General features: G+C 49.8%; 3 protein-coding genes and 1 long non-coding RNA gene across 13 annotated transcripts in view; 1 reads left to right on the forward strand and 3 right to left on the reverse strand.

Annotated features, from left to right (window-relative positions):
* Positions 1-575: 575 nt before the first annotated feature.
* Positions 576-13,328, reverse strand: GRPEL2 (GrpE like 2, mitochondrial). 3 transcript variants are annotated; one of them, XR_003971783.1, is made up of 6 exons: positions 13,242-13,328; positions 10,492-10,645; positions 9,409-9,490; positions 5,182-5,615; positions 1,709-2,026; positions 576-1,147 (listed from the first exon to the last, which is right to left on the reverse strand). XR_003971783.1 is itself a non-coding variant. In XM_030329681.1 (4 exons), exons 1-4 carry the CDS (start codon positions 13,316-13,318, stop codon positions 5,251-5,253), a joined length of 678 nt encoding a protein of 225 aa, XP_030185541.1. In that variant the 5' UTR covers positions 13,319-13,328; the 3' UTR covers positions 3,583-5,250. The 3 variants fall into 3 exon arrangements, 1 of the variants encoding a protein (XP_030185541.1); XR_003971782.1 differs by lacking the exon at positions 576-1,147 and having other exon boundaries at positions 1,351-2,026; XM_030329681.1 differs by lacking the exons at positions 576-1,147; positions 1,709-2,026 and having other exon boundaries at positions 3,583-5,615.
* Positions 13,329-13,545: 217 nt separating this feature from the next.
* LOC115523583 lies at positions 13,546-15,245 on the forward strand. The gene is made up of 3 exons (XR_003971790.1): positions 13,546-13,693; positions 14,450-14,527; positions 15,141-15,245. It is a non-coding gene; the product is annotated as an uncharacterized LOC115523583 (long non-coding RNA).
* A 955-nt stretch (positions 15,246-16,200) lies between these two features.
* Positions 16,201-78,039, reverse strand: AFAP1L1 (actin filament associated protein 1 like 1). Of its 3 annotated transcripts, none has more exons than XM_030329711.1 (19): positions 78,013-78,039; positions 51,186-51,314; positions 50,330-50,413; positions 49,432-49,529; positions 47,696-47,804; positions 43,833-43,958; positions 42,962-43,173; positions 40,845-41,024; positions 38,785-38,877; positions 36,352-36,445; positions 35,957-36,109; positions 34,286-34,497; positions 31,505-31,650; positions 30,810-30,882; positions 28,882-28,993; positions 25,362-25,526; positions 22,651-22,829; positions 20,043-20,171; positions 16,201-18,024 (listed from the first exon to the last, which is right to left on the reverse strand). In XM_030329711.1, exons 1-19 carry the CDS (start codon positions 78,026-78,028, stop codon positions 18,001-18,003), a joined length of 2,334 nt encoding a protein of 777 aa, XP_030185571.1. In that variant the 5' UTR covers positions 78,029-78,039; the 3' UTR covers positions 16,201-18,000. The 3 variants fall into 3 exon arrangements, with proteins under 3 accessions (XP_030185571.1, XP_030185561.1, XP_030185579.1); XM_030329701.1 differs by having other exon boundaries at positions 25,350-25,526; XM_030329719.1 differs by lacking the exons at positions 50,330-50,413; positions 51,186-51,314; positions 78,013-78,039 and having other exon boundaries at positions 25,350-25,526; positions 47,696-47,772; positions 49,432-49,519.
* An 11,513-nt stretch (positions 78,040-89,552) lies between these two features.
* Positions 89,553-140,949, reverse strand: part of ABLIM3 (actin binding LIM protein family member 3) — an 89,622-nt gene continuing 38,225 nt past the window's right edge. The window contains exons 6-24 of one of the 6 annotated variants that reach the window (XM_030329734.1): positions 138,464-138,590; positions 134,591-134,684; positions 126,628-126,715; positions 114,633-114,691; positions 112,529-112,600; positions 108,252-108,407; positions 106,673-106,702; positions 106,068-106,197; positions 105,274-105,372; positions 103,896-103,943; positions 103,212-103,346; positions 101,642-101,706; positions 100,367-100,514; positions 99,068-99,097; positions 98,427-98,485; positions 97,753-97,813; positions 97,022-97,029; positions 96,402-96,482; positions 89,553-91,717 (exon numbers count right to left, since the gene is read on the reverse strand). In XM_030329734.1, the coding sequence (XP_030185594.1) occupies positions 91,604-91,717; positions 96,402-96,482; positions 97,022-97,029; positions 97,753-97,813; positions 98,427-98,485; positions 99,068-99,097; positions 100,367-100,514; positions 101,642-101,706; positions 103,212-103,346; positions 103,896-103,943; positions 105,274-105,372; positions 106,068-106,197; positions 106,673-106,702; positions 108,252-108,407; positions 112,529-112,600; positions 114,633-114,691; positions 126,628-126,715; positions 134,591-134,684; positions 138,464-138,590 (1,604 nt within the window). In that variant the 3' untranslated portion in view covers positions 89,553-91,603. The remainder of the gene's footprint in view (positions 91,718-96,401; positions 96,483-97,021; positions 97,030-97,752; positions 97,814-98,426; positions 98,486-99,067; positions 99,098-100,366; positions 100,515-101,641; positions 101,707-103,211; positions 103,347-103,895; positions 103,944-105,273; positions 105,373-106,067; positions 106,198-106,672; positions 106,703-108,251; positions 108,408-112,528; positions 112,601-114,632; positions 114,692-126,627; positions 126,716-134,590; positions 134,685-138,463; positions 138,591-140,949) is intronic. The other 5 variants (XM_030329742.1, XM_030329755.1, XM_030329747.1 and 2 more) reach the window with 5 other exon arrangements.

Raw genomic sequence — 140,949 nt, forward strand, 5'->3', positions numbered from 1 at the left:
ACCGTGAGATCATGACCTGAGCTGAAACCAAGTTGGATGCTTAACCTACTGAGCCACCCAGGTGCCCCCCAGGTGCCCCCCCTGCCCAATGCCAAACTTTTTAAGTTCATTCCCAGTGACTCAAGATATTCCCTTAAATTTTTTGTTAGACAGCATTCATCAATCACTTTGTGACTAAGTTCTCTTATGTGCTGACTTAATCTGATTCTTGTAGTTTTTGATAGGTGTGAGAAGTGAGATGATTCATTTTCAGAAATACCAAATAAAAGCTGTGCTGTCTAGTTAACAATAGGTTTACAACCTATCGTAAATATGCATGACCCCCCCCCCCCCCCCCCGCCTCGCCCCCCAACCAACAAACCCTTAGACACTTCACTTCCTGGTTCTTCTTCCCCTCTTTTTTGTGGGGTTATTTTCACAGGCTTTGCCATGAGCATGTGCAGAAGAACTGAAATCTTTTCATCACCTCAAAGAATGTACATTTGTTCCAATCAGACTACTTTTTGCCTTACATGGGCATAGGCCACTTCCGGTAAGGCTGTAACCTCTGTAGTGCTCAGCCAATGAGGAATCAGGGGAGGGACTTGCACGCTAGGAGATAAATTGCCTGCTGTAACCGCCAGGAGTGTGCCTCTTCGTCAGAAACCCGCTCTTAAAGGAATGTTCATTAAAGCCTCGCTTCACTGTGCTCCAAGGCTCCGTGTCCCGCTTTGATTGGGGCAGCGGGCTTATTTCTCACAGTAGGGTAAATTTTAATAACTTTAAATTTCAACTTTTTTTTTTCCAAAAAAAGTTCTCACATATTTATTACTGAACCAATCTATTGGTGCAGAAGCATAGGAACAGAGAAAAATCATTTTCCAAATAAAACATATCTATTGTTCAGGTAGTAGAGAAGTTTACAGTGATAGGATATGAGCAAATGACGTTCATGCAGCATAAATATGTATGCCATCTAACATGGGATTTTTTTAGAGACCCAGTGTGGTTCTTTAATGTCTCCTCTTGGAGTTGTGTATTTTATTACCAGTTTTCATCCAAATCCACTAGAGAATGGGACGATTCTGCTGTTGTTCCTCGGCCAGGAATCACTTGATACTGAAAGTCTCGTGAGAAGACATGGTGAGAACAGTCAATCGCACACACACTGCGACGGTGGACAAAAGGAGAGAGGAGCTAAAATTCAACACTTTAAAATAATTTTTTTTTCTTACTGTTTACTTGTTTTTGAGAGACAGAGTAGGAGTGGAGGAGGGGCAGAGAGCCAGAGACACAGAATCCGAAGCAGGCTCCAGGCTCCCAGCTGTCAGCACAGAGCCTGACATGGGGCTGGAACCCACAAGCCATGAGAACATGACCTGAGCTTAAGTGGGATCCCTAACCGAGCCACCCAGGTACCGCGAAAATTCAACTTCTTGACTCGACTTTGCTTTTAATTTTAAGGTCTTTGTGAACTCTAGAAACTTTAGCTGTGTTTTCTCCTATTGGGAAGTTCTTTCCATCCTACAACAAACCCATTGATAATGGGTGAGCACACCGAAGTTGTGGGACAAGTTCAAAAGAGCTGTAAAAGCAAGGAGGGAGAATTCTGGTGGCCGAGGTGCAAAACTAGTGAGGCTGGAAGTGAAGCTGGGAGACTCTATCAATTACCTATTACTGCATAACAAACTGCCCCAAAACTTAGTGGCTAAAAGTAACAATCACTTACTTTGGCCATAAATCTGCATTTTGGGCAGGACTCCGATCAGCTCATCTCTGTTCCATGTGGTATCAGATGGAGCTGCTCCACTAGGGGCTGGAGGATCCACTTTCCAAATGGCTCCCCAAGAGGCCTGGCAAGACGGTGTTGGCTATCAGCTGAAAGCTCAGCTAGGGCCCGTTCCACTTCACAAGCCCTTCAGTTTGCTCTTAAGTTGATGGCTGAGCTCTAAGAGTGAAGGGCCACTCAATCAGGCCAGGTATGTGGAAACCAGCTGAGCAGATGTATGGACAAAGCCAGGTAGAGCTTGGCAAGAACTCGTGGAAGCTGAAAGTCAGAATGAGGCCACATGTTAGTAATCTGGTTGGGAGGATCAGAAGCCTAGCAAGTGAAGCGGCCGAAGCAGATGATACAATTAGAACCAAGAAACACGCATAAGAAAATAAGGCAATGACAGAGAGGAAGGCAGAAGCAGGAGTCCAGATCTAAGAAATACGGAGAAATCAGAATGAAGCAAGGCAAGGAGGCAGGAAAACAGGTAAGACTTCAACCCCAAGGCAGGGTGTGTGATGCCTACATCTCACTGCATGCACATAGCTGGGCTGCTGTGAGATCTCAAGGAACCTCAACGGTGCATCACCAAGATGGGTCTACAATCAATGCGGTGGCCATAATGTCAACATTTAGACAAACACACTAAACACATGATCTGCGGTTACATCAACTCAGGTTTTATTGAAGTTGCTTCTGAATATCCCTATTTAATTTGCTTTAGTGTTCAAGACCCTTTCTTCACTTATCAAATCCTTTGCCATGAAAGAGCACCAATTAATCTATCAGTATCAAACTGATTCCTTTATGGCCGTGAAGAAAATCTGTAAAAGATTTGTAGACTGTTAGACTGTACGTACTAAAACAGCAAGATCCCCTCTTCAAGTGAGCCAAAGCTTCCTTACACAACTGCAGGCCTACAATGTCTTTTCGCTTTCCCGTCAAGATGAAAATAGTAAGAGCACTGACACAATTTTCTTGCTCCTTCGGTCTGAAAGTGTGGATTTATGTTAAAAAAAAACAACAACAACAGAAAAAAATGAAGCTGGCAGGAAAATAAGTCACTGTGATTGATTAAACTACAATTTTTTATAGAAAAGCATCACTTAACCAGCCTTCCCTTTTCCTTAGACTTAAGGGCAGCTATAAAAACAGAGGCAAAACCACATATATAATAAAAAGTAATAAAAATAAATATTTGAGGGCCTACTGTAGTAGACAGTTCACACATTTCATCCAATCCTCACAGTACTGCGAGAGAATTGTAATCATTGTACAAACGAGGAAGCAGGCTCTGGAGGGTGAGATGACTGGGGCCCAAGGTGACACAGACTGGGCTGGGATTTACATTCAAGTCAGTGCCTACAGAGCCCCTGCTCTCTTATGCTGCTCTGGCTCCCAAAAGCCCAACTTTTTGAGATTCTTACTGTTATAGCCCCATCTTCTAAATTTACACTTTTAAGTCTGCGTAACTACTGAATAAGAAAAAAATCTAAAATTCTCCTCAATCTACTTGCTAAAACGGGAGGTTGCAAGGAATATTAGAAAACTCTTGAAGTACTTGGAACATGCCATACCTAAAATTATGGTGGTTCTAAATCACTGATAAATGACAGCTCGTAACTCATGGAAGCCTAGGTAATTGTCATCGGCTCCTTTTCTTGTCACCATCGGTCAATCTCAAAGGAATGAAGGCAAAAAAATCCAGCTCTTACTGTGAACTCTGATGCTCATTAAGTTTATAGTACGTACTTAGTGGAAAGCAGAAAGCGGTTCTGGTTTTAAAAATCTTACACCAGTCTTTTGTTTGCTTCTTAAAAGCATGTACTTGCTTTTTTTTTTTTTTTTTTTTAAGTGTCTAATTCTGGTGGAGATGGCAGGGCCCATTGGGGGATGGTTTTATTGATATGTGCGGAGTGTGCTAGAACCATCTATGATGTCTAAGAGGATAACTTTTACCACTCCACGGAATGGGGTCATAAAGTTCTAGAAATGGATTTACTTTATGGGTAACTGACGTAAAAACCTGAACCCATGCAATCTGGACCTCCAACGACATTTGTTTGCTGGGGACACACTTGCACGTTCATTACAGAACTGTTGAAGCTTAAATGATTAAAGTTAGTATCTAGTTATTCCTTATTCAAGTCCTCACAGAAATTCAGTTTACAGGTTTTAGACATTTTTGAGTCCAGTTCTTAAAAGAGGTCTTCATTCTTAAGAAGCTGAAAGGGTGAGATGAGATCATCATTAAGGCCTCTTCGAACATTACAAATCCATAAGTGACCTCCTTTCTAAAGTCTGATTCATAGGTCATTCATTCACTTATTTACTGACCAAATCTGTTACAGAGCACCAGGTATAAGTAAGACTAGAAAAAACAAACAAACAAAACCACACAGTCTCACTAACTCCAGCTAGATATTAATACATGTGACATAAGACAAACAAAAACTAGAAAACAAAGTTTATCAGTGTGAGAGAGGTAGTGATTTGTGAGTACCAAAAAAAAAAAAAAAAAAAAAAAAAAAAAATCAGTATAACTAAATGAAATGAGAAATTGTAGGAACCTATTTTTGTCCTGACCACCTCCCTGCATAATCTAATAAAGGATGATAAAGCAAATTTGACGAAGTGGAAGATTTAAGGGCTAGTGGAGAGAAAAGCTGTAGGTAAATTACTTATACAGACCAACTTGGATCATTGGCTATGGGTGCTGCTTCAGTTACCCTGAAATGATTATATACCCAGGGAGGCTGAAAATCTGAAGGTAACTCAGCAAAGACAGCACAACGTCTCTTGGTCATACTTGCTTGAAAGGGACCTCGTATCTTGAATTTCTTGATACTCCTTGCCTTCCAAGTCTTGCCTTGGCCTTAATTAGCCCTTGTAAACGGGAACTGGAAAGGGACAATGAGTGTGAATATGGCCCACCTGGTGGGGACTACAAGGACAAAAGGTGGCTAAAGGAAAAATAACAAGGGGAAGTCCTAAAAAAAAAAAATCTATGTGTATAAAAATCAACCCAAACGATCTAAATTCATGTAACTCTATAAAGCTTTAGCATCTAAGTACCCAGACGTTGAATCAATCCCTACCATCTCCTTTTCCCACGAAATAACAGATCCTATATAATTCCTGTTACAGAGACCATTAAACATTTAGCTGAAAATACATAAACATATCCTCGTTTCCATCTTTTAAAAAGATTTTCAATTGATAGTCATCAGAGTACCAATTTTAAAATAATTTTCTTAAACAGATTTGGACAAAGGCCACAGGATCACTGGTCACATTGTTCAAATGCCCAATGGCAAGACTTCTGATGAGACCACATAGGTCACATTAAATCCATAGAGTATTTTAGAAATAAAGCCAATATGACTAAATCCAAAACAGATCACATGAAGTACCTCATGTACAATACAAACCTAGTTTAATAAATAAAGGAAACACAGGTGACTGTACTCTGGGAGAATATCCAGTTCCTCACGGTCCTTTCATAGTCTTCTCTGAGACTCCACGGCCACTTCCACCTGGGCAAGTCTAATGGTGCGGCCATGAAGCTTGTAGCCATCTTGCCTTACTAATGCCACGGTGCCGGGCTGTACCCCAACGCCAGCGGGCACGTGACAGATGAGTTCATGCTCATGAGGGTCGTATTTGTCACCGATGGGTGTCATCTTCTCTAGACCATGTTTGGCAAACACACTTTTCAGCTTTGCTTCTAAAAGTGATAACCCTCGGAAGATCTTCTCCAGAGTGAGCTTCTGGTCCCCAGGCTCTGTTTCTTCAGAAATGTACTCTGTAGTCTTCTCCAAAATGTCTGCCACCTCTACCAAGTCCTTACAGAAACTCTGAATTCCTAGAGAAACCACACACTTTTATTGTTTGTGAGGAAATCACTTTGCTTTTGGGGGTGGGGTATGGGGAAGGCCCACATAAGGGCTAGCCTACTGGGCACCCCAGAAGTAGGAAGATTGCCACACAGGACTCAGGGATCAACAATTACCACCTGAACCCAACTGACAAACCAGTGTTTCTCTGGGAAGGCATATGACCGGGAAGCCTACCAGGAAATGGGGAAGATGGTTAGAATCTAAGACCTAAGTAAGACTACACACGGGAAGATCAGAAACCTGTCTTTTAAAAACCTGGTCAATGCTTCTTGTATTTTTGTTGCTATTCACCTTTAATATTGAGTTATGTACATTTTGAAAATTCTCACGTCTCAATTTTGCTAAGGCATGCATTCTCAATAGGGATAAGACATGAGTATGTCATGGGGCAGGGGGCAATAATACAAAAATTATTTGATAAGACCATGCTAAGGGAGATTCAAGAATGGTTATTGAGAATCGGCTAAATAGGAGCAGGAAAGTAAGATACTCCGTAGGTGAGGTGAGTCTTCAACTGCCTGCTACGAAGTTACGTATACTTGCTGGAGATGGGCCATGAAACTTGCTTAACCTTTTCAGTCACAAAAACTGTTCTGAAACTAAATTCAGTTGTTGAGAAATCTCATCACTCCCAATGCCGCATCTTGATTTTTCTTACAGAAATGATAAGGAATGTCATCATTACAGGTATCTATCATAACAGCAAAGCAATGGTAAGGGTGAAAGACTCCGTTCTGGTTTTAATCCAGGGGCAGTTTTAAGGCCATGTGTCATAACAGATAGCCAGTTTAACTGTACTCAGAGATAAAAAGGAAGCTCAGCCACAGGGAAGCAATAAAAGAGATGACAGAGAAGAGATTCCCCAGACTTACTGCCTAGATTCTAGAAGAATAACTGACAGAGGTAAGGATTCTATCTTTAACTTCTGGGTGACAGAGATTCACTATAGTATCTTGAGCAAAACAAGTATAAAATGATTCAAATTAGTCTAATAATAACATACAAAATGGATCTGGGGTGCTGGGGGCATGACAGATGGGCAGGAAGAGAAGATACAAGAAATAGGAGAGCCACGTGAAGGAATCAGCTGGTGTGACCCGGTCTGGAGTAGGAGGAGGTGAAGGAGAGGAAAAGGGTAAAACCAGGAGGCATTTCCAGGGAACCAGACTTGGTGTGATCAGAGTTCCACAAGATACCTCCCTCACCTCCATCGGGGATGGCAGCCGTAAATATTAATGGCTATTAATGAAATCAGTTGAAAAGGTAGAAGAGATTAGCCGAAGGCTTGAAAAGTATGCCGATTAGACCAGAACACCAATGAGAAAAGAATGTCTCATAAAGATCAACCAGGGGTATCCAAAGCATGCCCTGACTATTAAAAGAAGACATACACTCTAATAGAATTTTGAAAGCTCTAAGCTTCTGGGCTGACTGTACATTAACATGGTACAAAGAACCCCGGCTTCTGTTCAATCAAGTTGTAAGCATTTGGGAAAATAGAAGCCTAGGTTCTCTTGTTTATATAGTGTGGGGTCCACACTCCGATTCTATTCTCATTATTGTTACTTCAAAAGGAAGTTGGTGTCTACATCATTTCTTGCGGGTGGGGGAGAATCTTTATGATCTGTTTAAGAGAAGGTGAGTTATTGAGACAAAGCAATCCCTGGAAGGAGTCATCATGCTGTGTTCCATACTAAAAGCTTTCTAGTGTGTTTCTACCTCCAGACTTCCTGAGCAATCTTCAATTTTTCTAATATTCCTGGCCATTAGGAGGAAATGATCCAGGCAAATGACTTATGTGGCAGGCATATTGCTAGACACATTTTGCGCATAAATTAATAGATTACCAAACTATTTTATGGTTTAGCTAAATATTTGCTTGTTCCTAGGAACCTTATCAAGTCTTGAGGAAACTGATGGAAGTCCATTCCAAACTCATCACAGCCTGACTTCTGGTAAGACAACTTACCCTGCACCCCTCAAGCAGGCTAGAAGTCTTCCCCAGGTACCACACTTGGTTTATTTGCTACAGAAATTCCTTGTAGCTCAAAGTCAGCAAACTTTTCCTATTAAGGGCCATATATAAATATTTTAGGCTTTGTGGGACAAGACGGAAAAAACCCAAGGATCTTATGTAGGTGATCATTTAACAAGAGACAATAAATTCCCCCAATTTTTAACAATGAAATTCAGAACTATATTTGTTGACTAACAGGTCGCAGGCTTGGCCTATAGGCTGTAGTTTGCTAAGCCCTGTCCTGACAGTTGGAAATAAGACACTAAAACGTGGATGAAATTATCATTGATACAATCTGGGGGTCAGTCCTTAGCTAATACTCAAAGCCTTGAAACATGATGTCCATAGCACTGAATGAGAAGCAGAAGGCTATGCCAAAGCACTAGGGGAATGAATGGACAGGACAGGAATGAAGCGAATCCTATGCACAAACAGCAGATAAATGAAGAGAACAGGAGGTAATGTGATACAGGGGAATGAATAATAGACTGGCGGTCAGGAGACAATGGACTCATGCCTCTATCTGTCACCAATTAATTTTTTTCAGCTCACCTATAAGAGAAGATTGTACTAGAAAGAACCCAAGGGCCCCTCAAGCACCTTTATTCTATTGCAGTGAAAGTACAATGGTCTGTATGAAATTGTGAGCATGTCAAGTAATCACAGATTTGCCCTCTACTAACACTTTCATGAACGTATCTGGAACAAGATGTTGTGTGTTCAGAGAAATACTTCTGAAAGACTTTATTTTTTATATTTTTTAAATGTGCAGCCTTCATATGGATATATTTTTAAGATTTTATTTTTAAATAATCTCTGTACCCAATGTGGGGCTCGAACTTACAACCCCCAAATTAAAAGCTGCATGCTACACTGACTGAGCCAGCCAGGTGCCTCTGACTTAAGAAAAAAAAATTTTTTTTAATGTTTGTTTATTTTTGAGAGACAGAGCAGGAGTGGGGGAGGGGCAGAGACAGAAGGAGACACAGAATCCGAAGCAGGCTCCAGGCTCTGAGCTGTCAGCACAGAGCCCGATGTGAGGCTCGAACCTACAAACAGTGAGATCATGACCTGAGATCATGACCTGAGCTGAAGTCGGATGCTTAACTGACTGAGCCACCCAGGAGCCCCAAGAAAGACTTCAAATTGGACCAAAAAACCTTTTTCAGTCATCAATGAAAAAACAGATGTAATCTAGCATAACTTCCAGAGTTAATCTGCTTCCATACGTCTTTGAGCTATTTTATAACTTAGTAAGTTGTAAATACTAATGGTAAGGCAAATGGTTATTGCCCATAGTAGTGAAAATTGGTGGAGATACAGTTGATTACTGCTCTCTGGATCTAGAGTAATTTTGCTTCTACCAAGAAAATTTTAATATGCCTGATTACTCATGCATCTTGCTCTTTGGATTCTCCTCTGAACATCTTAATGATTCACTTCTTCATTAAGGAGTCAAACAGAATTGAATGTAGAAGGCCCGGGATGTTACGCGTCCGTGCTTGAGAAATAAAATAACAAAGGTTTTGGTCAAAACGAAAGCAAGCGTTATTGTAGCAAATGGTTCACATGGCAACATTCCCAATAAACATTTCAGAAAGCATACGGCAAGGGTGCAAGAGCAGGGTAGGGACTGGTTTAGGACGCAGCTGTGTTGTTTACTATGTTCAGTTTGCAAAACTGCTAGTAAGCATCCTTAAACTAAAAGGCATTTGAATTTTTATCGTGAATAAATCTCTCACCAAATATCTTGGCATCTTCTACACATCTCTGGGTTCGCCGCCTTATGTTTTCACCATCAGCTACAGCTCTCTGGTATCTCATCTGAACACCAAAAGCAAAGTGAAAATGATCAGAAAACATGCTTGCTGGTGGAAAAGAGTGTTTTTGCTACCTTTACAACCTTCACCCTTGTGACTGATTTTTATAAAAAAAATGAGGAACTGTAGGAATCTTAGATCAACTACTCCAAATCCCCGGCCAAGGCAGGAAGCTACTCTCTTGTGTTTGTGTTTATTTCTTTATTTTGAGAGAGAGACAGAGAGACAGAATCCTAAGCAGGCTCCATGCTATCAGTGTAGAGCCTGACTCGGGGCTCAATCCCACGAACCGTGAGATCATGACCCGAGCCAAAATAAGTCAGACACTCAACCAACTGAGGCAACCAGGCGCCCCAGGAACCTACTCTTTATAGCAGCCCTGACAGACTGTCATTTAGCCTCCTACTCTGAACACTTGCTTTTCAAGCTCATTATCTTGAGAGAAAGCTTCCTTTTTCACACTCAGCCAATACTGCCACCCTCTTTCATTCATTGAACCGAACTCTAGGACAACGGTATGTTTGGCTCCTTTAATCTCTTCCTCTTTCATTCTTACAATCTTTGATTCCTTTAATTGCTCTCCTAAGACATGCTTTCCTACCTCCTCACTATTCTGGGTGGTCTTGCTTTGGAACTACTCTAATTATCACCCTCAAAGTGTGTTTGTCAACCCAGTACCGGGAGAGTATACCAGATGCAGTCTGATCGGCAGAGTAAAATGATAAGCGACGTCATTCATTCAACAAGTATCTATTGAGTTTTACTACACGCCAGGCACTGTACCTCCTCTGAAGCTACCACAACATTAGGTATCTAAGTACTGTGACACAACAGGCTTTTAAATGACTATAGACTATGTTGCCTAACATACCTAGCAAGAGGGTGGAGGTGGGGTGAGGGGTAAAGAGCCAATCAGAGGAAATTTAATTGAAAAAACTGACATGAAAACTTTATGCAGATATTAAACCAGAGAGAGGATGTGAAGAACAGATAAAATCTACTCACTGTTAAGTCCTGGACTTCTTTCTCCAGTTTCACAGCTTTAAGCTTTAAGTCTCGTTCTGCAAGAGAGGGCCCAAGGTCATCGGGAGGGTCCTCAGAACTGCAGTCCTCTCCAGCAGTTCTCTGGGTGGCGGTGCTGAAAGGATGCAGCCATCCCCTAAAGGGGGAGGGAGGTGGCACATGATGAAAAAAACGCTATCACAAAAAGCCAAAGTGCCCTCAGTCAGTCCCTCTGCGATCGCTTATAAAGGGCTAACTAAGGGGCGCCTGGGTGGCTCAGTTGGTTAAGCATCTGACTTTGGCTCAGGTCATGATCTCATGGTTTGTGGGTTCGAGCCCTGCATCAGGCTCTGTGCTGACAGCTTGGAGCCTGGAGCCTGCTTTGGATTCTGTGTCTCCCTCTCTCTCTGCCTCTCTGCCCCTTCCCCCCGCCCCCGCCCCCGGCCACTCGGTCTCTCTCTCAAAAATAAAGAAACATTAAAATAAATAAATAAAGGGCTTACTAAGTCGGGTTTTATTTTCATCTCACAGAGTGTGAGAGAAATAGTATTATCACCTCAACTGTATAAATGAGAAAACTGAGGCTCAGAGAGGCTTATGACTTGCTTAAGATCACACAGCTAGTATTCAGCTGAACCACGGTACTGAACACAAGGCAGCAGAAATAGCCAGAAGTGGGGACACAAAACTCAGCAAGAGAAAACCAAGTTCTAATACCCAGAACCAGCAGGGCAATATCAGAAGCAGGAATTCAAAACACAAAGCCATACATTTCTGATTCAATCCTTCATTTCACAAATGGGGAAAATTAAGCCTAGTAAAGGGACTGTGTCAAACTGGAGTTAGGCCTAGAATTCTAAAGCTTTCTTGACCACAAGTGCTTAAGTAAGGCTTTTATGGAAGAAAACCTGTGTTAGGGGAAATTCTGAGTTGGGAACCCACTTCTCTGTAAAATCACGCCAATTAAATACTTATAAAACACTATACATTCCAGCGGGTGCACTAAAAACAGGTGAATAAAACAGATCTTTGTATTCAATCATGTTTGTAATCTGGAATTTGGTACAGCTCAAATGCCTGACATACAGTTGTTTACAAAGAAAGACATTTAGAGCAGGGGCTACTTTATAAATCTTGGATTGTAGCAGTTCTGACTCCTCCTTCAAGGAAGTTTCCATTACACCTCCTGGATGCTCATAATTTGACTTGAAGTAAAATCATCAATAAAAATCAACCCATGAGCACAGAGGTCTTTAAAACAAACAGTTTACGTATATACACTGGCATACAATGAAGGGCAGTCACTGGGGTGACATCCACGCAAAGATTTAAAGGGGGAAAAGGAGTTTGCGTCAAGAAAGGGAGAGGGAACATTCAGTATAAAGCTGTGGGCAAGATGACTTTTATGTTCCAGACTTTCCTTCCAGGCCAGGACTGGGCTCTGCTATTACAATCTGGTGTCAGATTATATATGGTTTCTCCATTTTTGGTTCAGAAAATATGATCACCATAGATCTGGGGCAAATCACACAGGGTGAAATACCTCCTTTCTCCTAAACCCCTAACAAACCTACATTTATCCAATTGAAATTAGGTCAAAATACTCCCAGGGCCAGTTTAAAGAGAAAATGACTAAAAAAAATAAAAAAAAAGAGAGAGAGAGAGAGAGAGAGAATATGGCCAAAGCCCAAGTCTGAAGAGGAGAGTTGAGGCTGATCCCCTCAATTCCTCCTGCTTCAGAAATGGAGGGGAAATTTTATCAGAAGGAAACTTTCTTCTTCTGGCCAGTACCTACATCACAAACTGCCAAAAAGACTTAAAAAAAAAAAAAAAATGCCGGAAACCTTGAATTCAACCTCACACCCGGGTGCTAGGGCAGGGTGCTAGCTAGGTCAGGTGTGTTAAGATAAAAAGGTGACAAATAGTTATGTGAAATTCCCGGAGACCCCGCGGCTTAATTTACACTTCAGGAAGTCCAACCTTACCCATCCCCCAATTCACTCTTCTTTATTCTTTCTCAGGAAGAAACAGTTAAACACGGAATCGTTCCTGAGAATTAACGCTGCTCACTAATTAAAAGAGCAGATTCTAGAGCCCTGAATCTGGGGCTGGGTTCCACAATTATGGAGTGTTTGAGTTTGGATAAGTTACTCAACTTTTCTAAACCTCAGTTTTCTCGATTGAACGGGAGAATAAAAAGAACTACCCATACAGTTCTACAATCAGCATGACAAGTGATCGATAAAAGGTGCCGCAGCCGATGGTGAAAAGCAGCAGCAAATGGAACTTCATAGACTCTGGGGAGCAGGTGGAAGGGCCGTTTGGAGAGGCCAAGTCCAACGCCCTCCTTTTACCGACAGGTAAAGTGTAGCCGGGATAATAGGGAAGGGACTGGCCCAGAGGCACACAGGGAGTCAACGGGGAGAATTCCAATTTAACAGCGGACACTCTAGCTGGGGAGGTTGGGAGTAAAGGCCGGGAAAGGTACATCCCCAATTCAATCGACGCTTGGGGCTGAAGAGTTCCCACCTCCGAGGAACGTGACCTCCGCTCTTCCCACCTTCTTTGGCCTGGCAAGAAGGCGCGACTGTGTGCCTCAGTTTCCTTCTCTGTAGAATGGGGCCGTGAGCGCCCGATCGGAGCAGCCGAGAAGCTTGGTGGATCAGCTCGCGTCCTTCCAGCCCACAACCATCCTTCCAGCTCGCTCGTCTCGCACTACCCTCAACCCTCCACTCGCGGCCTGCTTCGCTTACCTGCCTTCGGACGCGGCACTCGAGGCCAGGAGGCGCTGCACCAGCCGCCGGACCGCCCACAATGACCGCGCGGCCATATTCCCGAACCCGGCTGACGGAGGCAGCGCAAGCGCACTTGCTCCAAATGACGAGATGCGCTAGATGCCACTCTTCCCGGCAGGCTTCGCGGGCTCTCCCGGCCCAGGGTCCGGGTCGCGAACGCCACACTTCCGGCTGTCTTTGCGCGCCGTGCTCGTGTCCATCCGGTGTCACCGACGGAACGCGACACTTCCGGTCCCCCGCGCGTGGGGCGCGTAGGGTGGGTTCCTGTTGTAGGACTCAGGCTCCGTGTTCGTCGAGAAATCCGCCGGGAACACGGGGGATCTCAGCTGTACCCTCAAGGGGCTTACGTAAAGTTGTAAACAATAAACGAAGGCAAACGCATTAAGTCAAAATATGACTGGTGTTTAAAGGTGAGGGGCGTGGTGTCACGGAAGCCTGGAACATGACGTGGCCGAGTGTGGGCAGTTGCCCCCAGAGGGAAAAATAGTTGAATTGAAAGCTGAAGGATGCGTAGGTGCAAAGAGGAGGAAGGTGGTTCAGGTAGAGGTAAACAGCTTTTGCAAAGACCCAGTCAATAGGGAGAGTACATTGCGAGTAACGCGCTGAAATATTGGAGGGAAGAGGGGCAACACAACACGATTAGCGGAACAGATCACGCGAGGGATTTAAAAAATTGGAGCCCGACTCCCGCATCACTCTTACTGCTTTCTCCCCTTCCAATTCCCTTGTTTTCTGACTTTATTATGTTTTTAAAATGCGTTTTCTCATTTCCCTTCGCTAGAATGTGAGCTCCGTTAGGGCAGAGATTATCTTGTCTATTTCCAGTGAACGGTGGGACAGTGTCCTGGTGTAGTTCAAAATTTTTTTGTTGAATGTGAACTTGAGTCTTACTCTGACTGCAGTGGGAACATGTAACAAAACCTTTACATGTGTAACGGGTGGCCTTGACTCCCCTATGACAGATTGCTGGATCTAAGCAGAGAAGTAGGGAGACAAGCCGTTGGACTAGTCCATTCAAGGGAGGGCTGTATTTTGTCCTGGGGCTCCTTAATAGACCTTTGTAACCACCCTATCTGAAGTAGCTACTCTTTTACGTGTGTTGGGCACGTTTTTGTTTCCATATTAGTATTTCATTTGTTTTCTTTTCTTTCTGTTCTCCCAACTAGAGTTTGAGCTCCATGAGGGTGACTGTGTGGTCCACAGCTGTGATTTCTGACATCTGTCTAGTACAGTAGGTGTACATGGTAGGTTCATACCAGATGTTTGTTGAATGAATGAATTGTTGGTGTCAGTGGAGATAGGAAGAAGTGGAAGAATTTTAGAGAGATTTAGTATGGAAAACTGACAATATAGACTGGTGATTGGGGTTGAGGGCATTTGGAGTTGCTAGACTAGTTACTGCACAGTCCGCAAGGTAAAAACAACAACAACAGGGGCGCCTGGGTGGCGCAGTCGGTTAAGCGTCCGACTTCAGCCAGGTCACGATCTCGCGATGGCTCAGAGCCTGGAGCCTGTTTCCGATTCTGTGTCTCCCTCTCTCTCTGCCCCTCCCCCGTTCGTGCTCTGTCTCTCTCTGTCCCAAAAATAAATAAACGTTGAAAAAAAAAATTAAAACAACAACAACAACAACAACAACAACAACAACATTATTTAAGGAATGGGAGGTGTGTCCTCATTATTCTAAATCTTCGCCATAACATGGTTTACTTGTACTGCAGCTATTTGGGTCAGATTTTCTCTCTCCTGGTCTGCAAGTTCCTTGAGGACAGAGCTGGAGACTTTTGCATCTTTGTATTCTATCCAAGGCCCAACTCAAATGTGTTGTAACCAATACCTTATGTCTCCTTTTCGTCTCAGGAGAAGAGCAGCATGGGTGCAGAAGGGATTATGATCCCCTTTACATTTGAGAAAACTGAGGCTCCGAGAGGTTGGTACACCTGCTCAGGGTCCCCGACTGATCCAGGGACATCAGAAATCTGATAGCGACCACACTTGGGGCAGGGTCGGGAAGGATGGAGCTTCAGCTCCACCCTAGAGCCGTGAGCCTATACCTTGAAAAAAACCAAACGAGGCATTTTCACACACAAGGACTGGCCTCTGTGCTTTAGCCATTTTGTTTGCACTCTCTTAGCTGATTGACTGAACATCAAGGCTGCATACGTACATCCATTCATTCATCTAGGTATTAAGCGCTAGTGTGCTTCTGAATGCTGCAGTTCGGGGGGTGGGGGGTGGGGGGGGTAAGACATGAAGGAAATAGAACCTTGGAACTCAGAGGAAGGGTTGCTGGCTCCAGCACCTCCCAGCCTTGCACTCCTGCAAGTGACATAACCCCTCTGTGCTTCACTTTCCCCACCTGTGAAAACTGGGATACCAGAAACTGTCGCACAGAGTTTTAGTGCAAACTAAAGGGATAATGCCTGGAAAAGTGATCAGGTAGTGCCAGGACTGGCTACATAATTTAAAGGGCAAAAGGGGCACCCGGGTGGCTCAGTCAGCTAAGCGTCGGTCTTCAGCTCAGGTCATGATCTCACGGTCCATTTGTTTGAGACCCGCACTGGGCTCTCTGCTGATTGCACAGAGCCTGGAGCCTGCTTTGGATTCTGTGTCTCCCTCCTCTCTGTTCCTCCCCCGCTCTCTCTCTCTCTCTCTCTCTCTCTCTCAAAAATAAAGATTAAAAAAAAATTATTAGGAGGGCAACAGCAGTGCCTTAAACCAAACTCAGGGCTCTACTAATCTTTGTGACTGCACCGGTTGTGTGCCCGTGAAGCTGGCCTTGGCTGACACAGTACCTGATGCATGGAGTACTCGATAAATGCTTATTATTAATTCTGTGGTGTTCCCCCCCCTCAACGAGTCGCAAGATCTATCAGTGGGAAGAGATGCTCAACCCCAAAATAACACACTGAGGACACACTGAGGATGTAATTGGAGTATTTGGTGTCATTCCAGGATCCACATTAAAAAAAAGAACATTAACAATCCAGATGATGTGAGCTCCTTTCTTGTTGAAGATATTTAAGTGGAATCTGGATGCAAACTGTCAGTTATGGATTAGTTGCCTTTTAGCTTTTTGGTGGCTGTAATAACCATATACACATCATTTCTTCAGTAGAAAGAATGCAGAATTTTTAGTCAGACACTTGTTATCTAGCTAATAATGAAAGCCATTATTGACTGAGGATTTCTTGTTTCTCAGACAGTATGCAAAATGCTTCCCATGTATTATCTCATTGAATCTCCCCAATAGTCTTGGGAGGAAAATAGAACCATTAACTGGGTTTCACAGGTAAAGAAAACAAGAATCAGAGAGGGTGAGTGACTTTCCCAGAGTCACCAGCTGGTCAGTGGCAGAGGCAGGGCTCAAACCCAACCCTGTGTAGATCCAGGCTCATAAGCCCTAAGCCTTATGCTTTGCCACTGGCCAGCTGGATGATTTTGGTCAGAGTTATTTTCCCTATTCTGGCTCCTGGCTGTCTCCAAGGGTGGTAAAGTTTGGATAAGGCACACGTTTGTAAAGCCCTAGGTAGGGTAAAGTGTGTGAGAACTCCATCAAAGTGTCCAAAGGCTGTTCTGGGATTTCCCTTCTCTCTCCTTGAGCTAAACTTGGAGCTCTTAACAGTGAACTGGTCTTAGCTGTTTTTGGAAGGAAATGTAAAGACCTCAATAGCGCCTATAGTGTTGAGAAAGTAGCGAGTGGCACAGCAAGGAGACTGCCCCAGACTTGAGGTCCTTGCTTCCCCGTAAAAGTATCAAGTGTAAGTAAAAGGCACTATGGCAGAAGTGAGCCACTGTCCTCTGATTCTCCCTGATGATTTTACTTGATCAACAGATAAGGAAGGGCAGACCGGGGAGAGCCTCCAAGTGCAAAATAAGGATAAAGACATAAAGAGCATCACTTGGATTTCTAACCATTGCTCCTGGAGCCTGAGTGTCACATGAAATAGGTAAAGGACTTGACTGACCACAAATGGCCCCACCCTACAATGCCTGCAGCATCCTGGGGACGTTAGAAACCAATGTTCCCATCACTCTCGCTAAGAGCTCAAAATAAGTCAGCTGCTGAACCTCCCCTTGCCTGCTGCATATCCGATCTCTGATATGAAAACCACTCCACTGTGGGGTTCTGGTAGCTGCATCTGCCTGGTTGTAAGGCACAAAAGGGCTGACTGCAGAATTTGCATGTCGTCTATAGCTTTCGTCCACCTTTACGTAGGCAGGGAAATTCTATTGACAGTTCGGCCTATTTATGTTGTCCAGTGGTTGTCGGCAATGCCCAGCATGAATCCAGTAGGCCCAAGTGTGATCAGCTGATCAAGTCTTGTCTCTGTGCTGTACCACCGGCTTCAGCACTGTCTTCCTTTGCCCCGAGGCCTGGGAATGGGATGCTGAGAATGGGACTTATTCACGTGTGCTTTCGTTCCTTCTTCGGAAGAGAGGGCAAAGATGTTTCACAAAACCTGTGCAACCGTGCGGATTTCTGTCTCCCTCCACCCGTTTTCCACCCTCTGTGAAGTTATAAGGACGCTCTCCGTGTCCCTCTTCCCTTCTACTTCTTCCCTCCCCATATCCCCTAGAATCATGCAGACGATAAACGCTGGTGTTTTGGGTGCCCTGGAGAGTGGGGGCTACTTCGAGTCTTTTGGCATCTCCTGGTGAAAAAAGTGTTTCCAATGCAATCTTGTATTTCCTTAGGAATGAAATCTTCACCCTCTCTCTAGGTCTTCTTCATTTCCCATTCCTGAAGGACAGAAAGACACGACGAGTCAGTTTGCTGAATGTTCTATGTGACTTGCAGGATAAAAACATTCCACGGCACCCAATTATATAAAGATCTCCACGGACCAGATTAGAGAGCCATCAGTCCTAGTCTCACTCTCTCTCTGTAGCCTTGGGTAAGTCATTTCTCCACACTGGGGCTCATCTTCAGGGGGGCCCAAATATCACAAAGTTTGTCTTTCTCAGACAAGGAAACTGAGGCCCGTAGAGAGGAGAATGGGGACAACTTTTGACGCTAATGCTGTTCCACCGGACCTTGGTGTGGAGGAGGGGGCTGATGAGAGAGAAACCAAAGCAGTTTGGTAAGGAAGGGTGAGGGCAGGGGGCTCACAGGGCTCCATTCTTTCCCCTGGAGCTGTGTAGGGGTTCATCTGAGAGGGATACTGATGTCTTGGCCAATAGTGAATGGCTTTTTACCCCTAAATGATGCAAAAGGATTTTCAGCCAGCTCTGGAGGTGATGGTGTGAACCAGGGTTCACAGGGATGGTTCGAACATTCTTGCTAGGAAGATTCCCCGATCCCACCCTGCTCTTCCCCCAGTGTTCACCATCTACACTGCAGTTGCCGAGGGCAATGACAGGAATAATCAACCTTAATTCCTTTCTTTTCCTCATCCTCCACATCCTCACCAGGAAATCCTTCGTCTCTACCTCCAAAGCCATCCACTTCAAATCACCCTTTCTCATCTCTCATCTAGACGACTACTTCTGACTGGTCTCTCTTGTCCCCTTATCAGTTCTCACCATTGTTCCAGAACGGTCTTTTAAATACGTAATTCGTCTCCAAAAATTTTTTGCCCGGAACTTGCCAATGACTTTCAGAATGTTAAAACAAAATTCACAGTTCTTTCCATGGCTTACAAGGGTCAAAGGGAAGCGAACTGGCCCACAGGCCATGTCTGGCCCACTGCATGTTTTTGTAGCACCCATCAACTAAGAATGGTTTTCACATTTTTAAATGTTTGGGAAAAAAAATCAAAACAATAACGGTTTTTCTTGACATGTGAAAATTTTATGAAATTCAAACCTCAGTGTCCATAAATAAAGTTTTCCTGGGACACGGCCATGTCCATCATTTGTTTACATGTTGTCTGTGGCTACTTTCCTGCTATAACAGCAGAGCTGAGTCATTCTGGAAGAAACTCTGTGGTCCACAGGCTCTCATATATTTACCATCCTGATCTTTATAGCAAAAGTTTGCTGATATCTAGTCTAGATGATCTCGCCTCTGGCTGGTTACTTGTCTAATCTTATGTCCTAATGCTCGGGTGTTTGATTTTCAAGTCCACAATTTCTTACGCCCAGTTCTGAAATCCAGAAATCCCCGAAACCAAAATTTTTCTAAAGCGTTTGGGCACGAACTCAACTGGTGGCAAAACCTGACCTGAACTGATATGAGGCTGTTTATAATCTATTTATTATACGGGGGGTGAAGATTCATGTGCCTTGTAAAATTTTTAACGTGTTTGCTTACAGGGGACCTCCTGAGAATTTGTTGGAGTTTTTCATCATAGTCTGTGTACCGTATTACCTTTCTAAAATCCAAAAAGTTCTGTAACACAGCTAGCCCCAAGATGATCAGACTGTGGGCCAGATCATGGAGGGAGCCCTGGACTTGGAATTGGAAGAGGTGGGTTTGCCGCCCAGCTCTTGCAATGATGCCCTGCATAACCTTGGACAGGTCTCTTCACTTCCTGATCATCGGTTTCCTCACCTATGAAACAGGGCCTTTCCTGTCCCCAAACCCACTGGAGGCTCAGAAACCAGAAAACTGAGCTTGTTAGAACTGTGTGTTAAGAACAAGTCAATAGGGACTGAACGAGATTTGAGGACCTTCTCGGAGCAAACTTCCTGAGTTTGCGTGGATGTGCTGGCATTTCTCTGCCTTTCTAACTAGATGATGTTTTGGCTTTCGGTGAGGCTCCATCGGAAGGCTGCCGGTGTCTGAATTTTAATGAGCTGAGCTATTGCTTGCTATACCTTGGCTTTCTGTAGCACCCTTCCTTGGTTAGAGGTTACGATGGATGGGCTTCTCTTCCTCAGCTCAGAAATACAGTTGACAGGGAGAGGTTGCTCTGAGGCACTGTTCTGGGCTTTATGTGCAGTTTCCTGTTGGTGACAAGAAGTAGTTACATAGGTGAGGTCTAGGGTGGCTACCCACACCTGGCTTGCCCTCTAAAGAACGCAAATAGAGTATTTGCAAACATGCAAATAGCGCAAACATGCCAGCACCAAACAGGGTGAGGGGAGGAAGACGCTCGGAATAAAGGTAATGACGTCTAGAATTACTGAGCCCTCACGATGTACCAGGCATTGCGTGGATTAGCTCCTTTAGCCTTTCCAAACCTATGAAGTAGACACTAGTATCGGTCAAACTATTTTACAGATAAGGGAAATGGCAAGGTCGAGTCACTGCCCGAGGTCACATAGCTGGCAAGTGGGAGGGCCAGGATTCAGACCCCACAGCCCTCTCTCTTAACCTCTGCCCTGCATTCCTTCTCATTTTGTTGGTTTGTTTTAATGTTTGTTTATTTTGAGAGAGAGTGTGTGCGGGTGCACGTGTGAGAGTGGGGGAGGGGCAGAGAGAGGGAGAGAGAATCCCAAGCAGGTCCTGTGCTCTCAGCGCAGAGCCCAGTGTGGGCTTGATCTTGCAATCTGTGAGATCATGACCTGAGCTGAAATCAAGAGTCAGCCGCCCAACCTACTGAACCGCCCAGGCGGGTGGCTCTCGTTCTCATCTTCTAGAGTGCTGTCACCTCTGAAATCTTCCAGATAGTTGCTTAGTACCGTACTACGATATGGTTCCTTAAGAGTGACATATTAACGGCTGAGCCTGCAGGGAATTGAGAGAAGACTTCTCTTTATCTCCAAAGACCATCAAAAGGATCAAAAGTAGGGGCAACTGGGTGGCTCAGTCGGTTAAGCGTCCAACTCTTGTTTTTGGCTCAGGTCATGATCTCATGGTTGCGGGGTCAGGCCTGTGTCAGGCTCTGTGCTGGGTGTGCGGCCTGATTAAGCTCCTTTCTCTCTCTCTCTCTCTCTCCCTCCCTCCCTCCCTCCCTCTGCCCCTCCCCTGTTTGCTCTCTCTCTCTCTCTCTCTCTCTCTCTCTCTCTCTCTCAAAAAAAAAAACAATAAGTAAAAAATTTTTTAAACAAAGGCTCAAAAGTAGTGGAAAAGCCCCCTGGGAAGTGAATTTCAGGGCACACTAGTGGGAGGAGGCAGCTGGGATGAGTGAACCACTTCTAGCTCTCCCACCGGGCCTCAGTGAGTTTGTTTTTGTCCTCTGAGCTCTTCATCTGTAAATGAGGTTGGAAAGTCCCACGGAGAGGAAGCACAGGGGCAGACAGCGTGGCTTCAGACAACAACAGTGAGAATACCATTCCCAGTGACAGCTCAGACTTAGACAAGTCTCTCTGAATCTCAATTTCCTTGTCTGAAACCAGGCGTAACATTTACTCATTTGTCAAACATTTGTGGCCCTCCTACTGTTTTTCAGACTCTAAAGGGCTAAGGCTATAAGGACAAAACAGCCATAGTCCAATTTTTTTTTAATAAAAATACAATCCCGTGGGGGGGAGACAGACATTAGACAAGACACACACACACACACACACACACACACACACACACACACACATCCATATAATATGTATACGCACATTGTGGTTAAGTGCTATGGGAAAGGATAACAGATGAGCCCACTGGTACTTTAGACCAGCGGTTCCTAAATGGGGGCAGTTTTGCCCTTCCCGGGGACACTTGGAAATTTCTGGAGACATTTCTGGTTGTCAACTGGGTGTGGAGCTACTGGCGTCTAGTGGGCAGAGGCTAGGGATGCTTCTAAACATCTTACGATGCATATGGCAGTCCCCTATAAAAAGAATTACTGGCCCTAAACGTCAGTAGTGATGGAGACCCAGGGCAGCCACGTTCTCCCTGAGGAAGTCTCATTCAGGGTCAGAGTATCTACCTTGCAGGGTTGCCCGGAGCTCTGGAGATAATGGATGCAAACCCCTGAGGACGGCCCCGTACCCTGGGGACCCGGAGAGAGGGCACGTGTACCGTGGCTAATACAGGGCTCCGCGTCAGACTTCCTGGATTGGGAGTCCTGTCTCCCACTTCACTGAGTGACCTTGAGTAAGTCATTTGACATTGCTGACCTCAGTTTCCTTGTACATCCAATGGCACAAATACACATAGCACTACGTCACAGGACTGCTGTGAAGATGATGAGGTCACGCAGGTTCAAACGCTATACTGACCTCTGTTACTGTTCAACATAAGTTTGCTCTTATTCAGTGTATCATAGCTATAATTATTAATAACCCAAAGGCTACTTCTAAGATCACACTCAGGATAAAAAGTCAAATGGCAGATAGGCCTGAACTTGCTCCAGGAGCCCCCTCCCTAGCTGTGCCACCTCCTCTCTGGGATCGGGTCTTCTGGCACCTTCCCTCCGCTTTGAGCCTCCATTTTCCCATCTGTAATTGAGCCTAACTCCCACCCGCAAAGAATGATCCTGAAGATCTATAGCATGTGAGGGTGTTAGGGAGCAGCCGCCCCTGGCACAGAAGGGCACACACTCACCCCACTCTTGGTCTTGCCGCTCACAGAGAGCCCCAGGGCCGGGCCCCCCGCCAGGGACTGCTGCAAGCGCTCCTTCACGGCCACCAGCCGCAGCTCCAGGTCAATCCGGAGCTCCTCCTTCGCCCGACACTCAGCTTCCAGGGTGGCCACGGCCTCCTCCAGGACCTTCAACTTCGCTCCTGGGTCCAAAGACATCAGTGAGAAACGGCTGAGCCTGGCTTGAAGCATCAGGGGCTTCAGCAGGGCCTCCGCTTCTAGTCTGCCCCGTGGCTTTCCCAGCCCTTTGTCCCCATTAAGAGATGGACTTCCGGCCTGGGGTGCTAGCTTCGTGCGGGGTTGTGTGGTTTTTACCTGCCCTGTACCCATTTCCCCAACTTCTCGATACAGAACCCTGATTTTCCACAGGAAAACCACCTTCTCCTCCCATTCCCTATAGTTTGGACGGTGCTGACCTCACTTTTAGTTCAGGGGGTTGGCACATAACCTAGATCTGGCCCATAATCATAATTCCATTTTCTGGTCACATTGATTGGTTTAGAGATCAAAGTTCGTCTAATCAGAGGGAATCCTGAGACTTTTGTGGGGTCCGCCAGGAAGAGAAGTCCTCTCTGCTGGGGTGGCTGGGAGGATTGGGTGAGGGGTAGAGCTGTGCAGCCATTATGCCACCATGAGGCCACACAATGCAATCAGCATGGAGGAAGGCAGAAGCAAGAATTAGAGAAATATGCTTCCTGGTGACATCATTTAAATATCTGGACCTTGCTATACTTGATCGCTCAGTTTTCCAATTACATTTTTCTTTTCTTCTTTTCTGTATGTTCTATGCCCAACATGGGGCTTGAAATCATGATCATGAGATCAAGAGTCCCATGCTCTATTGACCGAACAAGCCAGGCACGCTGATTTTTTTTTTTTTTTTTCATTTCTAAGCCAATTTGACTTTGGTTTCTCTTACCTGTAACTGAATTATAACACAGGGCTTTACATTGACCGGGGGTTCCATTTTGCTGCTTAGTCAGTCTAAACTAGCAACCCTATATTCGTATCTTTTTCATGCCAAGAGTTGCAGTGGGCCCCAGGTTTAAACGTTAGCTCCCTTCATTCTTTGCTGTGAGACAAATAGGAGGCTGCACTGGAGGATTTTCCGGTAATGGTGAATTCTTTCCATTCATTCATTCATTCATTCATTCATCCAACCATCTATTCGGTAAACACTTAGCGAGTGCTTACTATGTACCAGGCACTGTTCTTGCCCTTGGGATATGTCAGTGAACAAAACAGGCAATGTTTGCCTTTATGGACCAGGCACTGTTCTTGCCCTTGGGATATGTCAGTGAACAAAACAGGCAATGTTTGCCTTTATGGAGTTCACATTTGTGTGTGTGTGTGTGTGTGTGTGTGTGTGTGTGTGTGTATGAGAGAAAATAAACAATACATTAAATTAATAAATAGAATAAATAATCTAACATTACAAAGTGATGGGGTACAGAAAAAAAAAGTTGAGCACAGTAAGGAGGACAGTTAGCCTGCTCCAAACTCTTGTTTTGACTCTTAGAAAGTTTTGTATATTGGGGCGCCTGGGTGGCTCAGTCAGTTAAGTGGCCGACTTCAGCTCAGGTCATGATCTCGTGGTTCGTGAGTTCGAGCCCCACATCGGGCTCTGTGCTGACAGCTCAGAGCCCGGAGCCTGCTTTGGATTCTGTGTCTGCCTCTCTCTCTCTGCCCCTCCCCCGCTCAAGCTCTGTCTCAGTCTCAAAATAAATAAACATTAAAAAAAATAAAAAGTAAGTTTTGTATATTGAGACCACACTGCTTTCCTATGCTTCCTTTCACAGATTCTGGTTCCTGGCTCCACAGAAGAAGTCTTAACCTTTAAGCCAGAAGTTCTCAGTTAGGTTCATGGATTTTTAGGCAATCTAAGGGTGAGCTCTGAGGGCACATAAGCTCTTGGCTGCTGCAATTGTCTGTAACACTGCGAATTGTGGGGTTTTGTTCCCTCCTTATGAAAGGGTCCATAGGTCCCATCAGATTCTCATGGGGCTATGTGACCTTGGATATATTTTATAAAGGACAAAGACCCTCTGTTCTCTCAAGCATGTGTGTGCAAACCTCAGGCTGAAATTATGCCAAACTACAGCTACAGGAAGAATTCAAAAGAAACGGCGGAAAGTGGGGTGCAGAGGAGCCCAGAGCAGCCTGAGTCTGCAGGGGTTATGGCCCTGGATTTTCGAAGAGGATCCTGGGAACATGTCTCTGTCCATCAATCCCAGAACCAGGGCCAGTGTCTCACACAGCTGGGTGTTCAGCACATCCGTGAATGAGTGAATTAATGTGAGGCTCAAAACGGTATCTCCTATTTCCTTGATTCTAAGTCACACTCTGTTGTCACATGTTAACATTTCTAAAGTCAGACCAAATTTTGCTACCTTAAGTGTACGCATTTTTGTGATGCGTCTTCATTCCCTTACCCCAAATCAGTAAACTGATGGCACTTAAATTGGCCCTTAAATAGGCACTTAAATTGATGGCACTTTCATTAGGAAGGATGATGATGATGATGTTGAGGAAGAGGTGGAAGGAGGATAAGGGGGAGGAAGAATGGGAGGAGAAGCCCACTTGTCCTGGATAACCAGGTGACCTCTGCCATGGGAGGTGTCAAGGTCCAGCCCCACCCCCCACCTTGAATGCCCAGGACGCACCCATGTAGGTACCTGGGTTGTTCCGAATGGCTTCCTTCAGCTCCCTCTTCTCCTGCCTCAGTGCCATCAGCTCTGTCCGGATTGTCTCCTTCTCTTTTTCCAGCCTCTCTTTTTCTACCAGGTACCTCCGGGCATCTTCCTCAGCTCGGTTCTTACCGTACTTGTATTGATTGGCACCTGCAGAGATAGAAGACAGGAAAAGGCCCCCATTCCTGACCTCTGGTAAGGGTACCTGGGTGACCTTGGCGTCTTTCTCAGCCCCAACTTCTCCATCTGTAAAATGGGAATATTTAGATCTAAAAAGATAAATTTGGTGTGAATCCTCCAAGGAAATAGGAGCAAAAGGGAGGCAGGAGAGCACAGAGACTAGTAACAGGGCCTTTGGAATGAGGCAGACCGAAGTTTGTGTTCTCTTTTGCCCTTTACTAGTTGTGTGACTTTAGGGCAAAAGTGAACAGTGGTGTTTTGTGCCATGCCCTGGGCCTTAGTTTCCACATTTGTAAATGTGGATATTGATCAAATTGGCCTCTTGGCATTGTGCTAAGTTTTGAATGAGATAGCTCATGAAAAATACTTAGTTCAGTATCTGGTAGAAGTGCCTAGTAAATGTTAGATGATGATAAGAAACAAATTTTTGTGATGTATAACACACTTTAGCTTTAAAAGGGCGTTTTACAGTCAATTCTCAGATATATGTAAGACAAGGAGACAGGTACATATAACTCAGATCCATAGAAAATCAAGGAGTTGGGCTAAAGTCAGGCATTGCCCATTTTATTCCTGAAAAATGGGTTGGGGGAGCGAGGGGCCCCAGGAGTCTGTTGGAGGCTCTACATTATGGTGGACAATAACAAATAATTATGGCAAAAATTTATCGAGCATTTACTATATGCTAAGCCATTGACATGCATTTCCATTTAATCTACATAAAAACTTACTATTATTAGCTTTATTTTGTTGTTGGGGAAACTGAGGCACCGAGATGTCAGGTCTCACTGTTAATGATGGCAGAGCCCAGTTTGAGCCCAAAGGGTTGAACTCCAGGGTCCGTGTCGTGCATTTACTGCTCTAGCTGGAGTGATGCCATAGTCTAACCTCTCAGGGGAATTTTTATTTATTTTTTTGCTTCAGACAGTCACACACAGCCCTTTTAAGTTGGTGGGTGTGGAGTTTGGAGCGATTCCCATGGTTACTAATAATTGGGGGTCTTTTCTCTCTAGCTCTTGTAGGGATCGCAGTGGTCCCCCAGTGATGCATGCAAAAATCAATTCTTGTCACAATGGCCCTGATCACAAATAAAGCATGGAGGGCAGAGAAGGGGACCCATACTTCCCCCAACTTGCCAGATACACAATGGCATCCCAGGGGAGTTTTCTCCCAGACTTTTGGATTCGATAGACTGGTAAATAAAAATAAATGGGTAGACCAGCAAAATGGTGTCAGTGTCGTATCAGATAAGGACCTTAAAGTCCCCACCCACCATCTGTTATTCCCAATATTTTATAAAACAAATAGTACCTCAACATCTCCAGAGTTGGAAGGACACAAACACAGAGGAAAACAGTCATTTACACTGAACAGATTGAGCAACCTCACAAGAGACCCCAAGCCAGAACTGCCTAATGAAGCTCTTCCAGGATTCCTGACCCACGGAAACTGTGACGTGACTCATGTTTACTTTTGGAGCTAGTAAATTTTGGGTAATTTATCACCCAGTAATCGGTAGCTAATGCATGACCTTGGGCAAGACCCTTCTCTTTAATGTTCTTCAGCTGTTTCATCTGAGACACATGGTCGGACTAGATCTGTAGTTTGAGGAGCCCTGTGATTTCACAGTGACGGCTACCAGGCTGCTGCAGGGGCAAAGCGGGGGCCGGTGGGTGGCCCAGCTCCAACCAGAGCAGCTCCCCTTCTATATCCCTGATAACCTGGACTTAACTATAACATTTGATTTGAAGAACCTGTGTTTTGTTGTCTTTGTTGTTGTTTTTTAACGTTTTGTGATTTCTTTAGTCTTACATGCCTATTTCAGTTTACTTTTCCATTTTATTTTCATTTATTTAAAAATTTGTTTTTAAGTTTTATGTATTTAAGTAATCTCTACACCCAACGTGGGGCTCAAACTCATGACTCCGACATCAAGAGTCACATGCTCTGACTGAGCCAGCCAGGCGCCCCTACTTTTCCATCTTAAAATGGGCAGTCCAGGGGCGCCTGGTGGCTCAGTCGGTTAAGCGTCCGATTTCAGCTCAGGTTATGATCTCGTGGTTCGTGAGTTTGAGCCCCGCGTCGGGCTCTGTGCTGACAGCTCAGAGCCTGGAGCCTGCTTTGGATTCTGTGTCTCCCTCTCTCTGTGTCCTTCCCCCGCTTGCGCTCTGTCTCTCTCTCTCTCTCTCTCAAAAATAAACATTACAAAAAATTAAAAAGGACATTCCATAAAGGCCCATATTTCCAGTGCCAATGAGAGTAGAGTGTCAGGAATGTTACACAACAACCGTCTGATTGTTCAGTGGGAAAACTCAGACCCAGAGAGGGGAAGGGACTTTTCCAAAGTTACGCAGTAATTAAACGATCAAGTGGGGAATGGAATATAGCTTTCCTGACCCCCAGAAGAGATTGTCTATATTCACGAAATGGAGATCTAATAAAGAAAAGTATTTAAAAAATTAATCTTCAAAAAGCAAGGGATAGAACTTGACTGTGATCAGGTGCAGGGGGCAGAACTATAAAGCAATAAATAAAAGACTCTTGGAACGTGCTGTCCTACAGGAAGCTGGCCTGCTCATAAATCACACAGGAGCAGAGATCAGTGTTGGAAATCAAACAGAATTTACCATAGCCTGCCATACTTAGCCTTTATTGTGCTGTGTGGCAATCAGGCAATTCATGGAGCTCCTATGGGGTGCCAGGCAGAGCCCGGGCTAGGACACAGAGGTGAGCCGTGTCTTCCAGGCAGCTGCCTGAAGGGTATTTGGAGGAGTTCATTTCTCCACTTGTTACCCCAGATCAGAAATTATAAATTGTTAGCTTTGGAACAGACAGAGCCTGAGGATGAATTTTACACGTGCGTATATGTGCATACATATATAAGAAGACAATGGAACATAAAAACATATTTGGCCTTATTTAATGTTAACATTTTTGAAAATTAATTGCTAGTGTTAAGAAATAAGTGGATTTCACATAATGGCTAGATTTCTGGTCTCTTGAATAATCTGCAAGCCTGGGATGGCATGGCTGTATGGGAGCCACCGGCTGGGGCTGGGTAGTGGCCAGCTCTATAGCTGGAGCCTGAGTTCTCCGGCTTCCTGCAGTCTTCCCCCACCCCATTCCCTAGCGTTTCTCTTCTGAGGCCACTTGCTAGCTGCCCTTCAGCACTTGGGTTGTGCCGTCATTTTTCTTACGGTAGGGTATTTTCTTATATCTCACTTCACTCATTAATTTGCCTGCCTGACGTCCGGAGGAATCCGATTTGAAACCCCCTACCCTGTGGATTGTTTCCTTCCTTTCCTCCCTCCCACATGGGACTCACTGGAGGCATGGCGCTTGATTTTGACCTGCGGATCCACGCGATGGGACTTCTCACTGCAGGAGGAGGCATGGCGTTTCACCTGGGCCCCAGTGGGATGCTTGGGCTCCTCGTCCTGGATGGGAGGTGGAGAAAGGAGTTGAAGTACAGGTAGGCTCAGGGCCCTCAATGCGGGTGTGTGTTCTGGTCCAAGTGTGGTGGGTGAGCGTTGCAGGACCTCTGAGATCTAGGTCTTACATTTTTAGACCGGGGCGGCACTCAACAGTTTATAGACTACTTCTACTAGCATATATCATTTGATCCTCATCCCTTCCTGTTGGGGGCAGCAGAAGGTGCCCTTAAACTGGGATATCTGCTGAGAGGAAATCAGGAAGTCTCAGAGGGCTGTAGGTGACCATATTTGATTTATCTTTTTTTTTTTTTAACGTTTATTTATTTTTGAGACAGAGAGAGAGACAGAGCATGAACGGGGGAGGGTCAGAGAGAGGGAGACACAGAATCTGAAACAGGCTCCAGGCTCTGAGCTGTCAGCTCAGGCACAGAGCCCAACGCGGGGCTCGAACTCACAGACGGCGAGATCATGACCTGAGCTGAAGTCGGACGTTTAACCGACTGAGCCACCCAGGCGCCCCCCATATTTGATTTATCATAGATATTTCTCTCTTCACATCCTTTGGAAGTGTCCCTGAAATTTTCCGAAATGGCTAAATATAGAGTTCCCAGGGAAGATAAAAAGTCATGGATGACGTCAGCCAATGGTGGAAGGAACATAAGTTAATAAACTGGCTATACCTTTGTGCATGATGAGTATTAAGGGCACTCAGAACCCTGTCAGAGCTCAGGGAACCATGAATGGAATACGATAATAATGTAATATAATAATGATATTGATAACAATAGTACTCTTTACTCGGTGTAAGACCTTCCAATGTGTAGGCATGGTGCCCATACAGTATTTCATCTAGTTCTTGCAATGATTCAATCAGGTAGCTTTTATGTATTCATCTGAAGCCAGCAAGTGAGGACCAGAGAAGTGAAGCCCAAGGTAACCCGGATTCAGCCCTGAGTCCAAAGTTCATGCCCCTAGGTACTAAGCTGTCTTGCTACTGAACTCTTGCAGTTAAGATCTCAAGCTGCATCCGCTGGCTCATATGAATCTGAAGAAAGACCATAAGTGGAAGGAGGATGGCTGGAGAAGTTTCTAGAAAAGGGAGTCACAGAGGTGAGAGCTCCGTGTCATCCAGCACCGTCTAGGGCAGGGGTCCTGGCACGCAGATATGTCTGCTTTCCTTGGCAGCCGGATCCCCTCTTTCTCCCCTAGCCGTGAGGCCTGACCCGCCCACCGGTGTCTGATCAGAATGTGGCTGTCTGGCTCTCCCGTGGAAGGAAAAGACACGGGACATGCTGCCAGACGCAGTGTGGTTCATGTGATGGCTACAGAGGCCTCGCTGTAAACGAACGAGCTGGCCTCTCCTTGATTTAGTGAGCAAGACAGGGAGAGTCTATTCTGGAAGCTGAAGCCCAGACTGTGGATGTCACAGATGAAGGTCTATGGGAGTGGCCACCAGTTAGTGCCCCCGCTCCAGGCCCCACTGAGTCAGCACCATCAGTCTGGAGAGCAGTAAACAGCTAGAGAGCCCAACACTTTGCTCAGACCGGCACAGTGCTTTGCATTATATAGAGTCCTTTCCTCTTCCTGATCTGGGGAGCTTTCTGTTGCACTACCCAGCCTCCTGGGCCGAGGAGTCCTTATCTGGAGCCATGATCTATGGCAAGAAGGGTCCTCCCTCCCCTTCCAGCTGCCGGGCAAATGAAAATCATCTGTGAGGCAAAGATAAAAAGACACAGTGACAGAGACAGAGAGAGAGAGAGAGAGGAAGAGCTGATCAGTGGCCTTTGCCACGTTCCCAGGCACTCCCAAGGGACCCTACCTGTATCTTTTCATAAGGAACATCATCATACACACGGGGTTCAGGCCACTGATCCTGGCAGGATCTTGCATACCTAGAAAAGGTAGGATGCAATGATGATGGCACTTTGCGGCTTACGGTGCTTTCCTGTCCACTCTCGTTCGATTCTGGCAGCAGCTTGCGATGGATGTTGGAAGGTTAGTAACAGCAACCATGGCAGGCAGCACTGGGCGGTTGCTGTATTAAGGCCTCGCAGGCAGGGACCCACATGATTCTCATAACCACCTGAGAGGCAAGTGATTCATCACCTCCATTCTCTAAGCGAGAAAACAGGGTCCAAGCTGGCAAGCAACCGCCCCAAGCTGTTGCTCACGAGAGTTGAGGCTGGAACCCGGCTCTTCTGTTACATACACCAGCCCTGAGCCTGCCTGATGCCTGAGGGTGTGAGAACCTATGGTTCCGTGGCTTAGAGCCGAGCCCAGATCATTACCCCAAAGGGCCTCTGCTCTTCTGCTCGTCCCATCCACAGCTCCCCCTGACCCTGGACCACCTCCGTTAGCCAGCTCACGCCTGACTGCTGGAAGGCGAAGACACCCCCTCTGACCTCCCAAGGAAGCGGCGTCCTCCTCAGCTCTTCCTCCCTTCCCTCCCACTGCCCACGGCTGGGCTCAGAGGCTCTGAGAGGCTGCTGCGGGCTGCGGGGAGCCGGCCCTTACAGGAAGGAGTTGCGCCCTGCGCTGACGATGCTGGTTAAGGTCTCCACGTCCACGTAGTCATAGTGCAGCGCCTCGGGGGTGACTTTGGAGCCCATCTCCGCCAGCAACAGCCCAAGCCAGCGGCCCATGTCCTCTGAGCAGTTTGCCTGAGGAAAAGGAGGCACAGGCTGATTGCACTTCAGTACCGTTAGGGCCTCAGGCTACCTGCTCACTTCAGCCGGACCCATATTTGTATAGTACCTGCTGTGTTCCCAGTACTTCCGGGTCCAAGGGGAACAGGCCTGCAACACGCATCCAGAAACCCGAGTGGCTCCTTACCTTTTCTTTATTCAGGTTTTGGCTCTAATGCAACCTCCTCAGAGAAGTCCTCCCTGACCATCTCTCTAAGACACACTGCCCGCCGCACCCCCCCCCCCCACTCCCCACTATCTTCAGAGACATTTCAATGTGAAAACAGCATTTGGGCATTCCCTGGTTTTTTTTTTCTTAATACTTACTTTTTGCTAGAGGAGGCTGTTTCTCACATAACCCAATCAAAAAATTTTTTCTTATAATTGCCAATGTTTTTGTAGCACTGTATACAGGAAAATTGCCAAGAAGTTGCTGTAACCAAACCCCCTCTGTTAGTTCTCATTTAAAGAGCGTTATTATGAAATCAACTTGGCACACGACTGCTAAACTTGAATAAAGGAGGCACACTTCTTGCCAGAAAGCTCTGTGTATAATTTAAGGGACAAAAGAGACCTATCTCACCCTCTCAAAAGTAAAAGTTGAGTGACAGAGGCAATATATCTTGAAATTTAAGAAATGGGTGAGGCAGTGGGTACTGGGCAAAGAAAACAAGGTCCAGAGGCTGGGTTTTGGTTCTAAGATAAGACCAAGAGGCTAATGACCCCCTTGGAGCCTTGGATAAAGCACCTGGCAGCCCAGGCCTCAGTTTCCTTGTTTGTACTCTGAGGGAGGAGTTCTTTAATGTTTCCTTCAGCATTAACATTTTAAATTCTAAAAAGCCAAAGGACTGATATGTAGAAGAGAGAGAGACTCAACGCATTCTACAGGACCTCAGAGAGGGGGTGAGTGCCAGGGGGTGGGAACAACAGTGAGTGGGTGGGATGAAATCACATTTTCATTCAGCCATTTGTTCAACAAATAGCAAAAGAGGCCTTAGTATGGGCTGGGCATCATGCTGGGTTCTGGAAAAACAAAAGTATATGAAGCAGGTATGATTCCTGTCTTCACAGAGCTTCAAGATTTCAACTCAATATGGAGACCATCTTTCTAAAAATACAGCTGCTTGCACTTTCAACAATAGCCAAATTATGGAAGGAGCTCAAATGTCCATCAACTGATGAATGGATAAAGAAGATGTGGTTTTTATATACACTGGAATACTATTTGGCAATGAGAATGAATGAAATCCTGCCATTTGCAGCAACGTGGGTGGAACTGGAAGGTATTATGCTAAGTGAAATAAGTCAGTCAGAGAAAGACAGATATCATACGTTTTCACTCATATGTGGAATTTGAGACACTTACCAGAAGACCACGGGGGAAGAGAAGGGGAGAAAATAGTTACAAACAGAGAGGGAGGCAAACCATAAGAGACTCTTTTTTTTAATTTCATTTTTTTTAAATTCACATAGAAATTAGTTAGCATATAGTGCAACAATGATTTCAGGAGTAGATTCCTTAATGTTCCTTACCCATTTAGCCCATCCCCCCTCCCACACCCCGTCCAGTAACCCTCTGTTTGTTCTCCATATATATGAGAAAAGACTTTTTAAAAATATTAAAAAAAATTTTTTTAAATGTTTATTTATTTTAGAGACAGAGAGACAGAGCACAAGCAGGGTCAGGGCAGAGTGAGAGGGAGACAGAATCTGAAACAGGCTCCAGGCTCTGAGTTGTCAGCGCAAAGTCCGACATGGGGCTTGAACTCATGAACCGTGAGATCATGACCTGAGCCGAAGTCGGACACTCAACTGACTGAGCTACCCAGGTGCCCCGAGAAAAGATTCTTAAATGCAGAGAACAAACTGAGGGTTGATGGGAGCGGTGGGGGGGGGGGGGAATGGGTGATGGACATTGAGGAGGGTGCTTGTCAGGATGAGCACTGGGTGTTGTAAGGAAGCGATGAATCATGGGAATCTACTCCTGAAGCCAAGAGCACACTGTATACACTGTATGTTAGCTAACTTGGCAATAAACTATATTAAAAAAAAATAAAAATAAAAAATAAAAAAATAAAAAATACATAGCTGCTTGATAGGGGCAGGCTGCCTTGAAGGGCAGTGGTTTACCTGAGGTGGATGGCCACTGGTGGGAAGGTTTTAGAGGGGATTCCAGAATCAAATCCAGGTTAAATCAGTCTAGGGGCCTTTTAGGCTTGGGATTTTAAGATAGGGGTGAATAAACAAGCCTTAGTACTAGAGTTTGCCAGATATAGCAAATAGAAATGCAAAATGCTCTGTCAAATTTGAATTTCAGATAAACAACAGATACTTTTTCAGTATAAGTATATCCCAAATATTGCATGGGATATACCTGCATTAAAACCATTGTTGTTTATCTGAAATTCCAATTTAAGTGGGCGTGCTGTATTTTAACTGGTAGTCCTTCTTGGTCACTTGGCAGCAGTTGGGCTTACTTTTCCTCTTTCCTCAGTCCCTGTAATGTCAGGAGCAAGCCACCCCCCCCCACGCCCCCAACAAAAGCCCACACCCAGGCCAGAGCTCCTCTCAGCCGCCACCACCAAGAACCTCCTGGATTCTCTCTTCTCACCTCCAAGATGGCGACCTCTTGTCGGTTGCGCAGAATCCTGAAGGCAAATGGATGTCTGGGCCCAAAGCCTGGGGCCACCTCACAGCCATGGAGAGTAATGGCATTCACATGGGTCTGCAGGTCTGTGTGGTCCTTGTGGAAGTACAGGGTGTTGCATTTCAGACGACACCAGCGTTCCCTCCAGCCTTGGTTCACCAACACGTTCAGATAGCCTGGGAGGGGGAGACCAGTGGGTATGACCTCCTGACAACCCGGTCCTGGGGAAACCCAAGGTGGGGGCTCTGAGTCAGGTTCCTGGGTCTATATCCTGTGGACGAAGTGCCTGGACAATCCTCATTCTCTAGCTGGAAAAAGGAACCTCGCGGGTCCAGGAGCCGCTCACTTTCTCTGGGCCTGTGACCTCCGGTACCCTCTTCTCCTGAGTTTCATTTCCCTACATGAAATGAGGATTGATACTCACGTTCCCATACTGCTACACGGCCTTTGTACCACACTGAGCTTGGTGAAAAGGGCAGGGACTATTGTATGGGTGAATAAAAGACACAACTTTCCTCCTCTCAAAATACCAGAGCTATTAATGAGACAGAAAATAATGGGTGATGCTGACACCTGGTGGCAGCATGTGGGAACAAAACTAGCCAAGAGAAGGGGCTGGTGACCAACAGGTTTAAGAATTCCTTCTTAACATTTTAGGTTTCAATCAATTTTCCCCCAGTAACATGCCCTGATTCACTGGTTACAAAATATTTCTTTATAGCCATGTGCTTTTATAATATTTTTTTCAAGTTTAATGGAATATTACTGCATATCCAAAATACAGAATTTTCTGTTGGATTCCAGTACATGGAACATTGCATTAACGTGAACAGACTAATATGTCTTCCCTTCCAAACCCTGTCTACCTCACACTGAATGCATTTATTTATTTGTAAATGTTTTATTTATTTTTGAGAGGGAGAGCAGGGGTAGGGGCAGAGAGGGAAGGGGACAGAGAACCCAAAGTGGGCTTTGCACTGAGAGCAAATGCAGAACTCATGACCTGAGCTAAAGTCGGATGCTCAGCTGACTGAGCCACCCAGGTGCCATTTGAATGCACTTATAATAAAAGTACTTAAAGATTTTTATCCAAGAAATTTCCTTATAAGACTGGGTCAGGGCGCCTGGGTGGCTCAGTCTGTTGTGTCTGACTTCAGCTCAGGTCATGATCTCACGGTTTGTGAGTTCAAGCCCCATATCCCGCTCTGTGCTGGCAGCTCAAAGCCTGGAGCCTGCTTCAGATTCTGTGTCTCCCTCTCTGCCCCTCCCCTGCTCGCATTCTCTCTCACTCTCTCTCAAAAAAAAAGACTGGTTCGTAACTTACACACCCAGCATGTTACGTGCCAAGAGGAAATAAAATACTCTCCCTCCATCACAGTGTAGGAAACTGAGGCCCAGAGGCAGGTGGTGATTGCAGCTAAGGTCACAGGGAACACAGAAATAGGGGGGTCAGTTGGCTTTTCCTTCTGCTGAGTGTCGTGGAAAGGCATGGAATGTTGATGCCGTGGGGGTTACATAGGATTCTCTCCTCTGCCTTGGGGGCAAGGTGGAGGAGGCTCAGAGGGTTTTCTGGCTTAGCCCAGGGGTCCACAGCAGCAGGGTCTGAACATCCTCCTCCTGGTGCCCAGGACCTACCACAGCACGGGACCTCCTGGTCGGGGCAGGATGTCTGTAGGCCATCAGCCAGCGGCTTCTTCTTGGAGAAGCTGATGATGCGGGTGATCTTGCGGCCTGCAGCCCTGCTCATTGAACCCTTCAGCTCTGCCAGACTGCTCTTCTTCCCTTTGCCTGTTGCCATGGAGATGGGTTAGGGGAAGGGAGGGAACCCCAAGTCCCAGATCCACCCACCCCGGCCTTCCCAGCGGCCCTTTCAGCCCGCACATGGGGCCTGGCTGGGGTTGCAGGTGCGGACGGAGCAGGTCACCCTACCCAGACCTCCAGGGTGGTCAGGACCTGCTCCGCGCTGTGTGCCCAGGCAGGACCCCTCCCGGCTCTGGCATCCTCCAGCCTGAACCTTCAGAGGCTCCTACCATGGTCGCAGGCCTCCCGGCGGCCCAGAGTGGAACAGTTATCACCCATGCCCAGGCTGTCCGAGTCTGAGGTCTGCTTCTCTTGAGACAGTCTCTGGGGAGGGACACAGACAGCCCCATGTCAGAGGGCACACTCAGAGGTTCCCCTCTGTTGGTTCAATCCCCCCAACCTCTGCACATGATGATTGCCTAACAAATATTTGTCAGCAACTCTCACGTCCTGACACTATGCCAGGTATGGGGAAGACAATGCTGGCTTAGGATGGTCGTGTCTTCGAATCTCTCACAGCCTGTTTGGGGAGCCAGGCAATTAGGTGTAATAAATTCCCAGGGTTTTCCATATTTGGCATTTAAGTGGGATACTAATGTAATGCAACTGGTTTAGGGAGTGATCGCCAGTGGCATCGTGGGGACAGACTGTAAGGGAAAGAGCCACATAAGACAGCGTCGTCCTGGGCAAGGTCAGACGCGGGAAAGGGAGGCGCTAAGATGACAGGATGTAGAGAAAGGGACGGGTTGGCATGTTCAGAATAGTTAGGGACCAGGAGATATGAGTGGTGACAGGAGAGGGGTCGTTAGTCATGAGAATGTGGGAAAATCCTTTCCTCTCCCCAAGGCTCTGTTTTCTCACCTGAGGCACACCCTCCCCAGGGAGCCGGCCCAAGTGCAATGGCAAGGCCAACAGACAACAGACCAAATCACTTCTAACACTTCCGCAAAGTGCTGCCCTCTTGCTCTAAAAAGCTCAACTGTGCCAGCCAGACTTGGGACAGGATTGAAATGGCACCAACCCATTTAAAAAGAATTACAGAGCTCTGAGGCCTCTCCACCTTTCCTGCCAACGACTTCCCAGCCCAAACGACTTCTCCTACACACAGAACTTGGGGGCAGGGGGGGATAGGAGAGGCCGTGCGCTCCCCCCGATTTCCAAAGGCTGGAAACATGGCAACGGTCAGAATTGGGCCAGATCTGTCAAAAGCATAATGGATCTCCCCTACAGGGAGAGAAACAAGTGTGAAACAAGTTATTTGTTTCTATTTGTTCTGCAATGGTGTACGGGTGGTTAAGTTTTTCATCAAGATAGAAGGCAAATACAAAACACATTCTGAACACTTTGGAACTGACTTAATGACGGTGACACTTCACGTACAAGACTCCATGGAGAGACAGAGCCACCGATACCATGTCCCCACTCCAAACACACCCCCCTAAATATTTGAGCTGCCCTCCCCCTATACGCTCGGCCCCAGGAACATTCCTCTGCACACGCCCGGGACCGAACCACGGCACGCACCTGCAGGTGCGTATATGAGTCTACACGTTTACGCAGTCAATGTTGCTTTCCTTCAGGCCCTACTAACGGCAAGGGCCAAGTGAGGGTAGGGTTGCACTTCTCCAGCATCTGCCTGGCATGAGAGCCCCCTACCTGTCCTCTCCTAGGGACTATATGCTGACCCTGCAGCTTTGCTTCTACTGTGCCCCAGCAGCCCCTGTCCCTTGGCCCACCTCTGCCCCCATACAGTGTCGCCCTTCCTTACTAGCTGTTCACTCTCACAAATGTGCTCTCTCGGAGAAGCTTCCCTGACGCCTGAGACAGGAGCAGGCCCTTGGGTACCTGGTACTCTTCCCTCCCAGCACTCCCGCAGCCCAGCATTCGCGTCTGCCCCGCCCTGGGGAGCGCAGCGTGTGTCTCTGTCAGGATGGCTCTTGTGCACCTGCCGCACGGCACTCCCGGCCTGCTCCCCGAGCAGAGCTCAGTCTGCCCCTCCGTGAGTGATGGGATGGCGAAACCATCAAGAGCCAGGTATCTGGGGGTATATACATCCTTGCTCTGTTTCTTACTGACTCTGCGACTTTGGGCAAACCTCTCTGTGCCTCAGCTTCCTCCTCTGAAAATGTGACTCGTCAGAGAGTTGTTGTGGAAATTAAATTAGGCCATTCATGTAAAGCATCAGGGACACTGTCGGCCACACAGTCATACTCTATGAATACTAACCTTTATTATATCATGTGAGCCCCGTGTGTGTGGGTTTGGGGCTGAGTCCCTTCATCACCCACCGGCACCTGGCAAAGCAAAGGCACTAGGCACATACTTTCCGACTGCCTGAGCAATCGCTAAATGACCGCCTCGCTTGCGTCCCATCGGGCCACACTCTTCTGACAGTTTCCAATTTGCTTTAAATGGCTCCGGTCAACCGCGACTTCCTCCTGTCCTGGCGGTGTTAGTTACTCCCTCCTCTGGCTCACACTGCACCCTGGACATGGGCATTCGTTCATTCGTGCGTTCATCAATTCAGTAGACGTTTATTGATACGCTGAGGTGCCAGCTCTATGGCTTGGCTTCACCACCAGCCTGTGAATTTCCCCGGGGGCACAGCCCCTGTTGAGTCACCACTGCCTGGCACAGAGGAGGCCTCGTGGAGACAGATGTACCTTGTCTAGGTCCAGCTTGCACACGAGGACTGGGGATCTGGGCATGTCTGCCCCCTCTGTGCCCCCGGCAGGCCTGCTCACCTCTCGGATGACCTGTGGAGAGGACACACAGCTGTGAGCAGGTGGGCAGGGATACTGTGGAGGCAGCAGGAATGGGTTGATGTGGCCTCCTGCCACACGTATGGGGCCCATCAGGGTTTGACACGGCTTTCTCCTGTGTCTACCCCTTGAATCGAAAAGTCAGAGGGCTGGGAAACAAGAGGCGTGGCTTCTAGACCTGGCTCCGTTGCTAATTAGTTGTGTGGCTTTGCGAAAGCCATTTTCTCCTCTGGGCCTCGCCTTCCCTGTCTGTAACATGGGGATAATACTGGCCCTCTGCTTACGTCCTTGGGTTGCCTGAGGACCAGTGCGATCGTGGGTGTGAAGGGCCACGTGAACCAGGACGCCCTGCACAAGCGTGAGGGACTGTCTTCTGTGACCGTGCGGAACCTCCGCATCAGCCTGTAGGGTGGCCGGGGCCGTCTCCTCCATTTTGAAGATGTGGGAGCTGAGATTCCATGGCATTCACATGACCTGAGCATGAAATCAGAATGGCCACCACTGGTTGCTCACCAATCCGTGGCTTTACGTGGGTTATCCCACTGTATCCCCATAGCAGCCTTGAGGGGCAGGGACAAGTGGGATCCCCATGTCACAGATTAGGATGATGGGGCTCTGAGAATGAAGCCATGGTTGCCTGACCTTAACTTCTGGACTAATGACCTGCCAGCATCGGGATGTCAAGACTGTCCCCAGTCCAGGCTCAGTCTTTAGTCTCAATCTCCAGTCTAGGGCTCCTTCTGCTGCCCCACCCGGCCCCTGGAGGGCAGAGTCTCCCCCAGAAAGCAGGTTCTCTCACTTCCTTCCCCTCCTGAGACAAAGATAATGAGCAACACTAAACATCCCAGGGGAGAGCTGGTTGTCACAGGAAGGAAGGGAGGCTAGGGAGGGAGGAAGGTGTTTGGTTGCTTTGTTTCAGCAGGAAGATCAGAGGAAAAGGCAGAAAGGTGTCAGAGTGAAAGAGGGGCAGGGTGCAGGGACATGGCCGGCGGTAAGGGACTGGGGATAGGGGCCCCACCACCACCCCACAGTGATCATTCACAGTTACTAAGTACTTCCTGCCTAGGGGGCACCCTATTAAATGCTCTCTAGAATCTTTACAAGAACCATTTTACAGAAGAGCAAACTGAGGCACAGATAGGCAAAGTCATTTGCAGAAGATCACATAGCCAATAAGTGTCACTTAGGCCTGGGACTTGAACTCAAGTCCGTGCGCCACCAAAGTCCTCCCCTGTCATCACTATGGCACCCTGCCTATGGCCTTTGGAGGAGATTTCCTTGCCAACTTCTAATCCTGGCTCAAACCACTCGGTTGTGTGACCTTTGGCAAGTCACGTCAGATTCCTGTGTCTCAGTTTCCTCATCTGTACAATGGGAACGATAATAGTCCTATTGCAAACAGTAAATGAGGTCATGGATGTGAAGCTCTTAGCGCAACACATGGCACGAAGTAAGTGCTCAGCATATGGTAACTCTAATTGTTCTGCAGTCAGAGGCAAGATGCAGAAGCCGGACCACAGGTGGAGGTTGCAAGCATGCACATTTCACCTAAGACAGGAAGGAGTTTTCCTGTTGTTTTTTTTTTTGTTTTGTTTTGTTTTTTGTTTTTGTTTTTTTTAAGGATTAGCTTTATCTACTGATAAAATTAGCTTCCTTTAAAGATATCAAGCTCCCCATTCCAGGAGGTACACATGTGCAGCCTGGACAAGCCCACAGTAAGGGTGTCAGAAAGGGGATTCAAGTAACTAGAAGGAAGGCAGGACTCCAGCCTGGGGTCTGTCTCCTGGAGATGTCTGAGCCCACTTCCACGAGTAAGCCCTCGCCATGCACAGGTCGCCGATCACCACCCCTCCCCTGAGCAAGGCCTGCTCTCCCAGGGATGAGAGCCCACTGTGCTGAGAGCCGGGCCTGGGAAGAGAGGAAGGAGGGGCAGGAGGCGTGGGGCAGAGAGGGCACAGTACCTTGAGCCACTCCTCGGCTTGCTCCCGGCTCTGTAGTGCCAGCACCAGCACCTCGGTAGCCCCCTGGGAGAAGCGCAGCTCATGCCTCTTGTGCCGGCTGTCCTTGGGCACGTAGATGACACTGCAGATATCCAGAGCCAGCCTCAGATGCGGCTGCCGGTCCTTGGAGCTTTTGTAGCACTGGGCAGGAAGAGATGGGGTCACCCTTCTGGAGGGGAGGGTGGAGGAGGACTTGGGGGAGCTCGACCTACCCCACAGAGACCTCCCCCACCAAGCCCAGCTGTGGGCCCTGCATGAAGACAGAGGCTGTGGCTATTCATCCCAGAGAAGAGTAGTCTGGAAAGGGGGCATTTTTGGACAATCTTCAGATCTCAAGGGCTACTGCGGGGCCCCAGGGGCACAACCACCCATCAGGAAGAGGCAGATTTTAGCATAAAACTAGGAAGACCATTCTAGTCTAAAGAACCAGAGAAGACACAGCCCGGCTCGGGAGGAAGCCAGCTCTGTGCTCCTAATGGGCTACCTAGCAGGAATGTGGGAGAGAGAATTCTAGGCGTGATGGAAGACTGGGCTTGGTTTATCAATAGTTTATCAATAATGATTATCACTTCCCAATTCTTATTATGAAGCCAGCATTACCTTGATACTGAGACCTGAAAATGACATTCCAAAAAAGAAAAATGATAAGCTCATCTCAACCTGGTTGCAAAAGCCCTACAAAAAAATTAGCAAATGGAATCTGACACATATAAAAAGCATACTGTATCAAGACTTTATTTATTCTTTATTTATTCTGGGATTGCAAGAGTGCACTAGCCTTTAAAAACCAACACTATAATTCATCATATAAGTAGAAAAAAAAGAAAAGTCACATCTATCAATAGACACAGAATAGGCATTTGATAAAATTCCCCACCCATCTGCAGTATAAATGAGCAAACTAGACCTACAGAGGGGGGACTTCCTTAATGTGATAATAAAGACCTTCTACAGACCTGTCACAGCAAATATCAGCCTTAATAGTGAACTTTGTAACTCTCCCTTTGAGCTCTGGACTGAGACAAGGGCGTCTGCTCTTCCACCGACATTTACATTGTGTTGGAGATCCTAACCAATGCAATATGTCAAGAAAAAAAATGGCCTAAGGAGTGGGAAGAAGGGTCATGACCTTGGGACTGGTTCTGGCCTGGGGTGAGCTTCTCACTGCTCCAGGATGAAAAAAATGTCATGTTTCAAATGAGTATCTGTTGGGCAAGGCTTGTCAACAGACTTGGGGTTAAACAGCTATGAATATTTTTGAATTATGTCTGCATTCCTACTCTGGAATTAAAGGCACATTTTCTTTTATGAAATGATGGCAAATTAAAAAAAAAAACAAGAAAGCAAGTTCCATTGTGAGTTCTGCATGGGCTCAGTTTTAGAAAAGACAGATGTGTGGAAATGAGGGTGGAAATATGTATATTAAAACTTAACAGTGGTTAGCCCTTGATCAATGGGATTGTAGGTGGCTTTTGAAAAATGGTTTTCATCATGTTTTTCTCTAGTTTTATAAATGAACACATTTACTTGACTAATGAAAGCAACAAACATTGTTTTAAAGTGATTGGGGCGCCTGGGTGGCTCAGTCAGTTAAGTGTCTGACTCTTGATTTTGGCTCAGGTCATGATCTCACGGTTCATAGGTTCTAGCCCCTACGTCTGGCTCTGTGCTGACAGTATGGAGGCTGCTTGGGATTCTTTCTCTCTCTGCCTCTCTTGTGCTCATGCTCTTTCTCTCTCTTTCTCTCTCTCTCCCCCCCCCCCCCCCCCCCCGCTTGTACACTTTCCCTCTGTCTCTAAAAAAAAAATAAAATAATTTTAAGTGATAAAAAATTCATTCCTGGCAAAACAAAACTTGGCAACGTCTTTATCAGGTCTTTGAATATGTGTGTGTGTGTGTGTGTGTGTGTGTGTGTGTGTGTGTGTTTCCATTCTGCTCTAGTGGGAGAGCCTCTGTGCACAAAGCAAGCCCAGAGGAACTGAGGCAGACATGCCTGCACACACACACACACACACACACACACACACACACAAGTAAGGCCACGTGAGGCCCAGAGGCACATATCCGCAGCCACTCACCAGGAGCTGGTCCTCCTTGATGACGGTCAGCTGCTTGGCCCATTGCCCGAAGCGCTTTTTCCGCAGCAGGAAGGCACATATCCTGCAGTCCCTCACCAGGTGCATGGAGGCCTCCTCCGAGGGCCACTGGTGCGTGGGCTGTGGCCCTTTCCCTTCCTCCTCCTCCTCGTCGTAGGACTCGTAGGAGCTGCTCATTGCGTCAGAGTCGTTGTCTGCAGGAACCACAGGAAAGGACCCGCTACTGTGTCATTGCCTGGGAGGCACCTCCATACCCTTGTGCAGATGTCCTTGCCCCGGGGTCCCGGGACCAGGAGGGGGTGGGCGTGAGGTGTGATCGTGGTGATCGCTAACCCCTGCATGGGCACCATGCTGTATAGATTTACCACTGGCCTTGCGATCTCGGTGACTTCACTTCTCAGAGTCCAGCTTTCTTATCGGTAACATGGTCATAATGAAGGACAGTATCTACCTCATCCGGCTGTGAGCATCAGTGAATGCAGAGCGTTCAGCCCAGTGCCTGGCACTCGGCGGGCACTCAGTGAACATCGGCTACTGTCATTCCCCCAACAGCTTCACATCCACAATCTCAAGGGACTCTCACAGCACCCGCAAATCCCCATTTTATACAGAAGGCAACTGGAGGCTCAAAGAGAATAAATGACTCATTTGAGGTCAGTCACCAAGGATCAGGGCGAGGGTTAGATCCAGGGCTCCTGCAGTGGTCCTTCCACTGAACCCTGGAGTCACTGAGTACCAGGGCTTGGGGCTTCTGTGGTGACCCAGAGGGGCTGGCACACACGTGTATTCCAAGGATCAGGTCAGGCCTGCTCTCTGAGGACAGAACCCTTCTGAATACCTGCCCCATACTTACAGGAGTTCTTTAGCTCCCCATTCATCCTGGTCGCAGGGTAGCTGCTGTCTGCATCCTCATAGTAGCCGTCCATGATGGAGTGGGCTGGGCTGCAGCCATCTGTGGGGTTGGTAGAGGGAGCAGCACCTTGGAGAGAGACAGGCAGACTGCAGGGGCTGTGGCTGGGGAAGACCCCAGACACCCTGGCCCTGCTTGGGGAAGAGACAGTGCAGCTCCCCACAGCTCCCTGGCCGTGGTGAGGGGCCTCCTCTCTGCTCTAGCTCCCCACATGCTCTCTGTGCTCCTGTGACCAGGAGCTGCCCTGCTGGGCCCTGTCACACCTCCAGGCTGTGTTCATGCTATTCTGTGTGCTGTCTTAGCTTTTGCTAGAGAACTCCTACTCATCCTTCAATACCCAGATCAAAGATCTTTCTTCTGACCTTCTCGGGCAGAGAATAGTCAGCCCCTCCTCAGTGATCCCACAGCATTGGGGGGTGTGTGTGTGTGTGTGTGTGTGTGTATCTTGGTCACAGCTCTGATCCCTGTACGGCAAGGAGTGGTGCTCCAGCTGCCTGGGCTTAGCCCCCCTTGTCTTCTGTCACCTCAGTCCTTCCAGTCCCTTCCTGATGCATATGCCTGCTCCCTCTGGTGAAAGCGATTCTCCTAAACCTCTGTGGCTATACCACGGAGGAACTGGACTAAAGAAGATAATGGTAGTGCTTGCAACAGTGACCACAACAGCTGTCTACATGGAACTTTCCCAGCACATTCCCACTGAGCTGGCAGCACAGCGCAGGGGTGGGGGCTATCTTAAACTGTATTCTGCATCGGAGCTACCGGGGTCTCTTTAAAATGCAGATGCCCAGGCTGTGCCCCCAGAGATTCTGATTCACTGGTGTGGGCTGAGCTGAGGAATCTGCATTTTTTTTAAAAGCCTATTTAATAGGGCATTACAAAACATGGAAAAATAAAAACTACACGGAAGTTCAAGAAATCGGATTTTTTTTTCAACAATTAAGATTATTTTGATCCAGATGGTCGCTGGGGCATGCTCTGAAGGTCAGCGGGTTAAGGGCACGTGCTTTGGGTTGGATCAGATTTGAGATCAAATTTGTCGCCACCATTTGTTTAGTGACCTTGGGGGGAAAATCCCACAGTTTCTCTGCATTTCAGGGTCTTCACCCTAAAGTGATGTGAACAGTGCCCACCTTGGATGAGTGATAAAATGCATATAAGCTCTTAGCACAGTGCCTGGCACACAGAATGTGCTAGACGGATGCTAGATGTCATTATTATTTTCACCTCCTTTGATTCCCATAATGCAGGGAGATAGGTATCGGCCCCATTTTACAGATGAGGAAACTGAGGCTCCACACAGTTTGCTAGTGACAGAGCCTGGATAAGAACTGAGGTTGCCTGAGGTTGCCCGCTCAGGGAATAGGGGCACATACCTTCTTCCAGGAAGCCTTCCTTCTTCACCCAGTACAACTGGCTGTCAAACCACACTGTTCTGCAACGTGCTGCTCTGGGCTCCCAGCCCCTACCATCCATCTGTTTCCTGAGAACAGCAGCACTCGAATTCCCAGCGACTGGGATACCCAGTGCTAGCTCCCAAGTGATGGCCCCAGCCTGCCCTTCCCAGCAGGCTCTCTGAAGCCTCAGATGCTGGCAACATCCTGTGAGGTGGATGGTGGCGGGAGGTGTGATGGGGAAGAGGGAGGGGACACCCGGGGCAGTGCTCTTGAACACCTGGCAGGGCTGGACACCGGGTCAGAGGAAGGATACTCCCTGATGGGCTTGGCGCCCTCTCCCTGGTCAAGCTCCCTGACCCTTCCTGAGGCCCGCCCTTCCCTCCTGCCCCAGGATCCCTGCTGCCTCATCTGAGGGGAGCCATGAGCTCCCTGGGGAGGTGGAGGGGCCTCACCCAGCTGAGGGGCTTGACCTGGGATTCAGGGCCCGGCAGCGCTTTGTCTCCGCCCTCCTCCCCTGTCCTCAAGTGGAGAACAGAACAAAGTCACCTGCTTCCCGTACAAACTGCCCCTTGCAGCCCCACAGACACCAAGAATCTCAAGGCTGAGGACAGCCACTGATCCCCTGGTCCAACCCCAGCACTTCACTCTGCTTTAACTAGTTTATTAGTGGTGAAAATAATATACCGCAGTAGCCCAGAGGTGGAGAGAACCCAGGCGTCCATCAACTGATGAAAGACTAAACAAAACGTGGTCTCTCCCTACACTGGAATATTACTTGGCCATAAAGAGCAAATGAGGGCTGGTACATGCAGTGACGCAGATTAACCTTGGGAACACTACGCTAAAGGGAAATAAGCCAGACGCAAAAGGCCACACACATTGTATGATGCTATTCACGTGAAATATTCAGAATAGGCAAATCCATAGGGGCGGAAAGCAGACTGGTGGTTGCCAGGGGCGCAGGAGGAAGGCGAACAAGAACGACTGCTTAATGGGGATGGCGTTTCCTCTTTGAGTGATGAAAAGGTGTGGGAACTGGCTGCACAGTGCTGTGAATGTACTAAATGCCACTGACTGCACACCCGTCAAATGGTTGACATGGTCCATTTCATGTTATGTGCATTTTGTTACAATACAGAAAAAATGCCCAGGGTAAAAAGCACAATCAGTACAAAAGAGTATGAATGGGAAAGTATGTTCTCTTCACCCAGATTTCCATTCAATTCCCACAGGGGAATGCTGTTGACAGTTTCTTGCATATCCCAGGAGAGTCATTTAAATGAATGCAGGGATGCGTGTACCCCATCAAGGAACAAATGGAATCCTATTAAATGCAGTATTCTGCAGTGTTTGAATGTTTTTCAGTGGCTGTATCTTGGAATTCATTTCTGATCGGCACAGACAGACCTGTTTTATTTATTTTTTGGCGGTTGGAAGATATTCCACTGAGCTACTGAATGACAGGATAGCATCGCATAAACATTATCTCATACAAGTTCAACTACGAATGCTGGGGCACACAAAGACCAGGATAGAGTCTCTTGTGTGTCACGTGAAGTTCCTATATCCAAGCCAGTGACTTCTCTGATCCTCAGAGAAACACCCATTTGTTTCACTGCGGGAGGAAACCCATTAAGAGGTTGGTCAAAAGCAGAGACTCTTTGTGGTCGATTTAAGAGATTTTTCAAGTGTAATTTGCACCAGTGCCCTCTAAATTATTTTATCGGGTCCACCTATCAGTAAAAATGTAATCATATAATGTACTTCCATTTATTTATGGGCAAATTATATGCATATATGTCTCTCTCTTATATGTATAGACTGTTTACAAGCATTATGCTATTATTAGATTATAAAGACTATAACTCTAAAACATTGACATGGAAAGGTTTTAAAAGAAGTGTTGAGCTAAATATAAGTAAAGTTTCTATAACTTCCTACATTGTTTTGTGAATTCCCTGGGGTGACCACCCTCTACATGGGAGACCTTTTGATTTCAGCCATGTGCTTTTTTATCCTAGGCACTGACTTTGTAACCTCGCCCACCTAGAAGATGCGGTCCTGCTAAGTACGAACCGTCTCACCAGTCCACCGAGGAGGAGCACTTAGGCCAGTAGCAGGTTCAGTGCTAGGACCCAGGATGCAGCGGTCATTTGTGCACCTCCATCCAGGCACATCTATATCCATGGATCCAGCCCCTTTCTTATTTTCAGGGCAGGGAAGGGAGTTGTCCAAGGCCGCACAGAACTGGGACTGGAACCTAAGCCCCTGATCCCTGGGGCCATGCCCACTGACCGCCCTCCCAGGCCACCATTAGAGAGGCCAGGTTCTCAGGACGTAGGCGGGGCTGGACGGTGCTGGCCTTGGAATGCCAGCCCCAGCAGGACAGTCCTGCAGGGGATGAGAACTTACTGTGGGAGCTGATGTACTCAGGGGACTTGCCCGGTCCCAGGGGAAGGGCCTCTTCATAGTAGTCCTCAGGTGGGGGCCTGTTGGGAAGCGGTGGAGGCAGGTCGGCTGCCTGAAGGGGGACAAAGGAGGCGGATGAGACCTAGGTGGCCAGGAGAGCGGAGGGAACAGGCGGAGGGACGGGACGAAGCTGGGGCAGGGGGAGGCCGGAGCCCCTAGGAACCGTTTCTGAATGGAAGCCATAACTTGTGACAGTGGCAGAAGGGCAGAGGTGGGAAGCTGTTTGCCGACAGTTTGCTTGGTTCTCTCCTCCTTCCCCAACTTGTTGAAGTATCAGGGCTTCTCTGTAATATCTAAAAGCTGTGTGGGCTGCCACAGAGACGTAGTTAGTGCTTTTGATTAAGCACATGCAGAATTATCAAAAGCTACAGTGACTTCTGCAATACTCTAGAACCCCATCTCTATTCAGGTGAGGAACAGCAGGACAAGTAAATGGAACGCGTGTGACTTAGCGAGGCAATAATGCCTTAGGCTCTGGGGCCAGGGAACCCCTGCTCTACCGGGATTAGGCTCCATCGCTTACTAGTGGTGGGACACTGACATGTCACTCTAAGCCTCAGTTTCTTTACCTGTAAAATGGGGACATTAATGGCGCCAACCTCCATCAGTTGTTGGGAGCGTGTAAAGGACGCCATAAGGGGTCAGTAATTGGTACCACTGGATGGTGATGATGATAGTGAATTAGGTAGTTGACAGATAATGTTTGATGTGATTATGGGCCCCTTCCCTCAATTCCTTGGACAAAGGCTGGGAACCCTAGACATGATCCACACCTTTATTTTATAGGTGATAGGCTCAGAAAGGAAAGGTGATTTGCCCAAGACCACACAGCCGCAGGGGGGAGGGCAGAGGGCCACCAACTCCTGGTCCAGAGCATTCCCCACACTCCATGTTAATTATCACGGCAATCAGAAGTTGGGGTGGGGAGCATCCCATGTGCTTAAAGGGAAGGGTCAGTTCACTGCATCATCCCTGCTCAGCATGAGCACAGTGAGCACATCATGAGCCAGTGAAATATTGTCACAGCCTGTTTCTCCCTCCCTTCCTCCTTCCCTTCCTTCCTTCCTTCCTTCCTTCCTTCCTTCCTTTTCCTTCTTTCCTTTCTTTCTTTCCTTTTCTTTCTTTTCTTTCTTTTCTTTCTTTCTTCTTCCTTTCTTTCTTCTTCTATTCTTTCTTTCTTCTTCTTCTTTCTTTCCCTTCCTTCCTCCTCCCTCCTCCATTCCTTTACCTTCTTCCTTCCTTCTTTACTTCCTTCATTTTCTCTTTCCTTTTTCTTTATTTTCTTTTCTTTCTTTTCCTTCTTTTCCTTCCTTCCTTCCTTCTTTCCTCATCCTTCCTTCCTTTTTCTTTCTTTCTTTCTTTCTTCCTTCCTTCCTTCCTTCCTTTCTTTCTTTCATTATTTATTCATTTGAGAGAGAGGGGGGTGGAGAGAATCCTAAGCAGGCTCCACACCCAGCAAAGAGCCCGACTCAGAGCTTGATCTCACGACCCTGAGATCATGACCTGAGCCAAAATCAAGAGTCAGACGTTTAACCAACTGAGCACCCCCCTCCCCGTTTCTCCCCTCAGAACAGGGTCCTACACAGCCAGGAGGGTCCCAGGCGTTAGGGGGAAAGCTCCCCTCATCACTTCAGAGGGACAGAGGGCTGGAGGATGTGGGAACCCAGGCTGTGACTCACATGTCTCAGAGGTGGGCTCTTGGCTGGCTCAGGGCTGGCTCCTTTGCAGGGCTCCCCGTCATCCTCTGGCAGGTCCCGGAGGTCACTCAGGTCACAGTCTACCGCGGGTCAGGCCATTGGGGCAGAGAAAGCCAAGGATGAGCACGGTCAAACGGGAAGAAGGCTGGATTTGGGGTCAGGAGGCCTCCACCCCCTCCTTTGTTAGTGACATTGGGCAAGTGACTTCATCACTCTGAGACCTGTTTGGCCTTCTCACCTGTAAACCGGTCCCAATAATCCCTCGCCTTGTCTGTCTGCCAGGGTTATCAAGAGGGTCCAATAAGACCCTACCTGGTGTGGTGCTTTGGAGGGTTTCAAGAGTTGGGCAGTGAAGGCAAAGTGTCTTCCCTCACTCAGTCTCTCAGTCCCCGAGACTTCCACCTGACCCGCAGCTCTCTCCATGCAGAATAGTGCTGTCCGCCCTCGGGAAGCAGCAGGGGCCACCACGCCCTGCCCGCCGCCCGGCCGGGCTGCTCCCATGCCCATGGTGCCACTCCGCTTTCTGCGGAGGCGCAGGGACCGCTCATCCCCGGGGCCAGGCGGCCAGTACCGGTGGACGTGAGTGGCAGGGGAGAGAGAGCACGGGACGCGCCACACCTTCTTTGGCCTGCGCGTTCATCCCTACCTCTCCTCCAATCCGGGGGATGATTCCCACGACCATACAGGCTCTGACTAGGCTTTCAGACCTGGCAGGGCCCAGGGAGGCCAAGCGACTTGCCCGAAGTGACTCAGCGTCGCAACGTCAGAGCCGGGCCCCCACCGCGTCCGCGTCCGAGGGCCCTTCCAGAGGCCAGGCAGGGGACTCCCACGCGCAGGGGGAGGACGGCTCCCAGTGCAGGGGTGGGAGAGGGCCGCTCACCGAACTCCTCAAAGAGGGACTCCACGAAGCTGGGCCCGGAGTGGAGGTCCGCTGTGTTCACATACAGGCAGGAGACTTCTTTGGCTGTGGAGAAGAGGGGTGAGTACGCCGGCAGTGAGGAGGGAGGGGGACCTGTCGCCTCTGAGGAGGGCCCGGCCTCCCCCTCCTGCTACTGGGACTCGAACCCACCGGGACGTGGCACCACGGACCGCGTGCGCGCGCACCCTGCGTGAGTTCCCGGGTTCTCAAACTTTGTTCTTGTTTTTATTGTACCTGAGCATCTCCTTCTGCAAGTGAAACGGGGCCCAGGGCCCGGCACTGGGGCTGCTCTGGGGACTGCCAGGGGACAAACAGGGCCGAGCACAGTGGGCCAGCCGTGGCCCCTCCCACAGTGCTGTGAGGGCTGCTGATGACATCGGCCTGTTCTGTCACCGGAAGTGAGGCTCCGAGAGTCACCCAGTGGTGACACCCCCCCCTCCCTCCACGCCCCCCCCCGCCCCCGCCCCCGCCCCGGTCACTCAGACCCCTCCAACACTGCGGGACACGGCACAGCTCGTCGGAGCTGACTCAGCTCTGGACTTCGCAGTGATCACCTCGCGGGGCGGACGAGGACGCCTGCCGCTGAGCACACGGCGGGCGATGTGCGTGCTGCGTGGTGTGTGTGGAGCATGGGTTGCGTATGTGAGTTTCAGTGGCTCGAGGGCAGAGGCGTACGAAGAACACGCCCAGGGTGGAGAAGGAACAGAGTGGATGAGGACGTGGGCCACGCGGCGAGCCCTAGCCTTCCTCGTGCCGCAGGCCCTGGGGAGTTACTGAAGGTTCTTGAGGAGCCGGGGGCAGAGTGCCAAAGGCTGACCTGGGAGGGGCTGCAGGCTCTGCAGGATGGAGGCCACAGCCATCTTCTTCTCCAGGGCAGTGTCGCTCAGGTCCTCGTGGTCCAGGAGGCTGAGCAGTCCCGTGAGCTCGGGGAGCAGCTGCTCCAGCGCTGGGGAGGGAGCACAGCCAGGGCTCCCGGTCAGGATCCGGGCCCCGCCTCCGTCCACTAGAGGCCGGGGAAGCAGGGGCCGGAGAGCAGGGCGGGCGCCACAGGGAGACCTCAGAAGCCCTCCCACGGCTGTCCCAGCCGCTGGCCAGTCGCCTCCCGAGGGAGAGTCCTCAGTGAACCCTGATGCTCCTCTGGGCGCCCCCACTCTGCCTCAGACCCCATATGGCCTTGGCTTGAGGACTGACCCTCCCGAGGCCAGCCTGGCAACGCTGAGCCCTGAGCAGAGGCTCTCGGGCCTGTCTTTGCCCCAGCACGAGGGGCCTTTGTCACTGCAGCTCGAGGCTCAGTGCGGGTCCCAGGCCGGAGCTCCCGGCCATCCAGCACACAGGCAGGAAGGGAGCCTTCCTGTCTCATCAGTTCATACGCTTCAATCTCTGGAACCTTCTGTTTCCGGTGCCTTGGTGGGAGCCAAACTAAACATTAACCCTTCCCACCCCAGGCCCTAAACCGTTATCACCAGTCCTTCTGTGTTCACCAGCGGTTTTCAAACTGGAGTGTATCTAGGAATGACCCGGGATCTCGTCAAAACGCGGAGGCTGGCTCAGGTCTGGGGCAGGGCCTGAGACCCTGCATGTCCAGGGAGCTCCCAGCTGCTGCTGACGCTGCTTCTTGAGAGCACACAGAGCTGCGACATTCGACAGCACACAGTCCTTTAAAGACCGGAGCATGCCACAGCCATGAGGTTATGATGTCTCCCTGTCCCAAACGGTAGCTTGGGACTTGGTGCGCCTGAGACCAAAGACCAGCCTCGTTACAGTAGTAGAAACACTAAGAGCTAACCGTGCTGAGAGGCCTGGGTGCCTCAGCCGGTTAAGCATCCGACTCTTAATTTCGGCTCGGGTCGTGATCTTTTAGTTCGTGGGGTCGAGCCCCGCATCAGGCTCTGCGCGGACAGCCGGAGCCTGCTTAGGCTTTTCTCTCTCTCTCCCTCTCTCGATCTCTCCTTGCCCCTCCCCCGCTCACCCTCTCAAACTAAATAAATAAACATTAAAAAAATAAATAAAAATAAAAGCTAACCACGTTGAGCAGTTATCGTGAGCTGTGCTACGCCTGTCATACGTATAGTCTCATTTGACTCCACGATCAAGCATTTTATGGCTCAGAGTGGTTAAATAACTCCTCCAGGGTCACACAGCCGGTGGAGCCTCAACTGGACCTGGTTTCCTCACTCACTTTCAACCATGGCACTATACTGCCTTACAGTATTTTATACATGCCTGCCAACAAGTTTTGGGATAGGTCCCATGATCACACGTGCTTTTTAGAGGAAGCAACCAAGGCTCAGAGAAGAGAAGTGACGTGCTTGCAAATACACAGACGCCTCAGGAGAGCCAGGCCTTCGGCTACCGCCTCTGGACTCCCAGCCCCCCGTGTTTCTCTCCACTCTGGGCCCCCTAAGGAAACAACCAGACTCTGGCTTGCAGTTACAGGGGCTGGGTGTGTCAGAGGGGCTGTAGCATTGTGCACAAGAGAACCGGCCCTGGGACCAGACTCCCGGGTTCAAGTTCAGGCTCCAGCATTCCTTCATTGTGGGACCTTTGCAGATTACTTAGCCTGTGACTCAGTTTCCTCCTCTGTACACGGGGGTAAGAACAGCACCTGCCTTAAATGGCTGCTGTGACGATTAATCATGTCCTGCGTGAAAAGTGCTTTGCCCCACGCAGAGTAAATGCTCACCCCAAGTCAGCTGTGACTGCTGTCATTATAGTATTTATTTACCATGCTGGTCTGTGCTGGGAGCGTCCGCTCCCTCAGTAGGCCGTGAGGCTCTAGACGGTGTAGACTGTGCTAGGAATCTCAGCTTCCTTAGCATCTAGTCTGGGGCCTGCTCAGTGCCCGGGCTCCACGCACAGATGACCACATCAGGACCTTTTTTGTAAAAATAGAAATCTTACATACAGATAGCGGCAGTCGTTGGAAAAACGTGGCGTGGCCGCCGTGGCAGTCTCTCTGTGGCATTCCCTCGTCACCTCAGATTTGTTGTAAATGAGCCGAAGGCCGATCCTGTCACCTACACTGAGCTCCCTCCGCCGCGGGGCGCTGAGGCAGGGGCTTTGCGAGCACGGCACAGCTCATCTGTGAGCAGGTCGCGCTGGGATGCCCTCGAACTGAGGCCGAGGAAGGCTGTGGGATGGCTGCACGGCTTGAAAGAGGTGAAGCCAGGCTGATTCTACGTTTGTGTGATTCCTGGAGCTGTTGAGTCGCACGACGGCAGGGGGCGCCGCTCGCCTCCACAGCCCAAGTGCAAGGGACCTGGAGGCCCTGCTTCCTCCAGGGCCCGAGCCCCTGCACTGCCGCCTGAGCGAGGCTTCTAGGTGGGTGGGTTTCCCTCCTGGAAGCAGGAAACCACTTAAAATCATAACATCATTTTAGGTAAATTTTAGGTGTTGCAAAGGAAATCTTTACAAACGGAGTCACAGACCTCTCTGGCACCTTCATCAGATATATTGAAAGTTAACTTGGTTCTAAAATATTTACTGAGCCTGATTACACGCCACTCGGGGGATTCGAAAATGAATAAGACGTTGTTCCAGTGGGTATGCTCCCTCTCCGTCTCTCTCTGTCTCTGTCTCTCTGTCTCTGTCTCTCTCTCTCTCACACACACACACACCTTATCATATACCCACGTCATTACACACAAGGGAGGCCATGCTAAATGTTACCAGGAAGGCACCGCAGGGGACCATGGCAGCTTTCTTGTGGCTCGCAGCCATGGTTCGTATTCGAAAATTCCCGACACGGCTCTGCTATCATGTGGGAATGTCAAGGCCATGGGGCACAGTGACTGTTTAGCCCTCTACCAGTGGCTCTGCAACTTTCTGGCCTGGGGACTCCTTTGCACAATCGAAAAGATTATCAAGGACTCCAAAGAACTTTGGTTCTATGTGGGTTATATCTGTCGATCTTGACTGTATTACAAATTAAGGCTGAGAATGTTTTAAACCAGGAGAATACACAGGCACACATCCCGTTAGCTTTCAGAGCTGTCGCGTCATCACATACGACACAACCTCTGGAAAACTCCACTGCAAACATGAAAGAATGGGAGTGAAAAAACACATACGGGAGGGCGCCTGGGTGGTTCAGTCAGTTGAGCGTCCAACTCTTGATTTCACCTCGGCTCATGATCTCACAGTCGTGAGATCAAGCCCCGCCCACACCCAGCTCTGTGCTAGGTGTGGAGCCTTCTTGAGACGCTCGCTCTCCTCCTTCTGGCCCTCCCCTGAGCACACGCACTCTCTCTCTCTCTAAAATAATAATAATAATAGTGGGGCACCTGGGTGGCTCAGTTGGTTAAATGTCTGATTGCGGCTCAGGTCATGAGCTCATGGTTCATGAGTTCGAGCCCCGCATTGGGCTCTGTGCTGACAGCTCAGAGCCTTAGAGACTGCTTTGGATTCTGTGTCTCCCTCTCTCTCTATCTGCCCCTCCCCTGCTAGCCCTCTCTCTCTCTCTGTCTCTCTCAAAAATAAACAAACATATAAATAAATAAATAAATAAATAAATAAATAAAGACATATGGGGTCTGAGTACTATATAAAAGTAGTTTTGACTGCGTGGACTCCCAGAAAGCATCTTGGGGCATTGCCCCCCCCAACCACACCTTTCTGAGAATTGCCAGCCTTCAATGAATGACCTCAGATTTGCTAAGTCTGCCCCTCTTGTCCATTCCTCCCTCCCGTCCTTTGGGTCTGTCATTTTGTGCTGAGGTCCCAGAAGATTCCTTCTCGCTGCTGTCAGCCAGTGTCTGTTTGTGGCAGCATTCCTGCTTCGAAAGCCTCTTCGGCTTCCAATTTGAGGTTTGTTGCAGTTGTTTCTAAAGCGAGCACAATCAGGTTGTGAGTGAGTTCTCGGCACTGAAATGCGGGAGTTGCAGGACCCAAGCTTTGTAAACAACTTTTTGAATGTTTTTCCCTGCTTGTTAACGGGATTCCTAACATGGGACCCTGACTTCTAAAAATGTTCTTGGGTAATGGAGGCATGGTCACAAAAGTCCAGGCAGAGCAAAGGAGAAGGCGGGAACCAAGCAACGCTGGGAGAAGCAGATGGGTAGCAAGGAGACACCTCGTGCCCGTGGTGGCTTTTGCAGCCTGCTTAGAGGAGCACAGCGGCAGGCAGCAGGTGGTGGGTGGTCCAGGGAGAGTCACACAGCATTTCTCAAGTGCGGCTGGCTGGCGGAGGGAGCATGAGCTAGTGGGGAAAAGCTCAGCCTCCGGGCAGTGAACCTGTGAGAAGTCTCCCGAGGGCCGAGCAGTTACTGTGTGCAGGGCAGTTAGGGCGTGCCCTCCCGTTTAATCCTCAGAAACTGCACAGGAGGGACGTAGCATTGCTAACTGCGCCCCACGGAGGGAGGGAGCGGAGGCTCAGAGAAGTGAGGCTGCCCAACCAGTAAGTGGTAAGGCCGGGCCTGGAGCCCAGGTCTGTCTGACTTCAAAGTGTGCACCTGTGCCTGAATCCTCCACCAGAAAACATGGGCTCAGGGCAGCGGAGGCCGGGCCTGGGGAAGGAAGGAGGCAAGTGGCCCCTCAGAGCCCTCCTGCCAAAGGGCTCTGGGCCAGGACATCATCAGACCTCCTGACCAGGGGTCCCCACACTGGCTGGGTGGAGACCCTTACTGTGGGGCTGAAATTCTTGCTCAGTGACTCTCTCCACTGGGCCCGCAGGTGAACTTCAGAGCCCTCACTGTGAAGATCTCCAGGAAGAAAAACAAGCTCCTCAAAGCATATACCTGACTCAACCCCAGGATCTCAGCCCAGAGACACCTTTACACCCTCCTGGATACCGGGGAGCTTTCAGCCAGTGTTTGGCTCTGCGAAGACAGTACAGAACCGCCCCCCTGCCCACCCCGCTGAGAGAAGGCGTGTGCAAAGTGCCGAGAGCAGAGACACGTCGATAGCCTGTATCCGAAAACGTTCATCTCTCTCCTTATCTCGTCTTAGCACAGAACTTCCCCCCTCCTCCTCCGTCCCTCTCATGCTGTGGCCCTACCTGACTTCCCAGCCTGTCCTTGCTGGGATCCCCACGCCCCCTACACTCCCATCCAGACTGCTCACACTCCCTTACACGCCCTTCGTGGACAGAGCTCTGGAATTACACGGGACACGAGTATTCTCTCGCCACGTTTTGGCCCAAGCTAAGTGCTGTAACCCACGTAAAACAGCCCTTGTGAACCCTCGTAAAACAGCTGGCTTTCAGGTGCAGTGAACTCGGATGTGCCTTCTGTCGCGGCTTCGTCTTTAATGCCAGAAAACCGAAACCACAGGGATTGGAACCATCACGGAATTTAATTTGGAGAGAAAGCATATGGCCAGTGGTTCTGCTAGGCCTCACACAGACCGCCAGGACAGCAGCCTCACATTTTAGCAACAATAAGACTCCCAAGGGGGTTGTTGGAAAGGCAGATTCCCAGCCCGGCCCTCCTGATCTGGCGTGGCTCTTTCAGTAGGCCCTCTACTGGGACCCAGCAAGCTGCATTTTTTTTTTTTTTTTTTTTTAGTGTTTATTTATTTTTGAGAGAGAGAGAGTATGAGTGGGAGAGGAGCACAGAGACACACACACACACACACACACACAGAATCAGGTTCCAGGCTCTGAGCTTTCAGCACAGAGCCCGACGTGGGGGCTCGAACCCACAGACCGTGAGATCATGACCTGAGCTGAAGTCGGACGCTTATCCAACTGAGCCACCCAGGCGCCCCGGCAGCACGTTGCATTTTAACAAGTACTCCAGGTGATCCCAAGATGCAGCCTTTGAAAGAGGCTCGGCGGGAAAACGTATAACTACAAGGCACGTCTGTGAACATAGGGAACGTGGGAAGACCTTCCTCATTTCCTAAAACGTTCTCGTTTAGACACCACTTTTGAAATAACTGAGTGTCCAGCTGGGAATAAGGGCTCCTACAGAATATAAAGGGCCGGACCCAGGAAGCCTGCTTAGAGGAGCACAGCGATTAGGGCCTCGGGGTCACATGTGCTCCACTGCGATTCCTGAGATTCCTGAGCCACCACTTCCCAGCTGTACAGGGGTGGCACGCGAGGGAGCTCTGAGCCCTGGCCTTCTCATCTGGGTCGTGACAATGGTAGGATGGCCACCGCCTATGCTGGCCGAACTCGGTAGTCATGCTCATGGGGCACTCTGTCTGCGGTGCTGTGCCTGGAGCCAGCGGTCACTCGATCACAGCCATACCATTGTCATGGTTGCCGTTTCCTGATACTCCCCAGGGCCGCGCAGATTCCAGAGCACCGGTCAGAGAGGATTTGGCGACAGGTCTGCCGTAGTTGTGTAACGAGAGGTCCGTGAGGACAGGAGCTGTGTCTCAATCATACTGGCTGCCCGCTGAGCATTTGCTGAACATTTTGATGGGCTAGGGCAGTCTTCTCATTTTAAAGGTTTAAAGAGAAGTGAGCGTCCAAGAGGTTGTTTGACTTAACCGTGGTCACACAACCAATGGAAGATCAAAGTCCCTAGCGTTAGACTCACACGAAGCTTGCTGCTACTTGGCTGAGTCATCAAAGAGTGGCGAGGAACACAGGCTGTGCCCAGCCTGGTCCCTCCCAGCTTGGCCATTTTCCAGCTGTGGCTCTGGGGAGATTTCTTAACCCGTCTAAGCTTCCAGTTCTTTATCTGCAGACCGTGGAGATAATCACGGTAGCTGCTTCACACGGTCATTGTAAAGATGAAATGAAGCCATGCGTATGGGGCTCAGTGCACTGGAAAGGTGCCTCACCATTCGTGTGTGACCTCCAGGGGGTTTCAGGTGTGGGGGACAAGGGAGGGGGTATCGGGGGACAAGAGGACACCAGGGGGGGACCCTGCGAGCCTCATCACGTTGACCATTGATGGCGCTGGACTTGACACTGAGCTTAGGGTGGCTATGGCAGTAGGGGTAGGGGGGTAGGGGCAGTAGGCAGCCCCTTTACTCAGAGAGCTCACACCCCCAAGGACAACCCCCTCTCCCTTACCAGGTGGGGGGACATCTTCCAGCTGCAGGGGAATCCTATCCCTGCTGTCTCCAGTCAGGAAGGCTCTCGTTCACCAATTCCTAACCCGCCCCCCCTTCTATGTTCCCTCCTGGACCAGGTCCTGTCTGCTTTCTGAGGACAGACTGGGGCACTGGGACAGCATTATCTCTTATGTCTAAAGTTTATTTAGAGCCACGAATACATTTCATTGATCTTGTTTGGCTTAGCGGAGCCTTAGGGAGGTACAGTGAATTCCAGTGAGGAAAAGAACACAGGAAGAAATGGTTTAATCATTGTTTATAAAACTTCAGTCTTTCACTAAGTGGGACAGACAGGCTCAGAAACCCAAGATGGGTGATAATTGTTCTCTGGGATGCAAAATAGTTTGCCAAATAAAATTAGGAATCTATTTTAAAATGTATTTAAGATCAGACCACTAAGTATTTATTGTTACTGGTGAATACCCAACTAAGATCAATTTTCTCTCTGCTCCCCCACCCTCCCCATTTAAATCAAAATGAGATGGCACAGAGCAGAAAATAAGCCAGCAGGCAAAAAAGCACTGTTACTTGCTCCCAGGACTGCCTCCTTTCTGCACACCAGATGCAGCATGAATGACGCCTTCAAGCAAAAGTTCTTTACCACAGCCAGTATGGGTTCTAACGCAGGGAAGGTTGGATTTATTTAGAGATCTCAAAGGTAGAGTCTAATTTCCATAACAAGACACAAGTGAATAATTAACCTTCTGCAAACCACAGGTTTAATAACCCCGTTTCAGCACCTACATGGTCAGCCCAGTGGGCATTCTGACTTGTGAGATTTCATTCCTGGGGACCTTTTAGACTCTGGAATTTGTAAAAATGCTTGGAAACAGCTTGCAAGTTACCGTTTCAGTAAATGAAAAGCAGTGGGAGGAAATACAATTTCTCTCCCCCCCCCCTTATGTGACAAGCCTCTTTACGATAAAGATAACTCCTCCTTCTTTGTTTTCAAAGTCAAGAGAACATGCAGCAAACATGATTTAAAAATGAAAAAACAGGAAAGTTGTCAGTACAGGGGTTTTTACAAAGGGCTCACGTGCTCCGTTTGTTTCAAGTTTTCTTTCTTATTTTCCAAACGGCAACATAACCCAGTTTCCATCTCATAAAGGCTCCTGAGCTGGAGAAAGAACCAGGGTGCTACGTTCACAGTTTTTGATCGTGTTTTGAGATGACTTTCTATATGCCGTGCTTTGGCAAGCTAACGCGTTCATGAGGTATGACGACCCATTGTAGGGACGGAAAGGCAGATCATCCTGGAAAGGAAAGCAGTCCACTTAGCAGGTGTGACCTCAGCGTTCGGGTTGGGGGGAAGGAACAGAGAGGAACCTTTCTGGTGGCCTTCCAACCCTGTGAGCCCTTCCAGAGAGACCTCCCTCCAGGCTGCCTTCCTGCTCCTTTCCTCACCCTCTAAACCCAGGGCCTCTGCGTATGCTGTTCCCTCTGCTTGTCAGAACTCCCTTCTCCTGCCAACCAGTAATGCCCTCTTCAGCTCTCAGCTCCCTCATGACTGCCTCAGGGAAGTTTCCCATTCTCCACTACCTCTGTCCCCCTACTTTACATGAGGATAGCATCACTCTCCCTGTGGTGTGGACCATAGTGAAATGTTCATTTAACTGCGCATTTCTTCAATTAACATCAGCGACCCCCACTTGAGCCTGAACTCTACGAGGGCAGGAACAGCCCCAGCTTCTGCAGGTGCCTGACACAGCGCATGCTTAAGGTACTTGAATGATGAATGAAATCTCATAAACAAGAGTTGGTAGTCAAGCAGCTAGTTAACACGATTTAAAAACCATGTCTATCATGGCGGATCAGCACCGTAAAAAGATGCCTAAAAGAAGAAAAAACTAGGTAACAATAGTCCCCGGGGAACAAAAGGAAGCAGAAGTCCAGTTTCTTACTTGGCTAAGCTCTCCAAACCCTCTTTGGTTGAGCTTGTAACCCTCGCCTGAGCATGGCTGCCAACAGATTTAGTGACGCCCGTTTCGTAGTTGGGGGATTTTAACCCCCAACATATAAATTAGGAAATAATAATGACTAACACGTATTAAGGAACCCAAACTAACTACTTGAGTTCAAGTCCCGTCCCCCGCGATGCCTAGCTGTGCGCCTCTGGGACACGTGCGCAACGGCCCCGTGCCTCGCGTTCATCACCAGTGACCTATGAGCCCACGTACTTCATCAGTGGGAACGGCGAGAATGCGTCTAGTCCAGCGTCTGGCACGTAGTAAGTTCTCAGTAAACAGTAGCAATTTACATCACTCTTCCATGCACCCCTCTGCTTTAAGAGACTTCTGTGTATTATTTACACACTTTAATTCTTATGACAAGGTGGGCTAGGCCCGTCGGGCAGGTCGCAGGTTGCAGGACGGGAAGAGCAGCGAGGGGCTCTTCAGGGGTGCCCGCCCCAGGGCTCCTTCGCGGCAGCTCCGGGTCAGCTCCGCAGGGGAGCCCCCACCTGCAGGCGAGGCCTGCAGCCCTGCGGCTTCTCTTCCGAGCTGCTGCTGCAGATCTCCCCATCGGGGGCCACGGGGCCGTCTCGCTTCCTTCCTCTGAATTCACAAGCGCTTCTCTCGGAGCCCAAGTGAAGGCCAAACAGTGGGCACGATGGTCCGCGCGGGTCGGACCAGCATTGTTGGTCACTAAAACAAACACTTCCTGTTGTCCCCGGGGGTTCGGGGAAGACCGCGGTTCACGTGGGCTGGAAAAGAAGGAAAAGGGAGCAGCGGAGAAAGCCAGCTGCAGAGCCAATGCCTCGGTGCTGACCGCTTGCCAGGAGTTAAATATAGCCCCTGTGCGAGGCAGGGCAGGGGGAGGTCACCTTGGAAGGCTTTTGTGTGTGTTCATTACCGCTGGCGCAGGAAACCCAATATCCTTCATGCCGAAGAGAAGGGTGCAGGTTTGACTCCAGAGGCCAGAAATACAGAATCCTAAGGGAGGGAGGTGGGGAAGAGGGAGGGGAGGATTTGGGGGGTTTGGTCTGAGAGGACTGGTTTGGGGCTATGCCTCCCGCCTACCAGTGTGGAATTTGCGGTGAGGCATTTAGCCCCTCTCAGTGTCCCCTTCCTCTCCAGTGAGGAGGGCTTCAGGATTGCCCATGTGTTGGTAGCGGGGAGAGGGTTTGTAAATCGTGGGGATTATTATTAGGGATCGTTGGGGAGCACACTTCTCTGATCAACTGTTATTTCAGGAAGATAGGGAGGCCAGAGGCCAGGGAGGTAGCAGGTCAGTGGGGAAGCGGGTCATGGGAGCCTTTCTGGGGACTCTCTTTCCAAGAGTCAGTCAGGCCTGGGTGACAGGCTCGAGGAAGCCCTGAATCTCAAATGGCCTTTCCAGCAGCAGCTCTGCTCAGGTCTCGTCATCTACCAGCAGAGCCCTTGCTCTGGGCACCTGGTTTCTCAGCCCTGGGCCACCAGGGAAGCCGTTTCCAGACAGGAGGGGGCGGGCCAAGCCACTGACTTCCGAGGATATAGCTCTTGGCTGTGGGACTGGGCTCTCCCAGAATTGTTCCTTTGTCTGCAGATTCCTCCCTATTTAGCTCACAAAGGAAATGGTTCCAGGAGGAAGTGGAAAACTGTGACACACACATGCTCGCCCCCCACACAAGATGGCAGCTGTTTCCCCCTACGGCAATCTGCCCCACCGCCTTCACCAGACGCTTGGGGGGGACAGACACGGTCCCGGGAGTGGCCTGGGAGTGGCCTGGGATACCCGAAGATAAAAGCAGGTAGTATTGTTAAGCTCTTAACTGATATTCCAGATGTTGTGCTAAGCATTTTGCATAGATCACCTCACTTAATCCTCATGCGACTCTGTGAGGTAGGTACGTTTTTTACCCTCTGTTTTACCCGCGAGCCAAGTGAGGCTCAGAGAAGCCCGGTCATTTGCCTAAAGGCACACAGCGAGCAGAACCAGGATTCAAACCTAGACCTAACTCTAGGACCTAAGCTTCCAATTGCTGCATTGTAATACGTTCTGGCCTTCTAACAGGGGTGCTCTACCATTGCTGGAACCTGCAGTGAGCACCTCATGACCTGTCCCTACTGGTGTCCATTCACAGGACGGGTGCCAGGCCTGAGGCCTGCATCGGGCAGGGCTTTCTGTTTCGGAGAAGTTGGAGTTTGAGCACCCGTCTCACCAATAGCCCACGGCGGACACTGAGGACCCCAGGGTCGGGGTTTGCAGATAAGACAGATAATAATAGGGATATCCAAGAATGACCATGAGCGTTTATTGAAATACATCCCATGAGCGGGGCCGTGCCTAACACTTCTACTTCTTTTTATAAATAGAACTTCAGGTGGATAAAAATGGAGTTAGTCCTAATCCTTGCTTCAGGAGACACTGTCGTCATTGGTTCACACGTGCGGCACTTTTATTTGGTTATTGACTTATGTCATCGGTTACTTTCGCTTATGTAGGAAACACCCACAAATCTACCACTCAGGGCAAACGCCGGGGTCCCGACTGTATCTTTATATCTAACTACCGTCTCCTGCTTCTGCCTCCCCTACCCAGGCTGACTGCCATCCTGAATGCTGTAATTGTCACATTCTCCCTTTCCCTTCTGTATAGTGCTATTGCAACCAGGTATATCCACACATTAAAAAAAAAAAAAAATCTGTGGTTGTTTTTAACCTCATTAAAAGGGTATAACATTTGGGGCGCCTGGGTGGCTCAGTCGGTGGAGCGTCCGACTTCGGCTCAGGTCATGGTCTTGCGGTTCGTGAGTTCGGGCCCCGCGTCGGGCTCTGCGCTAACAAACAGCTCGGAGCCTGGAGTCTCCTTCGGATTCTGTGTGTGTGTCTCTCTCTCCCCCTCCCCTGCTCACGCTCTGCCTCTCTCTGTCTCTCAAAAATGGATAAATGTTAAAAAAATTTTTTTTTAAAAAAGGGTGTAACATTATAGGGAATCCTTTGTGACTTTTTCTTTACCATCATACTGTCGAGATTGACCCGTATTGTTGTCTGTCGTTGCGTTCATTCATTGTGTTGTGTGATACTCGGTTATGGGAATGTTCTCTATGGCCACCACTCTGTGCCTATTACCTCATCTAATCTTTGCCTCAGCCCTATATGCTAGGAGCTCTTCTTATCCCCGTTTTACCGAGAAGAAACTGAGGCCCAGAGAGGCTAATGAACTTTCCGGAGGTCACAAGGGCCAGGTAGAAATCGTTCTGGCTTCTCACTGTCCACCGTGTTTTGGTATAGAGGAGAAAACTCAGGATGTAGAGCCGAAAGCCCAGGGCTCAAGCCCCAGCTCCACACTTCCCGGCTGTGTGACCTTGGACAACTGGCTTCATGTCTCTGAACCTCAGTTTCCTTAGCATTAAACTCAAGTGATGACAACTGCCCTTCCCTACCTCTCAGGCCTGTTGTGAGACTCAAGTCTGACAGTGTCTTTGAAAAGTGAGAGCCCTGAAGTTTTGTCAATCAGCAGACTGTGATCAATCGCATCTATGCCATTTGTTTCCCCTCTTTCCAAACAACAGAGAACCTGCAGGATTCAAGAGATGTGACTGAACAGCATTCCCACTCAGAAGGCCAAGGATGAGGCTGACGTGACAACCCATAGAAACCTCCGCCTATGAAAGAACCAGAAAATCACCAGGAGCTGCCTCAGGCTGCACTATTTGGAACGCAATACGTATTTACCTTTGTTCTGTTCAATGGTTTGTTTGTTTTTTTTTAAAGTTCTTTTTTTACTATTTCTTACCTATTTTCAATATCTGAGGCCCCACCCCAGTGCTCTTTGCTCACGACAGTTCTTCTGCCTGGCTTGTTCTCCTCCAACTGCTACCAAAGACTAACTGTGTGACCTTGGGCAAGTTACTTAACTTCTCTGTGCGTCCTCATCTGCGAAATGGCGATCGTGATAATACCCACCCCTTACAGGGTTGCTGTGCAGATCCAGTAGATTGTCATCCAGTGGCTCACAGCCACACCTGCTATATCCCAAGTTGACTTATTGTTTTTTAAAATCTCTCCCACTCTCCAGATGGTGCCCACTCATCTTTTGAGGGTTGGTGCAGCTGCCCCTTCCTCCAAGGGGTCTGTCCTGCTTTCCTGGACAGGTGAGGCCATCCTGTTACACCCTCTAGAGCAGGTGACGTGTTCAGGACCCTTCTGCATTAAACTGTGAACCGTGAGGGGAGAGACGGGGTCACTGTTGCCCAGTGCCCAGCACAGCAGCGGGTACACAGCAGGTGCACTGGGTACACATTAAGTGACAACCCAGAATTCAGAGAAGGACCAAAGACTAGGGAGAAGGCTTTAAAGCCTGCCTCTGACAACTGTCTCCAAGAGCAGAAGGACTCAAGGGGTGGGGGAGTGGAGCCAACTTGTTCCTTGGGGCACCGGGGGCACTGCGTGGCAGACTTGGACCCGTGGGTGGGGGCTCCAAGACAACACTATCAGGTTCACTGTGTAGAACTTTTGGAAATCTCAACTAAGAAGAGAGGCCGACGTCCCTTCCAAGAGGGGCTGAGCCCCCCGGGACAGCCCTGTGGCAGGAAGGCAGGGAAAGGGCCAGTACAGTGGGGAGGTGGGGAGTCGGGGAGTCGAGGCATTGGGCAAATGGGGTGAGAGATACCTGAGGGCAAACCTGGGATTTGCCTTCCCTAGCCTCGTGACCCCAGGCAGGTGGTGTCACCTTAGGCTTCTCCTCTGTGACACAGAGATGATGAGAGTGCTCCCCTCAGAGGTGGTGGTAAGCACAAAGAGAGGTAGTATGTGGAGGGATGAAACTATACCAGCACCCGAGTCCTTCTGTAAAGGTTGGTTATTACTACCGGTGTTGTTAGCAATCACGGGATGCGAACATCACCCGGGGCTTAGCCCACCCATTCTAGATGGGGGGCTAAGGTCGGGCCTACAATGCCCACCTGGACTGTGGCCCAGCCTCTCCTCCTCCCTCCCTTCCCCTGCCTGCAGAAGCCTCCCAGTGCCAGCCCTGGATTGGATACCGAGCAGGCGCCCAGGACTCCAGTCCACAGGGAGCCCAGCCACCCTGGGGCAGGCTCTGGAAGACCCTTGGGGTGATTCCTGCCTCCAGGGCTGGGGCGAGGCTCCAAGAAAATGACGGTAGAAGGTCTTGGGGATGGGTGTTAGGCATAGCCCCAAACCAGTCCTAACTGGTCACCTCTTTCCAGTTTCTCCCTTCTGACTGTCTCACGAGTTCACTGCTGGCTCTACTCATTTCCCCCAGCCGCAACACTTACATCATCCCCCTTCTGCTCACAACCAGTCAATAGCTCCCCGGGGCCCTGACGCCAGTTTTCTTTGTGACACGGATGATGATAGACCTTCACGCGCTTTCATGCCTCCCTGTGGCTTACCCCTAATTCCTCTGTCATTCTGTCCCTTCCCAGGATGGGCAGGCCAGAAGCCAGGAGCCAGAGGGAAAGCGGTACAGAGGGAACTTGGATTCCATTCGAATTCATTAAGGCGATCATTTACAAACCTGTATTTTAAGTATTCGTTTTTTTTTTTTTGTTTTTGTTTTTTTTAATTGAACGCTTCCTATATGCTGAGTGCTTTCCTTGCACGAATCCAATTATCCCTACGGGGAGACAGGTGATTGTTATCTCCATTTTTGGTTGAAGAAACTTGAGACTCGGGGGATTAAATGGACGAGTAGAGCCAGGATTCAAAGCCCAGGCAACCTGACACCACAGCCAGGGCTCACCCAGCTCCCATATTATGCTGCCTCTATTATTAGTTACAAATCTGAGCAACCAGCCTTTCGGGGACTGGGGACTGGGACACACCCCGCTGGGGACCTGGAGGAAAAAGCCCTACTCTATCTGAGGACTGAGGCTCCGTTTAACGTCCACCTGCTCCTCTAGGCTGTAGGCAAGCCCACCCCATTGCACCCTGAGCACACTTCTGCGCCTTTCTTCTTTTCACTCTGGCATTGCCTCCCTCCATGCTTCTGAGGTTCCTGGCTAGAAAGTGGTCCACGAGGCCTCTGGTCCTTTACTATATTCTCTGATGGACAAGGAGCAGATAGGACCTCACGTCACGGGCACTGGTGACCAAGTCTTACTTTCTCTGCTTTGCTAGGAGACTCTGGGGTGCAAGGACCCTGAGCTCCCCCTCTGTAACCTGATCGGTCTCTCTGGCTTCTCGGCACACTCCTAGATCATTTTTCTTCTGGATCCAAGTGGAGCTAAAAAAAAACTTCCCCTTGGTTTCATATCAGCTGCGTCTGCTCTCAGCAAACCCTTCAACAAGAATGGGCAGGAAGAATAAATATTTATTCTACAAATGAATAAATCTGATTCCATCTTCAAAAGAAAGCTGCAGCATAAATTATCATAATTTCTCCATTCTAAGAGGGCACTGATTTAAAGACGTTTTATCTGTTGAATAACAGCTTTGGGGGGGGGGCGGGAAACAAACAGAAAAGTAACTAATTGATACATCGACTGTAGGATAGGTTCTGATTTTTTAAAAATGTGTTTCCATATCAATAAATGTTGTTTTTTAAAAATATAATCCCATTCAAATTTCACTGTGGTTTTTTTGGCTCTTGTGTTCTCAGAAAAGAACTCCCAAGCCTTGCTTAACCATTGTGAAGCACGGTGGGTATTAACAATGTATCCTGGCCACGTTGTGGCCCTGTTTAGCCTTGCGGGCTGCTGGTCAGAGAGGGCATGTCATGGCCACCCCCACACTAATGGCGGCCCCCAAAGCCAATTGCCATGTTTTCTCCCCAGGAGCGATTATGTCTGTGCTCTGTGACTACCTCACAACCACGTTAGTAGCTCCATGGAAAGCCAACCTGGGGGTCCATCGTATGCCCTTAGGCAAGATGCTGCCCCTTGAACCTCGGTTTCCCTAGCTGTGAAACAAGACACATAGGATTAGATAGGTAATTTTCAAGTGCTTTCCTCACGGAGTTACGGGAACTGCATAGCTTCCTTGGGATTGGCGGGGGCGGGGGATGGAATGAACTCTGTTCTCATTCCTACCTCAACCTGATCAGCCACATTGCTTAAGATCTTGTTTGCAAAAGGATTCTGGGACTACAAGTAGTTTGAAACACATGAGTAAATGGCATTCTGGGCCCTTCCAACACTGGTCTTAAATACATACTCTTGTATGGTCTAAAGGATAGAGCTTCATTTCTTAGTCTGGACACCCTTAGAATCCTTCTTACCACCGTGCTCCAGGGAGATACTCCCAAACTCTATAGTCTAATCCAAGGGTTGGCAAACTGTTTCTATAAAGGACCAAAGAGTTCATATTTTAGACTTTGCAGGCCACATATGGTCTCTGTTACAACTACTCAACTCTGGTCCTGTGGTGAGAAAGCTGCCATAGACAATACATAAGGAATGGCTGTGTCTGTGTTCCAATAAAACTTTATGTACAAAAGGAGGCGGCGGGCTGGGTTCGGTCCACAGGGGAGGTGGGCAGATCCCCGCATTATAATACTTCGACCTGACAGGTGGAGAGACGGAAGCCCCTGCAGGGGATTCTGGGAGGCGGGTTTGCTTGGGATCTCTGTCTCCTGGACAGTGGGCGCGCTCCTACTCATCCACGCTGCTCACTTAGCCACGGCTCTTTGCCTAATTTGAACTGTGGGCATCTGGGGCTACACGTTTGAGGGCGCGGTGCCCGGAAAAGACACGTGCCCCACTTCTCTCTCTCAAGAGATCAGTTTTCCCCAGGTTCTTGGAGGGCTATAAAAAGCCCCTGAGCCTGCCTCCTGCAGGGCACGCTGTCGATAAATTCCCCGCAGCTGGAATGACCGCAATGTGGTGCCGCCTTCTGCCCCTGCTGCAGCCTGGCGGCCTGACAGCTGCACCAGGGACAAGAATCACGCCTGGCCAGCTCTGAACCTCCACTCTCACTTGGGGCGAGGCTGGGATTCCCCAAATGGAATTTTAGATGGACGACAAGGCCTGCCTGGGCCCTCTTGGTTCTTTCCGGGGGGGCTGAGAGCTTCTCGAATTCTAAACACCAGAACTCTGAGGACCACAGTGGGAGGAGAGTAAAGGCTCCGAAATCAAATCTCATGCCAGCTGCCTGGCCATATCACTCATTGGCGGACGGTGTCCCCTTTCCCTCCCCTGCTTCCCGCCACCCTCTCTGTCTCCGCCTTGAAATCTTTACCTAGTAAGTCTTCGTGGTTTATCTAGCCAGTCCTTCCTATAACTGACTTGGAGATGACCCTCCGGCATTTGGTGAAAAAAAAAAAAAAAAAAAAAAAAACAACCAGGTTTGGAGGTGGGCGGGGCTGTGTAAATATATTGGACCTTTCTTAGCCTCAGTTTCTTCAGCTGTAAAACAGGGATACTAAGGGAATAGATACACCACAAAATTCAGTTATCTACTGCAAGTAAATGACAGGAAACAACTTTAAAATGCAACAGAGGGCAAAGTCACGATAAATATTCCCACTGAATTCCCTTGTGGGGGTGGGGGCTCGAAAAAGGTAAGCATCACAAATACATCAAAAATTATCTGCGCATTCATACACTGGCACGAGCCACATTCCTTCCCGGGGAATGTACTTACTGGCCTACTGCAGAGCTAGATCTTGGCATAAACTTTTAATACAAAAGCATATTCACCGTTTTATAATTCATATACCTGCCCCAGCTGGGATTTTAGAAGAGGAAAGCCACACACTGTATGCTCTTCACTTATAGCTGGAGGCAGCGGTTTGTGATGGAATTCCCCCCCCCCCCAATAAAACAAAGGGCATATTTTATGCACAGGAAGGCTAAAATGCACGGATGTCATGATCGTGTGAGGATTAAAGGATCTCACATAAAAACGTAGACTGTCGGGGCGGCCTGGGTGGCTCAGTCAGTTAAACATCCCACCACGGCTCAGGTCAGGATCTCTCAGTTCGAGGGTTTGAGCCCCGCATCAGGCTCTGTGCTGACAGCTCAGAGCCTGGAGCCTGCTTCGGATTCTGTGTCTCCCTCTCAATCTCTCTGCCCCTCCCCTGCTCATACTCTCTCTCTCTCAAAAATAAATAAACATTTTTTAAAAAATTTTTTTAAAAAAGAAAGAAACAAATGAAGACTGCCTGACTCCTGGTGAGTGCTCAGTTGGCTGTTATTATAGAACATCTGCTGTGTGTGAGACACTGGAAACGAGAAGACAAGACGGTCTCGGACCACAGGACTCATATATACATAGGAGAGGCATTTGAGTTATTGTAGTATAGTCTTCTAAAAGCCAAGACTGAGGAGGGTGGGGGTAACCCCAAGTCAGAGAGGAGGTAGAAGGCAGAATGTGGCAGGGATGTTTTCACAGGTGGGTGAGGCTGAGCTGGTCTCTTTCAGGGAGGGGTAATAGCAGGGACATCTCTCCGAAGCTCAGTTTTTGCATCTGTCCGGTGGGGAGATGTCTCAGCTGTCTACTTCACAGGGCTTTTGCCAGAGTTGCGAGAAGCCACAGAAGAGACGGATGGTTCAGGGTGCGGTAGGGAAGGAGAAGCCCCGAGATAAGCATCGGCATCTTTAGAGGTTCGCTGTGCCAAGATTTTGGGCGGGGGGAGGGGGCAGTGTGTTCAGATATATTGTGGACTGCGATAGAAAAATTGCTTGGCTTGTTAAAGATAAAACGAGACATTTCAGAAGACTACTTTGGGCCAAAGATCCAGACCCTGCCGTGTCACTTGGCTGAAAAGTGTGAAAGGCAGTGCCCCCAACAGCAACGGGGAATCCTGGCAGGTGTTTGAGCAAGGTCAAGGGTCATGATAAAAGGAGTGCACTGCTGATAACCGTGAGCACATCAGACTCACCTGGGAGCTTTGCAAAAAGCACACACACCCAAACCTCACTCCAGACCCACCCATCAGACCTCTGGGGGGCATATGTTCAGGAGGCTCCAGAGGAGACGACTGTGAGTCCAACTGGAGTCAAACAGGCAAATAGAGAGTGGTCCTAAGGGCAGTCTGGAGAAGGTGAGAGCGGAAAGAGGAAGCTCCCATAGGAGAGAGGAGAGAAGCCATCCAAGAGACATTTTTCAATAATAGTCAACAGGATTTAAGGTCTTATTGGGTGAAGGATGAAAGCAAAGGAAACAATGGATAACGATGAAGTCTATGTTTCTGTATCCCGAAAACGACAGTCACTGAGTTGGAGAATGCTGGCGGCCATGTCCAACTTCCACTCTGTGCATTTTGTGTTTTTTTCTTTCACTTGTTCATCATCTCCAGAGACGTTTTTTTGAGCATCTGCTACATGCCAAGCGTTATACTAGGTGCTAGGGAAAGAGGTGGGAACAAAGGTAAGGAGGGCCTTCTCCTCACAGGGCTCACATTAACGGCTAATTCAATCCCCCAACCGATTATAATTGTGAGAATAGCAACGAATGCGAAAGAAGTGCAGGGTGCCAGGGGCACCTACAGAAGGGAGATGTGGCTTGGGGGGATTGGGATAGGCTGCCTTGAGGAAGTAATATTTGAGCATATTGCAAAGGATGCACACGATGAGCCAGGTGGAGGTTCAAATCTATAGTTAAATTTTTTTTTTTTTTTTTACATTTTATTTATTTGTGATAGAGAGAGACAGAGCACAAGTGGGGGAGGAGCAGAGAGAGAAGGAGACAACAGAATCGGAAGCAGGTTCCAGGCTCTGAGCTGTCACCACAGAGCCTGATGCGGGGCTCGAGCTCATAAACCATGAGATCATGTCCTGAGCTGAAGTCAGATGCTTAACCGACTGGGCCACCCAGGTGCGTCTTAACATTCATTTATTTTTGAGAAACAGAGACAGAGTGTGAACAGGGGAGAGGCAGAGAGAGAGGGAGACACAGAATGGGAAGCAGGCTCCAGGCTCTGAGCCGTCAGCACAGAGCCCGATGTGGGGCTTGAACCCACGAATGGTGAGATCATGTTCAGGAGACAATAGAGTCACCCACTCTAACTGAGCCAAAGTCGGACACTTAACCAACTGAGTCACCCAGGCGCCCTTAGTGACAGTTGTTCTTAACCTATATGCTACGGTGGTCCCCATAGGAGCCATTCTGTGGTTCCCTGATCTGTGGCCATTCAACCTCTGCTTCATCATGTCCCTGGGCATCTCCAATTCTAGTACTGAATAGTTCTTTTCATTTGGATGCTTCTCCTAGATCAAGCCTAAATCAGCCTCTGTGTAGTTCTCTTGTACAGCCTTCTGGAGAGTCTATTATCTGTTCTACAGGACTGATCCCATGTCCCCCTTTCAAATTTAGTCTCGTTCACAAACAGCCCCATTTCCTTCAATAGCTCCTCACGTGGCTGTGTTGTTAGCAGAAAAAGAGAAACAGGAAGGGTGATCTGATTCAAATAAGAGGAGTTCAGAATTGGGTCACTCGGCGTTTGAGTTGACCTCCGAATGGAAATGCGCCACAGGCGGGAGGTAAGGCGGGAATGGAGCCCATCTCATGGCTGAAGACAGACACTGAGAGTCCCCCTCAAAGCGGCTTGGTTCCCTACAGAAGGAGTGTAGGGAGAGGGCTGAGGTGGTGGGGAGAGAGGGGCAAGAGACACGAAACAAGAAAGAAGCAAGCGATCCAGAGGGGAAGGTGGAAAATGACAATCAGTAGGCACCTACCACGGGCCAGGCACCGGGCGCTGGGCAGATATTACCACAGTCCAGTTTCCCAAGTCTGGATGTCCTTCCTCCTGCTTTACAGACTGCGGGGACCACACTCAGCCGGGCAACTTGCCTTGGGGCGGGAGAAGCTCTGATAACAGTGGGACCGGGGGGCAGGAGGGGAGGAGGGGAAGACTTCTGGGAGGGATGGGGCAGTGGTTATTTAACGTAGACTTATTTGATCCCCAAATCCACGCTTTCCCCATCTCCGCCAAGTAGCAGAATACAGTTAGAGGAGTGGAGGGTCCATAGCGGTACAGAGAAATCCAGGAGATGGGGCTTGGGAGAGGTGACGGATGAGACAAAATGGAACCATTTGTGACCCCCGAAGAACAGGCTTTCTGCGGAAGGTGTGACTGGAAGGGAGAATGCAGGAAGGAGTGTGGGGGAAGGAGCAGGAGGCTGACGTACGGACTGTGTACTTGAGAAGTCTGGCCAGAAAAGGAAGGAGGAAAATGCTTGGGGGGGGGGGGGAGAGAGAGAGAGAGAGAGAGAGAGAGAGAGAGAGAGAGAGAGAGAGAACGTGCGCGGGGCTTTACTTTTTTATCCAGTTGCGTGTTTCTTTTAGAAGGGTAAGAAAGGTATGAGAACCTGATGGTATCCAAACACAGGATTGTTTTTTCCCAACCAAAGATCAGAATGGAGTAATGATAGGCTTCTGGCAGAGGTTGGGGAGGGAGGAACTTACTTGGCAGGGTTCTCACCCACGTGAGAAGTGGGGTTTGAAACTGATATTTGAGGGAGAGGCAGAAGAAAACCTCGGCAAAAATGGAGACGCCAAAAGCCACGGAGGCTGAGCGGGATAAGAAAGTGGAAGCAGTGACCAGGAACAGCAGAAGAAGCCTCAATGGGGAAGAGAGTAAGTTCAAATCTCATGGCCCCATATGGCCACATACGGCCGTTGCAGAGAGTGGCTGAAATCCAAGTAGTTGTATATGATAAATATAATAGCTAGCACTACTGACGATTTCCTAAGAGCTAGCTTTCCCGTATTACCTTTCCCCATGACGCTGTGAATGAAATAAAACTGAAGTTCAGAGAAATTAATTGATCCAATTCATACAAGATCATATAGCCAGAAAGTTCCAGTCAAAACTCAAACCCACATTTATCCATTCTCTGAACCATTCCGGTTTACTGAGTCTCTAGGCTGACCGGGGCGATGTCCACAAACATATATTTGGATGGAAAATATGAATATGCTTGAGTATTTCTTTCAGAAGGGCAGTAATGGATAGAAGGAGTCAAGAATGAACTTGGATGTTGGGGAAGAGGTATGTCCGCATGGGAATTCGTGGCCTTGGTGATGGAGGTTGTGTGACGAGCCAATAGGAGGAGCTACAGGTTGCTTGGCCCCTGGAAGCTGTGGATAGGGAAGATGGGGCTTCCCTCACATGGCTCTCAAAGCTGGTCCAACAGAGGTGCAATAGTTAGAATGGGTGCCTCTATCGTCTCCTGAACAACAACAATCTCATTTAACGAAAAGCAGAGCTTCAGATTATTTCTTGAGTTGGCCGGCAGATGAGATGGTCTCCCAAGGAATACAGGCTGCAAACGAAACTCCCATCTTGGATTGAATTCAACTAGTTGAAGAAGCCCGAGTGGTGAAGTAGAAAGGAAAGTAATCTTGGGGAAATCGGTTGCTTCACACGAGGTGGGCAGATCAGAGAGAACCTTGGACATTAAGAAGGCATATTACAAAATCAGGAAAAATGTAGACCCAAGGCTTTAAGGGGAGGATGGCTTGAGAAGACTAGAGGGTTCGCAGAAGCAAAACTGTGAAGACACAACCAGTCAGTAGGCATGAGTAAATAGGATAAGTAAGAGAAAATGGACAGGTTGGCATACGTATCAGTATTTTCTCAGCCACTCAGAGAGGTCAGTTGGACAGTGGTCCGGTTAGCGAAGGTCAGAGACGGATTTGCAAGAGACACGCTCCACAAAGGAGCTCCAGAATACAGAGAAGATTATGACACGGACCCTGTCTGGGAGTTGTACACGAAGCTGTCTAGCTCAGTCCTTAAAACAGAGCAGGGACTCAAAAGCTGTCATCAGAGTCAGACCAGCTAGGGGGAGGGCCAAGTGAAGCTTTATAAAGCGATTTTATTATGTGGAGTCTGGTGAGAAAAGACAGTAATCACAATAGTATTGGTTGAGTGGGTCCCACACGCGAGGCATTGTTTGAAGAACCTTCCATGCAATTAATATTTACAACGACTCCAAGAAATAGGTATTATCAGTCTCCGTATTTTTTAATCCTCATAGGAAGATAAGTTAATTTGTCTTGTAGAAGGTGGTATTTACGGCCATTAGTCTGTTATTCTCTTCGTACGATATTCATGAATTGGGAAATCCTACCGAAAGGGATTTCATTATAGTCTGAGTGGTTTTTTGGTCTGTTCTGGCATCGTATAAATCTTGCTTTACTCATGGGAAGACACACAGCCTGTCTGAAGAGAAATCCTAATTCCCAGGTTTGTTTTCATTCCTGAGTTGGTTGACTTTGGTGCTGAGCTTTGGTGCAGTCATTGCTGGTGAAGATATGAACAGCACAGCTGAGGTGTGAAGGGGCAGGAAGATATGGCGTCCAAGCCTTGCTCTAGGGCTTGGGCAGGTCACCTGCCACAGCAGAGGTAGTCAGGAGTAAGTCTAAGATTAAGACTTTGGTTCAGTGGGGCACCTGGTGGCTCAGTGAGTTAAGCGTCTGACTTTGGCTCAGGTCATGATCTCGTAGTTCACAAGTTCGAGCCCTGCATTGGGCTGTGTGCTGACGGGTCAGAGCCTGGAGCCTGCTTGGGATTCTGTGTCTTCCTCTCTCTGCCCCTTCCCTGCTCATGCGCTCACTCTCTCTCTCTCTCTCTCTCAAAAATAAATAAAATATTTAAAAAATTAAAAATAAAAAGATCAGGACTTTGGTTCAAACCCAGCTCCGTCCCCCACGCAGCAAGTGACCGCAAGTTAACGTCAGTGACCCAATCTTGCTCCTCTGGACTGGACTGTACCCCCCTGAAATTCATGGGCTGAAGCCCTAACCCTCCAGTGTGACTGTATTCGGAGACAGGGCCTTTAGGGAGGTATTTAAGGTTAAATGAGGTCATAAGCGTTGGGCCTTCAATCTCATAGGGCCGATGTCCTTATAAGAACAGGAAGAGACACCAGAGAGCTCTCTCTCTCCACATGTGCACAGAGAAGAGGCCACGTGAGGACACAGCAAGAAGGTGGACATCTACAAACCTGTGAGAAAGGCCGCACAGGAACCGGCCTGAGCGGCACCTTGATGTTGGACTTCCAACCTCCCAAACAGTGAGAAAATACATTTGGTGTTTAAGCCATCTGGTCTATGGTATTTTGTCATGGCGACCCTAGCAAACTAATACACCTGCCTAGCCCGCTTTCTGACGATGAGTTCAGTTACTGTTGTTATCAATACTGAAGGGTAGTTTCCTCCCCAGTATCTTGGGCATGACATCCAACTCCCCGCATGGCAGGTGTGGGGTTGAAATGAGACCTATGCTTCTTAAACCTTCCCTGATAACAGAAGTGAGGGCACACACCCACCTGGGGACAGGGGCACAACAAGAAAGTTCTGCAGGAATGATTTTTGAAGTCTCATGTTTTCATTTGGAAATGCACACAGGTTTCACATTCTAGTTCATACACAGTTTGCTTTAATTCATATAATGTTCGTAATAACTTAGCAGGGTAGACAACTTGGGATCTAGTGGTCTTTTGTGCCCCGACCACATGACCACCTTACAGTTGGAGAAGGCCTTTGCAAGTCACAAGGAACTGTTCTTTTGTGTATTCTTTTTAAAAAAATCGACCTTAGGGGCGCCTGGGTGGCTCAGTCGGTTAAGCGTCCGACTTCAGCTCAGGTCACGATCTCGCGGTCCGTGAGTTCAAGCCCCGCATCGGGCTCTGGGCTGATGGCTCAGAGCCTGGAGCCTGCTTCCGATTCTGTGTCTCCCTCTCTCTCTGCCCCTCCCCCATTCATGCTCTGTCTCTCTCTGTCTCAAAAATAAATAAAACGTTAAAAAAAATTAAAAAACAAAAAAAAATCGACCTTACAGTTAATCAGCGTGGGGTACGCTACCAAGTGCGTTTTGTATCACTAGTTAACGTACTGAACCACTCTCAGCGAGCTCCTCCTGTGTGCCAGGCACTGTGTCAGCAGAGTGACCACACAGATCCACTCCCAGCCTTCCAGAAGCTTACCTTTGGGCAGCGAAGGTAGACACTAAGCATATAGTCCAAACACTAACTCTTAGAGTTAACAGCACATTGAGACAAGAGCTGTGAAGGAGAAGAAAAGTGGGCTGGGAACGCCAGCAGCATGGGAGAGAGCTCTAGAACATTCTGAGTACCACCAGAGTCCAAGGAAGTCTGGCTCCCTAGGAAGAGGGCTCTGGAGACAGCCTTCTTAAAGGAGGCGTCAGTTATTAAGCATTTTAAGCTAAGCGAATTACCGTCCCCTTGGTCTGTCTGATGAGGACACAGGACATTTCCTACAACCCGGGGTAGGCTAGATCTGGATTTTTGTACTGGGGACCAGACGGGGTGATATTTGACAACTTTTCCTGGGCGGGGGTGCTCTTTGCTTTAGATCTATGATGCGGGGGTGGGAATTGAGGACTAAGGGACATTAGAGGTGCTTCTCTCTGTTTTTCCTTCCTGGTGAGTGCGGGCGCTCTTTGCACACTTGTCCAGGAGTCAGTTAACAGGTGAGAACTGCTTTACAAATCACAACCTCAGTCTCCAAAGAGCCAAACAGAAGCCCCATCCATTTCCTGCCTGCCCTTCCAAGCCCGAAAAGAGAAGGTGTATGCAGTGTTTTGTGCTGGGACCAGGTGGGTGGAGAGCTTGTCCGGAGCATCTTGAACTGGAAGCCACATCCCCTAGAGCGCTGGAAATTCCTTGAGCCTGGCTTTCCCTCTCTGGGAGAGCAGGCAGCTTATCACAAAACCTGCCCACGCGCTCATCACTGATTCGGGTGCCCTAACTGCTTCCACACCCCTCATCACTGTTCTCCCCGACCCCCTTGGGGACTTCAGCACAGCAAACCGGCAGATGGAGGAAAGGTGTGAGATTATCAGGGAGCCAGAGGAATTTTCCATTAATAATAATAGCAACGAGAATAACAACGCTTCTCAAATTGGCACAGCCCCGGCCAGTTTACCGAGCACATTCACACCTGTGACCTCGCCCACTGGCAGAGGCAGCATTTAGGACCCTGGTGTTCTGATTCCCAGCCCTGGGCCCTGCCCACATGCCCAAGCAGGCCACTTCTTTCCAGACAGGCGCCTTTTGGCCTCTTCTTAAGTAGGGTCCCCCTCAAGTGCTGCTCTTTTCTTACTTATGTCAACTGACACAAGCCCTCACCAACCTCTGAAACTTCTACCAAACACACTCTACTCCTGCAAAAGCGTGGGAGCAAGAAGGGGCCTCGCCGACATCATCAATCCAACTTTGTCACTAGTCCAGAGAGGTAGAGGGATTGGGCTAAGGTCACACAGCTTGTCAGAGACACCCACGCGCACACTCACACGCACGCCGGCCCCTCCTTCTCTCCACGCCCTAGGCAGCTGCAAACTTAGGTCACCCGGGCGTCTCGCGGGGCACACGGTAGGGACTTCACGCGGCCCCGTGTTTGGGAGTGTAACCTGCCAACCCTATTTCACTCTTCCGGAGGGGCCTGGTGAGGGGGGGGGGAGGAGCTCGCTTCCTCAGGAATCCCGGGGGGGTGGGGGCGCGGGTGGCATTCTTTCATGAACTTAAGACTCTGAGTGTATGAAACACACGGGAGGCGACTCAGCCCCGCGACGCGAGGGACTAATCTACACCCGGGATGCCCCGGCGGCAGGAGGCACCTGTACACCCTGCCTCGGGCCTCCCACCCACGGCCGCGCGCCCGCTGCGACCCCTCGTCAGCCCCCACCCCGCGCCCTCCCCGTCTTCCTCGCGGGCTCCCGGATCGCCGTTCTCCCTCCCCGCCCCGCGCGGCCGCAAGTGCGGGCGCCGCGGCTCCTCTTACCCCGGGCTCGGTCCATGGCGCCGGCCGTCCCCGGGCGCGCGGAGCAGGGCGCAGCGGCTCCGGCCGGGCTGGCGGCGGCCAGCGCTGCGCTCTCCAGCCCGGCCCCGCGGGAGCGCCCTCCGCGCGTCCCCTCCCCCAGACAGGATGCCCGCCCGGCGCCCCCGCCCGCGCGCGCCCGCCCCTCCACGCCGCTCCCGGAATAGACCCGGAGCACGCCTCGCCCCCTGGGCGGCCGGCCGGTGTCCCGGGTCCCGCACACGCCCGCGCCACGCCCTGCCTTGCGACGCCCCCGCGCCCCTCCCGCTGCGCCCGGGGGGCACCCGCTGCCGGGTTCACACGCCCCGGTGCCCGTGCGTCCCACCCCAGCCGCGACCACGCGGTGTTCCGCTCTGCTCGCCCTCCGCTGGGGAAATGGGGGCTTGCTCTCGCACCTCCCAGCCCATGCCATCTTTAGACTGTTAGAACGTGCCCCCCACTCCCACCCCCTCCCCCTCCGCCATCCCCCCCCCCCCCCCCCCCCCGCCTCTCCGGTGCAATGGAAACCTCTCGCAGCAGCTGCCACTCATTTCCTGGCTTGGGGGTTTATCTCCTCCAGTCGACAGGTCTTTCCTGAGCACCTTCTAGATAGCGGACGGGGCGCTGCGCTGGTGCCCTGTCAATAACGGTGTGACAGAAGAGTGAAATAATAATAATAAAGATCTCCAAAGAGAAGAGCGTCGAAGCAAAGGGGAAACAAGAGAGGATTTAAAGGTGGGCAGGCTTGGGATACTTCCAATTTTTGAGATTCTTTGTGTCTTAACAGATGAAGAAATGCCAACACGGAGGGATACACGTTGTGGAAACGAATGCTTTTAGCATACAAAATTTAGTGCAAGGTCAGTGCGCCCTTTCCAAAATAATTACAGCACGTAGGGAAAATACTGCTATGGGCAGTGTGGTCCGGGAATGGGATTTAAGTTTAAAGTTGTATGAAGAATGTCAACTTCTTTCATCCTATTTAGTGTATCTCTGTGGAAAGAGGTATAATTCATTTACAGACGATATCAAATGTCTACAGTGAAGACCTTTTATAAAGTGAAGTCCAAGCCCAGTTTTCCTCCTACACACCCCTCCTTCCGAAGAGGGGCCAAGTCTCTGTTTTCAGTTTTGACTAGGCAACTCCTTTAACTTAGAACATCCTGGCATTGGGAACACCTTGTACAAAGGCAGAGAGACGAGAACAGGCTGGGAAAGAGTATCCTGCACTTTCCTGGACTGGGAATTATTTCCTCCATTGCTTTTATGGCAAGTTGAAATTAACGCTGTCTTCAAAAAACTGTATGGCTTTTGTTTGTAGGGTGTATACGTGAGCACTCGGAGGAAATGTGGTGTGCTGGAAAAAAAAAAAAAAAACGATAGGATTTGAGTCTGAAAACTTGTGTGTGAGGTCTTGCTCTACCAAGTGAACAAGACTTGTTTGCTCATCTGTGTTTTGGGAGACCTTTTATTGACCTCATAGAGCTGTTGAGAGAGCAAACGAAATGATGGTACAAACCCACTTTTTAAACCATAAATAGCTATAAAAATGTGAGGCAGTGTTATTTTCCAAGTTCCCCTTTGTTCCTGCCTACTTTTCCAATTTGAAAAGGTCAGTTTAAATCCTAAAGCAGGGGTGCCTGGGTGGCTCAGTCGGTTGAGCGTCCGACTTCGGCTCAGGTCATGATCTCACAGTTTGTGAGTTCGAGCCCCGCGTCCAGCTCTGTGCTGACAGCTTGGAGCCTGCTTCTGATTCTGTGTCTCCTTCTCTCTCTGCCCCTCCCCCACTTGTGCTCTGTCTCTGTCTGTCAAAAATAAATAAAATATATTTAAAACATTTTAAATCCTAAAGCAGACAACCAACAATTTACAAGTGGATTAAATTCCCAAAGTTCACTGTTTGAACTCCGAAACACTTGGAAACAAGGCTGTAAATTGCAGTTCGGTTCCCAGGCTAGCCCGTTAATACTTTTAAAAGTGTAATATTTCATTTGAAAGAATAAAAAATACAAAATATAACAATTGCAAAGGCCGATGGAGGTTTTGGTAGAATTTTAAAAGAAATTTCAGAAACTTTCAAGAACTTTGGAGGTTCATCAGAGAATTGGAACAGAGAAGTTAAAAAGACTAAGGAGAATTTACATGTATCTGTGGAATAGTTTATGGAGCGGGATTAACTGAGCTGTGGACCAGGAAAAATGTATAAATGGGAGAACGCGGTCTGGGCACAGTTGGGCTAAGGATTAAGAAGTCTCCGTGAAGGTGCAGGGATTCTGGTTTATATAAATACTCATAATGCCCACTGGGTGGCACTGTTGACTCAGTTGACTGCAGCTTGGTTGCTGTCTGGGTAAGTGAATGAGAAACCCTGCTTGTGGGTTTGGGGCAAGGAGTAACTATATGTATTTTTTCTGTCCTTTTCACTTAATGGGGTCTTTCATCACCACTTTTCATCAGTTCACTGAGGAATATTTGTTGCATTCTGTGCAAGTTCCTGTAGGGAAACTAACACTAAGTAGGACTGGGCTCCGTTCTCAAGGAATCTGCAACCTAGTAGAGGAGATGAATATGTACAAAATAAACGCGTTGCAAATTATTATGTGAAAAGTGCCAGAGGAGAGATATACAGCGTTCTTGCAGTTCATCAAGACAAAGCAAGAGTCTCTCGCTGATCGCAGAGAGAGTGCTGGATGAACCTGCAACGGAGAGATTACATTACAGGCAGAGAAAACAGTAAGAGAAGAACCACAGAGATGGGAAAACGCAGGATACGCCTGCACAACCATTTGGTTTGGCGCGATGGTGGGGTGTCAGGAGGTAAGCGCCCAGTGAAGGATGGGATGGAGGTTGTGAATGCCCCGTTTCCCCCTTCCCTTCCCATATCTGTGCGTGAGTGCGGCCCTCTGACGGGATTTTTCTTGCTCCATCCTGGGTTTGTCTGTGCTGTCTCGAGCGTTATGTGTGGCGAGCTCTGGCTCTGTAAAAAGATATCAAATTTGATCCCTGTGAACAATACCAGGAAGAAAGCTTTCAACTCCCTCGTGCTCTCCCGGTCTTGTGAAAACAAATGATACTCCCCAGTCTCATTCTTAGCTTATCAGGTGGAGCTGGGAAGCCCTGGGAAAGAAGAATTTGGAGGCTGAAGATTCTTTGTCCCAGTGGAAGAAACCTACTCTAGCCTTCTCCGCTGTCACCTTGCTTCTAGACCTGCTTGCACCACGGCCACCAGAGTAAACATTCCTTGGTCGCCCTCCTATCCCCCTTAAAAATATGCGATGGCTCCCCTCTGCCCTCAAGTGCAGAGTCCGAGTCCCTCGTGATGGTATTTGGGGTGCCTTCTGCACTGAGCCCCTTTGCTCAGCACAGATAAGCAGCTCAGGAGATCCCGGCGAGAGCAAGAAAATCCACACATCGGGCGCTCAGACCTGAGATCTCGAACGGACTCTGTGGCCGCGGGAATCTCAGTTCTTCGGTCGGTTCATCAATGCATAGTCTCCTAGTTACTTCTCTCCTGGCCTCTTCCCGCCCCCCCCCCCCCCAGATTGCAAGCACTGTGAGGGTGGGTGCTGGGTCTTACTGCTGGATCCCTACTGCCTAGTGCGGTGCCCCACGTCCGGTAAGTGGTGGTGAGCACTGTGGAGTGAGTCAGTGAAGAATTGCTCGAGGGTGCACGAGACTTCTTTCAGTGCATGTGTCCTGGGGAGGCGGGGGGGGGGGGTCCCATTTATCCTCTGGGACTGCTTGTTCACTCCTGTGTTTGCAGAGGGAAATGAGACTGCAGTGGGGTATTCTGCAAGCCGTCCGTCTCTGCTTCCCAGCCTCACTGCATGCGGCCGTGGGCGTGCGGCCCAGTCCACTGAGCTTCTCCTGGGCTCAGGGCCCCTCGCCCGAGCCTCTTTGTGCAGAGTGAGCCCCAGAGCCCCTTGCTCGGGTGTCTGCCCAGGGCTGGTGGCTGGATGAAAACTTCTCTTGTTCTACTCAGCACAATGTCGCCATTATGGCCCCTACCCAGGGAAATGACACATGTCTGCTGGTCCACCCTGGGCCCCGGAAAGCAGATGGAGAGCCGGGTGGCAGCTGCTGGGAGAAAGAGAAAGAGTTTCACGGTGACACCGTCAGGTTTCTGTTCCAGGGCCTGGGGCTCCTACCTGTGGCCAGGCCACAGGGCAGCTTCAGCGCTCAACAGAGCCCAGTGCCCCGGTTGTGTCTGGGGGAAAAGGAGCTTTTGTTTTCGTGCCCAGATGCCGCATGAAGCCTGTCCCCTCTCTGTGGGTCCTTTCTCAAGAAGAGAGCACTCTTGGCCCCTTAAATGAGGCTCACAGACTGAAGCTCCTGAAGGGCCAGGCAGGGGAGCGGTGTGTGTGAGCAGCCCCGGGGAGCGCTGGGGTCCGTGGCAAAGGAGAGCACTGTTGTCCCGTCAGAAAGGCCAGTAGCCAGCAACCTGGGCCAGCGTGGCCAGCGGGAACATGGGCCTGGATTGGCCACCGCTCCAGACTTTTCAGGAAAACCCGGAAATCCAGATTTTGGTATAGGGTCTTTTGATTTGGGGCGCCTGGGCGACTCGGTCGGTTGAGCGTCTGACTTCGGCTCTGGTCCTGATCCCACGGTTCGCGGGTTGGAGCCCCGCGTCGGGCTCTGTGCGGACAGCTTGGAGCCTGCAGACTGTTTCAGATTCTGCGTCTCCTTCTCTCTCTGCCCCTCCCCCCCTCGAACCCCGTCTCTCTCCTCTCTCAAAAATAAATGAATCTTAAAAAATATGAAAGTCTCTTGGTTTAAAAATGTTGGTGGTGAATTCCAGGTGTTTTAAAACACTGCGAGATGGTCTTAATTTGGCCGACAGATACCTTTGCGGAACCTTGAGGGAAACGATGGCCTCAGGAAGCCTTCTGGAGAGTCTGTCCCTCTGGGTGCCTCCGCCCTGAGGGTCCGAGGCGATGCCCAGCCCCTAACACTGCCCCATAGGCTGACTCTCTTCTGAAAGGCTGCCTGTGCCCTGTCTTCACCTCTAGGCTGCAGGCTGACCCCAGGCTGTTCCAGTCCGAAGGGAATTTCTGAAGCCTGGAACCAGAAAAACTTTAGAGCAGAGAGGAACCTGAGAGATTAGCCAGTATGGTCTCTTTCGTAGCCAAAAGAGGGGGAACGACCTTATTTGAAATCACACAAGACCTAAGAGGCAGGGCCAGGAGTGGAGTCCACGACTCCCGACTTGGTATCACCGGATCCACACTCCTGCCCGCATAACTGTCATTCTCTTGTACTTGTGGCACATGCTGGGGAAGAGTGAGATCAAAGGCATGATCTTCAGCCTCTCTGAACCCCCATGGCTCATCTAAAAATCCAACGACAGCTCCCTCACGCGGGGCTTGTGAGGCTTACATGGGACCGTGTATGGAGAGTGCTTGGTGCCTTGCCTGGCACAGGGGAAGGTTCCCCCAATTCAGCCAGCACGCTGTTTAGCGAGGTATTTGTTGCACAGCGGTCAAATTCATGGCCAAATTCGTGGGCTTCAGGGTGACACATCCCTGAGTTCGGGTTCAGGCTCTGCTACGTACAGCTGCGAAATCGTCAATGGATGACTTATCGAGGGCTCAATTTCCTCATCTGTAAAATGAGGCTAAAAGAAAAGCACCCAGAGGATTAAATGAGATATGTCAGGTGCTTAACTCAGTGCCTGACCCGTTGTCAGGAGTGCGAGTTATTATTGTAATCAATACAGGTTCCCTCCCAAGAGGCTGTCAGATGCTTGTGGAAGTGTTAAGGGATACCGAAATTGCAGCCACACAGCCGGGCTGCCCCCTGCAGGGAGTTTTTTCTAAATCAAACCACTGCAAATGTTGATCAGTCCTGGCAGGTTCTTCGCTGCAAGAACGCCTCATACTCTTAACGTAGGAGCCTTCCAGAACTTCAGCTCCTGTTACCCAAGGGTCTGCTAAGGAGTGGCGTTTTGTACGTGTGGTTAAAAAAATTAAATAGTGCTGCTGTTTTGTCAGAAGGGCAAATCGCTGAGGACAGTTTCTCCTGATCCAGGTGGGCAAGACCCTGTGAGATAGGCGATCCCACTTCTTCTGTATGACAATAAATTCTTTATGCACTAGAAGGTGTTGGAGACTTGGCTTGAGATGCTGCCGTTAATATTCATTTTCTCGAGGAGCCGGTGTATTGGTGACGTCAGCTTTGGTGGCCAAGTGACAGAATCGCAACTCAAACCAGCCTAAACCAGAAAAGGAATTTATTCGCTCGGAGCGGGGCTGGGGGGCCGAAGGGGTGAGGCTGGCTTTTAGGCCAGCTCAGATCCAGGAACGCAAACAGTGCATTCACCACTTTGTCTCCATCTCCACACTCGGTCTTCCTCTGCTTAACCTTCATCTACAGGTGGTCTCTCCCAGTCTGTGGCAGAGAAGGTCATGGCACTGCAGGCCTTTATAGATGGAGATTCCGGCTGAGAACGTCAGGGCCCTTTGCCTGCATTTCCAGCACTGGACCAGAGGGGGCACTGGTAGTCTGGGTGAACCACCTGATCTAGGAATGAGGGAGATGCCCAGCGGTCAAATGCACACCTCCCCTGCAGCCAGCTACTGTACCTGACGTACGGCATTCTGACCTTACCACCCTGTGAAATAAATGTCATCATTCCTATTTTACAAGCCAGTTCCACATGGCATATTAGTGTGCTAAAGCTGTCTTCACAAAATACCACAGACTGGGGGACTCAAACGATGGAAATTTACTTTCTCACGATTCTGGACACTGAAGTCCAAGCTCAAGGTGCCATCGGAGTTGGTTTCCTCAGAGGCCACCCTCCTGTTGCCTCTTCACATGGCCTATCCTCTGGCCCCTGCATCCCTGGGGTCTCTGTGTGTCTCAATCTCCTCTTCGTATAAGGACACCAGTCTACTTGGAGTAGGACCCACCTTAATGGCCTCATTTAAAGGCCCTCCTTCCCAAAACAGACACATTCTGAGGTACTGGGGATGAGGGCTTCAACATCTGAATTTGGGGGGGACACGATTCATCCCAGAACCCATGCTTGGTAAATGGCGAGGCTGAGATTTGCACTGAGGGAGGCTGAGTCTAGTCCTCGTGCTGTAATGTCCCTGCTGCAGCTCATGACGGCACCTGTGAGCCCAAAGGCTACACAACCTGGGGCCGCAGCGGGAGGGACCATATCCAACGAAAACCGTCCAAGGTCTGGGAACTTCCCGTTGGCACACACCTGGGAACCAGCCAACAGTACACGAGGGTCTTGGCTCTCTGAGGTGGGCGGGGGCTGGCCAGGCCCTGCTCGATTGTCAAAGAAGCCTGTGTTTGCTTCTCTCTGCAGAGTCTTCTGGTTGCTTTCCCCTTGGCTCCTCAGAGACCACTCATCATGAAGAAATTGAGGGAACACACGTCTCCTTCTCCCCTCCCTCTTCTGTCAAACAGAGCAGTGCTTCCTAAAGTGTGGAATGCAGACTCCTCGTGGCAAGGTGGGACGGATTTATTTATTTATTTATAATTATTTAAAAATTTTTTAATTAAAAAAATTGAATATAATTTATTGTCAAGTTGGCTAATACAGTGTGCTCTTGGCTTTGGGATAGGGTCCCATGGTTCATCACTTACATACGACACCCAGTGTTCATCTCGACAGGCACCCTCTTCAATGCCCATCACCCATTTTCCCTCCCCGCCCCCCTCATCAGACCTCAGTTTGTTCTCTGTATTTAAGAGTCTTTTATGTTTTGGGGCACCTGTGTGGCTTAGTCAGTTGAGCATCTGACTTTGGCTCAGGTCATGATCTCACGGTTCGTGAGTTCGAGCCCTGCATGGGGCTCTGTGTTGACAGCTCAGGGCCCGGAGCCTGCTTCGGATTCTGTGTCTCCCTCTCTCTCTTCCCCTCCCCTGCTCGCGCTCTCTCTGTCTCTCAAAAATAAATAAAGATTTTTAAAAAATTTTTTAAAAGACTCTTTTATATTTTGCCTCCCTTTCTATTTTTTCCCCGTCCCTTCCCCCATGGTCTTCTGTTAAGTTTCTCAAATTCCACATATGGGTGAAAAGATACATCTGTCTTTCTCTGGCTGACTTCTATCACTTAGGATCATACCCTCCAGTTCCATCCACGTTACTGCAAATGGCAGGATTTCATTCATTCTCATTGCCAAGGAGTATTCCATTGTATACATAAGCCACATCTTCTTTATCCATTCATCAGTTGATGGACATTTAGGCTCTTTCCATAATTTGGCTATTGTTGAAAGCGCTGCTGTAAACATTGGGGTGCAGGTGCCCCTATGCATCAGCACTCCTGTATCCCTTGGGTGAATTCCCAGCAGTGCTATTGCTGGGTCATAGGGTAGATCTATTTTTAATTTTTTGAGGAACCTCCACACTGTTTTCCAGAGCGGCCGCACCAGTTTGCATTCCCACCAGCAGTGCAAGAGGGTAATGTGGCCCGGGTTTAGATATTACACACATCAACATATTTGAAGAGTTATGAAAGTATTTGAATCTGTATGAAAAGCCAATAACTGGTCCTTAGGCATCCATACTTTCACCGAGAGTGCTTAAAATAGAAATGTCAGGGATGAGTCCTTGAAAGAAACATATCACGTAAATAGCAGTAAGTAAATAAAGAATCTGATGGAACTCAAGAAGGTTGTGTTTGAGTGACTGAAATTTGGGAAACACTTTTGGTCATGGGCATAGATGTCACCTTACTTTGTGACCTGATTCATCTGCACACATGGCCCTAACTTGCCCTGAGGACTAACTCTGAGTGTGTGCGTGTGTGTGCGTGTGTGCATGTGTGTGTGTGTGTGTGTGTGTGTGTGTGGCTGCAGGCCTTTGGTTTCTCTTGCCTGTGCTCCTGTGCCAGTCACCTTGGACCAGCCCAGGTAAGGAGGCAAGGGGGCTCCTGGGTGGTAATGAGAGGCTGGCCCTCGTCTTCACAGCTTCTGGATTTTATTTATTTAGTCTCACTCCAGGGCTTTTGAGTGGCTTGAGAGCAGCTCATGGCTGTGTATATCAGCAGGTGTTTATCACTGTGTGGTCAAGACTTTTAGCAACTTGAAGTCTGATGCAAAATGAAGCATTTAAAACCTAATTCCACACGGGGTATTACCGGAGCGGGCACAGTTACGGGATGTGAACTACTACGAATTTTAGCAGAGCTTTTCCCTCCTGGAATTTCAAGCCCTTCTCCTCCACGTTTGGCTCGGTTCAGTGGCCGGCTGCAGCCGCTGACACCTTGCGCAGCCCGGCCCATGTTTCTGTTCCAGGTGCCCGTGAAGGTGAGCTGGCTGCTTGTCCTGACCCGCTTAGATGCTCGGTGGGCCCGTTCCTGTGGCTGCAAAATGCGGCCATTGTATTGACTTTAACTCTCACGTTTTGCGATTTCTGTGCCCCCCCCCCACCCCCGGCTTCCTTAAGTTCTGCTTTATTAATGTAAGGTTGCCCCCCAGTGTTCAAAAAGGTCATGTGCATGGGGAAAAGGTTTCCTTCTAGAACTTCAGAAAGTCTGGCACAAATGTGTTGCATTTGTCCATAAAACCCTCCCCATGTGTGTGAATCGCCTGGCAGTCTTATTAAAATACAGACGTGTGTTGAGTAGGTCGAGGGTGCGGCCTGCCATTCTGCACTTCTCACATGCTCCCAAGGTGACTCCGGTGCTGGGGTTGGGGACCACACTCCAAGTAACAAGGCTTAGAGTGATTTTCCCTGCATCTCGTCAGTTAATAACCACAGTGCAAGCCACAATCTCCACAAAGCCTGAATGAATGAGAGGCATCCTTTCTGTCTCCCTGTGTGTTCTCGCCCCTGCCTGCCTTCCCACCTCTTCTAAATTCATTCTCCCCTTCATTCATACCTCTCTGTCTTCACTGGAACATTTACTTCCTCAAATACACCAAACTCTCACCGACCACGGTGCCTTTGCTCATGCTATCCTCGGTGCTCGGGAACACTCCCACCTCTCTTTTTCCCTTGGCTCCTTCGTTTTCATCCTTCAGCGAGTCCGTGAAGTGAGTTCCTCTCTGCCTCTCTCTCCAGTATTCTACTTGTTGTGCAGTAGCTATCTCTGTGTGCCGTCTGTCTCTGTTACTTATGTACAGTCTGTCCCCTCCTCTAGACCAGAGCTATATGACAGTCCACGCTGCCTTACACACTGGTGAGTCTTAAGTGCTCTTGCCTCCCAGCAGACGCTCAGTAAGCATTTGCTGGGCGTGTGTGTAGGCGGGGAGCAAAGGGGCATTCTTCAGCGTCCTTTTGCACATTTGAGCCACCTGTCTGAAGGGGCTGTGGTGGGCACGATACTTAGAAGAATCATAGGATGAGAGGTCAGGAAAGGAGATACTTTGAAGCCACATCTCATCTTGAGAGATGTCAAACATGAAAGAAGTGTTTCCCTTAGGACAGGAATAGGAAATATAGTGGAAATAGCAGTGAGCCTAACATTTCTTAAACAGAGTTATGTCAAATTAGCTCATGACACGCTGGATTAAACAAAGGTACTGCAGGGCTCTGAGGGACTTTTGGCAATGTGCCTTCTGAGTCCCTAAGGCGAGGGACAGTGGCTGTGGCAGGGACACCGTGATTCACTCGCCTAGAGGCCCTTCCTTGTCTCCCCCATCTCTCTTCTTTCTCGGCACAGCGCCTGCCACCCACTATCGAGTCTCAAAAGGCCCAATACATGACTTCCCAGCCTTCTGTGCAGCAAGGCCATGGACCTGTTCCTTAGTCCTGCCAATGGGACCTGAGAAGTCTCCTGAGGACTTCTGGGATAGCTTTCTGATCAAAAGAGACACATAAAGAGAAATTTCTTTCCTGTTTTTTGATGTGGTCATATGAAGACACGATGCCTGGAGCCACAGCAGCCTTTTGTAAACATGAGGGGTCACATCTGGGGACAAAAGCCACTGTACCGAGGATGGTGGAAAGGACAGGTGAAAAGAACCTGGGCCCCTGACGGCATCGTCAGACTGCTGAACTGATTTCCTGCCGTGCAGGGCAATATGCACTGTCATTAAGTCACTCTTCAGAAGGCGCTCCTTACTTGTGGCAGAAAACATCCTGACTGCTAAGCGCGGCTAAGCTGGTCTAAGCCCCAAAAGGCTGGACTTGGCTCCTGGCTCCATCACGGTAATCATGTGTCCTCTTGAAAGCTGCTTCCTCATCTGTGAGATGGAAATAATTATTATTTCCTCCCTCCTGGGTTGTGACAGAGGCTGACTGACATGACATGAGGCATATATGAGGCATCGAGACTGGCACACTGTCGGTACTTACTAACGAACTATTGTCATTATCGTTATTTTTTGGATCACAGACCTGTATTTGTTGGAACATCTTGTACCATTTTGCAGGACCCCACGTTCTGCAGGAAACAATCTGGGTGATGCTTACGTTGTCAAATTTTAGTGTACAGAAGGAGAAACTGAGGCCAAGGGAGAGCTGCTCTCTAGACTCTTTTATTTTGGAACACGTGCACGATCGGTCTCTTCCCATATCACACATTTCCACTCACACTGGAAACAACAGAAGGACACAGGTCTGGGTTGAAATTATGTGCTTTTATGGGAAACAGAAAAACCCAACAACAATAACAAAAGCCCTTCAATCTCGCCAAGTTCTCAACCAGTGATAATGAGGCAGTTTCAATGATTGTGTCTGGCTGGGGACATTTCTAAAGGGTCAGGACAGTTGAAATACACTGGCCAAAAAGAGAATTGCAGAGAGGGTTGATGTTTTAAATGAGAGTACGTTAGACCTCTTTTTGGCCCCTCATCCCATCACCCTTTCAAGTCATAGTCTCTTCTCAGTTTACAAAGATCCTTCCTGAACTTTGCTCAAATGCGATCTCTTCCAGAAAGCGTTCCTTGGTCTCCACCAACTGCATCTACCTTTTCAGGAATCTTACAAACATGCTCTCGTGCCATCTCCCATCACTTCCCGCCTTACAACCGTCACGTTTGAGTTCATGCCTGACGACACCCATTGTTAGTAGGCATGCCCCCCACCCCGGCCCAGATCCCATGTTGCTCATCTTGGTGTTCCCATCTCCTTCCCTTATTCCGTGCTCTGTATACAGCAGGTGCTCAGCATCAGCAGGTGCTCAGTGAGGGTTTGCTGGACTGAAGTCAGTTCTATATTTGCCATGTCACATCACCAGCCTCTTGACAGTGATAATGGTTATTCTCACTTCTTTGTCTTTCCTCCATGACCTCAGAGTGATCTAAATCAAGGCATCTCCAAGAAGGAACAGACCCACCAAACATCACCAACTTGGGGTCAAAGGTTTGGGGAAGGGAGGAGAGGAGAGAAGCTAAAGTTAAGCTTTTACTCTTGTTCAGGAAGGCGAGGGGGCAGGGAAGGCAGCCACTGGGGAAATCCAGGGTGATCATGAGCAGTGTTGGCCAATGCTTCATTCTGGAGTTCTATAAGCAGCCACTCTTCCAAAGGTTTCCCCAATGAGACATGGCCAACCTTGCAGTGGGAGCCGATGACTGGTGGGGGGCTGGTTTGGTTGCCCTTTTAGCCTAGGGACCAGCAGGGGTAGACCAGGAAGCTCTCTCTGGGACATGGCCTGTCCGATGTTTAGAGGGGTATTAGAGGTTGTCTGTCTAGTTGTACTGTTGGAGCTATGATGGGAACATTAGCCCTGTGGTGTGTTGAGTTGTCAGGCACATTGATTGTAGTAAGGCCAAAGAATACAGGCTGCAGTACTGGGCCTCTCTTCCAAAGGGGGGAAGGGTCAGGAGGCGCTGGGAACAGTGGGGGTGAGAGGAGGGTCCCAAGAGGTCCTGCAGCTCCAATTCTAACAGGTGCCCTGCTCTGGCTCCTGCTTCCAGCTCCCGTGTCTTCCCTCGTCTCCGCGTCAGGGCCAGGCAAAGGGGCCAGTTGCAAGTGGCGGAGGGAAGGGAAGTGCCTTTTCTTCCCCTACCGTGAGACTTGGATAAGGGAGAGGTTAGGATCAAGGACAGAAGGAGGAGGACTGAGGAGCTGCAGAGAGGCCAAGGCCCTATCCACTTCTGTATGCTGCTGTATCGAGTAGATCCGAGGCCCACACTGCTAAGCGCATCACCCCCAGAGAGCACCGAACTCTTAATTGGAGAGGTGGAGAAAATTCTGCACGGGCTCTCAAAGGCGCTCAGGGACTTAGGGAGATCGCTGTGGCTCCTCCCATGGGAGGGCCCCTCTGGGGCCAATAAGGTGTGAAAACTCCATGGTCAGCATCCACCCTGGAGACTGGGGCAAGAGCCGAGAAGCAGAGAGAAGAGAGACTTCTTCAGGCACCTCCTTAGGAAAGAGAGTTGGACCTTGGGGGACTCAGGTTAGGGACAGATGTTTCAGTATAAAAAGGATCCCCAGCAAAAGGATGGGAGTCCCCTCAAATCCCTTCCCAAACCCCAGAGCACTTAGAAAAGAGAGAGTAAGGAGCATAAAAATATCTCGATGACGTGGGCTTGCCTGACAGTACAGAAAAGCAAGTCTCATGGCAGGCAGTGTGTCCCATTACACAAGAGAGGATTATACCGAGCTTCAGTATAGAGATTTTACATATATCTTTATATAAATGCATATATATTTATAGAGCCTCTGCCTAGAACAGCCGGGCTTGCTTCTTCAGTTCATTCCTCTTCCAGAGGGCCAGCCGGTCAAACTCAGAGATGGTCATGCCGAAGACCTGGTAGAACTCCTCCTGGGACAGGTGGCGCTGAAATAAGGTGGGAGGGGACAGAGAGGGAACGCTTGAGGATGTGAGGTGGAGGCTGGGGGCAGGTGCAGGCAGAAGCGGACCCTGTGCGTATCCTCTGGGCGTGCTGTGCTTGGCGCAGTGTGTGACCCACAGGGGTGTGGGCCGCGTAGATGTCAAATGGCAGACCGTGTGCATGAATGCTTCCTCAGAGGGGCTTCTGTAGCTGGTCGGGAGAGGCCCCCCCTGCCCAAGACTCAGTGGGGATTCTATACTTCACCTAAGTGCCTCCTCTCCATGCTTCGTGGCTGACCCCACCCGCCCGCATCCTGCTGCCTGCATTCTGTGCCCCAGGGGGTGTATGGATGAACGCTATTCCTCCTTCCTTTGGGAGTAAAAGGGGGGCATATCCAAGACTTTAGGGTGCACTTCCTCTTATTAATATTTTTACAGACGACCCGGAAGGCTGTCCCTCAGGCCAGTTAATGAAAAAAAACTGCTGTTCCTATTTCTCCACCCACCGAATTGTCCTTTCGTATCTGTCTTATATGAAAAGAAATAGGTCACATAATGAAACATGGTTCTGCATTCCTTAGCCGGTTTCCCCCCTCCTTTCTGCCTCCCCGACCTCTCGCCCTTCCAAGCAGCCTGGAAAGTCGATACGTTGTCAAAAGCTTTCAGAGTTAGAAATATATGGCACCTGAAATGTGGCAACATGTTAACAATTCCTGCATTTAGGTGAAAGGTAGAAGGATGTTCATTTTACTCTTCTTGCAACTTTTCTGGAGGCCTGAACTTTTTCAAAATAAAATTTAACATTATGTTTGAAGGGAGAAATATCTGGCACATATCCTGCCTGAAAACTTACTGGAATCACTGAGATGCCCTGTCGGTCGCCATGATGTTAGCTAACTGAAGACTGAAGGAGAGATTCACCGAGAATTCTGTATACAGCCACGCGGTAATTAGCCAATTCCCCGCCTATGTGAACTAATACTTTGGCCACATTTCCAGATCTTGAGGCAAAGGTAATTTTGATATTTTTGATAGATAATATCGGTTGCTGGTGACTCTGAGCTGATGTTTCAATATGTAACAATATTTAACAACCCCAGCAACCCCTTGCATTGCATTTCTGTTATGCTCAATACGCATCACTGCATGATCGCCCCCATTTTTCTCACTGAATCCTTCCAACAACTCTGAAAAACAGAAATTATTTCTATCCAGTTGAAAGATGAGAAAACCAAAAGTCAAACAGTGAAAATTACTAACTCGGCCGAAAGGGAGGGAGGGCAGGTGGGAGGGAGGCCGGGGTAAGCAGCAGAGCGGAGACCGAAGGCTAGGCTTTCTGATTCCAAACACCGTGCATGATGTTGCCCCCTTGGGCAACCCCATCACAAATTCATAAGTAATCCTTTCTATTATGGAAAAATTTCAAAAATACTCAAAAGGGAGGAAATCACAAAATGCGTACATCTATGCCCATCAGCCAGATTCAACAGTTATCAAGGGTTTGTTAGGTTTGCTTCATCTTTTTTTTTTTCTGAAGTATTTAAAGCACATCTTAGACACTGTATCAGTTCATTCCTATGTGCTGCAACACGTATCTCCCCTAGAGATCTCAAAACATCTCAAAGCCTACCGGACATCTTCTTTCCTAAAAACAGTTCACAGTACTTCCTCACAATCACCTAATACCTGTCCATTAGAAAATGCCCCTAACTGTCTCAACAATGTCTTCTTGTTGTAGTTTGTCTCTTTGAACAAAGGGGCCAACGGCATCCACAGATCACATGTGGTTCTTAGGTCCCTTCAGTCTCTGTGGGGCCAGACAGTGCTTTCTTTTGTCCATGCTGTTGACTTGTCCATAGTTGTCCCACCCACACTCAAGTCAGTGCTGAGAAATGATGTGGATGTGAGGGATTTCTCTTCTCAGTTCCTTCCACAGTAAACACTTAAGGGAACTGTAATTTAACCTCCATCTGTTTTGTTGTTGTTGTTGTTCTTGTGGAGAGTGATGGCTATGGTTGATTCCCTAGTTCATCTTCTCTGCTGTGCCCCCAAATCTTTTTTATGAGTTTCCATGTAAAGGAACGGCAGACTCAACTTGAGAACATGCTGGAGGAGACTGAGGCTCTCCCGCTCCCCCTCTGTGAAGGACCAGCTGCTGCCCCCTTTCTTTTTTTTTTTTTTTGCCAGTTCTCAGAGCACCTAATGCCAGCCCTGTCCCTGTGACATTCTCCACAGACTTTAAAGCATGAAGGTTAAGGGCATAGGCTTTGGAGCCAGGCAGACATGACTGCGTGACCTTGGACAAGTTACGTCCCCCCACTGAGCCTTGATTTCCTCTTCTGGAAAGTGGGAGCATCCTAGCGCCCACCTCCTGGATACAGTAAGGGGAATGAGAAAGCACAGGTCATGGACAGAGGTCCGCACACGGGAAGGACCCAACTGCTGGTCAGCCTCACTCCTGCAACAATCCCTTCATGTGTCTGTCACATAGTGGGCGGGTCTGGTCCTCATTTCATTTGATTTCATTTCTGCCTCATCCTCTTCCCTGTGCTCATGTGACCCAGCCACACTCACCACCTGCTTTCCTCACCTGTGATAGGGCCTTGGCAGTGGCTGTTCCCTCCGCCAAGGATGCTCTTCCTCCTCATAGAAGTGTGGCTACCTAAATGGTTCACCTATCTCAGGTCTTTAGTCAGATGTCACATTTGCAGCGAGATCACTCTGACCACCCTATTTAACACTGCAACTTACCTCTCCCTCTAAACCCCAATTCTCCACTGTCCTTTCACTTCTTCCCTCAGCCCAGTTAGTTTCTCACGTTCCAGACCATTTATTTATTATTTGTGTCATTTAGTGTCTGTCTCCTCATGCGAGAACACCAGCTCCAAGGGGGCAGGGGTCCCTGTTTTGTTCACTGGTATACTGCAAGCCCTGAGAACAGGACCTGGCCTATATAATAGACTTTCAGTAAGTTTTTTTGGGGGGGAATGACAACCTGCACTCTGAGCTCCTTGAGGAGCTCTTCAGTCCGGAGGGGACTCGGGCAGTGTTTGTAGCCCCGTGGTCTCAGCTCGGGCTCCATGTTAGACATCCCTGGAAGCCTCTCTGATGCCTGAGCTCCTTCCCCAGATTGCGATCGAATTGGTCTAGGCTGGGGCGTGGTATAGTTGTTTTTAAGAAGCTCCCTGGCTGATTCTTAGGGCAGGGTGAGCTTCCTTGATCAGAGCTTCTGGGTATCCTGGAGGATGTACGAGGGCAATTGGTCCTCCAGGATGAACCAGGTTCCCGAACCTCATTTCTATCCCTGAATGCTGGCTCCACTGAGCTGCTGTGGGAGCTGTCCCCTTCAGCACCAGCAGCCACTCACTGCTACAGTAAAGGAGGCCCTCGTAAAAGTGGGGATAATCACATTGCTAGGCTGCTAGCCCAGCACGCTGGAGTTGGAAGGACTCACAAAACTTCCTGGCCTACTCACATTCCCCTCCCTCTGTCCCAAACCTTTATTCTGGGCGAAACCTTGGCAGTCAGTTGAAGGGCGGTTGATATGCTCATCCCAAGGGCTGTTGAACCTCCTTTCTTAGAAGCATTCAATTCCACAAACATTTTCCAGTACTTCCCCTGGTCCGAGCCCCATGGTAGAGGACTGACTGCCTCTGTCAGGCAGAGGAAACAGATAGTTCGTTGCTCTGATACGAGAGAGGGGAAGAGCTGCTTGATCTGCACTCTGGACACAGGGCTGGGGGGGGGGCTGGGGGAGGGGTGAGGGACACATCCTGGGAAGGTCTGGGGGGCTCTGGACATGGGCATCATCACTATGGGGGGCCCTGAGGAGTCAGGAGGCTGGCAAGATGGGAAGGGCATTCTAGGAGAGCGAGAGGCAGGGAGAGGCACAGTGGAAAAGGGCAGTATGCTCCTGGATCGGGGCCCAGGGACTGGAACGCCAAGCCAAGTGGAGGAGACTGCTGGAAAGTCCGATGCCACATTCGGGCCGGCCTCTGTGCTTTGTTTATGCTGTTCCGCTGTTCATGATGCTCCCTCCCCCCTCTCCACCCATCCAACCTGCGCCTTCAAAGTCGGTCCGCCCAGGTCACTGCCAGACTCTGTGCCAAGGGCTCTGTGTATAGTGTCTCACTTACTTCCGCTGGCACCTTGCGGGGAGCACCATGATTGTCCCACTCCACAGAGGAGAAAACTAAGGTTTGGAGAGGCTGTCACTTGGCCAAGCTGTCTTGCTGACGGATGATGGCAGGGCAAGGGCTGCACCGGGAGTCTGACGTGAGACCACCTTATGCTTTTGCCTTCTACACAGCGCTGACTCCCCCATGCTCCCCACCCAGAGCACCGGTTTTCTGTACCATCCTGCAGAAAACCAGTGCTGTGTTTCTTCTTAGCAACCAGTCAGCAGGCCCCTGAGAGCAGGGACCAAATCTAGCTCTTGTCTTAAGTCGACAGAAGCATCAGCGGGAGACGTGCTGAAGTTCTGCACCACAGATGCTCATCGGATTGGGAAGGCAGCACAGAGCGTTTCGACCTGGGCTCAAGGAACCAGGCTGGCATCCCTGCGTTTTCAACAAGCCTGTGCGACCTTAAAGCTTTTCATTTTCCGCCTGCCCTCTCGAGCTGCGTTAGATCAGGCAACTTCTGGAATCCCTTTAAACCCAAAGGCGCCTGCTCAGTTTTCTATACTTACCTCTAAACGCGTCCGGTCCACATCCTTGGGCAGTCGATTTCTTCCTCTTGTGGTCACCAGCAGAAGTTCATAAGGGTAGATCTAAGGAGAAAGGACAGGGTGGGGGGTGGGGTTCCAGGTCAGGTGAAGGTGGTAGGCTTATCCCTTCAGCCGCATGTTGTGTCTGGGCTCCCTCCTCTCCCCAGAAAGGGCCAGTGGTTAAAGTCTGGAGGAAGGGCTGGGTCTGTTCTTGGAGTTGCCTGACGGCCTCAAGGCACCTTCTCCCCAAAGGCAAAACCTGAATCCCCTAATACTGCTAAGAATAAGCTTGGTGGTGTTTGACATAAGTTGGCACAAGGCCTCCTAATTGTAAACGTCTCAGGTCTCGTGATTGGCAAGCCTCCAGAAAGTCTCCGAGGCCCACAAGGAACTGTCTGATTTCAGCGGGCAAAAGACACAGGGTAGGATTCGGGGAAAGCTGGCCAGGGAGGGACCGGATATGCCGGTCTCAAGAGGCCCCTTGAGGTCATTTATTCGATGTTCCCTTCCCTGCATAGATAGTGCGGTCATCCTCCTGCTGGCCCCCAATGGAGCGGCTCCCAGGGTCCCAGAGACCCCCAGGGTCAACGCATCTCCTTTACCTTGTACTCTGTAGAGAGAAAAGAGACACACACAAAATGGAAATACATTGGTTTTTGCTTTGCACCACTACACTGGCCTCTGTCTGAGAGACCCTGTCCTTGTTGAATTCAGCCCAAATCAAGGCTGGTATAAACGTAAAGGATTGGTTAGGGATGGGGGTTGGGCTGATCCAGAGATAGGGTTTTCGACGAGAAGTGACTTTTGAGATAATTAGAACAGAAATAAGAGGAGATTGTGAAACACATGGGCAAGACCACCTATCTTCCAGAGGAATCCTCCCGGGTTTTGGTGCAGCCTCGTCCACCTGCCTGAGCCCGCTTGTAGGAATTGCTGGAGGCTGGCGGGAGAGCATCGCTGGCAGAGAGCATGAAGCTCATGGAATGTTCGCTGGGAACAATGTGCATTTGGCTCCGAGAGTTTCCCTCCCCCCCGGGGCTGGCAGGCAAGTCTAGCCGAGCAGTACTGGGACGACGGCATTCTGCAATGGCTCTGGGAACCCAGATGGGACAGATGGCCTGGAGATCACCCAAGGGCCAGGGACTTGAGAGGAGGAGGGAAGAGGAGGGGAAGAGGGAGGGAGTGGGAAGGGAAAGGGAGTGTGGGAACTCGGGGTTTGGACAGAGCCCAGCGTAGGGCCAGAATCTGTAGTGATCCTTTGCAGAAGGTGAAGACACAGTTACGAGCAGTGCGTCCAAAGCTGCTGTCGGTCCCAGGACGGGGTGGCACTCACCTCGCATGCCCCAGTTGACGGCATTCATGCTGTCATAGTGGAAGAGGTCTGCGCTGGGTGTCTGCAGGGGAGATAGAGCGAGGGCTGGCCTGAGCGAGCTCACTGCTGCCTCCCTGGGGCCATTACCCACCTCCAGAAAATGGCCTGGGGCTGATGGGACATGGCCTCAGAGAAGCCCCAGTCTTAAGTCACGGGGACCCACCTCACTGGCACATCCCTGGTGCCTAGGCGCAGCACGTAGTTAGGCACCCTATAAATATTCATTTCTTGGTGAACTACATTCCCTGCCTTCTTTCACTGCTCAAATACCGCTCTTCCTATGAAATCTGTCCTGGCAATTCTATTTAAAATTGCAAATTGCCGCCCTCCCTCCCCAAGCTCCCAATCCCCCTCATCCAGCTCACTGTTTCCCTCCCCACCCTTTCCCGCCATAGCACTCACTACCTTCTACAGTCTATATAGTTTGACTTGCATACTATTTACTACTTGCTTTCTGTTTCTCTCTACAAGGATGTAAGCTCCAACGAGCAGGGGTCACTGATGTATTCCAAGCACCCAGAGGAGTACCCGACGTATGTAAAAAGCTTTCCATAAATATCTGTTCCGTGACTCAATGTCTAGGCTCCGTAATTGTTAACATCTTGGGGGCAATGTCTCAGTACGGCCTCTCTTACCCTGTGTAGCCCATTTCTTCGGTAGGCAGGCAGGGAGGCAGATTTGGAGATGAGGGGGTCTGAAAAGAAACAGCCAAACAATTACCAGGAGCCCCAAGCCAGGGGTCCCTCTCCTTGAGGCTATCTGGCCTCTGCTAATGGCCAATACTGTCCCCCAGCCCCGTGGGAAGTGGGAAGGAAAGGGGCCACTGGCTCCTCCCCCTGCTCTGCAGACTGGCCGCTGACTCAGGGATGCCTCCCCCTGGCAGAATTCCAGGGCCACCTGAAGCACACGTGCACAGTCTTCTGGCCTCACCCTGCACACACCTCCCGCGTGTACGAACCTCCCGTGACGAACCCCTGCGTCCTGGCCACCGGTGGCTCTGGACGCAGGCCCTGGATTTGGAGTTGGGCTCAGAGCCCAGACAGGCAGGCTCTCGTGTGGGTAGAAGAGACGCGTGCTCTTCCTTTCTCTCTGGGGGCTACTGGGCACGGCAACTTTGGTTCCAGAACCAAAAACCGAGGCCTACATCTGACAAACACGGTGGGGTGGGCTATTTGAGTTTGGGATCGTGTTGGGACATCACGGCGCCGGGGGACCCGCCTCCAGCTCTGGCTCTCACAAGACACGACAGGCTGAAGGGAGGGCAGGCAGAACATACCGCTGTCAGCCAGGTAGTGGGACCGAGGGGCTGCAAGAAAGAAAAGCCAGAAAGCCGTGTTCGTGGGGGCAGACGGACATGGTGGAAGGTTCATGGGGACAAACAGACATGGCTCCCATTCCTGGGCTACCCTGGCTGGTGGGGAGGAGGGGCCTCCTTCGCCACCTCTCTTCCCACTGGTCAGTTTTCAGTCGCTACACCTGCCCCGCATGCCCCCTCCCCCGCCCAGCACCCGGTGCAAAGCGGGTGCTCTGTGACATTTGCTGCACAGAGGCCACTGGACGGAACTGCGTTTTGAGCGACTCTGGCGCACTGCACAGAACCCAGAGCCAGAGGCTGAAAACACTGCCCCTTGGTAGTCAAACAGGGAAACAGGCACATCGATTTATCCTGGCTCTGCCACTGGCCGATACCTAATTGCTACAAGTTACTTAATCATGCTTTGGTTTTCTCATCGTAAAACAGGGAGGGATAGTGTCTCCCGTATGGGGTTACTGTGAACAATAAATGATATACAATGATTCCATAAGGTATTAGCCCGGTGCGTGTCACCATACAAAGCACCAAGTAAAACTGACTTTATCACCTTCACCACCACCGCCATCTCAATCTCGCCTAAAGTCGAGGTGCAGCAGGGAAAAGAGGGAACAGCTTACGGCCTTGGAGTCACTCTGACTTGGGTCCGACCCCACTTGGCTCTGTCACTTACAGGCTTGTGAGTGGCCTTGGGCAAGCAGTAAGCTCAGGTCTCTCATCTATAAAGTGGGTGATAATAATCCCTCGACATTGCCAGTCTTTGTGAGGACCAAGAGTGATAATGTATTTACGAGTGGCGGGCATAGGGGATTATCCATTAAGTATTGAGTGGAGATAGGATTTCCCAGCAAGACTGACTCCCACAGGGGTAAGGGAGGGAGGGAAGCATGTGTGTGTCCAGGAACAGGGAGGAATTTACAATGAGAGGATCTCTGGGCAAAGTGCCTGCTCCAAGGTTCTTCTTGTTTTCTTCCTGTGATGGGAGGCTTACTACCTCAAGAGGCAGTCACTTGTATCGTTGAGCCATTCGGGCTATTAGGAGACATTTCTCTTTGCGCTGAGTCTGACCGAAAGTCACAGCTTCAGACGCCCCAGAGAAACAAATGCCCGCTCAGGGCAGAGCATGGTCTTACTTAGTGCCCCAGACAGCACCTCACCAAGTGTGTATTCTAGACCCAGGCAAGGCCATAAGGAGTTTAAGATTCATTCAGGGAGTTGGAAGGAAGTGCCCCCACCCCCACAGACTTCCAGGGCGGTGCTTACAGCCATTGAGGGACATGTCATAGCCAGCTGTGTGCAGGGCCTCCCGGCTGCTGGTGGAGCTCCGGGGTGGGGTCCAGGGATCCGCGTAGGAGCTGGACCGGGCCTTCATCTCCTCCTTCAGAATCAGCCGGCCAATTCCACTCTGGAGCTGGGTGTGGGGGAGGGGTGAGACGGAGTCAGAAGGAGGCAAAGAACACTGAGCCGGAGCAGGCTTGGGGAGAAGGGTGGGTGACTGGATTCTGGTGAACCTCTGTCATTTTTGCCTTCCCCAAACCCCGCAACCCCTCCTCACAACCCCGCAGCTTCATTTGGGACTTCGTCCCCCTCCCACAAGCAGTGCCGTGGTCTGGGGATGGGGAGGGGTCTCCGGTGGAGGGCACTGGAAGTGGGCCTGGCCAACGGCACGTGGGCAGATGGCTCTAGCTGGGCCAGCGAGGGCCTTCCTTGGGACTCTTGTCACTGGCACCCGTGTCTTTTTTAAAAAATTGTTATAGAGGCGACATTCACATAACACACAATTAACCACCTTTATCTAGTTCCGAACATTGTTTATCACCCCCCAAAAAGACCCTGTCCCTGCTTCCCTCTCCTCCTGGGCCCTGGTATTCACGAGTCTGCGTTCTGTCTCTGTGCATCGACCTGTTCTGGACATCTCCTAGAAACGGGATCATCCAACGTGTGGGCTTTTGTGACTGGCTTCTTTCACTAAACATACGGTTTTCGAGGTTCATCCACATGGTGGCCTGTATCATTACGTCATTCCTTTTTGGGTCTGAGTAACATCCCATTGGACGGGTACACCGCGTCTTGCTTATCCATTTGGGCAATGATGGACGTGTGGGTGGCGTCCACCTTTTGGCTATCGTGCAAAGTGCGGCTAGGAGGATCCATACACGTGCGCTTGTTCGAGTCCCAGGTTCCCATTCTTCTGGGTAAATTACCCAGGAACGCAATTGCCAGCCTTTCCCTGGTGGCTGCACCCCTTTCCATTCCCACTGGCGGCGCGTGAGAATAACCTGCCTGAGCACCGGGGCAGCGCAGACGTGAGCCAGCACAAGAGAAGGGAGAGACAACCTTCCTATGGCAATTAGTTGAGCGGCCGGATCTAGTCATACCGGAAACTCCCCCTACTGTTTGACTTTTTTGGTTATGCAAGGCTGTATGTCTCTTTTCTTTACCATAAGTGAGTTTGAATTCGGTTTCTGTCCCTGTCAAATGAAAAAATCCTCAGTAACATACCACCTAGGCATCTCACCCAGGGGGTAGCCTGCTCACCTTGTGCATGCTGCGGTCAAAGTCGTCTTCCTCTCCTCCAGATGAGAACCTTCTGGCTCGGGGCACTGACAAAAGACAGCTAGGATCAGCTCCCGCGTGTGTTCCCCACTCAGCCTGCCCCCGGCAGAGGGCCCAGAGGGACACAGAGCCTCGACAGGTGAGGGGTTTCCTTTCAGTCCGCCACTTTCCAGCTGAGTGACCCCGATGGAGTGTGGGTCTCCTGTATGGGAAGGCCCAGCAGCCCTTCCCATTCTTGGCCATGAAGGGCAGGTGAAGCCAACTGCCCAAACACAGCCAATGAGCCTCAACATTGGGACTTTTCTTGCTGCTGGCGGGAGAGAGAAGCCCTCTTTCTGCCAAGGATAGGCCTGGGAGAGCCTAGACCTGCTGGAGTTCATCCTGCCATATGATAAGGGCAGACCCGGCCTGAGAACGGAGCCACCCCGGGAACAGGACCAGCCCCAATGACGGCCATTCACCTCTGGATCCAGCTGTGCCTCAAAAACTTTCACTCTCATGACCCAGAAAATCTTTGCTTTGGCTTAAGCCATTTGGAGGTTTTTTTCCCTCTTTTTGGGTTTATTCTTTTGTGGTTGCAATGGTCTAAGATCCCTCTGCCTCCCCCCCCCATGCCTCCCCAAAACACGTAGCTCTCGAAGATCGCTGTCTGCTTTAGGATGTAGTTGCTTGTGTCTTATCTCCTTTCCCAAATGGAGAATTTTTTGAGGGCAAGGCAGGGCCCATCTCCGAGCTCCCATGAAGCTTTGCTCAGAATGGACATTCAGTCAGTAAAGGTACGCACTGAATCAAAATGGAGCTTGATGACAATGTGCCCCCATGCTTCATGGGTGGGGACCCATCTCCCCAGGTGGAGATGTCTGACCGGGTGGGATGGCGCCATCAGGACCCCCTGCCAGGGTAAACTCCCTTTTCTATCTTCCGAACCATTTTCCAACCCACAGCCAAAGTGGTCTCTTAAACACACACACATCTGATCCTGTCACTCTCAATGGTTTCTTACTGTTTAGGATAAAGACCCACATCCTTACCTCAATGCACCAGGCCCCATGGGATGTGGTCCCTCAGCCCGCAACTGCTTCCCGCCCTCTCTGGCTCCAGGTTAAGCTGACAGCCTTTCCTTTCCTCCAGTGGAACCCGCCCTCCCACCTGGGGTCTTTGCAGATGTCCTTCTATACCCTGCTGGCTTACCTCCTCCCCACTCTTCCTGTGGCAGCTGACTATCTGCTTTGAGAAGGTTCCATCACGTTCTAGACTGGACTGCACGGCCCCTCCCACTAGCTCCTCTACCTCCGTGTATCACCTCCCGTACATCACTTCCCTCTCCAGCGGGGACCTATGTCTCCTCCATAAAGGCAAGAACCTGGTCTATTTTGCTCCCCGGTGACTCACTAGGGCCCAGGGCTGGCCTTCAATACATACATACATTCATACATTTGCCGAATGAATAAATGAACAATTGTGTGAAGGAGTGGGCAACCGTCCTAGCCCCGCTGTGTCCCTGGCACAGGTGACAGGGCTCTGGTCCAGGCTCCTCTGTGGGGCGCGTTACCTTTGGGGGACCCATGGTAGGTCCAGTACTCAGACTCTGCAGCATAGTAGGGGTCTGGTGAGTAGGCTGGACTATACTTGGAGGCCTGGCTGATGTCTTCACTTGTTTTGCTTTTGGTTGCTGTTGACAAATCGCCTGCAAAGGACCCAAGGAGAGAGCTTCAGGGAGGCAGAGTGTCCTGGAACAGTGTACTACATACTCTCTTCCTGCCTCGGCCAGGCTCCAGCCTTGGGGAGGGAGGTCACTCTGACGCCAGGGTCTAGGACATGGAGCATCAGAGCTGGAAGAGCCCGCAGGCCAAGCCCCCTCATGTTACAGTTGGGAATCTGAACACCAAAGAGGGCAAGGGTCTTACTGAAGACCACACAACAAGTAGACCAGAAGGGGACCAGACGCATTTGAGAAGGGTTGCTCTGGCCATGGAATTTAGGACACCAGACAGCAGGGTGGTGGGGTTGGAAAGTAGGTGGTAAAACATTTAGGGGACACGAGAGCTTCCTTGCTCTTTTGAAATGACACCAAACTCCCCCCCAGTATCACCTCAAGTGATTGGGGGATAGCCAAGAAGGACAGAACTGCAGCCCTTCGTGCGTCCCTCCACGTGGCCCCGGCAGACCATCTGCACAGATGGTGAATGGCCCCGCCCCTTGCCTGGCCACGCCCTCTCCGCCCGACGGACCGTACCATGCCGTTTGTAGATCGGGGGTTTCCGGTAGATGTTACTTTCTCCAGCTGCCAGGCCGACCCAGAAGGGACCAATGGGGAGAGGAGAGACAGAGAAAGAGAGAAAGACGGAGAGCGGAGGAAAGGAGACAGCAGTTGGTCAGCTGATCTGAGAACGAAAGACAGCGTCTTTCCCAAGGGTGCACCACCTTTCCCCGGTGGACGTCCTCTTTCAAAACTCAGTTTCCAACCTCAACCCAGGAGGTTCTAAGAAAGGTGAGGGAGGGGAGAGGAATGGATGGATTCTAATGGTGCGGAAGAAGGGACGCGGGCTCGAGTGGTGGGCATGCAGGCAGGAGGCGGCGCGTGCTCAGCAGGACCCCATGCAGGAAGGTGCCCCCTGCCTCCACCCTGCGGCCACGCCTCATTCCACGCACAAGTGCCCAGAATGCTTCAGCACGATCGCCCTCCCACTCGCTCAAAAACAGACAGGATGGGACCTTTCCCGGGCAGTGGAGAAAGGTACAGATGAAACAGCAGGATGAGCTCCTGGGGAAAAGCGAGTGGGGAGTAAACACCTGAGCTCAGAGTTGGGAGACAGGGTTGAGGCCCGGCTCTGCTGAACTCTGGGCAAGACCCTAAGTCAGACCTACAAGGTCACCGAACCCCTGCCTTCCGCTTTATCTCCTATCACTCCCCTCGCCGCTCACCACTTCCAGGCACGCTGGCCTGCTGCCAGTTCAGTGTTTCAGGGCCTTTGCACTTGCCCTGCCCTCTGCGCGGGACTTTTTCCCTGAGATCTTCAACGGCTGGCTCCTTCTCATCTTTCCCCACCCCAGTCACTCTACTGCGGTGCCCTGTTTATTATGTTTACTGCACGTATCATCTACCTGAAATTACCCTTTTACTCGTTTACTCTTTTACTAAATTTCTTTCCACATATAAACACCATGAAGGCAGGACCTGGGCTGGTTTGAGCACATTTGCAACCTCAGGGCCCAGAACAGTGCCTGGCTGTATAGAGAAAACAACAGAGGCTCAGGAAAGCTAAGTAACTGGTCCCAGCTCACAGGCTTCTAAGTGGTGGAATCAGGATTCAATCCTAAGAGTTTTGATGCCAAAGCCCAGGACTTCCAGCATGGTTACTGCCGGGTCCCGGCACGCCCCTCAGACACTCGAGGCACTTCTCCGGCTGCTTCGTGGTGGTCTTGATCAAGGCTGGCTCTGTCAAGTGGGTGGCCCAAAGCCCATGGGCGAGTCGGGACTGCAGGGTGGGTTAGTGTGGGTAGCTGGTTAGGGAGGGTCCCCAGGAACCGGCTTCTCTTCGCTGCCGGTGCAGGGCGCCCGGCGTCCCCATGGAGCATGCACCCGTGCTGGGAATTCCGGGCTGGCAGCCTACCTGGGATGTGAAAGTGCTTGGGAGCCTGGTAAGAGGTCGGAGTGGAGGACCTCACATCTAACTGGCTATGGTATGGAGAGCTCCGGCCACTCTCGGGCCCTGGAGCACGCAGGCAGTGGTCCCCAGAAAGAACAGAGGCACAGAGAAAACAGGCATTAACGCGGTGGCAGTTAAGGCAGCAGTGACGTGATGACAGCAGGGATGGCGGGGAGGGGCTGTGCTCTCATGCACCGTGTCTGCAGAAACAGGCTGGACCCTGTTTTCTTGCCTCACCCCGAAGTCAGATTTTGTAGGTTGTAAGAATCAACTCCACTGAGCATCAGGAAGGTGACTTTGCACCTCTTAGCTCCCCACCACCCCTCTTGATTACTTCTTTCCTCCGTCCAAGCACCTGCTTCACCCCTAACCTCAAGGTGGACGTGGATGGCCTGACCGGAGGGGGTAAGGCTGGGCCTGTTTCTGGTCCTCTGGCTCTACCCTCTGGATGGGGCAGGCCAAGGCCAACGGCAAAGGAGTCTTCTTCCAGCCAAGGCTGCTGGGATGCCTGCCACTTCTCTCCTGGCAGCTTACCACCCGCCTTCCTGTTGCTTCTCAGCCCCTTCTCTCCCCCTGCTAGGGGCATCTCAATATGACCCAGCTGGTCACCTGGGTGTGGTCACAGACCCCCAGAGGGCCGTGCTGTGATGGAGATCTGGGGCAGGGGCCCTGTGCCGTCTCTGCAGCTGGCGACAGAGCCGGCCACTGCGTTGTCCCCCGGCTCTTCTTGTCCCTTTGGGGGCTTCCCCCTTCCTTACCAGAGCGGTAGTAGTGGTGAGGCGAGCGGGAAAAGGTGGGAGACATGCCCTGCCGGCTGTAGGTGGGGGAGTCGATGTATCCTGGGCTGGAGGCCCTTCTCTGTCGGAGGTCCAGGCTCTCGTAGATGTCCTGGGGGAGGAAGTGGGCTGTGAGCAAGGCCGGCGATGCGGCAGGCCTGTGGCTCAAGGGTCTAGCAGGCAGACGGGGGAGGGACATGGAATCTAGGATTCTAGGGGATCCAAAATTCATGGTGCTGCCCTTCTGAATACAGAGGCCCCCTCCCTGGGTTACACACATGGCCTGAGACAAGTTTTTGGGGCCTTCACCCATCACTCTGTCCCTTGAACAGAACCCGTAGGTCACGTGCCTGGAATCCTGGCCAAGGATCAGAGGAGCATCAGGGAGGCCCTCTCTGGGTAGAAGGGGTGCACCCTCTACTGTTTATGCCGCAGCCACTTCCTCCAGATCATGCTCCTAAGTCTCCTGTCTGTGCCGTGGTTGGGGAGCCCCCCAGGGGGCTGGGGAGGGGTGAAACCAGGGGTCGGCTTGGTCAGCATAAAGGGACACAATCATATAAAAGGTCTTCCTGAACCAGCTCGATTACCTGGGAGTAGGGAGATAGTGTTCCCAGCGACTTAGAAGCGAAGAGTTTGAAGGCCATGGTGGAAGGAGCAAAGGAAAAGAGAGGAGGGAGAGAGGAAGAGGGTTAAGTAGCACAGCAGAGGCCGGCCTGCAGCTGCTCCTGGGCCCCCTCCCCAGACAGCAGGTGCACTTAGCATACGGGGATACCAGCAGTGCCCACAGAGAGCAGGAAACCCAGAGATGGTGCGCTCCTTTTACCAACAGGAAACCAAGGCCCAGAAAGGGCATGGGGTGGTTTCGGGCCTCTCGTGTACGACGTGGCAGGGTCTTCGTTTGGACCCAGGCTTCTCCACCACAAGCTCAGAGCCATTTCCTGACCCCTCCTTGTCCTTCTACCAGTTCATGACCCTCTGTGGTTCATGACAACAGTGTGCAGGGCGGGGGACCCAAATGTAAGGCCAACTGAAGGCCAGGCCGCTGCCATCAACGTGGGAGCTGGGTTGGAGGATGGTGTAGCAGACTGGAGATGAGACATCCCATCCTGCAGAGGGCGCTGGCCGCTCAGCCCCGGGACACCTGCTCAATGTGAACACAGCTCCTTAAGTTTCCAGGACAAGTCAGAAATGCAGGTTGTTATGTGAAATCTCTCCGTGTGTAAATATTGGCAACTGATTTGCATTTTCAAAAGATACTTTGTGAGTGAAATAAAACAGATCTGGAGTTGGCTTTGGCTCGTGGGGCCCAGGGAGCCGTTTCTGGCTTCAGGAGCATCAGCTTCTACCTGACACTTGGTCCCCTGTTCCCGGTTCGTATTAGAGGCCCAGAGAGTCTCGGCATTGGGCTGTCCAACCAAAGAACCCTAATCCCTTTAGAGAGGAAGGGGTGGGGACAAGAACCTGGGTCCCTGCTCCCCAGGCCAGGCCTTCTTCTGCTTTAAACAATCTCAGTTCAGGGGCCATGGATGGGGCTAGAAGCTGCCTGAGATAGAGATTGCCAGGACCTTCGGGGTAACAGCCACGCTGCCTTCTCCAGAGAACACTTTCTCTTGTCCAGCCACCACTGAATTATTTCGAAAGCCATCTGATGCTGAATTTTTAAAAAGTGGCTCTTGCTCTGAGCATAGGGACTTAAGACCAGGTGCAAAAACCAGAGAACCAACCTACCAGGGATTATAAACCTAAGGCCACTGAGCCTGTCAGGGGGTGACAGCCATGGGCTGTGTATCAGATTACTCCACTAGAAGAAAAACAATAGCTCAAGTGATACGTGGTCACAGGTTCTCGGCTTCCATGTTGGGGTTCTCAGGGGGTGGCGGAGACTGGGGAGAACTGGGGAGCCCATGTCCTGCCTATAGAAGGTGCTGCTCCCCCCCCTCCAGATGGTGGAAATTCTGGTGTACTGTCACCTGCTCTGATTTTTCAAGAAAAGCCAGATTTCTGGGTGAAATTTTGATTTTTAAATGTTGACGATAAATTCCAGTTTATAACAGTCCAGGGGCCAGCACTGTGGAAGCCGAAGTGTCTGTCTGTGATGGAGTGGCTGGGGACCCTGTGGGCCTCCTCTCCTTCGACAGCCCCCGAGAGAGGGGCGAGACGCCATACCTCTCCATAGCCACATCTCTCCAGCATCTCGTCGGACGTGTATCTGGAATGAGGCTCGTAGGAAATGAGGTCGGGGCGTTGTACCTCGTAGATGGACTTGACCTTGGGGAGAGCTGCCAGGTCTTTGTAATTAAGGATCTCATTATCCACTTTAGCCTGAGGAAGAGGAAAGGTATAGGAAAGAGGCAGAGAGATAAGAGGGAAAAGGGAGAGGACACAAAAACCAGGTACAGGGGCAACGAGCTTCTCCAGGTTCCGCTAGAGACAAGGTCTTAGGAAGATGAGGAGAGTGTTAGAATCAGGCAGGTCATAGAGGCCATCCATTCCAACAGGGCTAACACTGATCGAGCGCATTTTAGGTGGGAGGCCCTGTGCTTTGCAGGAATTGTCTCCTCTAAGTGTCCGGATGCCTCTGTGAAGTCAGTGTCAATGTTACTACTATTTTTCAGAGAAGGAAACTGAGGCTCCAAACGTTCTGCACTTTGCACCGTTTAGCCAGTAGGTTTGAATCCAGTCTGAACCACACAGCCTGGGTGGGGACTGCCTTTTGACCCCCCACCCCCAACCCCCCCACCACAGGAAGGATATCCTCATTCACGGCTCCTTGAAGATGATGGAGATGATAAAGACAATTAACCACGGAGAGTGAAACACTAGCTAACACTGGGTGAGCACTCGTCACGGGCCAGACTCTGTCGTAAGTCCCCGGTAGGAATGAACTCCCTTAACTCCTACAACTCACAACACTACTAGTAGGCACTCCTATCATCTCAATTTTTCGAATGAGGAAACAGGCACAGAGACATCAATGAACTTGCCCAAGGTCATACAACCAATAAGTAGCAAAATCAGAATTCAAACCCAGCCAGTCTAGCCTGGGAACTGGCCTTCTCCAGTAGCCTCTGCTAGCTTGGCAGGTGGAGAGGTGGAGAACTCTGCCATTGGCTGAGTTCAGCCTTCTAGAACTGCATTGATCAAGAAGAGACAGCTTCCCCTTGCATGGGGCAGACCACCTCTCGGGGCTTCTGAAGCCATGTCCTCTCCACGTCTGCATCCTCCACCTGTTCCCCCTGTGACCCGCTTCTGCTGTGGTCATCAAGGATCTGTCGCCCCATAACTACTGTGGCTTGCAAGGTCCTGACATGAGATAAACTGCGAGGCCACTAGACAGAGACTCCAAAGAAACTGAATTACCCTCATGACATTCTTCTAGTGTCTTGGGGCCCAGGTGAGTCTCCAGCCAAAGCTACGGCAGAGAGGGCAACTTTCATAAAGACCTTATGAGCACTGCTGTTTGAAACACTTTCCAGGGTCCTTCCACCATTCTGTCCTGGTCCCAGCCCACCACTGTTTGAGCACTTTGTGTTCATTCTCCATTGCTTCTAGATCCACTGTCCACTCCTCCTTGCCCTGATTTGGGCTCTGAGACCCCATGGGCTACATCAAGACTCCCTGGATTTCAGTTGGGTTGGGTCAATGCGGGGGGGGGGGTCACCTGCAGACAGGGGGGTGATGGCGAGAGAGGCTGTGTACCTGTGTACCTGTCCCCTTGGCACCGCCCTTGCCCTGCTGGCTGTGGTGGGCATCGATCCTATCCAGGGCTGCCTTTCACGGCGCCAGCTTTCGCCAGGCCATCTCTTCAGGCTTAGGGCAGTGACAGCTCCTGCTGCTGTAGACCCTGCATGCCACACTCTGTCTTGTGGGTCCTCTAACCCTGCCTACACCTCTGTGAATGGTCCCTTCGCAGAACCTTCTCAGCTAAACCCTTAGAGATGCACCATGTCATCTCTGCCACAGCCTGCCCAGCTCAGGCACCATATATGTACCGATCTGGGGGTGGGTGGGTCAAGGGAACCTTGTGAGAAGGGTCCACCTGCCGAAGTAACTGCCGCCTTTTGTTGTGGGATGTTAGGTCTTGACCTTGAGAGCTCCTGGCACCTTGCAGACTTGTCTCGACCCATCAATATTCTCAGTGCTTTAGTCCAAACCTCAGAAATACTAAATTTATATTTCTTCCTGTAGGCTCCTTGTTTATAGGGTTATAAATGAGCTTTAGGTTTGGAGGCGCAGTGATTGAACAGAGGCATCCCAACATAATTAGCCAGGAAGGAAGGCAGAGAACGTGTGGGGCTGGTCGAAGACAAACCTCCTGAAGATGATTCTAGCAGTCAAGCGGGGGATGAGCAAAGCTGGAAAGAGCCTGCCCCCTCCAGGTCCAGTGATAACTCTATTTGAATACCAAACCTCAGTATTTATGAAAATTAAATTAAGCCAACACTCTTCTCTTTCTGACTGTTATCGCATGTTCCCAAAGTGGTGGGATGGTTCCTTCCCTGAATTTGGAAGCCATGTTTGGAATGGTCTGATCGAAAACATGGCCCCCATGACGTGCAGTCATTCCCCAGAGCAGCTGAAGGTGAGCGTTCTAAAAAGTGAGAAAGGAGAGTACAGAAAGGGAGACACATGTCTACACTGGCACGCGCGGGGAACTGATCTCCACAGGCAAGCTCCCCTCCCCCCCCCCACCCCGGTGGACAGCTCAACGGCAGGTGTCCCCAGCTGCTCTTGTTCACTTGTATGGAACTGTTTCTCAGAGGGGCGACACGGCGCTCTTTCTCCAGGACTCCAGGCTGGGCATCACCAGGCCTAGTTTGTTTCACAAAGGTTAGCCAGGCTCCTCAGAAGCAGGGGAGACCAGCCAGGGATGAAAGGCTGTAGAGCACTGCTATATGTATGTATTCCCCAAGTTCGTATATCCTGGCAACGCTCTGCGGGAGACGTGCTCACTTCTGTCAATAGTCTTCTCATGGTGTAGGCCCTGAAACTAAGCTCACGAATTCTGCGTGCGTCTGGCCCGGTTCATAGCACCGGGGGGACGACAGTCTCTCTTGTTCTGGACAGGACTCTTCAGTGAGTACGGCCAGTGATCGAAGTGCTGGTCTGCGGGAGCCGCAAGGCAGTATTGACCATACTGAAGTTGCTGTCCATGGTAACTTTTAGGTCTGATTTTCATTTGAACAGAGGAAGAAAGGAAAGGAAACAGTCCCACTAAGGGGCGTTATCCAGGGATCAAGGAGGAAGCTGGATGTGGATCTGAGGTAAAATCGTGATGAAGCAATGGTGGTCAGGGCCCACTCAGGGCTGGCTAGTTTGGGGACTGTATCTAGAACTTCTTACCAGGAGCGGTTTTCCTGCTGTAGACCGCTCCCCTGCCCCACCTCCTCTTCTGGCCTTCGTGGCCCCTCAGACTTGGGGAAGGCTGGAACAGTCTGCAGTCAGATGGCTCCTCTTCTTTGCTCATCTCTGTCCTCTTTGGCTCTGCCTCCCCCACCTGCTTTAACTCACTTCTGTTTCTCTCTCAGGTCTGAGCTTAAGTGTTTCTTTCTCAGGATTCTTCCTCCAGTTGGTCCTAGACTGTCCGTCCCTCTGTCCATCTGCACCATCATCAGAGCACCCTGAACTTTTTATTCCTAGTAGCACTTATCAGAACTGTGAATGATTACGCATGTAGTCAATGTCATGAGGACAGGCATCAAGTCAGGGCACTTCACCACCATTTTCCAGCACAGACCCAGCCCAGAGGAGACACTTAGCACACGTTTGTTGAATGAATGAATGAATGAATGGATGGATAAATTACATATCCAAGGGACTTCTGAGCTCATCTGGCTCAACTCTTGTCCCTTCTGCCATGACCCTGCAAGTGATGAGTTTCTCTGTTTGAATGCTTCGGGGATGGGAGCTCAGGCACACACCTGCGGTCCTCTCCACCTTTGAACTTCTTAGGTCACCAGTAAGCTTTTCTTTACATTTGCAAATCCACATTCATACGGCTTCTTCTTCCTCTCTGCCTCCTTGTCACCCAACCCTATCGCCACACGGACCTCCCCCGCAGTCCCTACTCTGAATGCCACTCTGACCCCAGATTTTGGTCTCACTCTTGTCTCAGTTAAACAATGGGGAAGGACGCACACTGCAGGGGTCTCAGAGCTCATCAAGGGCTCTTCTGTCTTTGCACTTTCCTGGGCTCCTTCTGCACTTGATTATCCCCATAACACTGTTTGATGTGGCTGTGTGCTCCGTGAGGGCAGCGTCTATGTCCTCCCTGTGCCCCACTGTGTCCTCAGGACCTGGCACAGAGTCTAGCACATGACAGGCACGCACAAGACATTAGCTGGATGAAAACCTCACAGCTATCTTTGGGGGTCCTTAGGAACTCTTTAGATCCCAGACCTGGGGCTAAGGAAGGCCTCTGGTGGCTGAAAAGTGATACATACGCAGATGACTCGGTTGGGTGACCCGATGCTGGAGCCAGGGGGTGAGATGGAAGTTTCGGACGTCCGCCTATGCTGTGGGAGAGAGGAGACAGAAGGAGTGAGAAGGTGCACCTCGCTCTGGAGGGGAGGAGGGGCGGGGAAGAAGAAGGTGGCTGTGCAGGGGACAGCGACAACACTGTGAAATGCACTTGCTGGCCTTCTGTACTTTCTCTTTATTTTCTGCCTTTTAAATCCATGTCTCAGTGTGAATGGAATTGGAAATGCACAGGACTTTGGGCTGTTGGACAGAATTTGGATTTTTGTTCATTTGTTTGTTTTACATATTTGAGGTAAGCATTTATTCATAAAATTTTTCATTGGGGGTTATCCTGCCAATAATGTATTTACTTTAAATGAATAAAATTGGTTAGTACTTATTCCTTAGCAGTTTGTTGATATAAAACATACCAGCAGGTTAAACTTCATGCAATTGCATAATGTATTGATTCTTTACAGGGTATCCATTGCGAATTAACATCAGCATAAGTGATAAACTTAAAAAATCTTTCTCTGAACGGTGGCAATGATGTGTTAATGGCTCCCTCAGCCGAATGGCACTATGTCAGCCTCAGTGCAGCCCTGAGAGTGGCAGCCTGTAGTTGAAAAGCAAACAGACCGGGGACCAAGGATCACTGGTGAACTATGTGATTTTAGAGATCCCGGATTCCCCATCTGTAAAATGAAGGGGCTGGTCTTTGGGATTGCTAAATTTCCTGCCAGATTTCTCACGCCACAGCTTAGAATTAAAGCATTCTACTTGGGGCTCTGGAGCAGTGTTGCCCAAACTGTGGGTCATGAACTAGTGATCCTAGTTCATGGGAAGATGAATTTAGGGGGAGCATTTGATGATACCGAGTTGCAGAATGGGCGTGTAAAATGTAAAATTGTATTTCATTCCTCTTGGTTAGATCAAGGAGGGAGTCTTAATTTAGTGCTAATATATTTTAGCAACTTTCTTGACAGTTCCCTTTTTTTTTTTTAAACAATGCCATCTAGCTGGAATTTCTCAGATTTATTTATAAGAAACATTTCATTTGCATTGAATGTATTTTATGGCTGCCTTCTACTGTTAAAGCAAGTAATGCTGGTTTTCTTATTTAAAATAAGTTCTGTTAAGTAAAGAACAGTGGGTTGACTTAAAGACAAAATATTGATACAGGTGGTTCACAGCCGTGGCAAAAGCATCAGGGTTGTAGAAGGATAACTGGATTTGAGAAATGCCACCCAAAAGGTGGAAATTGGGGAAGAAAGGGCAATTAGGTCTTTTTACATCTTCAATGGGAGAGGACCTGGAAGAAACAGGGGGAAAAAGAACCTCACGGCTCAAACAAAATTATATGTCAACAGACCAGTTCTTTCACAAAGAGGCATTTTGGATATTATCCAGTGCCCGTCCCCAACACACACCCAGGTTTCTCCTCCACAGTATCGAGGACTCAGGAGCTGGGCTCCTCCCTGCAGTCCTTGGAACAGGAACCCAGATTCACAGGATTTCTTGGTACTAGTCAGAGCGGTAATTGAAAGGGACGCAGGACCGCAGCTGGCCTAGCGTGTGCCTGGGGACACGGGCTGTGCTTCTGCTAGCAGCATTACTGTGGGCAAATCACCACCCTCTTTCGACTTTGAATTTCTCACAAGCCAAGAGAGGATAAAATTCCCTGTCCCATCTGATCCATGGGGTTAAAGAAATAAAATCAGAGAGTGGCTGATGCTTTGCAAACTGCCAATTTGTGTGTCAATAATCACTAATAAATGACCCCAGGCTCGGGAAAACCCCCCGTGTGTGTGCTTCAGAGAGGCCGCATCTTTCGCTAAGGCGAAAGCCTTGTCCCAGGAATGCTAAAAACTCACATCAATACAGTGTTTCACGGTTCTCAAAGTGCTCTCGCATGCAATGTCTTTATCCCCGCAAAAGTCCCATGAGGCAGGTGTTACCATTAAGGAAACCTAAGGATACAGGTACACAGTTGGGAGCGTGCGTACAAAGGAACAACTCCCTACTAAAACACAGGGCCCCCACCCGGTGGCAAAAAGCCTGGTCCGGCATCGCTACCAGCTTGCTTACCTTTAACTTCTTCTCTGCCCGGGCTGCCTGTTTGCAGATGGGGTGCCAAACCTCAGAACCTAAGGGCACAGCAAAATAACAAAGGCTCGGACCTTTCATACCTACTAGTTTTCTTGCCATCCTCACCTCAGTGTAGTCCCTCAGCAGCACAAGTGCCCTACACAGGGGCCAGGAGCACCCCCAGGTGTCCCAGGCTCTTTGCTGTGACATCAGTTCAACCCCCTCCCCCCTTTCTACCTGTCCACATCCTACCCATTCCTCAAGGTCCAGGTTCCACACGGCATCTTCCTGCAAACTTTCTTACCTGGCAGCTGGGAGAGACTTCTCTCTTCTCTGTGATCCATCTTTCTTTGTATCTTTCTTAACACGACCTCACATCACAGTAGCTTGTGGATTCATTGCCCTAACCAAATTAGAAGCTCCTCTGGGCAGGGGCTGAGCTTTATTCATTGCTGGATCTCCCGCGGCATCCAGAATGGGATTTTGCTCTCAGCAGAGGCCCCGTACGTGTTTTGCAGGGTGAACAGATGAGCGGATGATTGGCAGTGAGTGACAAGTAGCAGGTGGTCAATAAATATTTGTTGAATGAATGAATGACAGTGGAGGTGAAATAAAGTGACAGGCCATGGTGAACGCCAACCTCCTTTCTCTTCAGAGACTTATGACAGTCTACTAGATCTATCAACCGAAGGGGAGGTGGGGTCATGGTGTATATTCTGCTTGAGCGCACTGTCTTGACCTGCTAATTCCTAAGCGGCTCCAGACTCTTCAAATATAGTATATCGCAAATGCCCGCATTTTATTGTGGGCACCAAAGTCTAGAGGCCATCTCGGGAAGGCATGAACAACAGGTGGCTGGTCACATGTTGGGAAGAAGCCCCAAATATTACACATTCCCCAAAGAAGAGACAGGTGTCCTGGATTAGAAGGAAAAATAGGAACATATTATCCCTCTGGTGCCACTCCTCTTATTACCAGCCCTAAAAGGAAAGGAGCCAGCAAATGGCTGGATTCCTGAGCACCCAGATGGCATTTGTTTGTCTGACTTTGTTTTTAGGATATACTTTCCATTATGGTTTGTTGCCTGGAACCCCCAGGCCTGGGATGCGGGCCAAGCGACAGGGGGTGGCGTAAAGTTGAAAAATTAGCCCCAAAAACGTGATACAGAGAGGATAGGCCTGAAGGTAAGGAGCCTGGAGTCTGGTTTCTGGAACCTGGATTCTTGCCTCCTCTCGGCCCCAGGCACACCCTCTCCCTGGGTTCCGGTTTCTGCGTCTAAATAACAACGAGGTGGAGTTTGGATGGTCTCCGAGGTTATTTTCATCTCCAAAAGTTTAATTCTAGGCCCGGTTTGTCATTTATGAGATAGGGACCTTTCAGTTTTGTTTGCTGAGTTTCTTGTGAGCTCCTAATAATTCAACACGAGTTTAATTCCTGCTCACGTAAAGTGCAATGGCTCTCGGAGCCCAGTAGAGGGACTCTGGGTCTGCGGGCTGGAGCCTGCCAGTCGCAGGGTGTGTCTGCGACCAAGTGATGGGTGGGGATCCTTGCTTTGGGGAGTTAGTCGAGAGAGCATTTCCGGGTCTGAGAAGCTGCTGAATCCACCAGGAGTTGTTTACCCCTGTGGCTCTGGCAGGAAGCACATGTTACAGGTCACGGTAGGAAATGGATGAGGGGGATACAGATGTCTAAGAAGGTCGTGAGATGAAGCGAAAGAGGCATCTGAGGGGAAAGAGGCAGGCAGAAGTTCTCATGGGGGGAAATGATGTGTAAAGAGTGGAGGTCAGACTAGATGGTCAGGTCCCGCCACGGACACAGTCTGTTCTGAAATAAAGCTGGGCTGCCAATGGCTTCAGCCCTCAGCATACGGGAAAGCAGGTTTATAGAAGTGGCGGGGGTGGGGGGCTGGGGGGGGGGAGAATCAAAGGCGAGAGAGAAAATATAATTAGAAAGGAAAAGAAATCAGAAGTTTGGGAGCTGGCAGGATAGCCTCTAAATTAAACAGGGAAGGAACTTGCTGGCTGTGAGTGATAGACGGAGGTGAGTTAAAGTAAGAAGAGGTGATCTGTTCACGAAGACACTTACGAGATGATGGCCCGCTGAGCTTCTGCCACCAGCCACTAGCTCAACTGAGACACTGACAGAAAGACAGCATCCAGAAGGCCATTATTCTCTTCTACAGGCTTCTCCTCAGAGTTTAAAATAGTTTCTGGCTCATGTGTGTTTAATAAAGACATAAATGAATGGCTGGTTGGATTCCCACCTCTGTATTTTTATTTATTTATTTTTTTATAATTAATTAATTATTTTTAAAATGTTTATTCATTTTTTGAGAGAGAGAGAGAGAGAGAGAGAGAGAAAGAGAGACAGAGAGAGTGAGCACGAGTGGGGGAGGGGTACAGAGAGAGGGAGACACAGACTCTGAAGCAGCTCCAGGCTCTGAGGTGTCAGCACAGAGCCCGATGAGGGGCTCGAACTCATGAACCGTGAGATCATGACCTGAGCTGAAGTTGGAAGCTTAACCAACTGAGGCACCTAGGCACCCCCCCCACCTCTGTATTTTAAAATGAGACACAGGATGAAAGGTACCCAGAGGATGATGGTAACCAGGGCGGAGAGGGGACCCAAAATTAAGCCATAATAGTAGGGTTTTCACTGTGGAGAAGAGAATACTTAGCAGAATGGTGAAAAAGGTTTTTGATATCTTAATGACTCTCTGTGGGAAGAGCAATGAACTTGTTCTGCGTGTCTTGTAATAAGGACCGGGGCAGAAGTTTCAGGGAATGAGAATTCAATGTCTGAGGACTGAACGGGCCCCTTTGTGAGTGAGCTCCCTGTCCCTGGAAGCATGTAAGTACACACTGGGTAGAAACATGCTCAGCAGGGATATTGTAGAGGAGACATACAATGAAGTAGTTACACTGATGCACGTAACTCCCTACCCTTGGAGATTCTGTGCTTTATCTTCACAGATTTCTCTGTATAGAAAGAATGAATTATTTGCCCCTATCCAATGATCCCGCTCCTTCTGTAAGTTTTATAAGGAGTGGGACTCATATCTGTCTTATCTGCAGATACAGCTGCAGGGACTGTAGATTCTCAATAAATACTCATTGAGTGAATGAATAAAACGAAAGACACATGATATTGTGTTGTAGGCCAGTTGAATCCCTTAAGCTGGGCTCAGAGATTTGGACAAGTGGTACAATCTAGACTCTGATTCAACAGCTACAATTCCAGAGTGAGTGTCTATCAGAGAGTCACTAGACTGGGGTTTGTTTAAGTGGGGTTTGGGGACCAGCTGTCCAGAATCGCGGTAAGATGCCCCCACAAAGTCCCTGAAGTCAACTCCTGGAGGCGGGGCCTGAGAATGTGTGATGTTAACAAGCTCCCCGGATAACTTATGACTCCAAATTGAAAAACCACAGGGCTGGATACCAGTTAATACTCCAAATTTGTTCCTTTGGAATGTGATGGGATAAAGAAAACCAATTTTATAAGACGTAAGAACTCTTTAACTTCTTGAAAGAAGTCAACATTTTTTGCTTGTTAGACTCCTGGTTTCATGAGTCATACCCTCGTCCTCTGAGACCATCACTGACAGTTCCAGGTCCTGCAGTTAAATTTTTTTTTTTTCCAACGTTTATTTATTTTTGGGACAGAGAGAGACAGAGCATGAACGGGGGAGGGGCAGAGAGAGAGGGAGACACAGAATCGGAAACAGGCTCCAGGCTCTGAGCCATCAGCCCAGAGCCTGACGCGGGGCTCGAACTGACGGACCGTGAGATCGTGACCTGGCTGAAGTCGGGCGCTTAACAGACTGCGCCACCCAGGCGCCCCCAGGTCCTGCAGTTAAAACCTCCTGTAAACGTTATGGAAGTGAAGGGTTAGCTATTCTGTGTAAGCTGATTCAGAGGCTGAGATCTGAATCTCCAAAGCTGTCCCTCAGCTGGGTGGTAAGCCTCTTCTTTTTTTTTTTTTTTTTTGGATCATTGGAAATTTTAATGCCAGATCAGTCCTGGTGCCACAGTCTTGCAGACCGCCCGGCCAGCGTTACAAACACAGCAGTGACCGAAACCGGCCCACCCAAAGGTTCTATCTGGCCAGCACGGTGTTTTTACATGAATGCTTTTAGACCCTGCAGGTGGCCAGTGACCCCTCCCTGCTGTCTGCCTCTCAGCCCTTCTTGTTCATTTAAGTAGGCATTTAGGTTTTTAAACCCGGCTCCCGGCCAGGGTGTTCTCTTACAGCAGGCTTCTTCTCCGGATTTCTCTTGACCACAGCAGGGTGAGGCTTCTCTGCTTTGTGGCAGCACTAGCCTTGGTGACCTAGGCTTGCTAGGATCTTGGATTGGCCCTTTGGCTCCTTGAAAATCCCTGCCTGGGCAAACAAATGTGCTGTGTCCACACACTGGGATATCATTCAGCCATAAAAAGGAATGGAGCACTGATACATGTTATAACATAGATGAATCTAGAAAACATTATGCTAATGCTAAGTGAAAGAAACCAGACACAAAAGCCCACATTTTGCAGGATTCCGTCTCTATGAAATTTCCCCAATAGGTAAATCTATACAGGCAAATGGCAGATTGGTAGTTGCTAGGGTCTAGGGGAAGGCAGTGGGAAGTGTCTAATGGGACACTCCAGCATATTCATGGAAGCAAACATCGTCTTCAGACAATCCTGCGCACTGGTAAATTTTCGCCGCATATCAGGCAATCCATGCATTACTGAGTATACTATTCCTAAGGGGTCTGAATGCCACTCACACCTCGCTTCCTAGCTGCATCGTCCAGAGCAAGTCAGTTAGCTCTCTGTGCCTCAGTCTCCCCGCTGATAAAACGGGGGATGGGAACAGTACCTGCCTCGGAGCTTGTTGTGAGTGAGCATCAGTGAGTTACCATTCACAGAGCCCGCAGAACAAGGTCCGCCTAGAGTGGGTACCATGACAGTGTTAGTGGTTGGGATTATTATTATCTTCCCTGCCCTACCTAAACAAAAATCTGTTTGCCAGGACGGCGGAGCCCAGGTGCGCGGGAGTTCACAGGCAATAGTAACGGCTGATAGCAACAGCCAGGACGGTAATTAAAATGCGTGAGTGCTTTCTGTGTGTCGTGCATTCTTGTTATTCTTATTGTCATCATTACAACTAATATTTAGAGAGTGCCTAAGCCAGGCCTTATGCCATATACTTTATAATTGTAGTACTTAGGTAGAAACTAACCGTGATGACTAGCATTTATTGCCCACGTAGGCTAAGCCCTATGCTAAGTGCTATTAATAGCAATGGTAACATTGACAACAGCCAGCATTTTTTAGTGCATGGCATCATGGGGAATGGCCACTCCACCTTCCTGGATGTTTATATCAGCTCAGACTGGCGGAGCCGGGGGTCCCAGTCTCGGTGTTACAAGCCTTCGTCATGCATTCGCTCATTTAACACAATAGCCTGGCGAAGTGGGCCTAAGGCTACCCCCTGTTTTCAGATGGGGAAATTGAGGTTTAGGGAGCTTAGATGTCTTGCCCGCCCGTCCAACACTGTCTCCTTGCCCTGGCCTGGGTGTGCGTATATGACCAAGTTGGGCTCCTCCGAGTCTCTCTGGGCTTTCTGTGCTTAAACTGGCGGGGAACGCTGCCTCTCTGTGCCCTTGGAGCCCTCCTTCCCCAACACAGAGGCAGCCAGGGCAGGGCGGGAGAGCGGGAGGCCACACAGAGAAAGAAGCTTAGAGCACAACCACCTGCTGAGCCCTGTGCGCCCTTCAACCCAGCCCTGCTGTTTCTAGGTGCTTCTCAGTTCTGTGAGATGATCAATGCCCTTTTACCTAAAGTTGTTTCTGCCGCCTAAAAAGTCCAGACTAATAAAACATCTCATTGAGCTAAAACCCGAGTATCTGACAAGTTCTTGACTTGCCCAGCGGGCAATTTTGTTTCCCAGAAAATAGAGGAAGCAGCCAGGGAAATTGCTACTCTGGACCTAATTCTGACCAACGTGGACAAATTGGCTGGTGAAGTAGATGTGACATGTAACTGGCGAGAAAATGGCCACATCGTCTTGAGTTTGAGGTGACCCGAGAGAAGAAGCAAGTTGGAAACAGACTTTAAATCACCAACTTTAAACTACTATGCTGTAATATTTTCTATAGGATTCAAGATGTTTGGTAACCCTAAAAGTCTAAAAAAAATATTGCAGTTCATCCAAAATGAAAATGTATTCTATTTAAAGTGAAATATGCTTAGTAGTTTCAGGCTTTAGGAGATATCAATTTAGTACGGTAACGGGATATGTTTGAAGAGTCTAAAATTATGTAGCAGGATTGGGGAAACATGAGATTTAAAGTTTTTAAGCATTACTCCTACAAACTAAGCTGTCAGTGGAGAGATCCAATTTAAAATAACAATGCTAAACTACCAGATTATAGCAACCAATAATAGGACGTTAGTGCCTTTTAAAGTGTGGTTTGATGAGACGCATCGATTATGACTGAGGGCTGGTGTTCTGCAATCCGAAGGGCAGAAGGCACCTGTCTTGAACATCTGCTTCCTCCATGCACCTCTTTTCAGGTGCTGGTCAGAGGAAAGAGAAACCTCCGCTATGTATCAATGGCATCCCCGGCCGTGCCAGAAATACATACCTCCTGGTGCCAGGACCTTATATCGCCTGAACTAAAAAAACAAAAACAAAACCCAAAAAGCAAAACAAAACAAAAACAATGTGATCTGAAATAGAAGAGAAGGTTTTGGTGTAATTATCAAAGCAAGCTTTCAGGGCTCCGGTCTGGATTTGCATTAACACAGAACCAAGGCTCCTTACTTTATTTTGGGCCATGGACACCTCTGAAAATTTGATAAAAGCTACAGACCCTCTCCTTAGAGAAATATACCTATGTGTGAACTTTGGTAAGCAACTTCAGGGGATTCATTGGATTCAGAAGGGCAACTACAAACCGCAGGTTAAGAATTCTGAAACTAAATGGAAGAAACTGCCCTAAACAAAGCCTAGGAAGATAGGCCAGCCTAACCTTGGCCCAGGGACGTAAACTTTCTAAACTTTGTTGTTCTCTGAAATGGGGGAGGTTAATGGCACTTTTAGCTCATAGGGCTGTTGTGGGGAAAAAATGGGATTCTGCATTTAAAGCTCTCAGAACCGTGCCTGGCACATAGTAAGTGCTTCATGAATTATCAGCTGATGGAGTAGGACCTACAATTTGTTACAATACTTTCCTTAGCAGAGTAAGGTTTGTCAGGCTTTCATAACAGATTTCCTGCCTGTTGGTTTTAGTTAAATACATGAATGATGGCAGAGACCTGCTTAGAACTGTGCAGCTGAGCTCCTGGGCTCCCAGTGATCCTCCCCCCCAGGTCCTTGGAATTGGGGTGTATTTAGTGTAAGAAAGAAGGACAGGAGCAAAGTCTGTCTTTCCTTTTTCCTGGGCACAGGCATTTTTAGAATAAGACCAAAATCTATCTCATGAATCACATTTGGGGCTTAGAAAACTCCCACCGATCCAGCAGCTGTAACCTTGTGATTTCAGTATGTTTTGCCCGAACCTGCGGCATTTTGGCGCTTATTTTGCTGCACAGATTCAATGACCTAATTTCCTGGTGAAGCTCAAATGACGGGTTTGGACAACAAACAGATTAGAAATCTGGCATCTTTACAGAAACAGTTAAAAGGCTGAATGAACAACAGAACTTAAAACAAACAAAAGAAAACTTGCTTGTCTCCCGGGGTCCAGGAAGTTCTCATCCAGACAGACGTCAGCCTTCTCCCAATTAGAGCTCATCAGAAAGCCATCACGCAGTGATTAAAACACAAACAAACTGACCAAAAGAAGTTCCCGAGGCTGGCTGCCAGTGCCTTGCCGTGTCCCGCTACAGAACTGACCAGACTGGGATTTTAGGGGGCGCCTGGGTGGCTCAGTCGGTTAAGCGACCGACTCTTGATTTCGGCTCAGGTTGTGATCTCACGGTCCACGAGTTCGAGCCCCGCATCGGACTCTGTGCTGACAGTGTGGAGCTTACTTGGGATTCTCTGTCTCCTCTCTCTGCCCCTCCTGTGCTCATGCTCTCTCTCTCTCTCTCAAAATAAATAAATAAACATTAAAAAAGAAAAAGCCGGGTTTTTAAACTTTGCAGCCTTCCTAATGCTCTCTCTCATGTACGTTGCTTCATGGGGCACCTAGCACCTTCACATTCATTCTCTCCCATATTCATGAGGACCTTGTGGAGCACACCTGCTCTCTGTGGGTGAGGTGTGTGGGCCTGCCTCAGTTTCTCCACCGTGTAATGCTTCCGCCCATCGCAGGCCTTTGCACCTGCTGTTCCCAACGCCTCCACCATCTTTCCTCCCCTCTTCACCCTCCCACCTCCTACTCATTTCCAAACTCTTGGCTTGAAATCTCCCTTCTTCAGCAGAGCCTCCCCTGACCTCCCAGACAAGATCAGGAGGCCAAAACATTCCCAAACCTTCCCTTCTCTGCACTTAATCACAGCTTGTCATTGTGTTTACACTTCTATTTAAGTCGGTCTCCCGTCCTGACAGTACACTTCACCCACGAAGCAAGCTCTCGTGCCTCATTCACGTCCAAGCACCCAGCACGTCACAGAGAGCCTGGCACATAGAAGGGCCCCAGTTTGAATGCATGAATGAGAGAGTAATTTTCCCCGTCTTATAGGTGAAGGAAGAGACCCAGAGAAGGAAGGTACTTCTCAAGGTCACAGCCCATCAGCAGAAGTACTGGTGCCTGAACCCAGGAGTCCAGGCTCTCAGAGGGCTCTCCCTACTTCTGTGCTGCCTACGTGGAGAGTTTTCTACCCCCACCCAGGGAGGGTGTCCAAGGCAATCTCAGTGGGAGCAGAACCCCCTGGTGGCTGCCTCCCCCACGACACCCACAGCCGGAGTCAGCATGACTCCGGCACGGGATGGCCTGGTCCCCCTCATTGTAGAATCACTCAGCATCCCTTGAGGCAGGTCCTTGAGCGCCCTGCAATTACTCCCACTCTCCCAGGAGCCAGGAGGGTAGGAATGGAGATAATTAAGGAGGAGGGTGACAGGCCCTTCCTTCATCACCAAAAATATCTCCCACCTCCCGCAGGCATCTCTGTCGTAGGTTTGATTGTGCATTCTCTCGAATGATTACAAAGCTGTTCACCTCATCGCTTCACTCTTTCAGCATTCTGTGAAGTTCTGGCCAGAAGCAGGGCTTAGAAGATTCTGGTACATAATGATGTGAGCTCTGTGAGGGCAGTCAACTTGTTGGACCTCGCTGCTATATCTCCAGTAGTTAAGGCAGCACTGGGCACACAGGTGAAGGCTCAATAGGTATTTGTTGGATGAATGAATGAACTAAAAGCTTTCCATGTGTCAGGAATTTGCTATGCCGTGTGGGGACCGTTACTAGCCTATTTTACAGGCTAGGTGACTGAGGTTCAGGGTTAAGAGGCTGGCCCAGGGTCAAGAACTCAGGAAGCAGTGGAGCCAGGGTTCAAGGCACCCAATAGGGCAAGGTTAGGATTGAGAATTCAGGCAGGGAGATAAAGATGTTGACTGTTCTAGTGATGTGAACGAGAGAACGGTTTCAACACTAGGATATGTGTTCGCCAGGAAAGGGGGAGAGGAATACCATGCAAAAAATTTCCAGACTAAGTGCAAAGTCCGGATTGCCATGGACGCAGGGCTCATGAAGACATCATGCAGTTTGCTGAGACTCAGGGGGAATGTCCTAGCACAGAACCCAGGGTCCTGCTGCAGCACGCACTCGGGGACCCAGGCACCTAGGGATCAGTACTGATGGAAGGAGGAGGTCCAGTCCTCACAGGGACCTAAGTAACAGGCAGAGCCTGGGTCCCGGAGGTGAGGTTGAAAGAGCCCTGGGGTGGGAGTCATAAGACCAGTCTGGCCCTACGTTCTCTACCTGTCTCTGGGCCTCACATTTCCCATCTATACCATGAGGTTGTATGTTACAGTCTAGGGTGACCTGTGGGATCCTTCCATCTCCAGTACTTGTATGACTGTACATGCAAGCAAGTATTCGTAAATTCACAGCATCTTAGGAATGGTCACCTAGTTCAATCCAACATAGGAATTCCTGCTCCGGCAGTCCCAGTAAATAGTACGAGATTCTGTTGACTCTCTCTAGGCCAGTGGTTCTCAACGGAGAACTATTCTGCCCCCCAGGGAACATCTGGCAATGTCTGGCATCTTTTGGGTTGTCCCAATGGGAGGGAGTACGTTACTGGCACCCAGTGGGTAGAGGCCAGGGATGCTACTAAACACCGTGCGATGCATAGGACAGTCCCCACACCAAAGACTTCTCTGGCCCCAAATGTCAGTAGTGCTAAGGTTGCGAAGTCCTACTCTGGGCAAAGGCACTCACTGCAAGTGGAGGGAACTTGTGGCCGTGGGCATTCGTGGTAGAACAAGCCTGATAGGAAGACACGCTCTCTGTAACTGTGTCCCCGGCCTTAGTTCTGCCTTGTGGGGAAATCTGGAGGAAGAGCCCTCCTGGGGCTATTCAAACATCTGGGGATGACTAATCGGCCAGCTATCCAACTAATCAGCCAACAGTGACCACCTGTACAGTGAGTACTTGTGGGATCAATGTCAGGATCAAAAGGTCTCAGGGAGAAGGCCAAGGACCCTACTGTAAGCTGGAGAAGCCTGGGAAGAAGGCTGTGGGCGGGGTGGGGGCACCTGAGGGGGTTACAGAGTCAGCAGTAACTAACCTGGGCCAGGAATGGCAGGATTTCCAAACGGGGGCATGGAAGACTAGAATGTTCCAGGAGGCAGGCAGCAGGGCATGTGTTCACTGTCCACCCCTGCCCACCTCCCAGCCTCGTTTCTCCCCTCCGTCTCCTCCTGGTCTCCCACGCCTGTCATTTCTTTACCCGCCTCTATCCCCTCAGGGGGCATATCCCAGCCCTCCCCTGTTTGTCCAGTTAACGCCCACCCATCCTTTGGATCCCCGCTCCTGGCCCTTCCTCAGGGGGCCTTCCCTGACGTGCACCCCACCCATTAAGTGCTTTCAGAGTCCCAAGCCTCCCCCCTTCATAAAGCTTATCACTATTGACAGTTATTTGTGGGATTACTGACTGCACCCCCCCCACCCCCCATCGGGCCGTAGGGCAGTGGGGCTTGGGCTGGAGCTGGAGCTCACTGACGACCCCAGGGCAGAGCCCACCCATGGTAGGGTCTCAAAAAATAGTTGTGGAATGGACGGAGAAGCAACTGGAAACTGGCTTTGGCAGCTGAGACGTGGGGCTTGTCCAGGGCCAGAGAGAGAAAGGCAGCTTGAGACCTCAGTAAGAGGGTCCTAACGCAAGGCTGAAGTGTTGGTACCTGAGATGGTGGGCGGGGAGGGGCCCTGAAGACCTCTGGACAGCGCTCAGGGCTCTGCCAAGGACACGACGATGCCCCGGGAGGCTGGACTGGGCAGACGATGGAGGACAGAGCAGAGCCTGAGGACTAATAAGAAGGCTCGCAAGGATCCTGGGGCCTGATGGCTGGGCCCTCTGCAGTGGCGGAGAGGGAAACCAGTCCCTCTTTGCTTCCATTCCTTTCGGTGGATCCTGAGCGTCCCTGGGAGGACCCAGCCTGCCGTGGTGCTCGGAGATGTGGGGGGACGGGGGGGAGGCGGGGGCAGAGGCTGTGGCGCCGCCTGCCACACAGGCATCTCTCTGAGGTCCTCTGTCCCCTTGGCCTGCTTCAGCTCAACCTCCCGCCCCCAGGCAGAGCCAGGGGAGTCTGCTCAGAGCGCTGCCAGGGAAGCAGGCCAGCTAAGCAGCGGGCGGAGGCGCACAGGGACGGAAGGCAGATTACATGTCACTTCATATTAGCCACACCGGCAACTTTGCCAAACCACCCGGAGAGGGGCGAGTTAATTGCAATTTTGAGAAGAAGCCAAAGCAAAGATAACACTGAAATGAAGGAGACCGTGTCTCCTTTATAGACATGGGTGGACAGGACTGCCTTCCATGAGGCCGCACCTGCCTACCTGTGAGGTACATCTCCTCTCCTTCGGTGAACATCTGGTGGCAACGTACGCATCTGGCACAGGTTGGGTGGTAGTGCTTCCCTCCCGCCTGTGGAAGGAAAAGAAGAAATAAAGAGGTCAGAGCTGGGGCTGCCGTCCAGGGGGCAGGTTGGGCCTGAACATCTCCTGGGCGCATCAAGGGTGTTGGTACTTTCGTGAACCACTGAAAAGCCCACCCAGGAAGCTTGGTGATTCCACACCACGGGTCCCTGAAGGCAGGTCAGGGGGCTTCTCTGGACACCTGCACTTCTATTCTGGCAGTGGAAGGGCCCCTTAACAGCCTTGACAGCCACTGGTCCATCATTTCCAGATGAGGAAATAATCTTGCTTTGAAGATATCCCAACAGTTCCCCAGGAATGGGGCCCTTGTCACTAGTGGCACCCAAGTGACTTCGAATGTACCTGGACCTGCTATTTAATAACGTTGGATCAAGGGAGGGGGGGAAAAGCTTCCTTTCCAATCCTCTGTCAATTTTTCGTTTTCTTTTTTAAGTTTTATTCATTCAGTTAATCTCTACACTCAATGTGGATCTCGAACTCACAGCCCTGAGATCAAGAATCGTACGCCGTTCTAACTAAGCCAGCCGGGCACCCCGAATTCTTCCGGTTTCTTCAAGGACAGAGACCAGTTTGGTGCTACTGTGTCTTTAACATCTATCCAAAACTTACTAACCTTTACCTTTTTTTTTTTTTTTTTTTTTTTTTTTTTGAGACAGAGAGAGACAGAGCATGAACGGGGGAGGGTCAGAGAGAGAGGGAGACACAGAATCCGAAGCAGGCTCCAGGCTCCGAGCCATCAGCACACAGCCCGACACGGGGCTCGAACCCACGGACCGTGAGATCATGATCTGAGCTGAAGTTGGACACTCAGCCTACTGAGCCCCCCGGGTGCCCCACTAGCCTACCTTTTTAAGAACGAGAACAGATTTGAGGCTTGGAGCCTCTAACAAACAGTAGAATTTAGCAAGAGCTGTGGGTTATGTTGTTGTTGTTGTGTGTGCGTGTGTGGTTTTTTTTTTTTTTGGTTACTGGCAGTATAGCAAGTGATCCTGGTTTTTCCTGTTACGTGTTTTTTGTCTTTTTTTTTTTTTTAATTATTTGTAAGTGAGCCAGCTTTTGGTGGATCCCCAGTGCCCCTGGGAGGACCCAGCCTGCTGTGGCACTCGGAGTTGGGGGGGGGGCAGGGAGGTGGGGTAGAGGCTGTGATGCTGTCTGCCACACAGGCATATACAAGGTCCGTAGACGTGGCAAAACTTGGCTTTTGGGGCTCCGTGGACAAACAATGGGCCCCACAAAGGCAGGACCTGTTGGGGACCTTCCGACCCCGATGCTCCGGGCCTGTGATTGCTGCACCTGAGTGCCTCCGTCCCATCCCCAGCTCAGCCCAGTCTGGTTTCGGTAAGCCGCCTTGACGATTCCCACTTTCCTTCCTTACAACTATTTCAAGTAAAAATGTAAATGATTTGCAACTGCAAATTCTTCTGTGGGGCAAGACACAGCCTCAGAGAAGGCGACGCCTCTAGGTTTCGCCAGAAGCAGTAGAAGCTGGAATCGTGAGGGCTTGTCACCCGTGCGGCACTCACTCCCGCGCTGACGGCTGTGACACTACAATCCCAGCCAAGAGGGTGTGATACATAAGGGTCCTTCAGGGGCATCTGCAGACTCTCTATATGGAGGAGGTTGGCTCAGCACTGGGTTGGAAGCAGGGAGGCTTGTTTTGAAGGTACACTTGACCTTGAACAACACTGCTTTGAACTGTGGTTTGAACTCACCATGTACAGGTGGGTCGTTTTTCTGACAAATGCGATACGGCACAGTAAATGTATTTTCTTTTCCTTATGATTTTCTTAATAACATTTTCTTCTCCTTAGCTTACTTGATTGTAAGAATACTGTATATAGATAGGGCGCCTGGGTGGCTCAGTCGGTTAAGCGTCCGACTTTGGCTCAGGTCATGATCTCACGGTCCGTGGGTTCGAGCCACGCATCAGGCTCTGTGCTGTCAGCACAGAGCCCGCTACAGATCCTCTGGCCCTCTCTCTCCTTGCCTCTCCCACATTCATGTTTCTCTCTCTCTCTCTCAAACATAAATAAATAAACTTAAAAAAAAGAATACCATATATAATACACATATCTCACAAAATACGCGTTAATTTATGTTTATGTTATTGGAAAGGCTTCCAGTCAACAGTAGGCTGTTAGTAGGGAAGTTCTAAGGGAGCCAAAACGATACACGGATTTTCAACTTTGTGGGGGTCGGTGCCCCTAACCCTCGTGTTGTTCAAGAGTCAAGAGTCAACTGCAAAATATGCATGCGAGGGCAGGATTAGTTTGGGGGGATAGGCCTGAGTGAAATTGATGTGTACTGGGGGATTATTAAAGGCCCCCCCCCCCAAGCCATCATTTGGGTGGATGGTAATGGGTTCCTTATAATTCAAAAATTATAATTGAATAATTCTAAAAAATATATAATTGAGTAATTCTCAAGGCTTATGTCTGAATCTTTTTGGGGGGTGGTGGGGTGGGGCATGGGCTTGCCTATTCTGGAGATACTTGATTTATTCTAAAAACTTAGCAAGAATGAAGAACGGGGCAGATTTTTCAAAATGAAGACTTTCAAAAAAAGTCTCCAATGTTCCTGTTTCAGTCTCGTTTGTGGGGCTTCCCACCGGTGATAAAACACCCTTCTCATCATCGAAGCAAACTGTGTTCAGACTTTGGAAGGAGCCTGCTATTTTCCCAAGCTGAGATGTGGGACTGATTTTCTCCTACCATGACAAGGATAATCGGTTTAATTAGTAGCTTCTTCCTACTTTGTGTCTCTTTATCATTTCAATTATAGACCTGTTTTCCAGGGAGGCAACAGCGCCTTGGTGCAACTGAAGCCTGGCGTCTTCCTAAATGTCATGCCCCGTCACCCTGCCCCGGCTGGGAGAGGGTGCACAACATCTCAGCAACAGCAGCTTGGAAGCGAGTTGGGGAGGGAGGCTGCGAGAGCAGCCAGCACCAGCATAAGGGAAACCAAGTCAGCGAGGGAATACGGGACATTCTGTCTGTTAACACACCAGAATCGAGAAAATAGTGGACAAAAATGGGGCAAATTGGACAGGACTGAGAACCACAAGGTTAGGAAAGGCAGTACCAGGATACTACGTTTGTTGTTCTCCTTGGAGAGGACAGAGACTAGGAAGGAAAGGGGGTGCGGAGTGGCCTAGGGAGGGAATAGGAAAGGGGGGGGGATGGGATTTAATTCAGTGCCTATCGTGTACCAGCAAATGCACTGGGCCCTGTGGTGGGCAACTGTTATTTTTGCCTGGCCATTGTCCTTCCCCCTTCTTCCAGAAACAGCTTGGGGGTCATGCGAATAGGCCTTTCCTGAGTGGGACTACTCATTCCCCACATCAGTCCATGTGGTTAAGTAGGGCAGACCCCACCAACAAGTGTATTCCAACTCTGTGGTCCTAGTGATTGGTTTGGAGATGGGCCTGAGATTGTCCAGTGAGAGCCAGTCCCGGGCTGAGCTATGAAAAAGAGAATCTCTCCTCCCCCTGGGCATGCTGTCTGATAGGATATAAGCCTGGGGCCAATGGTGTCCAACTTCCCCATCACGAAGGAAAGCCTTCCTGAGAATAAGGCCCACACAGGGTACAGTGGAGCCAAGATGGTAGCATACTCCAAATGCATTTGTTTGAGCCCTGGATCCAGCTGTGCCTGAAGCAAGACCTACTCCTGGGCTTTTTATTATGGGAGCTGATAAATTTCCTTTTTGGTCTGAGCTATTTGACTATGGTTTCTGAGCTTGCAACCAAAAAAGTCCTCACTAACTGTAAACACACTTCTGTACGTGTCCTTTACTCTCACACGACTACCACACTCATAAGACTTCTGACATTAGATGTGTGTGTGTGTGGTGGGGGCGGGGGAGGTTCCATTGCAAGCAATTCTCGGAGACGCCAGCTGGATGTCCTATAGCTTAACCGGTTCTGACACTATTTACCTAGAAAGAGTATCAGACCCCACAGGTTAAGGGCTCAGTCCTACATGGCTGCCCCTCACCCACTTCAGATGCCAATCTCAAGTCCCAGGTTGTCACTTGTGCTTCTGACCGACTGGCTATAAATTGGGGTTCCCATGACCCCCCAACTTGGGCTCAATAATTCACTAGCATAGCTTACAGAACTCAGGGGAACACTTACATTTACTGGTTTATTATACAAGGGGATGACAAAGGGTAGAGATGAACATCCAGGTGGAAGGGGTTCGTAGGACAAGGGGTGCAGGAGGAGGCGTGGAGCTTTCATGGCCCCTCCCAGTGCACCAGTCTCCCAGAACCTCCACGTGTTCAGCAACCCGGAGGCTCTCCAAACCCCACCCTTTGGGGGTTTTTATGGAGGCTCCATCACAGAGGCACGATCCATCATCACCTCAGTTTCCAGACCCTTTCTCTCCCCCTTCTGGGGGATGCGAGGTGGCCCTGAAAGTTCCAAGCTTCTATTCATGGCTAGATCTTTCTGGTGTCCAGCCCCCACCCTGAAGCTCTCCAGGAGTCCACTGGCAGTCACCTCATTAGAACAAAAGCCACTCCTATCACCCAGATTTAGGAAGAGATTTAGGAACTCTGGGTCAGGAACCAGGGTCAAGGGCAAATACTAATATTTATACTATTAATGTATATAAAATCAATACAAAAGATGCTCCTGGTGTTCTTAACACTTACGGAGGTTGCAAGTTTTAGGAGCCTTGTGCTGGGTACCAGGGACAGAGAGAAGTTCATATATTTTCTATTATTTCACGCTAACATATCCATCAGGAGTTAAATAACAGTAGTATTCGCCGTGATAGATAAAGACTCTAAGTCTCAGAGAAAGTGACTTGGTGTCAGGTTTCATGGCCGGAAGCGGTAACATTGGAATCCAAGTCTGTTTCACTCCAACCATGTATTTCATGACATCACATGACCTCAAAGACCACTGAGTGGCAGAGAGCTGTGGCCACGTGTGTGGGATATAGGAGTCTGGAGTCCTAGATTTTAGCTCCGGCTCTACCAGAAACACTGCGTATGACCTTGGGATTGCACCACACGTCTTGGGGCTCCCTTTTCTCATCTGTAAAATGAGGAGGGCTAACTAGTTGATAGCTAAAAGTCTCTTCCAGCTTTAATAAAAAAAATCAATACGTCCACGATGCTAATGGAGCCTCATACAAATGGAATCAATCGAAACCCGGTTACACCAGCAGCCCGAGAGGAGGCTCCGGGATGCTCAACTGCTCAACGCAGCAGCACAAGGGGGAAGACAGCCGCCACAGACACAGTGTCAGAGCGGCTTGGAAATGCTGGGATGAGTTCCCGTCTGCAGCCCTGTGTGTGATCCAAGTGTCTTCCTTCTCGAACGAAAAAGTCTGCTTTTATGACCGCCCATCCCACTGACCCTTTACCCCACTACAATGCAGACGCTTCTCTCCTATAATCCAGCTGACCTCAGACTGTTCTGAAGGTCACCTTTCCCCACACTCCACAGCTTCTTCTCAGCGCGCATAGTCCTCAACTGCTCCGCAGAATCTGACCAACACTGGGCGACCTCGCCATCCTTTCTGAAGCTCCGTATTCTTGTGGCCCAGGTCCCTTTCTCCCCCCACGTCCCTGACTGCTCTTCCTCTTTCTCTGACACCTCACTCCCCTTGTGCACCTGTAAGCGGCCACTCCCCCAGGCTGCCTTCAGCCCCTTCCTCCTTCTTCCTCCTTTCTTCCCTCCCTCCCTCTTTCCCTCTCCCTCTCTTCCTCTCTCTTGCTCTCCCTCCCTCCTTCTCTCCATCCCAGTGACTCCCCTGGCGCTATTATTCAAATCCTAGCCTTTTTGAGATTATTCCCTCCACGCTGCGAAGCCTGATGGAGCTTTGTTCCTGAGTTCTGCTCCACATTTCTGACCGCTTTCTTGAAACCTTCTCGGAATTTCAATCACAACCTGTCCCAAATGGAACTCGCTGTGTTTCTGCCTTGACCAGCTGCTTTCCCTGCCACCCCTCATTCCGCAGATGACAGCAGCAGACGTCCTCTCATCCAGGCTTGACACTTTGGTACAACTTTTGGCCTCTTTTCCCTCAACCTGTCTACAAGTTGCGCCGCAGCAAAGAGATGGGAATTTCACTTCCATCATGCTGGAGGTAGGTGGTGCTCCTTCTGTTTGCCGCTGTAGGTCTTGAATCCTTCCCATGACGTCATGGCCTCCCCGCTGGTCTCCCACTTCTATTTCTTTCCTCCCAATGGAGCCCGTGTCCGTTATGCCCTCTCTAAGGAGCAGCTCTAAGTGGGTCACTCATGCTCAGTCTTTGCATAAGCCCTATTGCCCAGTGAATCCCACACAAACGCCTCACCCTGGTATTGGGCCCTCAGAAATCCAGGCCAACACCCCAGCTGTGCTCCTGTGTCTTGCTTTGTCTTCCACATCGCACTCCTACTGCTCCCTGGAAAGGTTTAATAGTTGGTCAGCTCTGTGCCTTTAGCTTATTCTCTCTGACTCCCTACAGTCTTTTAGAAACATAATCTTATCATGTTGCTTCTTGGTTTAAAACCTGGGGCGCCTGGGTGGCTAAGACGCATAAATGTCCGACTTCAGCTCAGGTCATGATCTCGCAGTTTGTGAGTTCAAGCCCCATGTCGGGCTCTGTGCTGACAGCTCAGAGCCTGGAGCCTGCTTCGGATTCTGGGTCTCCCTCTCTCTTTGCTTCTCCCCGCTCACACTCTGTCTCTCTCTCTCTCTTAAAAATAAAAACATTAAAAAAAATGAAAAACTCTCCACTACCTTGCCATTGCACTTACTCTAAAATCCAAACTCCTAAATGGCTACAAAGCCCTATATGATATGTCCTGTGTGATAGACTCCATCCTCCCTAGCCCCAATTTATATAATTCAGCCGCACTGGCCTTTTCCTCTGTTCTTTGAATGGGGCAAGCTCTATTCTCCCCTAGCTGGTCACGAGACAGCCTCCTTCTCATCCTTGGGGCTCAGCTTCAATGCATCTCTGTGGATCCTGCTTTCCTGGTTGCTACACTCTTTCCTGCACAGACTGGACGCGGCTGCAGAATCCTTCTCAACACAAGCGCTGACTTCAGCTAACACTGACCAAGTGACCAGCGTTCTCAGAATTCGCGATTCTGCCTGGAAGAGCAGTCTGCCATCCCCCAGCCACTGTCAGAAGGGAAAACTGAGGCCTAGAGAGGCAAAGAGACTCACCCCAAATCTGAGCATGAGGGAGCAGTTGAGTCAGTATCAGAACCCACTTGTTTCTAGTCTTCCGCCATTGTTTTTCCTTCGCACCAAACTCTTTCCTGGTTTGAATTCCTCGAGGTGGGTGGTCCCAAACCATAGGAAGACAGTTTTCTGGGCTCACAGGGTGTAGGAAGGAAGGCCAGGAAGGCCAGCAGATAGGAGCTCGGGCAGGGGCGCAGGTTGCCTGTTACTGGCAGAGCTGAGGCTGTGCATCAGAGGCAGGGGAGAGCTGTTGCCATGGTGATGGACCAGCCAAAGCAGGGCTCAGGGAGCAAGCCAGTAGACAAGCTGGTTCTTAAATCGGCACATTACCAAATGCTTAAAAAATTAAAACTGGCTTGCATCCTTTAGCAGGTTGGGAAGAAACCCGTAATTGTCTCTCCCCAGTAATCTATCTGGGTCTGAGTCCAGAGAAGCCACGGATATTCCCAGCACGGCGTTTTTTGAACCAGGAATAATTTTGTCTGGCTTCTCACTTTGGGAGGGCCCAGAGAGGCAAAGTTATTTGCTCAAGTCGTGCAGCAAGCTCAGCCGGGGTAGAGGCAGTGGGGGGCGGGGGGGGGGGAGGCTAGGGAAGAAGGGGGCCTCAGTGATGACTTTTTGGAGTCACGGGCCATCCTACGCAAACACCTTCACAGTTCCTTGAACCCCACTCACCTCCAAGACCCTGCCGCTGATGTATCGGTCACAGGTCTCGCATTTAATGCCAAACTGGGAGTGGTAGTCAGATTCGCAGTACGGAACACCATCCCTGCAAGAGGAAATCCACACAGGGAGAGGAAGTTGGGGGTGTGGGGATCCGAGGGGGAGCCACATGGAGGTTCCAGGACCTGCAGCCAATGGTGACTGGGCCCAGATTAGAAACACTTGGGGAGCTTGTCAAAAATGCAGACTCCCCAGCCACCCCCCCCCAGATCTCTGGAATCAGAGAACCCCTGGAAGGGGGCCTGGGAATCTGCATCTCGGCAGACTTCCCGAGCGCACCTGGGAACCACTGGTCTGGGCTGCTGGCCATGGGTGCCCCTCTTCTGTCCTCCTTCCGCCCCTCCTCCCCGCAAGCTCTCCAGACCCACTTTCTTCTCTTTATCCCTAAGGGCTGTGAGATAAAAGTATTGTCAAAATGCATTAAGTTTTATTGTACTTAGAATAGGTGATAGTTGCACTTGGCACATTATAAAGGCATAAAGGGGAATGCCTTCACCCTCCTCCCAGCCCTTTCCAGGAGGGAATCGATGTGGTCAATTTTTGTGGATAGCCTTAAGGGCTCCTCTTCTAATAAGAGATTTTACCTGCAGTGAAAGAGTCACCTGACTGTCCTCCCGGGTCAGTAGATAACAGGAAACTACCTTAAGCACTTCCTATGTGTTTCGTTTTCACCCGGTGCTTAAAACTTATCAGGCAGTAATAGGATTTTTGTTAATGATTCTTATACTACCGCCTACTACTAATAGCCACTGACATTTATTTCGTGGGGTGTGCCAGGCCCTCCAAAGGTGTTTCACATAGATTATTTTGTTTAATCCTTCCGGCCGCCCTATGAAGTCAGAACTATCAGTCTCCCTATTGTGTTGATGAGGCAACTCAGTAACTCAACACAGATGCTCTAAAGCTGGATCCAAAGCCGGGCGGTCTGGTTTCTCGCCCAGGTCATCAAGAGGACTGACAGACGGCTCCAGCGTGTAGGGCTCAGCTGTGCCGGCCTGTAGGGAGGACTTCGTGTGCGGAGAGGGGACTTCAACAGGACACTGCATCTAAGGACCAGATCTGATGACACAGCTGTGTAGTGCTAATGAATCCAGGACCAGAGAGGGCCATTTCCCCCACCTCTGGGCATAAGAGAACCGGCTCACACACAGAGACCTGAAGGACAGGCACGTCACTGTTTTGTCTCCAAGTTGTTGCCATGCTGGGACTGCTGGGACCCCACCCTGGGCGGCAGGGAGTCTGTGTTCCCCTGAAGGAGAGGCAGCAATGAGGACTCAGGCCCAGAAAAGCCCAGAGGTCAGACTGCTGTTCGTGGGCCCAGGAGACAAGCCTCCTCCCACCCCTGCCAACCTTTCCGCACGCCGTGGGTGTGGGAGGTGACCCTGCAGGGGGGATAAAGTCATGTGTCAGCAGAGGGGTAAAATGAGCCAGCAAACTTTGGGTATAAATGCCAACCCCGCCTCATTTGGACCCACGGGTTGGGAGGCCTTAGGGAATTTGAAATATGCACGATTCTAAAGAGAGGCAGAGGGTAAAATTAATATTTACTAGACACTTATTACGTACGAAGCACTGATACCTGAGCCTTTGCGTGACCCAATGAGGTAGGTCTTCTTATCTGTTTTGATAAGTGAGGAAACTGGGACTGGGAGAAGTGAAGTCTCTTGCCAAGGTCATGCAGGCTGGGCTTCTAACCAGGGCATCGATGCCACAGCCAGTGCCTCTAAGCACCTGCCACTCTGCCAGCAGACAAATGAAGAGCCCAGGGCAGGCTTCAGAGGCCCAAGGTGCAACGGGCAGTCAGGGCTGGGCCTCCTTGAGAGGAGCTCTGGGCAAACCCTGCGCCTCTAAAGAATTCTCACTTGGGCGCACAGACCCAAGGCCTCCTGGCTGGTGACTCACTTAAGGGCACTTCTTACTTGGCAAGCACAGAGCGAGATGCCAAACTCCTACTAACATGGCATTCAAAGCTCTGGGTGACGTGACCTCAGCTCACCTCTGCAGCCTCGGACCTTGCTTCACATGTGCACGCGTCTGAGCTCCGGCCAACAAGATGGACGTGTCAGGCACCACCCTGCCCTTGCCCAGGCCGGGCATTCTGCCTCCCAGCTTTCCTTCTTTGCATTTTCCATTCTTACCCCTGTTTCCAAGGTCTGGCTCAAATAGCACTATCCTCCATGAAGCTCTCACGGACTCCAGATTTCACTCCCTGCTACTTCGAAGTGATCCCTTCTTTCTCTGAATATTCACAGCCCTGTTCTTGGGCCTCCGGCAGACAGGGCTCTCTGGTAGCATCCATGCCCCCTTTTGCCCAGAACCTCGCCTGGGGTTTCCTTTGGGGGCCACCCCTTGCCCCTCACAGTCACTGTGGGTCACGGAGGGCTGGTGTCTGGCTCTAGGGTTCACATCCTCCTGGCCAGCGATTGCTCAGGAATGGGTATGTGACCTAAGGGTGGCCAAATCAGGGGCAACCATGGGACTTCTGCTGGAATCCTTGGGAAGGAAGCCTCTTTCTCTCTGCCGGCCTGGCTAAGTTGGGAGAATGAAAGCCTGGAGTGGCTGGTGATTACCTTTGCTACACTTTGGGGAGTGCCTGTTTGAGAATAAATCCAACACGGAAGAAGCTGGAGCTGGGAGAAGGGTGGGGGAGAGAGAGGTGGGGGAGAGGGGCACTTCTAAAGAGCCAATGACATCTTTAAGTCCCTGGATTCAGCCACGCCGAAGTCAGTATGCCTCTGGCTTTCCCATTTCTGGGAAAATAAACTCTCATTTTTGCTTTAAATGAGTTCGAATTGGGTTTTCTGTCACTTATGATCTGAAGGGTCTTCAACAACAAAACTCTTGAGCTCCCTATCACACAACTGCTGATGTCATAATTCTTTATGTATGTAGCTTGTCTCCCTTATTGGATTATCACTCTCTTGACAGCAAAAACCATACGTGCTACAACTTTACGTGCTCACTATGTCCTAGCAGTGGGTCACAATGGCACCTCAGAAGGGTCTGGGTCACAGAGCATCAAAGCTGTCAGGGCCTGCGGCCACGATTTCTTGTAGGTACTTGAGTATGTAAACGCTGTCGCTAGGGTCTAGTGGCCAGGGGACTGGTGCCACACCCCGCAGGCACTGGGGGTCGGGCCCTCTTTCCTGATAGCTTCATGTGTCCGTTGTATCTCATCTCATGGATTAAATTCATTCAACAACTGCATCATTGGCCGGGGGGGTCGGGCACTGTGCTAAAAAGGCAGCCGTGGCTGAAACAAAGTCCCTGCCTTGGTGAGGACAGACATTCAATTTAATCATGGAGCAAGTTACTTACTTCCCCAAGCCTCAGTTTTCACAGCTTTGAAAATGGGGCTGGACGCCTCATGGGGGTAGTTGTGGGATTTAATGTGATAACCCGTACACAGCCATTAGTGTATTCTTGGGACACGGTAAAAGCTCCATACGTGGTAGCTGATATTAGTATCATTATTAAAGAGTTGACATGGATAAATGGATAACTGCAGACGGTGTTAGCCCGTGTGAAGGACACAAACAGGGCACGGAGGGCATGAGACCACCTCTGAAGAGACAGTGTGGGACGCAAGACCAGCGGGAGGGGAGGCGCAAGCACGTCAGGGAGGGAGGAGAGCATCGCGGGCGGAGGAAACACCACGGAAGGGCCCAAGGGTCGGGGAGATGCTGTTTGCGGCTGTGGCCGTGTGGTGGCTGGATGCAAGCGGAGGGAGGCGCTACTGGAGACCCGGGCAAAGGCCGCAGGGGGCAGGCTGGAAGGATGGGAGGGGGGCGCGGAAGCTGGGGCGGGGAGGGGGGAGACACCCACTTGCTGATGTACTCCCCCGTGAGGATGACGCTGCAGGTCTGGCATTTGAAGCAGCTGACGTGCCACTGCTTGTCCAGCGCCAGGAGCGACTGGCCGTGCTTGATCTCCTCCTTGCACCCGGCACAGTCTGCAAAGACAAGAGGACGCCACTGAGCAAAACATCCCGGCCTTCCTCTCCAGCCAGGTGAAGGAGAACCACCGCCCCCCCCCCCCCCCCCCCCCCGCCAAAGCTGGTTTTCTCTCCGCAGTGGACACCCTGGTCCTGGCACCTGTCCAGGGGTCTCCCAGGTAAAAGCAAAGGCCACCGGGGCCCTGGCCTCTGGACAAGAGGTCTCGGCGCGAGGGAGAAAGACATCCTAGGATTCCTTCAGAAAGTTCTCTGTCATCCTGCCCACTGTGCATCCAAAACCAGACGGAGCCTGCCCTGCTTCCCGCCTGCCCTCAAGCAGGTAACTACGCAGGCTGCTCTCCGTGACCTGGGGGACCCTCGGCATCAGCATCACCTGGGAGCTTACAGGTGTGCATCCTCTCAGACCCACCCAGACCTACTGAATTTGACCTAGATCTCCAAGCACACTAACGTCTGAGACGCACCGCTCCAGGGATAAGCTTAGTGGCTAATTTTCCCCACCCTGAGGCTGTGTGCTCAAGGGCAAGGACCCCATCTCTGTTTTGTGCTTAAATCTATTCTCTTGCCTAGTGCTGTGCTGGGCACATAGTAGGCACTCAAATCATATTTGCTGAACACGCACGAAGGAGCGGACCTCACACGGTACCCAAGAAAAGGACAGAATTTACCATGACTGGCCCCACTCCAACATACTTATATGCCAAACATTTTCCGCTCCAAGGATTAAAGAACGTGATAGGACTGTCCCAAACCGGAGCGGTGCCCTCACTCTCTATCCTGATTCCCCTGGAATGGGCATCAGGGCCACAGAATGTGGGGGCGGGGCAGGAAATGGAGCCAGCGTCCGAGGTACTTGGGAGATGCTGGGAAATCAGCCTACCCGACCGGATGTCCCATTCTGGAGGAGGAAAGGGTCATGGGACAAAGTTTACCAGAGGACAAGCCTCCCTACTGGCGCCACAAGACAGATGCATACTTTGGAGCCGTGGGGAGGAGAGAAGCTGCACATCAAGTTGGGAGAGGCTGGCTGGAAACCCTCAAGTCCAGCTGGGAGCAGGTCCTGGGAGAGAAGATGATGTGTCTGCCTGTCTAGGAAGGGGGTGCGCCCGGCTAACTGTGGGGAGGGACTGGGCCCTGATGACATGCCTGTAGGAGGCAGCCCCCACAGTTCTGAGCTCTCGGCTACCTACAGCCTTTCCGACATCCTTAGCACGGACTAGGGGCAGGAGGGTCTCTGATTGCAAACTGCTTCTGGGGACTGGGAGAATGTTTTGAGATCTCTTTTCCTGCCTTTACGCCTGGAATAAGTCTACCCACTTGTATCCCAATAATTATAGATGTTGGAATGTAATCATCTAGAGATGACTTCATACAAGTGACTTGCCCGTGCTCAGCACAGAAGAACCTGGGGGCTCAGGGGTCAAATACCGAACTCGCGTCTCTGTGGGCCTCCGTGATAGGGTTACATAATTCCACAGGGGCTCAGAATTCACAGAGCAGTCGGTCACAGTCCCACCTAACGCAGGAATCTACAGCATTCTTGACAGGTGGGTACCGTCCTCTGCTTAGTTGCCTCCAGCGATGGGAAGCTCACCCCCTCTGCGGAAGCCTACTTTGCCTTTGGACAGGCAAAACTGTCAGGCCTGCTTTCTTTATTTTTCCGATTTTGATTTTTAAAAATACGTATCACGTAAAGGTTTATTCGTGTTTTCTTTTGTTACTTCCCTTTTTATTTCGTATCTGATTTTTTTTCTACTGAAGTATCATTGGCACACGATGTTACATTAGCCTCAGGTATACAACACAGCGATTCACCAACTCCCTACCTGGTGCTATGAGACCACAAGTGTAGCCGCTATCCGTCACCGTACAACGCTGTTACAACGCCATTCACTACATTCCCTATGCTGTGCCTTTTATCCCCAGGACTCACTCATTCCATAAGTGGAAGCCAGTAACCCCTACTCCTGGTCACCCATGTTTGCCCATCCCCTCTTCCCCGCCCCTCCGTCAAGCATCAGCTTGTTCTCTGTATTTATGGGTCTGTTTCTGCTTTTTTGCTTTTTTATTCATTTGTTTTGGTTTTTAGACCCTAGGTATAAGTGAAATCATCCAGTATTTGTCTTTCTCTGACTTATTTCATGTAGCATAATGTCCTCTAGGTCCATCCATGTTGTTGCAAACGGCAACATTCCATTCCTTTTTTGTGGCTGAGTAATACTCCACGGTATGTATGTATATATATATATATATATATATATATATATGCCACATCTTCTTTATCCATTCATCGGTCGATGGGCACTTGGGTTGCTTCCATATCTTGGCCATTGTAAATAATGCTGCAATACACATC

The sequence above is a fragment of the Lynx canadensis genome, chromosome A1 (genome assembly GCF_007474595.2).
Source record: "Lynx canadensis isolate LIC74 chromosome A1, mLynCan4.pri.v2, whole genome shotgun sequence".
Lineage (NCBI taxonomy): Eukaryota > Metazoa > Chordata > Mammalia > Carnivora > Felidae > Lynx > Lynx canadensis.

Excerpts from the sequence above, each read along its gene's own strand:
- GRPEL2 (XM_030329681.1), bottom strand. The coding sequence starts at position 13,318 with ATGGCCGCGCGGTCATTGTGGGCGGTCCGGCGGCTGGTGCAGCGCCTC. Across the intron at positions 9,491-10,491 it reads AAGAAGTCCAGGACTTAACA|ATGAGATACCAGAGAGCTGT; the intron begins GTGAGTAGATTT and ends TTTGGTGTTCAG. Across the intron at positions 5,616-9,408 it reads AGAAGATGCCAAGATATTTG|GAATTCAGAGTTTCTGTAAG; the intron begins GTGAGAGATTTA and ends TGGTTTCTCTAG.
- AFAP1L1 (XM_030329701.1), bottom strand. Across the intron at positions 49,530-50,329 it reads GTCCCTCTTTGAGGAGTTCG|ACTGTGACCTGAGTGACCTC; the intron begins GTGAGCGGCCCT and ends GACCCGCGGTAG. Across the intron at positions 28,994-30,809 it reads TTCCTTATGAAAAGATACAG|GACGAGGAGCCCAAGCATCC; the intron begins GTAGGGTCCCTT and ends CCTCCCATCCAG.